The sequence below is a fragment of the Pezoporus wallicus genome, unplaced genomic scaffold (assembly GCF_028554395.1).
Source record: "Pezoporus wallicus isolate ANWC-B61680 ecotype Strahan unplaced genomic scaffold, APGP_CSIRO_Pwel_v1 contig_5352, whole genome shotgun sequence".
Lineage (NCBI taxonomy): Eukaryota > Metazoa > Chordata > Aves > Psittaciformes > Psittacidae > Pezoporus > Pezoporus wallicus.
In genome coordinates, this window is record NW_026639660.1 from 1,944,765 (window position 1) to 2,066,660 (window position 121,896).

The 121,896-nt window shown below is 39.7% G+C and overlaps 1 protein-coding gene and 1 long non-coding RNA gene across 5 annotated transcripts; both read left to right on the top strand.

Annotated features, from left to right (window-relative positions):
- The first annotated feature begins 12,506 nt into the window (after window positions 1-12,506).
- On the top strand, window positions 12,507-40,766 carry CDC42EP3 (CDC42 effector protein 3). Of its 4 annotated transcripts, none has more exons than XM_057415381.1 (2): window positions 12,507-12,607; window positions 38,626-40,766. In XM_057415381.1, the coding sequence occupies exon 2, from the start codon at window positions 38,924-38,926 to the stop codon at window positions 39,689-39,691; it is 768 nt and encodes a 255-aa protein (XP_057271364.1). In that variant the 5' UTR covers window positions 12,507-12,607; window positions 38,626-38,923; the 3' UTR covers window positions 39,692-40,766. The 4 variants fall into 4 exon arrangements, with proteins under 4 accessions (XP_057271364.1, XP_057271363.1, XP_057271361.1 ...); XM_057415380.1 differs by lacking the exon at window positions 12,507-12,607 and adding an exon at window positions 12,882-13,154; XM_057415378.1 differs by lacking the exon at window positions 12,507-12,607 and adding an exon at window positions 12,882-13,083.
- Window positions 40,767-60,869: 20,103 nt separating this feature from the next.
- On the top strand, window positions 60,870-98,942 carry LOC130602510 (uncharacterized). The gene is made up of 3 exons (XR_008972920.1): window positions 60,870-60,950; window positions 97,449-97,687; window positions 98,588-98,942. It is a non-coding gene; the product is annotated as an uncharacterized LOC130602510 (long non-coding RNA).
- Window positions 98,943-121,896: the final 22,954 nt, after the last annotated feature.

The following is a 121,896-nucleotide window of genomic DNA, read 5'->3' on the forward strand; positions in this document are numbered from 1 at the left end:
GGTGACTCTCACGGTCAAACCAAACGATCACTGTAGAACCAGCCTGAGGCCTGTCTAAACTGGTGGCTCCAGAAGCACTTCCGATCCCCTGGGTGAGGACAGCCCAGACACTTCCCAGCTGCCTGCTGGAGGTAAACTCAGACACATGCTCTCTCCTCCCTGCCCTGGGTTTCTGCTGGAGGCAACATGGAAATTGAGGAGAGAGCTGCCAAGTGTTCAGCACAAGACCTTGAGATGCCATGAGGAGGCCAGGATCCTGAATGGGTACCAAAACAGGTCTCTGCCCTCAGACACAGCCTAGCCTGGATGTGCCAGCTGCATCTACCAGGGACTGGGGATACCTGTGCTCCACAGGGAATGGGAAAGATTCTTGAAAAACAATGGATGAGGTTTGTTTGTAGCAGCTATCAGCCCAGGGTGATCTAATGGTGCTGCAATTTCACGTACTCACATTCCTCGATTCAAACCTACCATGAGCTAATCGATGATCCATTTGTCTCCCCATTGGATAGCAAATAATAGGGGTTTAGATGCCAAATAGGAATGCGGCACAACAGAGGAAGTTTAAAGCTCCTATTTATTTGGGACTTCCCCATATTGAGATCAGCAGTGATAGGAGGGCCAACTGAGCAGGAAGGATATTATGGGCTATTGCCTGCTCTTTGCAATCAATTCCTTTCAAATCCGAGCAGGATGTAGCCTTGTCATCCTGTTTGAAAACATTCTTCACATGTTGAAGTTTTCAATGCTAAGAGAAAAGGTGACTAAAAGGTTTCTTATGGCCACAGGGATCAAGAGACACATATATTTGTGAGGATGAGCGTCACAGAATAACTCTTTATGTCATCCCGCTGGCCCACTGCACCTGTGCAGGCATTGTGTTCTTTAGGAAGTGTTTCAGTTTACAATATCCTGTACTGCTCAGCTGAAGCCACAGCTATTTACAGCAAATGGCAACACTACTCTGACATGAGAAGTGCTGGAATGCAGAAGTTCGGTGCTTCTTCATCCTTCTCTAGTGTCGGATGTCATGTGCCCACCCACAGAAATTATTACTGAGCTGTGAGGTAATACAGTTCAGATCAGTATTTATCTGTCTGGTCAATATATTCCTTTCAGGTAATTCCTGTTGAGGATACTAAAACATTCTTACCTTACAGAAGATAAATCCCCCGAACTGTAAGGCATGTATAATAATGTCATTGCTATTATGTTCTTATAAATCAGTTTGATGTCCAGGCAGGACTTTCTGTTAAGGGCACATTTTGCCAAATCTCAGCAGCAAAGTTCCAGCAAATTCCATGGGAACTCATAATGAACTATAAAGCCCACCTGTTCACATGCTGCACCATTACAGTAGCTTGCTTTTAATGGCATTTTCCTTCCAGCATTTTAATTTCCTTTTCACTTCTAAGAGGCTGCATATTTCAAAATCAATTTCCCTAGGTGTTAATAATGTTAATTTGTTAATAGTGTGTCATTTTATTCACCCTAAGTAACAGTGTAATTTAAAATTAGGTATAAATAACTTGCTCGTCAACATGCTTCAAACTTGTAAATCTTATTAGGCATATTGCCAGGCAGAAAGCTACCTGAAGTCAACAAACTTTCCTTTGAACTCAAGTGGGCCATAAGATAACACTCCCGGGCAAAATTCCTGGGACTGCCCCACAGCAGGAAGTGCTGGGAATGGTGACTGGCTTTCCAGACTAAACCTTTAATTTGGAAGCTTGTGTTTTAAAAATCCAACAGTCTTTCAGATATCATAGCATCCAAGTGTGTAAGCTCCTTAAATACAACCCTCTTATTTCTTGCAGATCAGTGTGTGTGTAAGGGTGGGCTCTGTGGGGCCTTTGAGCTGCCACCAAACACTCTGGAAGCCTTTTGCGGGGATAGACCTCTAGTCTGAAATCTGCACATGACAAAATACGTCTTTGATGGAATTAGGTTAGAAGGATTTGTCAGCACTTCATATGTTTCACAGCTCAGAGAGGGTACTATTAACCAGCATGCAATTTCTGCAGGATGTCATGAATCACAAGTTGCTGGACATCCTCCTGAAAGGCTCCATTAATTCTGAGTCACTTTTGAAACAAACACGACACAATGGCAAGAAGGCCAAACTAAGGTAAATATGAAAACATTGAGATGCAAAAATAGGATCCCTTCCTCTGTCTTCTGCCAGCTGATACCTTTCTCCCTTCTCTACACCACTGGAAATGCTGAGAGCTGTGGCATCCCTTCAGGAAGGATTGCCTCCGCATCTCCACGTGCACATTCTCCCAAGTCAGAGCCTGAGTAAATCTTTGTTCAGGACTTCAGGAACTGGTTGGCTATGAGTAAACACTGACTAAAGCTCCTTCCTTTTGCGATGGAATCCATTGGGGAATTTATTGTAATCTCCTCTGGTATTATTTTTCAATGATGCATTTTTAAAGTAGTTCTTTTTATAGTTGGATATGTCATGAGCGAGTCATTACATGACATTTTTCGATGATGCCAAGGTCTTTCCTCCAAAAGTTGCACCTGTACTGCACAAAATATGCAACTGAGATTGGCACATCAGTTAGGAGTCCAGTTAAAAATGTAATTAACTGAGTAGAAAAGTTATATCTTCAAGAATAGAAACTCAAGATGGCCACACATAGCTGGAAATCCAAAGCTGAGTACTAGCTTTAAGCTGATGTGGCTCCAATATTAAATTGAAGATTGGTAAACCCACCTGAAATACTTGCAAGGAACTCAAAGTTGACGGGAAAAAAGACTCCCACTTCTTACAAATCAGATCAAAATTGAAGCACAATAGATATCTGAAAGCAATTTCACATTTTTCTGTGTCTTTCAGCAGCCTTGAACAGAAAACCTAAGTCAAATACAAAAATAACGCAATGGATTTTGTAAGTATTCAAACAGGCTGAATAAACAAATGGTTGGAAAGTGGTGTGGTTTTCTGCTCTGTATGAAGTGCTAGCTCAGACCCGGGAAGATTTGTTATATTTTATATTGTATGCACTTAGAGGAGGGCTTGTGACAAACTTTTGGCCTATTGTGTTTTGGTTTTTTTTAAATTCCATGATCAGATGATATCAATGCAAATGTATGACCTGGTTTGGGTTACCATGTGTCTCTGTGTAGAAACCTGAAAATTTAGACCAAGTAGAAGGAGCTGTTCTTAGAGGTTTCAGAGCTCTGGCTGCTGTAAGTAATGGAAATCTTGTAATAAAAACAGTTTGTGTCTTCCTATTAAAATGGCAGATGTTAGTAACTGACTCTATTTGTTCCAGTCCAGCAGTTTTTACAGACATAAGTGTAAGCGTAATACACCTATAGTAAACAAGATTAAAAAAAGAAAAAGAAGAAAGCCAACATTAAACACACCAGAACCCAAATAAAAACCTGTTAAGTATTGCGGTTACTTAAGAAAAACAAATTATGCCATTCAGCAGAAAGCCTGTTGATTAAGGTTTGATACACATCTGACTTCTCTAAAATATGTATTCCAGTCATTCCAGTTTGCTTAAGAGGTTATTCAAAAAGAATAATTTAGCTCAAACAGAATAGGATTTAAAAGATTTCAAAATTCTCCCAAAACACCTCGTTCTGGACTCAGCTAATGCAGGCAAAATTCCTACTGAACTAAGTGGGAGTTTTCTTATTCTAGGCTTTAACAACACTAGCAGGGTACTTTTTGCCTGTATTTAATCGCCAGTCTGTAGGCTGTTACACATTTAAAAAGATTAGTCCTGCTGCTTCCCAAGTAGTCTTCTAGGATGACAGCATATTTATATATGGTGAAGAAGGGAGAGAAGGGGTTAATGACAGTTATATTCTTCAAATGAGAGTATTTTTGTCCAGGGAAAAAAAAACAAAGAAAAAGCAAATGAATTTTTCAGGCACTGTCATATTATTATCCTATGCAACTTGACCAGCGTTTTAATCATATACAGTATGTTGTTTGTTTAGCTAGACGTCAGGTCATCTAATTATATAGCAGGAGCACTGGTAAAAACATTACCATAATTGATGTGAATATTATGGAAATTCAAATATAAATGACAGTTATATTTGTTATTAGGTTTCCAGACATTTTTCTGAAAACGCCCTAGGTATCTTACAAAATGGAGGAATCTTTACAAAAATTATTTCAGATTTTATCATGCTATCCATTTTTAAACTTTCCCTATACTTTGTTCCCACTAATATTTTTCAGTCTAAAACAAATCAGTAAATCTTTACAGTGTGTAAGCAAAAGATTTGAATCTTGATGTCCTGGATTAGCTACCTCCATCTTTCTCAAATTGCGGTCTCCTAAAAATGTTCCTATGCAGATCCAAACCTACTGACAATGAGCATTCTTTTCTCATTTACCTTTCAGAAGACCCTCAGAGGTGAGCACGAGAGGCCCACAGACAGTAGGTTCAAGACCAGTGCTTCAAAGTAAGGTAGCAGCTCGCTTCTCTTAACTGCTATGGAGACACCAAGCAACAGAAAAGAAGTCAGACCTTTACAGTCTTGGAGGTTTTGGTAGTTTGAAATTTGGTTTGTGACTTATCTATGTTGTGAACTAGAGAATATTTGTTGGCCTGTGGAACAGGCAATTTCATTTTGGATTTTAAATGCAGATTTTGGTGATATGGATGCAGAGGATACACATAGCTAATCACATTACTCAGAAGACATAAGTCTCCGGTGTTTATAGAGCCAATGTAGAGGAAGACATGGTCCCAGGACAGGAGATGCTGAACCCAGGACACACAACTACGGTAACATCAGGAGATGCAGAAGTGCACACTGTAGTAAATACATAGTAAAGATATACCTCTATGAAGTGCATTTCTTTACGCGATGCCTGCCATGTAATTTCACACCAGCATCACGCCATTGATCTTAATAGTTATTCTTGACTACCGAAAGGTCAAGCTGAGAATCAATTTCATAGTATTTAAACAATGTGTGAAGGCCAACACAAGAAAAGATGAATCACTCCTTTGTTTCTGGTGGGAATAGGTTCTTAAAAATATATTCATGGCAAAGAAATTGGGCAACTGTTGACTTTTAGCTCAGGTTTAAGCACATGAACAGCAGAGTTATGCTCAAATGTATCTATTCTGGTACTGTATTAATTTATGGGCCATACCATGATGTCTGAGGTTATATTTACTGGTTTTAACTGCACGCTCAATTCCACCATTCTGTGGTGGGCTGTGGGAAAAGTGGTCTATCCTTTGTGAGTACCTGTACAGATGAGACTTTGTCCCATAAGCATAGTAGACTACTTTCAGCTTGGCATGCTGAAGTTTTCTCCCTTCATCCTTCATTCCAGTCAGTGGTAAGGCATGAATCCAACTTGGAGCACTGATCTCTTCCAGCTGTTGGCATTAATGCAACTTTCATTTTGGAACCAGGAGGTAAATGCAAGACATGAGACACATTTGAAGGCATCTTGTCAGTGACTTCTTGTTAGTCAGCAGCATGCCCGGCTAACAACATACAAACACAGAGGCAGCTGATACAGATTTTTGTAACTGTGACATCCCATAATGCTGATCAGAGATGCTGTGGTAAGGCTGTAAACAGACAGCAATGAAACAACCATGTTTTGCAGCCCAGTAAGGCTGTCAGAAGAGCCAGATCCACAAGAAGAGGAAGGTCCCATGAAGCTGCTGAAGGGCATGTCTTTTCACTTGTCCAATGAAGATGAACCCTCACAGATCTGTGAAAAATACCCCAAACCAGATGATCTTCTGATCCTCTAAATACATCCCTCCAAATCCAAACGTGAAGAAAAACAGAAGCTACATATAGCTGGAATTGTTCCATCGTCCAGGTAAAACACTGTAGTCTTTTGCTCTTTTATTAATTCTCAGCTCAGGGAGTATGCAAGGACCCAAAAGAGACAGCTGGCTTGGCTAATCTTTCTTTTCTCCTGTGGTGCAAGGAAGGGATTTTGTAGTAGGCGGTGTTGGGGAAACACAGCTTTCTGTAAGGGCATGCAGAAGAACTGCTTCCTGGGAGAAACTCTGCCTGTGACCTTCCGCGACCCTGTCCTTGCAGCACTGGAAGCCAGAATAGTGCTCCAATTCTCATCTGTGTAAAAAATAAGAATGTGACCAAATTTGGCTTGTCCTGCTGGATTCACAAAGTGTTTACAAAAGCATTTCATGGAAGTGAAACTAAGGAAGCAATTCTTTAGCTTGGCAGCAAGGGGATGCGGAATGTGAGATGCGCATGTGATGTCAGGATTTGGGATTGAAATCTACACTGCTACCTTTGCCTTATCCTCTGTGAACTCCCATTTTCAGTAAGTGAAAGTCATGTAAAACAACTCTCTACCAGCCCACATCCACACCCAGCCGATTTCAGCATTTCCTAATTAGGTTATATTCAATCTTTATAATGTACTTGTAATAGATGTGGTACTGTAGCGTAATCTCAACTGATATTATTCACTTCCCAGGAATGTACAGCTGAAGCTGCTCTGCAGGCTCCAACTGAAAACAATGGGTGTGCAGCTGACAAATAAAAGCAGCTATTTTACATGCCCTGGTCTATTTGGATGCCATTGTTTAAGATATGTCTGCTGAACAGGTATTCACATTAGAAAAACAAGCACAATTACAATTTTCTGATGTGGCAGCTATTTTTGAAACTCATTAAAGCTTGCTAGTGCTTTTCCCATGCAATGAAAAACTGGAATTGCCTGTTGTAATATTGGCTAGCAGTTATGAATGGTTTCAGTTCATATTTTATAATGAAAAAATGAGCTCATGCTATATAATTGCGGGCTATCCCCAAGAATATTTTTATTCAGCATTATTGTCAGCCTAAATTAAAACCGCCAAAGAGCCTGATTTCTCAAGATGCCAGGTGCTCTCACCTGCCACAGTAGTTAGTAGAAGGCAAGAGTACTCAGCGGTTTCAGAATTAGTCCCTAACTGCTGATAGGGATGCACAAATTTTCGTATTAAGCAAGCCAAAATTTTGCAGAGCTCTCATTGTTCTTTCACTCGTCTTTGTCTTTGTAAAGTGAGCAATTATTGATAAAAGTAGTATTTATTCTATGCTAATATACATTTATTACATTTATATGAGCTACTGCAATATCCTTTCAAATAACTTTTGGTTTGCTATTCCCCTTCTCAGCTTAAAACAGCCAATAATGTCCTGTCATTGAAAACTAATTAGTGATGTATTTGAAGCTGTGGGTGCTCATAGATAATGGTATTCATCTGACACTAGAGACTTCTCTGCATCCCCTCCCACCAGACACTGTGGGACTTTTGTCCTCTTCTCCCTGGGGAGCTCTGCAGAGAAAAGTGCTCTGAGCTTAGCACATGCAGAGAGAGTAAATGACAAAAGAAAGAAGCAGCAGCTCTTTGGGGCAATGTGTGAACTACCATCTTCTTTCACCAGCTGAATCACCACTTCACCCATGTGCTTCCCCATGCACTACTGGGCAGTATGGGGAGGAAGGGGAAGGGAAGGTTGGTGCCCCCCCGCACACATGCGTGCTCCCACTTGGCATTTCATAAAGAGGTGAGGAAAGGCAGGCTAGGAAAGCCAAATCTTTTCCAGTGTTTGAATACCAAAAAGTTGCAAGTCAAACATCCATCATTAATATGTACAAGGTCAAGTAAAAGACACGTTTGAACTGTAGGTCAATTAGTCCTTTTCTCCCCTGGGTCCAAAGTGTTATCACCATGGAGGATAATGAGCTAAAGCCAAGTAAGGTCTTCTGGAGCTCAGAGGTCATGGAACAAGAGTCGAAAAAGTGGATTCCAAATATTATAAGTCTTTCAACACTGTGTTCCAGGTATTCCGTTAAATATCCCAGTGGGAGGCTTCTTTTCGTCAAACCTAACCACATTTCTTTGGACTTTCTTCTCTAAGTGCTTTCAAATATAGAAAGAATTTAGATGAAAAACAGATCTTATTTTTTCATTGTTTAAAAAATGGTAGTAAAAATGCTCACTTCTCAGAAGAGTGATAGTGATTTTATTTATAGAAATTCCCGAAGTAACAGTTACAGAAATAATCTGTGGCAAACAAGATGCAGAAGACTTTTTCCCTTGGTCAGATCATGCTCTTTCTTTCCTATGCTGCATAGTAATTTCAATTAAAAGAAGCTTTATTAAGTACCCATGATCATTGTTTTGAGTTGGTAAGAGCAAACAGCTAGGCAAAATTGTAAGGCTGGGGAAAGTAAGAGACTCCAAATAAGATTGTTGTGAAAAAGATGGTGTCACTGTTCCTTTGGCTCAGTGAGAGAAGAAAGCAGACCAATTTGCAGCAAAGAAAGATGTAAGTTAAGTTGCGTGTCTGTTGGAAAAAGAGAAAAAATATGGATAGTAAAAAGATGAGACTATGGAGCTACCTCAGGAGGTTGTGGAATTTTCATCAATGGATGATTTTAAGAACAGAGAATAAATGAACACATGTAGGAATGGCCTGGGTGTGTGGTAGCCCAGCTTGCCCACACAGCCACAGGGATCTGGTATGGATTGTGAAAGGTGGCTGAGGAGATGAGTTTGTATGCATTACATAGCAGCATGGTTCAGGGAACAATAAGGGGCTGCTCTTCCCCTAGACAAGAACATGGCAAGGTCTAGGGACTCTGGAAGGCTTTAAAAGTGAAATGCTTGATCCTGCATCAGGGCACAACATGGAGGAGATGGCCCCAAAGTCCCTTCTGACCCTACACTGTTGTCACTCTATAAAGTAACATATCAGAAACACTGTATGTTTGGATATATGTGCATTGGTAATCCACGGGAATTATTAAAAAAAAGATGAATATTTAGACTATTCCTATGTAGTATTGCTAAACATTATTTAGCGATAATATTTCAGAATGCAGTCTTCAGGAACACTGGAAAACAGTATTAGACAGTTTGCGAAATAGGCTTTAGTAACATTTTCTTGGTTATGGTGGTAATATGAAGAGCGTTTACATTAAATAGTTTAACTTTTTAGCTTCCAGAGCTTATGCTAATCACATGTGCTTAAAGGATCATAAAACCTTTGTAAAAGTACAGCTTTTAAAGAGACACTTTCAAAGCATAACAAACTGCTTAACAATCCTCACTAAACTCATGATCTAGCTCCAGCTGAAAGAAATGCAAAAGCACCGCAGGCTTGAGTTGTGCATACATAAATAAAGCTACTATTATGACGCATAGAAGTTGCCCTGATTCAGCAAAGCACTTAAACAGATACTTACATTCTCTAGATATCACAGGGACATAAGTATTAAAGTATTTAAGTATTCAAGCATGCCTGCCATTTAGGAATCTTAAGACCATGGTTTAAAGTCCAGGTTTAGGTCCTAATGAAAGAGGCTTGAAGTGACCAGAGAGACCAGCATAAATCTGTGGTGGAAAGAGACCTAACAGCAGAGGATCCCATCAGTCCTTCCTGATGATCAGTTCAAAACCTGCCTGTTATTAATAATGCTAATACTTTAGCTTCTAAGAAGCTGAAGAAATTCAGAATTGAGGTTCTCCTAGGAAACTCAGCTCTGCCTCTGGCCCTTACACTTCTGTCTTCCGGGGTTTCCCATAGCATGATAAGCTGGGGAGGGATCAGCATTTTTCTGCAGAGAAACTGAAAACTCACTCTAAACTGTTACTGCCTGAAAACACTAACTGTATTTATGTGTACAAACAACACTTTCCTAGTAATATGTCCTTTGATTCTTTGTAAGAGAACAAACCAGTATCATTACGGCCTATGACGGTACAGTTGAGTGCAGTGCAGCCTAAAGAACGTGCTCCTTGTACTGGGGAATGTGGCCTGCTTTTGATAACCTTGGGGTGACTAACATGGAACTGGAGAAGGTAAGAGCAATGAGAAAAGGACAGCAGAAACAGTGTGGCTGTGAGCCAGATAGGTTTTAGGGCTAAAGAGACACATGTCATTTCACCACAGTGAAAACAAGCATGAAACTCAGAAGGGTCAAAGACAAGGGAAAACTGAAGAGGAAAAGCTGGAACAGGTGCTGCAGGTCAGAGGCACAGGAGGTCACAATGTGAAAGAGTACAAGAGAGAAACAACACAAGAGAGTTAACCCCACTCTGGCCCAGTATGGTGGCACACAGAGGCTTGAACCCCAGCTCTGAAAAAGAACTAGGGAAAGTACTCAGAAGAGGCAGAGATGTGACATGACTGGGGCAAGCTTTTGAGTGTGCTGCTGTAAAATGCTGCCAGTCTGTTCCTATGGCAAATGAATCTGTGTGCCTGTCTGGTTTGTCCTCAGAAACAGTTTTGTGGACTTCCTTCAGCTTCAGCACATGGAGTCACACATGCATGCTCACACACATGTCTTTTCTGAACTAAAGAGAAGTACGAGCAAGGTCATCCCTCGAGTGTCCCTTTTAAAAGGTTTTAAGCCACTTAAATTAGGTCCCTAAATGAGAAAGTAGTCTCAAAAGTAGACTTGGTAGATTAAAGGTAGCATGGAGTGCTTTCACGCCAGATAAATAACTGAATAATTGCAAAGCTGGAAATGTATCCAAAGAAGCCAGGATTTATTACAGAATTCTTTTTTTCTTTTGCTTACACAAACTTTATAATAGCTCTTTGCTCTGTTCTTTTGCATAAACTGGGCTGCTCTCAAATTTACTTTGGCTTCTGCAATAGCAATTAAGAATTACTGGAACTGTGCAGTCTGTGGCCATCATGTGTTCAGTGCTGTCAGAAGCCAGAGTAGAGCCACCCCGCTCCCCTGGGCAGCACCCTCCAACCATCTGCTCAGGCAGTGCTTGCACGGAGCCAGGGGCCACGCACCGGGCACAGGGATGTACCGGTTGCATGGAGCTCTTCACCCTCAGCCGTTCAACTGATCTATGGAGGGCTTGGTTTGCTGTTGAGTTTGTTTTGTTTTGGGTTTTTTTAATCACGCTATGTAAATCAAATGGCTAAAAGGATTTTCATACAATTGAAATTACTTCAGCAGTGGGAAATTTTGTGTGAAAGGGCAGTATTTTCTGCATAAGTTTGATTTCAGACTACCTGAAAGGAAGATAGAGCAAGGAGGCAGCTGGTCTCTTCTCCCAAGTAACAGGTGATAGGACAAGATACAAGAACCTAAAGCTGCACCAGGGGAGGTTTAGACTGGATATTAGGAAAAATTTCTTCACCAAAAGGGTGATTGCATATTGGAACAGGCTGCCCAGGGAAGTGGTGGAACCACCATCCCCTGAAAGTGTTCAAAAACTATGTAGAGGCAGCACTTAGAGGCAGGGTTTAGTACTGGATTTGGCAGCCATAGAATCATAGAATAGTTAGGGTTAGAAGGGACCTTAAAGACCACCTAGTTCCAACACCCCTGCTATGGGCATGGACACCTTCCACTGAACCAGTTTGTCCAGGTTGTTTCAAGTCCCTTCCAACCTTACCTTGAACACTGTCAGGGATCGAACAGCCACTGCTTTTCTGGGCAACCTGTGCCAGTGCCTCACCACTCTCACAATAAAGAATTTCTTCCTAGTGTCTAATCTAAGCCTCCCTTCTTTCAGTTTAAATCCATTACCCCTTGTCCTATAACTGTTCTTGGTGAACAGTTGGAGTTGATGAACTCAAAGGTCTTTTCCAACCTATGATGAGAATTCGATGATTCCATAAACTGCTGCGGATGGTCAGATGTTTCCTGCCCAGAGAAATTTTTATGTGGAAGAGCAAAGCAGTCTGCGGGCATGTTGAATATTACAGCCTCAATACCTCGAGATGAAAATGCTCTCTGAACTTGGGAACTGCATTTACAGAAAAGAAAATATAATTACCCTGGGGTAAAGTGCTTTGGCTTTAGAGTGCTCCAATGCTAACAATGCAAAGAAAGCAAAAGGGAAAATTCTCTCACCCAGATGTGGGTATGCAAACATACTTTAAGTCTACATCTACACTGCATCCACTGTTTACACCGGTTTAAAAATACCATACGTAATGAAAATTATGCAAATATTTATAAAAATACTGTAGCCTGGGTAAAGTATGTACCACACTTACTATTTCAGTGCATATGCAGTGCCCGTATGGCAGTGCCAAATGTAACATTTTGAAAAATGACCCTTTCGTAAAACTGTCAGACAAGGAGTGTTGAGTTCAGATACCTGCCAACACAAACCTCTGGGAGGATGTCACTGGGAGAAGTGAAACAATATCGGTGTCTCCGTGGGGATTAACCAGGGAACTTGTAAAAAATTTAACATCAGCTCCGTATTTATGGGCTTCCTAATCAGTAACGTGATGGACTGCCCACAGCTAGTCTAACCCTTTCCGGTTCTGGGCAAGGCAGTTTCATTTGTGTAAAACAGATGGGCAGGTGCCCTTAAATCCGTCTTTAAAAGGCTCTTGGCCCCGGCAGGCGGTGCGGATGCTCCGCGCAGCTCCTCCAGCCCCGCCGCGGGGCGGGAGGAGACGCCCCTGCGCCCTGTCGTCTCTCTCTCTCTCAGCGTTTGCCGATTACCTGCAGAGCGCAGAGTCGCGAAAGCCCGAGCGCTCCTTAAAATCGCGCCAAGACGAGAGGAAAGGCCGAGCGAGCGAGGGTGCCGGCGGTGCTGCGGCCAGCGGGCTGAAAGCCGCACCCTTAGCCGACCGGGGTGTCGAAGAGGTGAGGGGCGAGAGGACTTGTGTGAAGAACCGTCAGCTTTTAAGCACCTTTCCGAGATGGCCGTGGTAGGGAGAAGGGGGGGGGGGACGACTGCCCACCCGAGGGCTTTCAAGGGACCCTGCCGGGGTGGGTAAGCAATGGGCTCCTAAAAAAAAAAGGGAAAGGAGAGGAAAGCCCTTTATTGTTACTGCGGCTGCTCTTCGCCTCCCGGGCGGCGCTCCGCGGAGCCAGGATTTCCCTGCAGCCGCCTCCCCGCCCGCAGCCCCGCCGCCGGCAGCACCGCCTCCCCGCGGCTCCCGCTCGCAGCCCCCGGCACACGGGGCGCTGCCGCGCACTGACAGGCTCTCGCAGGTGCCGCGCTCTACCCGGGACGCGGAGGGGCGGCCCCGCTGCCCTCCCGGCTCTGCACTGGCGGAGGGAGGCAGCGAGGGAAGGAGGTTGGGAAGGAGGAGCGCTGGGGAGCAGTCAGCAGCGCCGTAAGTCAGGGAGCGGCGTGTACGCGGAGCGGGGCAGGCTGGCTGCGCGGCCGCGGCCCGGCGACAAGCCGGTACAGCCAGTCTTCCCCTGCGGAGGGGCAGCGGGGTCGCACCGTGTCCGCGCAGGGGACAAGGAGGAGGCCGGCAGGGAGAGAGGCGTTTCAGGGTGTCCAAGGAGAGTATCCCTTAATTCTCGTGTTTGGCTCCTTGGGGGGTGTTATGCCGGAGCCGCATTGCTAAGACTGTGTCAGGGTGTTTCTACATCGCTGAAATTCCGAGCTGAAATTCGCCCCTATAATCGGTTTAAATTTTCTTCCCAGTATTATTCTGACATAACCTCGTCTTGGAGGCGTGCCTGCAACGCCCCGAAACAGCACAGGCACGGTTTTTTTTTTTTTTGTGCAGGATGTCCCTTTTCGCCGACCCTTTCTGCGTGGGGTTGGGTATAACCGTGCGGCGGGGCTGGGGCAAGCCCGCGGCGGGGAGAGTCAGGGCCCCGGTGTGATGCTGGTGGTGGAACAAAGAGTTCAAGTCGGGAAGTGAAGTAAGAATTGGTATGGATGGGGTTGCTGATGAAGAAACGCGGGCGGTACTGTAATAAGGGACTTGATTCAGTTGAAATTGCAAAGAGACCGAAATAGAGGAAGTAATTAATTTAGGACTTGCGTCATTGGAGATTGTTGTTATGTTTTAAAAAATAGGAAGAGGGCTTATTATGAAGTGTTTAATGTAACAAATATGATCCTGATCTCTTACTATTCCTTAAAAAAAATGGGGGGGGGGGGGAGGGAGGGAAGGAGAGCTCCATGGAGTGAAATTACTCAGGCATCGATCATGATTTCTAGCTTCATGTGCGTTATAAGTGTATAACATTGCCCAGCAAAGTGTAGGGATTAAAACTCGGAGGGTTGAAGGTATAAAAATCTAAAGCTGAACAATTCTGAAGATGTACAGTACCAGAAATCTTGCAATCCATGTGCCGTGGCTCAGATGTTTAGAGGAATGACAGAGATACCAAAAAAGGCATCATGATACTCTGCATAATTCCAGGAGCAGAATTTTCTCCTTGCCGACAGAAAAGGAAAGTGCATTTCTGGAAGCAAGAAGTGACAGATGTGGCATCTCAGCAGCTGGCTAAACATAAAAGCATGTATCAGCAGGTGATTACTGGTGCAAGGATTTATTTTTAAAATGCCTTGTACTGAAAAGGGTCCAGCCATTTTTAGCGTTAGCATTAAGATTTACTTTAGCTCTATGGCATGTTAAGAATAGCCTTTCAGCAGAGGCTTTCAGAAAAGTAAGTGAAAGCTCCTATGGTCAAGGCAGTCCTTGCTTTGAACGTTTGTTTTTTATTACAGCATGCAGAGGAGAGGAGCCGAGCAGGTTTTTTTGGTAGGATAGTACTGAAAGGAATTATTTTTCCTGGCCTCAGCATTAGCCAATGGGATCTGGGAAGGAAACAATGGAGCCTATCTCCTCCTTAGAGTGAAGATAATCACAGTGACTGTTCTCTCAGAAGCACCTTGTGCATCCATAGAAGTGAAATCAGGCTGCAGAAACTACTTCGGTGGTTCTGCCTCTCTTCTGTGTTCTGGAGAGCCAGCCAGGATCATCAGGAGGTGGCCTGGGTGCATTTTGGAAAGGAAAGAGATGGATATCGCCTAAGAGGCAGCCCAGAGGCACACTTTCCCTGCGGCAGCGTGGCTCTGCACCGTCCCGTTTGCTGTGGCTACATGTTACATTGACTTCAAAGAGACATCTAAATCTCTTTCAAAGCACTTATATCAGCTTTCCTGTAACCAAAGAAAGCCATGGTTCATGGCAAAACATGTTTTGCTCTCAGCTTTTTGTAATTAGGTATGCTGCTTTGGTTTATAGTCTTATAAGTACCATGACTTCTTATAGAAGAAATTCTGGTTCTTTGCCCAGGTCTTGAGAAATAGTTCAGGGTAGGAGGGAATTGGCATTTAAAAACAAATTTCCCTCTCCGTGCAGAATTTGCATCAAATTCATCACTTCTTGCCAGTGAGGCTGTGGCCAAGGGGGCTCAGTGACGCTCTCTGACCAGTTCTTCCTCTTCTTGCTCACCCTCGTTGACAGAATGTGGATCATGTCACCTGGTGCCCATTTTGGCCTTTCATAATGATGTAAAACACTATAGGCTTTCACTTTCCTGCATGATTAAGGCAAAGTAAATATATTTCTCACAATCTGAACCATACTGGGGAGAACAGGCTGCCTCTCCCTCCCACAGCAGTAAAACTGAGCTAGTTGGGTGGTCAGTGCCTAACAGGCACCATGCCGTAAAGATACGGTATCCCTATGGGTACAACACTTACAGGGGCAGCAGTCAGTGAAGGCGTATCTCTGGGTGGGTGGTTTGTTTGGTTTTTGTGTGACAGCAAAGTGAATTTCCCAAATAAACTCAAGTCTAAACTTAAATGGGGATGTGGGGAGAATTGTATTCAGGTGTTGCATGGAGGGCTCTTTCTAAAAGATTTCCTCTCATTGCAAAGCAGACTAGTTGGTAGCCAATGGAAGCAGCTTAACTGGTGCTAATGGCTGTGTCTGGATAGAGCAGTGAGAGCAGATTTGAAGCACCATTTATATAGGGGAGGGTTTTGTCTGAAGCAGGATGGCAGAATGAGTACAAGCTACAGAGTACAAGCTCAAGTGAAGTTCAGGCTGAAGAAGAGGTCTACTTCTAGTGCCATATTAAATAAGAAAGATTTTTTGGATGACAGTCATGAAGGTGAGCATTGCTTATGATATTTTATAATGTTCTGTATTTACATTCATAATGTTATCAATCAAAGTTATTGATCCAGCCTAATGACTGCTGGGGAGATGAATAGAACAGGAACAGCTAGAGCTGACTGACAAGAAGACTAGGTTCCTCATTGTTTATGGGTTAAATTAAGATGCAGTAAAGCTTCAGAAAACACACTGCCAAGATAAAAATGAGATCACTACAAATAGAGACTTGACCAGGGTGGCAAGATATATTTATACCTTTACTTGGGTTTCATTTTCACGAGTCAGGTTTGTCTTACAGTTCTGCCACTAGTTAAGTCCACAAGAGCACAGTTGTTAATTTTTGTACACAACTGTGAGTTTTTATTTCTGAGAGGTTACTGAACTGTTAAATCTGTTTTACTCCTTTTTGGTTGTGTTTTGTTTTCATGAAGGGGGGAGAGAAGCCATTTACAGGCTGAGCATATGTTGGTGTAGCACATTTTAATACCTAAAGCTCTGAAAATGAGTAAACAATAGTTGAATACTGAAATTGTATCTTCATGTCCACGGTAGCTTTTTATGTGAGACTATTTTATTGAAATGTGTGTTTAGCAAAAGTAATTTGAAATACTGTTATCTTTGAAATTACGTAAGTTACGCAGTAATCTTAAAACTTGATGACTAGGATCTCCTGAATGCCAGGGAGCCACATGAAGAGTATCAACCCTCACTATGTGTGGGACAAGATGCATCTTAACTATGTAAATGTTGTGTTAATGTTGTTTACTTGTGCTGAATAATGGAAGAAGCTCACTGCCTCTGATACACTGCTTTGATTTCTGTCATAAAGGTCAACAGGGAACAAGCTAGATAAGAAAATAAATGGGCTGATATAGTGAGTTATTGTGCTGGGGCTCATTCTGAATGAGCTAAGTGAACTTTTCAGCGGTTATGTGTAAACAGCAGCTGACCTTCTGTAGAGATACAAGTGCTGATGACAAGCTGCGGTCACTGAAACTAGGTATGACTTGCTTGGTCAGGTCTGCAAACTTGTTTAGATCTATTTGATAGCTTTGTTTTTTTTTTTTTTAATCATCTGTAGAGAACATTCTAAAAATAAACAGCTGTTCAAGTCTTTGCTTTCCAATACCAGATGTTTCAAGCCTGGTTCTCACTGGTTTGCCCTAAAAATTTTATGTTTTTCTGAATATTCATGTTGTGCCTTAAACAAAGGCAATGGGTGTTAAGTCTTCATTCTGAATGGTTTTTTCATATTGGAATATTAGAAACTACCATGAAAATAGTAACTAAAAGTAAACTGTTAGTCTGAGAAGATAGATTTGGTGGGGTTTTCTTTTTAGTTGACTTTTTAAAAAGTCTGTACAAAACAACAGTAAAGTCAAGCAAACCCAAAAACCTAAAGCCTGTTATGTTGGCAAAAGCAAGTATCCATAAGTTGGAAAATGCCTGTAGAAAATGGTGATGCATATATAGGTGCGTTAGGGTCACATTATTTCTCACAGCTCTCTTGCCTCAAACAGTGTGTGAGGTCAATGAAGTGAGAAGTAACAAAAAGAGTATCTGTTTGAAATCCTGGGCTAAAGCTGAAGATCCTGCTCTGTCATGGTCCTTCCGGTAGCACTGGGCAACACTAGTGCAGATGGTAAAGTGACCAAGCAGTGGTTGCACAAGCGATATAATCATGGGATTTCCTAATTTTGCATTCTTGGACTCTGCAACCTGATTCTTCTGCATATGATATTTCTAATGATGGGGTTCAGAATTCTCAGTGATGCTCTGCAAGGAAGATCAAAGGTGCTTTTGCTGCCACCACAGTCAGCATCTATGAAACATTTCTCCAAAGAGGTTGTGAAACTAGCTTTCTAGGTGGCAAGAGTTCTCTGTCATGATCTTTGCAAGGAGAAACCCTGATACCTGTAAGAGTATGAGTAATATTGTTTCAAATCTTAAGCAGGAAGCAAACAAGAGGCAGGACTGAGATGGGTAGACACGACTTGAGGCTTAAGTCTTTAGTGAAGAAGACTCTGATGGATCTTGTTGCTTTGATAAGCAATTCCATTCTTTCTCCTATTCCAGAAAAGCTCCTTACTGACCTCTCAGAAGATGGTTTTCTCCCACTATATGACTGGGTCAGCTCATGTCATAGACAGGTTTTTTTTTGTTTGCTTTTTCTAGTGCTTGAGTAGTGCACTAGTACCAAGTGATGTACAGGAACAAGATGCTAATGTTGCTGGAGATCCTCCCCTCCCTCAATTTTCTTTCTTGCTTTTTTTTTTTTATTCCTGTATTTTATTTCTATCATCATTAAGATTCTGACAGCACTAATGGATTCTTCTCATTAGAAAGCTGTTTAATTTTACCAAAATCAATACTTAGGTAATTTAGAACCTTAAAAAGAAAAAAAAAAAATCCTTGTGATACCAGAGCAATTTTTGCATGCTCCTCATTGTTCCAGAACTTACAAAATCTAACCTTCTAAATTGATCCTGCAATCAAAACCAAGTTAAATTCTTCCTTCCTTGTGTATATATCTCCAGTTCTAGTTAAGTAAAGCCTAAATTGTGTGTCTTTACATAAATTATTTCTATGAAGGTTTAAGTATTTTCTAGAAACCTCTAATGTTACCTTTTTTTTTTGCCTCAGTTAATATTATTCAATGTATACTTTGACTGAGTTTTACTTTAATTCTGTTTATTCATGAAATTAGTTAAATTAGATCTGAAACTCAGGCAAAGATTAGTTCAAGATGTGGTGGAGCATTAGGCGAGTGTTTTGGTTTGTTTTTTCTCTCCCCTTTTCTGTTCTTGAGATGCACTCCATAAATATCCTGTCTTTGATGTGACAGACCACCACTAAGGAGCAGCATCTTGTTCAGGCAGTCTTGCCACTGCTTTTAATGATGATTTCTGCTGGGGAATGGTCATCAGTATTACTTTTCACTCTTCATTTTTTGGATTATTTGATAAACTGTCTTTTGAGAATTAAAGCACAGTTTAGGTTTGGTTAAAATTTTATCTCTGGAAAACGGCTAGGCCAGTCTTCCTAATGTTCAGATTTCAAATGATAACTTCATCAATTTTAATTTTACAGGCTCCTTGTCATTTGAAGCATTTATTGGTGCTTTGAGGGTACACATTTCTGTAACCACAAAGAATAAAACCAAAAGCATCTCTGATACTAAAAGCTGTGCAGTCATTGGTGTTTCCCTTTTAAGGATACATGGCTCCTATGCATCTATGTTAGGGGTTAACTCAATTTAAGGAAGACATGAACAGTAAGAGAGCTACATGGTGAGTGAAAGACGGGTAAGGGAAGAATGGTGCCATTGATTGTCCTGCATGTCAGATGCAGCTCACATGTTCCTGCTCCAGATTGAAAAGATTACTGCTCTTCGTCAAGTCTAAGCTGGTTCTTTGCTTGCTCATGGTTCTCTAGGAGATAAGCCTGGAAGAGTAGCCACAGTTCTTAAGAGGGTAAGGTGCAGTGTACCCAGGGGTCTTTTCTATTTGGATTTTAAAACCAGATGGGAATATGGAGGTAAAGAATGGAGCAGTGTGTGTCCACGCATAGGCTGTATATATGGCATTTGGAATTGTATTTTGCTTCAGCCCAGACACTTGCAGTGGAAAGGTGAAATAGAAAGGAGGTGACGCTCATAGCAGTTACAATTCTGTTGCAAAGTTAACAGTATTCCCTGCTTCCAAAGATGCAAAAACTGGAGAACAGTCTTTAATGAGATTTTGTGGTTGGCATTTTATGTATGCATAATTCCTAATATATCAGATACCTGGCTTGTGATTAGGGCTTCTGATGCTACAATAATATAAATTTACAGTAACACATTGTACAGTTTGGTTATCTTGCCTAGAAATAAATTAGAAAATCTAGTCAGTTTGAAGAAAACCTTAAATGAAAAGATGGGATTGTTAATGTTATCATATCTGCTCTAACTTGTTCCTTATTAATGATATGCAAAGTAATTAATGATACAGAGGAACTAACTGAATAGAAAATGCTATTGTTAGGAGCAAGATAATGGACTGAGCAAACCAGTAATTTGTATGGCAGCTGCTCTGTTGCTGTATGCTACTTCCCCACTTACACGATATTAGTAGGGAGAGAGGCTGTATAGTTCTGGTTTTGTCTGTATGCACCCTCAGGCATGATGAATACCCATCTCAGTCTCCAGAGTCTTTTAGATAAGATCTACTAAGGTCAACAGCAAAACCAGCAAAGCCATCCATTTTATGGCAGTGGGCTGTACAGCTTTCTTAAAAATACATATTTCTAGTCCCAAAGAAGAAAAGTTACAATAGCAAGAGCTCAAGTAGGTTAGGAATCTGTAGGAGTTCCTAAAGGAATTTGTGAGGGCAAAAATAAAACCTGCCTCTCCAAATGGAAGTGATGAACAATCAAGTAGCTTATGCTGCAGACAGGTTTTAGATTTTTGTCTGAAAATTAATTCCACTTTTAGCTGCAGTAGGTATTTTACCTTGAGACTATAAGGGTGTCTCTGCTTTGGCAGAGGAATATACATTATAAATAAGTTATTTTGTGCCATGGTGTAACAGTTGGATTGCTGGGATATGCGCTGACAGCCATGTAGAAGGAAAAGACAGGAGTAGCATCTAATGAAGCAACTACAGAGAAGTTGTAAACTTTGTGACACTGCCTTTGGTAAGAACAGTATATCCATTGAAATGTAAATCTTTATATGTATTTAAGTGATCTCTGAAAATACAAACATATAATCTGCATAAACCCAAAGAATCTATAAGAAGCAGGCTTCAATGCCCAAATGAGCGATCTAAACATGATATTAACTTCTGTTGCTAAATTCCAGCTATTTTTCCTGCATCAAGCCTTTTTATGTGTCTTTCTCCCATGGATCCTCGCATCAATCCCTTCTCCCATTGTCCTTCTCCTGGTTCCACTCAACTAGTTATTATGCAGAGGTTCTGTTCTTCCTCTGGATTTGGGTTGGTGGTTATTCCTTCCTGCTGAGTTGTTTGTGAGATAGAGCAATGTGAGCAGGAGGGGTGGTATTTTTAATAGACAGGGGATTTTGGAAGCCTTTCGGTGGCAGACGCTAAACTACTGAATCTTGCAAAAATAATGTAATACCTTAAAATTGACTGTCCTGGTAATTCACAGTGACAGGAAAAGACACATTCCCAGATCCAAGTTTGAATGTCAGGACTAGCTTTAAAAGTACAACAGTGCCAGAATGTTTTAGCAAGGCTGTGGATTTTGATGGATGCTGTATGCATAGGAGTAAAGGACATTACATTAGAGCAAGAGAGCAAAAATACATATTTTTGTTTTGTCTCATTAAACAGTTTTAACAGCCTCAGTTAAAATTCTCCCACCTCTTTCTAATCCTCCCAATACACAAGCATTTACAGATTGCTGCAGATGAAGGGTAGAAAATGTTGGCTTGAATGCAGTCTGATGTTTATAAAACTCTGAAAATGAGCTTTAGAACAGAAGCTTCCAAGACATCTGAAGGGTAGGTGGACATGTTAAAAAGGCATTATTTAAGAAATGGTGTGTTTCCTCTCTATAAACAGTGTGGTATCTGTGGAAGTAGAAGCAGCTGTCTCTGTGTGTGTGCCTGTAAATTGGAGGTCCTTGTCTGAAATAGTACTTCTCCAGGTACTCTGATTCAGCGTGTTCTTTCAGTCCATTTGGTGAGGTAGCTGTCATTGGTCGCTGGGCTTTCTGAATTTCAAAGTTTGTAGTTCTTGGGTTAATATCCTCAAAGTACAAACGTAGTCCCACAGTCAAGTTTTACAGCAGTAACAATGTACAGGAGATGTGGCTTGAAAAGAAATCGTAGAGTATTGTCAAATTAAAGAGCTATCTCAATTTCTTTTAAGTAAAAGTGAACGAAGCCACATATCCTGTTTTTTCAATGTGTTTTTCTTCAAAACTGAGTATCTGAAGTTGGACAGTGGATTCTGCTCAGTCATGGACTTCAGATACCCTTGTTGGAAAGTTGTACTTTAAAATGTTTAGTTTTTATTGTGAATAGGCTAGGTTGCTGTGAAATGTGTGCCCTTCTGCTCGCACAGCGTCAGATAAGAAACAGCTTGTAAAGCTTGCAGATCTCAAACTGCTCATGGCAACTTGACAGGAAAGAATTTATTCAGTTTTCCATGCAGGATTTGAAGTACTGTCAAACATAGATATCTACTTTTTTTTTTTCCTATTTTGCGCTGAAAGACAAGAACTTTCCAAACACAACAGTTTGGATGAGAGCTCTATTTTGATAACTTCCAGGAGATTTGCCCTTTCACCCTTCATGATCATCTTGACGGCCAAGAAAACATAATCTGTGGACAGAAAGGCTCTAGAAATTTAGACTTTGCCTAGATAAAAATGCTTTTCAAAATCTTTAATTCTTTGGAGAAATGTCACGTATTTAGGGGAAAATACTGTTCATTTATCTTGACTTATAAAAGCTAGAACAGACCATTGGGAACCTATCTGTGACAAGTTGTAGGCCTTTCTTGAATCCTGCCCAGTTCTGTATTGGTATAATTCCTGGCTCTGCCTGAATTATTTGAATTGGCCAATGGACAGTTTTTAGATTTTTTTAAATTATTTTTTAATAAAAATCCAAATAATAGAGAATCCACCACAAGCCTTGGTAAGTTGTTCTCCCTCGTGCATTCTCTTTCTTTACCTTGCTTTGCCTACCTTCAGTCTAGCAAACATAAGTGATAGGATCAGTCTTATGGTTCTTCTGAAACCTTTTGTTTAGTGGCATCTTCCCAGAATTGTGGCTACCAGGGCTGGACATGGTGGTGGCCAAATACAAAATAACTGGTCATTCGCTTTCCCTTACCAGTACCTTCTTATGCAGCAGGGAATTGCAGTTAACCCCTTGTGACTACAGCACAAGAGGATGAAGTTCAGCAGTTTCTGAGAACAGTCTTATGTTTTAGAAGTGAGGCCTATGTGATTTAGTCTCAAATTTTAATCTTGGATGCATTAATTGAGTTTTAATAGTAGCCAGAGTAGTTTGTTGATATGCAGATATCTCCTTATTGTGGTTTAACCTGGCAGGGAGCTAAACACAACACACTCTGTAGGATGGGGGAGAGAACTGAGAAGAATAGGTGAAATTTTGTGGGTTGAGAGAAAGATAGTTTAATAGGACAGGAAAGGAAGTGAAAATAACTGTGATAAAAGAATTAAAACATACAAAACAAGTGATGCATAATGCAATTTGCTCACCACCTGCTGACCAATTCCCAGTCAGTTCTGAGCAGTTGTGCCTGGCCAGCTCTCCCCTTAGTTTATATATTGAGCATGATGTTTTAGGGTATGGAATATCCCTTTGGCTGGGGACAGCTGTCCTGGCTGTGTCTCCTCCCAGCTTCTTGTACCCTCTGCCCTACTCACTGGTGGGGTAGTGTGAAGCTGAAAGGTCTTTGACTTAGGGTAAACCCTGCTTAGCAACAACTGAAACATTGGTGTGTTATCCCTATTATTCTCCGCCTGAGTCTAAAATACAGCACTGTACCAGCTACTAGAAAGAAAACTGACTTTATCCCAGCCAAATCCAGCACGCAGGTAATCAAGATCACTCTCTTAATTTTTGTTATCCACCTGTTAAATTTCCACTCCTCCCCCTGATTCCCAGTCTTGTAATGAGGTCATGTTAGGCTAAGTCTCCAACTGAAACTGATGAATTAAAGGCAGTTTAAAAGCACCCCACTGGCAATACAGGTTAAAAGTCCTTCTGTTGAGCACAAAGCTCACACAAGTCCTAGGAAGCCCATGGAAAAAGATGACACAACTTCTGTTTGTAACATCAGTATAACTTGGGAGTGATGCTGCCTTTTATGTCATGCAAACAGAAATATTAAACTGGTACATAAGAAGTCATAATTTATCTATTCTGATATCCCATGACAGGAAAAAGGAATATTCCTTTGGTTTTGAGTGGATGTACTGAGCAGAAGAGGAGCTGTGTATATTAGATGCTGTACAAGCCTATCCCTCTATTGCAGATGTACCAGTTCTGTTATCTGTTTAGTAAAGCAAGAGTCCTGATCTGATTCTCCGTAGTTACAGTGTCCAGTAATTACACTGATTTAACCACTGGAGGAAGAGAGAGATGGACTACATGGCTCAAAAAGTGACTGACTCACAAACAGTTAATCTTGGTTGCTTTTTAATCTATGGGGAAAGCGTCATCAGGAGCTGTCAACTGCTAGGGTGTGTCAACATGTTAATTTTGTTTCATTCTTGCTTGACCAAGGAACAAATGGCTATTTCCAGGTACTTCGGTAACTGACAGCCTTTTAATGGAACGCCCTAAAAGAACATTTTGGTGTCTGGAAAAACATGTAAGAAAAAAAAAACCTGTATCTTTTCCTGCATAAGAAAAATTACTAGCAAGAGGTGTGAAGGGAGTTTCATTGGGCTTAATCAAGTTCTAAAGCAGCACTCCATTCGTCTTGCTGGATACTTAAGTCATGGGGAATGCGATGGTCACATGCAAGGCAGATGAAAGGTCACTCTGGATTTTTCAGGTATTCACAACATTTTGGGGTTTAAAATTGAGATTTCACTTTAAGATGTGATTCTCTTTAAGCCTATGTTGGCACCCTGGGTGAAACTTCCTGCCTTGTTTCAGGCAGGTCTGAAACACTCACTATGGGAGGTGTGAACTTTCTTCAGCAGCAGCTACTAACCTTGTGACTATTAAAGTTAACTGTTCTACTGCAAGCTGCTAATGTGTTGTGTTTGGAGAGTTTTGGTTTACTGATCAGGTGCAAATTTTCTTTCTTTTCGTTGTTTTGGGGGCCTTTCTTCCCCTGCTAAATTGCCTCTGCCTTCCCACTTTCCTGCTGTAAAGTGAATGGATTATGGTCTTTTCAGGAATGGCGAGAGTTTAACAGCATTGCCTGTGGTGGGATTTTTGTTTAAGAAAATGTATACCTTTAATTTGAATTATAGTAGGATAACTCGTATTTAGTGTTCTGTGTTTTGAGAGAACAACGATAAAATCCCACTTTCCCCAAGAGATGTGGTTTAACTTAAGAAGCATAAGACTACAGCAATAAGGGTGTTGATGAACTATTTCTGTCATGGGTCTTTGTAGCTGTTTGTGGAAAATCTAATGATTTCCTCCCGTAAGGATTTCTTTGGGCTGCTTCCTTGGAGCCCAAGTATGCTGCTCTGCTGCTTCTGCAGCCAGAAGGAGCATACATCTGCTGAACCCAGGTAGCACCCACATATACAGAAAAAGAAGGAATGTCAGTTTGGTAATATTCTTCTAGAAGTTACATACTTTTTTCTGGGACTGTGTTTAAGACTATTTTGGTTATGATATTTTTATTCCTTTCCATGTGAGCCATATCCAGAGAGTTTGTGCAAGGAGCCTTACATTGTCCAACCATTTCGTCCTGTCCATCACTGAAGCAGCAACACTGAGATGTTGATGCAAGTTCCCTCTTAAATTTCTTGAGTGTACTGCCTCTTTGGCCATGTGCTCTTCAGTAACTTGTGGAACTGAAGTGTGTTGCTTGCCTGTGTTTCTACAGAGGTTATCTCCTTTAAAAGAAGCATCATGGACTTTCACAAGAGAAGAGAGCACCGCACTGTGCCTTAAATTAATGAAATAATGTTGCATTGTTACAGTATTATATGGGGGATTTCTTTTTTTTTCCTGAATGTGGTTTGAATCTGCACTCAGAACAAAGAAATTGATCTCAGGTTCTGCTCTGCGTGCCCACATGAAGATCAAGAATACCTGGCCACTGAGTTGTGGCTTGGATTTTGACTCTCCTTACATTAGTTTTGTTTGCTGATTTGGTGGTTTGTTTGTGGGTTGGTTTTGTGTAGGTGGTGTTTTTTTTGTTGTTGTTGTTGTTGCTGTTTGGTTGGCTTGTTTTTTCATAGCTGTTGTGTGGGTGGGTATTCGCTAGTGTTTGAGCAGTTTCTTGTCACACTACAGCTGTCTGTCCTGTACCCTGCAATGGGTTACCTTTTCTTAAATTTCTGAAGGATGGTAAACTGCACTAACAACACATCAGTCTTCCCGTGACTTGAATTCTGATTCCCTGGAGCTTGCAAGAGCTATTAGAAATTTGCTTTAAATAGCCTTCTGTAGAGGCAGAAGTTCATCTTAACTTGCATAATCTTTATTAAAGGATTAAGTAAATAAATTCGCCCTTTACACAGGAAAACAGGTCCCCGAGTTCTGTTCTTTTATTTTTATGCCTGCATGCCATTGTCTCCCATACCAGAACAATTTGCATTATGTGGCAAGAGCTTGTTCTTGGTCAAGATGGAGGTTCATCCATGCCCAAAGGAATTGTTGCATCTCATTTCTGTGCTGATACAGCTGTATAAATAAGACTTGTGATGACCAAGCAGAGTTGTAACAGTCCAGCAGCAAGTGCGCAATGCAATGTAAGGCCTTGATATATGTGTGTGTTTTTTTTTTCAAAGCTAGCTTCTCTCAACTCTGACGTATTTAGTGCAACCTAGATAAAATACAGGGTCAGTATTTTTAGCTGGTGTTGGTTTAGTCAGACCTAAATGTAACTTTTGCCTTGTGCAGGTGGCTGCTTCTCTTACCTGTCTTCAAGTATTCTGTATCATGTGAGGGGCAAAATGTCTGAGATTTCTATGTAATAAGATGAGGCATTACTAAAAAGGCAGGCTGTCATTAAATTTGGGTTGAATTTGGCTTTCAGACACCTGGTGTAGGTGTCCACAACATCCTGGGGGTGGAGTGCCTCTCCTGATCAGTCTTAATTCTAGGGACAATGGATTTGGCAATGGATTATACATTTAATGGTCAACTTCAGGAGATCAAATGGAGAGAGATCCCTTGTGTGAAACAGCATAAGAGAAACAGTGACTGGTGTGAGGAGCATGTTTAGCAGTTAGTTGGCATTTGTAAAGAGGGAGTAAAAGGGACCTGCAAGTACAGGGCTGTGCTGCTGAGATAGGAGGGAAAAGAGTTGGCTGTGATGAGGTTTAATGGTCTTTCCAACCTAAGTCATTCTGTTTGGCCTGAGGCCTTCAGAGAGGTGTAGAAAGGTGTTGTCATGTGTTACCTAACATGTAGCCTAGTTTCTGTTGAAATGTCTGATTAATTTGGGGGTTTTCCTTAATGTGTGTTTTGGAACAAATTAAATGTGACCAAGGTCCCAACAAAGATGTGAAATTTGTTTTCTGCTGAAGAACTCTTTACACAAATAAACACCAATTTGCCATCATTATGTGCACGCTTTACTTGGGCTGCCTGACAGGAATGAACACTGAGAAACTATCTCTTGCAGTGCCTTTCTTATAAGGTGACAGCTCCTTAGACCTAGCTCAGGCTTTGGTTTGTGTTTCTTTTGCAGTCTTTCTGGGAAGGCAGTAGTTGTTCTGTAGCAGCCTGAGTTTGCCCTGGTCCTCTTCCAAAGGGCCATGTAGCTTGAATTTCTTTAGATACTAACTAGCAATTGGGTAATGCCCTCCCTCTCCCAACATATGCCAAGGATTTAGTGTTTTAAGGTGTCCGGGAGGGTTTGTTCAGGTACAAGAACTTATCAGAAAAAGTTGGAGCTTGTTTCTCACAACAAAGGCAAGTTGTTGTTTTGGTTGCGTATGGTATTACACCAGTGTGTTTGTCAGTGTCAGTATATACCAGGTTTTAAATACCATACTCTGCAATGAGTTTGTTTTCTGGTAGTCTCTAATCCTTTCAGGCTAGCTGACGTTAATGAGCAGCAGAATTACTGTGGCTGGTTTTCTTTTGATCATGCACAGCCCCAGTCAGGAAATGGGTGAGGAGCATGAGTCATGATTACATTACCCTAATGAGACTGCCTACTAGAAGTTTTCTTTTTGCCGCCAATATGCTCTCCCTTGATGCTACTTCTGAAAACAGAATGTCCATTTTGGAGCACTTTGAAATATTGACCTTTAAACAGAGGGCTTTATGTTCTCTTACAGCCTCAAGGCAAAGTTCTAAGCAGGAGCGCCTGCAGAGTGCAGAGAGAACGTGAATGTCTGCAGACTGCTTTTCCAGAAAGCTGCAAAGGACAGGACTTGACTTGCAGTACATTAGGTCTGTTTGGGTTCATTGGATAAAGCGTGTTTCCCCAACCCATTTAATTATTGTCATGTTGTCTGCACATGCAGGCTTGAGATCCAGTCTTCTCTATATACAGATGCTGTCATCTCATAATTTGGCTTAAGCTGTGTCTTAGAGCTGTATTTATCTTTTGAAATATGGCTGTAGTAATGTGAAGATAGGTGCTGAGCACTGGGTGAAGCAAAACCCTGAGTGTTGAGAAGGTAGCTTTAGTGGGATTTGAGACAGCAGTATTTCAGACAGTTTAATTAAATACATGGGGTTTAGAGATAGAAAGACACATCAGCTGCTAATCAGTAAACTAGCTTTAGTGCTGAATTGCATCTGTGCCACTGAGTATTCAGACAGTACACCTCTGTACAAGTGTCGAGCATATTGTTTAAATTAAACTGATTAACTGTGCTTGGTTTTAAGGGCAATATGTGAATGCAACTGTTGGCACAAGAGTGAATGCACTCTGACGCTACTTGCTATAGTCCAGAAAAAGAAGTCTGATCTATTTAGTACAATCAACCCAAGTTAACAGAACCTCTCCGTCTGTGGCAGAGAGCTCTCAGGAGGAAGTGGGGAGCCCAGCACTGCTGTCCAGGCTGATGCGTCCCTATCAGCTGGGGCATGTTGCAAGTGTTGCTGACATACTGCAGAACAGAGCCAGAATACGGCATGTCTGTCAATCATCACTTATTCCTCCAGATTCTTGCTTCTCCTCTAATGGTGCCTTCAAATAGTGGAGTTATTTTGTGAGGAGTATAGTATAAACTCACAGTGAAGGTGTAATTTCTATTTTTTCACTTTTGTTTCAGATAAGGGAGATAAACCAGTTACTTTAGTTTTATAGACAATCTGCTTTGAATTGCATATAGATAACAAAATTTGTTACCATACTGCATTTCATCCCCATTCCTTAAAGAGGGCATGAGTTGGGCCAAAAAAAAAAAGAAATTAATTGAAGATTTTTGTAATCCACTGGAGAATTTCCCTTTTTCTGTCTACGCCAACTCCATGCTCATTGATCTCATCTGGATGACCTGAAACTGAAAGTTCTGTGAAGGAGGCAGAACTGCTCTGCTGAGCAGAGGATTCATGCTTTTTTTCTTTTTTCTTTTAATGTAATAAAACAAATAAGTCCTCTGCAGCTTTCTGTTTTTCCTGTAGCTTTGTACCTCTACCTCGTTGTTAACCTTTGCATATAGAGGGTTCTCTGGCCTTCAGGTTTGTTTTAAAACTAGCTTATCTGGCACTTCAAGATGGTAAATATTTATTTCAAGTGAAACACTGAGAATTGAATAATAGGAGAACTATGATTATCATGCCTATGACACTTGTGTGTTTCAAGGAGACGATAAAGAATATCTGACTTATAGATGAAGGGTATTTGAGAATTGGAGGTGGGGAGTTCAGGGTAGGATGGTTGTTTTTTTTTTTTTTAATTGTTATTTTTTGAAATTAGTATCTTGCAAGATGCTTTTATTTTAGATTGCCATTTCTCAGGAGCTGCCAGTTAAGGAAATGTTAAGCTAGGGATCCTTGAAAAAAATAGCAATAATAACATCTTAACTGTAGTTTGAAAAACTTAATTTCAGATTGACAGCAGCCTTGGGAACCCTCAGGCTGGTGGAGCTACCAAGTCATTTTTACATCAGAAGTGAATAAAATCTGGATGTAATTTGATGGACAGCTTTTCCTTGTGCTAGAGTTCATTAAGAATTGCCCACCCCTTCTGCCAGAACTCCTTGCTCTAAGTGACGTTTCGGGAGGTGGCTGAGCTATTCAAACTACAAGCTGCACCTGCAAGTAGCAGTCTCACTCCTAGCCTTGTGGTTTTACACTCCTTTCCCAGTTAGTTTTCACCCAGTCCTGGGTGGTGAGCTGGCTTATAAGGGGTCAAGTGTGTGCACACAGTTGGGGGGAAGGAGAGAATGCCTTTTTGACAGCAGTAGTTATATTGGGCTTGAACTCTATTGAATCATTGCCATCAGTCACATTGCAGCTGTTGGTAAGCCTTTACTGTAAACTGAGTCAGTGGGGAGAATTGCTGCTGTGACTGGTTTGCCATGTGGCTTGTAGATCTGCTGGCCAATGGATGGTACAAGGAACTGCAGTGCAGAGCTGGGAACCAGCAGTGAGAAGTGAGGAATCTAGGGTGGAACTTCTTAAACCAGCTTTGAGAGCAGAGCTGGCTTGGGGAGCTACACCCTCTGTGTCAAAAGAGAAAAACCATCTATGCTAACCTGCTCAGAATTACAAAGGGTGTGGATTTGTAATCCACTTAAACTGATATGAGCGCTGGCTGACATCAAAAGGGGAATTACTGCCTGCCTCAATCCACATCTTCCCAAGCTCTTCCACATGGCAATACCAGCACTTAGGTGAACATGCCTTGAACTTGGTCAGGCAGCTGCTTTGGCTAAAACCTATTCCTTTCTTCTCCTTCAGCAGGTGAGATTTCAAACAGAGCAGTTAGTTACCCAATCTTTTAGGTGACATATAGGGTCAGGTTATAGGTTGGTTTGTTTAGTGCTTTCCTCCACCCCATTTTTTTATGGTTTTCCTTTCACCTAGGAGAATTGATGGATGTGTTTTTAAGCCTCTCCGTCTTGTGGCTTATGAGTTTATGGTCCCCAGCTATTTGCTCATCTGGTCTGCTGTCTTTGTAGGAGAAAATGTGTGACACTGCTTCACTGCACAGTCGGTCTGACATAGCATAACCTGACTTCCACTGCTGCATTTGTTAAGGTCCCAGACTTTGTACTGACATGTAGCTATGTCTTAATCTGCATGGTCTTGCACTTACCCGGTTTTTAAAAGCCTGTGATAAAACTATGCTGTATGGTATTAAATCCGTATGTATGAATGTACCAGCCAACAAAGCTAAGGAGAAAATAATAAAGAGGAACCTGTTTCAGTCCATGGTGCCAAACAACACAATACTTGAGCTCGTTAAATTCCTGTGTCTGTAGAAGAAAACAAAAAGGGTTTTTATTAATCTAGTAAAGATGCTAACTTTTCTAAGCTGAAAGCAAGCTGTGACTGAAACCTGTTGGAAAGTGAAAAGAAAATTTGCTTGATGAAAGAAACGTAAATTATTTAAGTCATTCTAATGATGAGTGGTCAAAAGCACAACTGCAAAAAACAGGCTCTATAAGGCATTTGACTTTATTGCATCACAGCCAGATTTTTAAAACATTAGTCCTCTGCAGTGTCAAGAAAACATGTACTAAAAACATGTAGAATCTTGGAGTCAAAAGAAGTTGGCATCAGAGAGGGTTGTAGTTCTATTGAAATAATGCAGAGATCATTGTACACAGCATGGGGCTTCACAGTATTTTTATGAGCAATCTGCAAATAAGTGTAAAATTGCTGTGGTACAATTTGCAGGTGATGGAGGTTGGCAAGGAAGTATATTAATGAAAAACTCTCAACTGATTTATTGATTGACAGCTTGAGCACATTCAAGTAAAATGTTTCTCTTTCTGAAGTAGTATGGCCTTGCTTTTTATCCTAAAGAATATAAGAACATGAATCCAGCTTATTTGCTGGAGAATGCTAGCTTGAAAAGGCTTTTTTTTTTTTTCCTGCCGTGTAAGCAGTAGAGTCTTACTGGCCAAACAGTGTAATACAAGCACCAGCAATGGCTTTGCTGGCAAAATTTATTGAATAAATGAATATACGTATATATTCATCCTGAAAAATAGAATGGGGATGCCCACTCTGAACCAAGAAATGGCAGTGATAACAAATTTCTAATATATAGCCTATTCTGCTTGGAGAACTTCTTTTTGTTATACCTCCACAAGAACTCTTAAATGGTTTGCATTATATTGCAACTCTGTAAATCCAAGAAAATTCCTGTTGTAAGATGGGAAGGATAAGAGCAGAAATATCACCTTGTTTATAAAGAAGGCAGCAATGATGGGAAGAAGTGATTTTTATCTTTGTATATGGTGTTAGGGAGAATGATATTGAAATGTTGTCACTAATTCTGATCTGCTCTGAAAAGGATGTTGGAAAATTGGAGAGGGTTCAAAGGAGATAGATAGGTATATTTGAAGGCTTAAGATTACTCCCCCACCATCACCACATGAGGAATTCCCCCTGTTCACTTCAATCAAAAAGGATGACTGAGAAACAACTTGGTTGGTTTTCAAGTACCTTTAACAGGGATAAAGGTTATTGGTTGATGAAGGGCTTTTGTAATCTTAGTCTGATACTGAGCAAAATAATAACTGGAGACTGGGGCCAATTGCTCAGACAGCAGATAACTTTAGCAGCTTCTTCCTGCTGTGCTTCAAACAACTGTTTGAAGGATACAATGAACTGTGAAAATGATTTTTTTTGTTGTTGTTGATTTTCCAAACCCGGTTGGCTTTGCTGTATTTCTTCTTCTTAGAAGCTACAATGAAAACTCTTAAATAGGTGAAACACCTCAGTTATTTCAATATAACGTGCAAGTACTTTAATGGCTTAAAGTTGAAGGTGTTCCCTGGTTAACATGACTTACTCTGGCTTGATCCATTTGAAAGGGTACTATGCAGGGAAAGATGGCAAGACTTAAAGGGTCAATGGTTAAAAATCATTCTGGGAAACTTGTTTTTCGCTTTATTTATGAACTTGGGGGGGGGGGGGGGGGGCAGGAATAGGAGGGTGCTGGAGAAATGGAAGATACCTGGAGAGAAAGGCACTTTAAGCAGCTTGTACCTGTCTGTGGTTACACTTACTGACACAGCTAGTGCACTATTTATCTTTGAGAAAAAAAAACGTTTATACCAAGGGAGATGAATATGTAACCTTACATGATTTTTCTTATGTTTTCTCTTGCAAAGATGATTGATAATGAATTAATTCCTATGCTTAAAAAAAAATCAATTTCTCCCTACCTACTATATAGCTGAAGTTTTACAAGCCTTCCTTGTAATTTATCAATGTATCTGTATTACAGAGCATTCACTTTTCCTTACCCTTGAGCAGACAACTGTTTCAAGAATTCAAGTTGCTTCAAGTAGTACCTTGGAGTATTTAGCCACTATTAATCTGGAAAGATAGATCAGGTGGAATTCTGCAAGGCTATCTTCCATCTCTGTTACTACACAATATTTTTATGAATGATTTGCATGTATACTTATTACATCCACAGATGATGCTAAACCTGTATGCTGTAGAGGCCAAGATTAAAATTCCAAGCAATCCTTGATCATCTGAAGTGTTTGAAATAAATAGAATGCAGTGCAGTGAGTATGGAGACTTTGCTACAGGGGCCTAGTCAAGACCAAGATGTAGAATAACTGGCTAGACAACAGTTCCTCACTAAAGGAGCTAGGTTTTTAGCGGACCACATCTAAACATAAACCAACATTGTTGTGATGCTGTTGAAGTGCAGACACTATTAAGAGTTAAATTGAGATCTCCACTTGAATATTGTTTTTGCTTTTGGGTATGTTTAAATAAAGATTTGAGCTGAGGTGAGGAAGACCAGAAAAGGAGGTTGGGGGGAAGCTGTCTCAGCTCCAGAAAACACTACCTGTGTTGAAATATTTGTGTTGTTTAATCTGAAGCAGAAAAGGCTGAAAGGAAATATGGAATGCGTAAGATAATGTATGTATTCATCAAGGCCTAGATTGGAGCAGGGGAGACTTCAGGTGCATTTCTTCTGATGACTAACCTCTGTGGAGTAAATTAATGTGTGCAGTCTGCACCTGTAGGGGAATTTTAAGGGGAGGGTAGACTAACATCTTCCATTACTAGGAGAAGGCATCTAGATCTTTGCAGGGTGATGGAGAAATTAATGAACTGCATCATAGGGTCCACTCCTGACCTGTGTTTCTGTAGCAGTGGGAAGGACTGGGAATTTTTATTTCTTTTTTTTCCCTTCACTTTCTAAAAGGTGTATGTGACAGTGGTATAAAAGAGGTTAGATTTGATCTAGGAAAGTAGGTTGAGTGCAGTGTAAGAAAACTAGTTGAAATGAAGTGTGATTAGCCTGATTGTTTTTATGAAGTAATTAAATCTGTAGCTTTAATCAGAAAGGTGCAAATTCTTTGATGAAGGGAGAAACAAAGGGGTGAGGATTTCTAATCTGATCAGGGAAGTTGACATTAATACAGATGAATTCAAAGGCTGGTCCTCTTATAAACATGGTAAATTTAGATGAGCGATCTGGAGAAGTGTTACCACCTGATTTGGTTAAAACTACTAAGAAGGTGGTGGCTGTATAAGCAGAGGCTTGCTGATGGCCTGGTCTAGAAGCAGGTAAACTTGTGGCCTCTCATTTTCAGAGGCTGCCAGTTGATACAGACACCTAAGCCCACAGCAACATGAGAGGTAAACTGTATGGCGCATCATCTGCTGCTTTTCGTGTACCTGAAGACTTGGTTATATTGAGAATTTGTTTAACCAGCATTCAGGAATTTTGATAGCATGAGTTCAGGCCTCTGTTACAAAAAAAAATGGGAATGTGGTTTACACTGCTGCTGTGTCAGGCATAATGAAAAGTAACAGCATTGACAAAGATGTTCTCAATAGTTTGATTGTGCTGCTGAAAGCTACTAGTAGCTGATATGTAAAATGAACCCCTAAAGCCTAATTCTATGCTTGCAGGTATTTCATTGTGTAGAAAAGTTCCAGCAGCCTATTGCATAGTTTGTCTTTTGCTGTGTTAACTGTATTCTCATTTGGATATTTAAATGTACAGACTGTTTTCTCCTAGTGAATTGCTCCACAATCTAATTCCATGTTATTTTTAATGATGCTTTGGAAATGGGTTTCTCTGAAGTTTACATGCTTCTAGCCGGTGGTGTGTGAAGCAGAGCCCTTGCAAGGGATTGTCCAGTAGAAAGCCCATAGGCTTTCCACAGCATATGCTTGCTTCTGGCCCTGTCTTGTGGAAATAGACTTTCCTTTTGTTTCTTTGCCTAGGACACTGCTTAGGGATCCAGGTCTCTTTGGTATTTGAGCACAAATTAAATTTGCACCTTGACCCTTTTTTGTCTTTGTCTTTGTAAGCTCAGTTGTTGGGATATTTGCTGGTAGTCTGTCCTTTTCAAACAGACTGTGGAATAAACTAAGGCATCCATGGAAAACTTTGAGCTGTGTGGAAGGTGATGATTGCTGAGTGGACAGAAGGGCCACATGATGGGTTGAGAAATGCCTCTGAAAATATTAGTCTTTGTTACCAAGCAAAACACTTTTATATGGGGGTGTGAAGTGATAGGTATGAAAATGAACAAGTGTTACAACAACTGAATTTTCACTGGGCTGAAGTTTCTCTGGCTTGGCTCAGGCTTGGATCTTGTAAGGAGAAGAACATCTCTTCAACTGGAATAAGAATCCTTTCATGTTGTTTTTCCTCTTACATTAAAGTCTTCTACTCAGGCTGGCAGTCTAGGACTGTGGAACGTGAGTTCTACGTTTGGTTTTCTGATGTTTTCTCATTTAGCCTGCCAGTTTGGCTATGCATTTACTGAGTTGAAATTAGTCAAAACAGACCTTTTTAGTGGCAAGATCAGAAAAAGGTCTCATTTTAAGACAAGGTGAACTTTAATGTGTGGCCTGGTATCAGGATTGGAGTATGTTCTGTCCATTCTCTTAGCCAATGTGTACTGGTGATTTCACTAAATCTCCCTGAATTCAGGGAGTATGCAAGGTTTTTGTGAAAGTTTTGTGGATTAAATTTTTAGCTTTTCAGGAGTTGAGCTGGAGGCTTAGTCTCATTCAGCCTTTCTTCATTTGCCAAAGTTGGATTTATTCTTCTTTTTCCTTCTTACTAAAAGAACTTTTTTAAACCCCCATGTTACCTACTGGTATAGGTTCTTCCTTGATTGTAAATAAAACATGAGTAACAACAGTATTTTAGGCTAAGTGAATATTTCCAGACTTGTGGTACATTTCAGCTGCTCAAAGTAGCTTAAAATCTGTACTCTTTTGGGCAATAGTTGACAAGGAGGATAGGTATGCAGAAATGAAGTATAGCTGGTCTGAAGCCTGTATTATGCTGTACATGGAAAACCTGCTGATTGAGTAGGGTACACTTGTATTTTATTTACAAGGTGTAATTTGCAGATTCTCAGTAGATTGGCTAGTGAAATCTGCAGCAAGGGTAGCCTTTGTTTTCAGCAGAGAAAACCATGTTTGCAGTAAGCAAAAAGTAATTGTGAAAGTTCTCTTCAAATGTAAAGCCTCTTGCACTTGCCAAATGGAAGGCAAGGCCTTGCAATCACAAGGGACTGCTGTACAGGGAGGGATTATAATTCGTGACATCGGAGTCTCTTGCTGCATCCTCTGAAGTAGTGTGGTTTTACAGTGCCCCTTACTGGGGCTGTCTCGTAGTGCAAGAACTAAAGGAGGTCTGGATGCCCTAAGTTTGCTCTGTTTGGGGTTTTTGCATTCTTTTCACAAACCCCGAGCTTTGAGTTGAATACAGTGTTCTTCTTATGTGCTGAACCGTATTCTTTCTAACAAATGTTAATTTACACTTTAATGTTTTTTGATGTTCAGATGTTTCATTATGTCCTTCAGGTTTCTTTGAAATCTCCTTGTGGAGTTTGGTGATAATGATTTTTGCTGCATAACCAAACTGGTGGAAGCTACGAAAGCCTTGAATAAACTAAGATTTTTTTCTTCTTTTTTTAAACTAGTGACCAACAATCATGAGTTTGGACCACACTGACACTACATTGCCATTCATTAGAGATTAAAAGATCTGAAAGAATGAGGAATTAGAAATGGAGGGAATTCAGCTTTATTCCTAGGAAGAAGGTAGAGCTGAGGTTACCAGATAAACATAAAACAACCTCATGGTTCAGCTTTGTTTGTTAACAATAGTTCTCTTTAGAGTTGAGGATACTTTGTTTAGCTGAATGAGAGCTTGTGTAGAACGATAGGGAGAAAAAACAATGCAATTAATTTCTCAGCTTAAAACTGAAAGGTAACTGAGTTTACTAATTAATTCTGTTCCTATGGCATGTGGCACAAGTAGAGATCTTATTTATGACTGACTTTTGTATCTTACAGTACTGAGGTGAAGTTGGTTGAGTTTTGGTATGTAATGTGAATCTCCTAGTATTCTGTAGATCCTAATGGTTTACTATTTTGATGTGTAGAAGGCAGCTTTAACGTGCTTTTTACTGATTGATGCAATCAACTATTTTCAAAATTGAGCTTAAAAGTATAAAATGTTCTTGTAACTTCTTGAATGTGGAGCTTATTTTGTATGATAGTTTTTGTCTCTTTATATCTGTTGTATTTTTGCTAGAAGGGCTTATCAATGATATCAGAAGTGCACTGGATATCTGATGGGAATCAAAAAACCCCAAAATACTTAACCTATTTAGATTGCCAGCTCCCCTTGTGATGCGCAGTTAAGTACCTTACTACAGGAACTAGTTACTCAGGTTAAAGGACTTGTGAAAATGCTTAAATGCTTCTTGACATTCTGGCTGTATGGCCATACAGTACAAATTGTTAAAGCTGGTCACCCTTCTGGGCTTAATTTGATGAAGGAAAGTATCTGCTGAGACATGGATAAAAGGCAGCAAAAGTAGCCCTTGTTTTAGACAGTTTCCCTTCACTTAGTGCATACAGCAGTCTTTCTTGTGCAAAAACTGCAAGCTCCTTTACAGAGTGAGGATGGCAATGAACAGTGTGAGGGATTTGCGGCTGAGTATTTAGATGAGGAGGAGTGACTTGTGATGCTCTAGTAGTCCATGGACTTAATAGGGGAAATTACAACAATGTCCAGGAGGAAAAAGCATTTATTCCAACATTGCTCAAGACTCAGGAACTGGTACTGTAAGGAAGAAATACACCATTAAAGCATCAATGAAGAGCGTTTTTCTGTAACTTGTTGACCCAGTAGCCTGTTAGTCCCTGTGGACTTCTGTATCAGGCTTTTCAGAGACCATGTTCTAATAGGACTGTTTGGTTTGCAAACCAAATAGTTTTGTTTCGTTCAGTTGCACAGAGCAAGTCTGAGTCACCATAGCCTCATCGCCTACATAATTCACGAGCTAGTCTGTAACTATAATTGCTATGAATAGTTCTTGTAGTCTAAAGATTGTAGTCACAAGAATCAGCTTCTTCTAAGACGCCTACGTTTGGATGTTTCTAACTAGATGTAAAGACTTGGACTAGCATTTTTCAAGTACCTAAGACTATCCTTTGAAATGTGCATAATTATCAGAAATATTATTTGTTACCATTTGTGAGAGTTACATCACTAAATGGAGGTATCTGAAGTTCTCTAATTCATGATGGTCTGCTCAGTTTCCAAAGCTGTTTCCAGAATGTCTTTATCAATCCTCCTGGGTCTGCCAAAAGCTTAATTTTATTGAATGTTATACATATGTTTCTGCATGTGCTCTCTTAAGGTCAGCATTTTGACTGCTAGATTAAGGAGAGAAAGATTTGAGATAGTGATGTTTATCAAATGAATTGTGTTCAGCAACCGTGTCTTAGAGACTGACTTCAAAACCAGCTATGAAGTCAGAGAAAGGTTAGGTAGCTCTTGTTAATCTAAACTCTTTTATCCTGCCTAATGAAGGGAAGCAACATCATAAAGCTAATCTACAGGCTGGAACTGTCACCACCATTACCAATTTTTTTCTTTTTTCATAAAAATGAGACTGAACGAAACATGAAAAAATAACTTAATGATAACTTGATTTTTGTATCCCATGCAGGTTTTGGAAGTTCTGGAAGTAGCAGGGCATTTGATTGCTAGCTGACCTGAAACTTGTGCTCTCCATTGAAAGATCTGCTGTGAGTGATACCCCATACTTCACATGCCCCACAGTTCTTTGCCACGAAAGAAAGGAGCTTCATGTGCACGAGTGGTTCAAGACAATGATGTAATGTTGATAATGCTGAAGGTCTCCCAAGAATAACTGACTTTGTAAGAAGCTTCTCCATCCCCTCTCCTTCAATTTTTTTGTTTGTTTTTTTTTTTAATAACTTCCTCTCACAGAAGCTACACGCAAGATGCCAGCCAAGACTCCCATCTACTTGAAAGCTGCCAACAATAAGAAAGGGAAGAAATTCAAACTAAGGGATATCTTATCTCCTGATATGATCAGTCCACCACTTGGAGATTTTCGTCATACCATACATATTGGGAAAGAGGGACAACATGATGTTTTTGGAGATATCTCCTTTTTGCAGGGCAAGTATGAGCTATTGCCTGGAAATGAAGGAGAAACCAGACTTAGCCAGTCTGGTGGCCACAATGAATTCTTAAGGGCAAACAGCACTTCTGAATCCATGTTTACAGAAACACCATCACCAGTGCTCAAAAATGCTATTTCCCTTCCTGCCATTGGGGGTTCCCAAGCCCTTACGTTGCCTTTATTGTCACCAGTGACATTTAATTCAAAGCAAGAATCCATCAGGTCATCAAGAAATCCTAGGCTTAGCTGTGAGCCAGTAATAGAAGAAAAATTGCAGGAGAAAAGTAAACAGATGGAGGATGGAGAAACATACAAAGGTGACATATGGGAGCAAAACGGTGGTTCTTCGCATTTTACTAATGGTAGAGACAGTCACTCATCTGGCTGTTCTGAACGATGCACTGATTGGCAAACAGCTGATTTATTTGATGACAGCCAACTTTCATGTGAACTAACCAAGACAAAGACTAAGTCAGAAGAGTCCCTTTCAGATCTTGCAGGCTCTCTTCTCTCATTACAACTTGACTTGGGACCTTCACTTTTGGATGAGGTCCTCAATGTAATGGACAAGAATAAATCTTAGAGCTGGTACTCTCTTGCTTCTTTACAAGTGATTCACTTAAACAAAAGCAACCAAACTAAAAACATAGTTCAAAAGTAGACACTTAAAAAATCAGCTGTATTTGCAGTTGTTTGACAGGTTTTCTAAAAATATTCTTAAAATACTATTTTTTTACCTATTGTTTTTCATTATTTTTATTACACTAAATTCTCTTAGCAGGAAGGTAAATTTTAATAATGGTTTTCAGCAAATGTAAAATGTTTTTAAGTACCAGTATTAATTATCAGAAACTTAAGAAACAGAGTTTGAGGACGATACTGATCGTGACATTTGGTTAGTTCACTTCTACAGGCTTCTGAATAAATGAGATTCTCTTAATTGTCAGAAAGGAGACTGATATTGATTATTCACTTTATAAATTATTACAACATCACTTTACATGTAGGCCTCTTTCTAGAACCTTGCATTTGAGGGTTTGATAGTGTTTTTCTTCATTTTCCATAGTAACATTTCTGTTATACCTTCACTGTAGCTATTCTCTTGGTGTTATACTACCGCTCTGTATTCAGATGTGAGCAATTTGAAGGCTTTTTCAGCTTGAACACCTGGTCCAGAGTCTCAGCTGCTTAAATGAGTATGCACAAATTTACACAAGTTGAGGCTTGGGCCTGACATTGTATATGAAATGATATGTTGTAAACAGGTGACACATGCAAGATGATATGGTTAAATTATTTTGAAAGTTGGAATATATTTTCTGTGTGCATATTGGCTTTATACTGCAGAGCCTACACATACAGTATCTCATCAAAATAGTTGCTTGGCATTATTGGTGCTCTTCTGAAAATTGTGTATTTGTGTGTTTGGAAAGAAATATGTATTGATACTCCTTGCTTTTTTTTCTTCATTTATTGCCACAACATGCTTAAACTTGCAACTGATTATTTTAATTTCTGAAGAAGGCACTGGTTACTCACAATGCTTGTGATGTGTGCTGCAACAGCCAATGTTTTGGGAAATGTGGACCCCTTAATGCAGTATCTACATGGGTTGCATAGATATTTTGTGCAATACAATAAAAAAACCTTTAAATTGCTGTGTCTTTGTGATTCAGTACATAGCCTTGCCAAAGCACAAAGTTTTGTTTTCTGTTGTAATGAAACAGACTTCAGCACAGTTGCAGAAATACAGGACCGGGGGCAGATCAATTCTACTGTCTTAATTCAGTTGACTTCTCCAGTTTACGTCCTGAGGTTTTAAGGGCAAACTCCAAGCAGGTAGACCCTCTGGGGTGGGTATACATTAATTTTAAGTAATTGGAGGCAACAGGGTAATACTTTGGTCCTAGTGAAGTTAATGGCAAAGTTCCAGCAGCTTTCACTGAAGTCTTTAGGTAAAATCCTGGCCCAGTTTGTAGACTGTTCTTCATTAGATAACCACGTTTATCTGTATCTTCTAAATAGAACATGTAAGTTATAGATGATTTAATAGTTATCTTTACCCTTAAAATTTCTAGGGAATTAATGCTAACTAATTCCATTCCTTCAATGTGTTTTGGAGCACAGTCATTACCCCTATTTCCTGTCAAGCACTTGTATTATTGTGCATTAATGAGAGACTGAGCTGCAGTCTCCCATATTATTCCTGCAAATGAGGAGCTGAGATGTGGAATGGCCAAGAACTCTGTTTATTTTAAAAATAATACTTAATTGCCTTTGACTTCTTGTTCTGTATGTGTAAGCCTGGATCAAATTTCCAGGGCATTCATGATCCAAGAAGAATGGTAATTCTGCAGCTATAGAGATTTGCAGTCTAGAAAGCAAGTTTAAGGCTCTGCTTGGCCATGTTTCTTATGGGATTGAAGGAGAATTTAGGCTAAAACTTTCACTGGAAAAATCTGTTGGTCATTAGCATAGGGAAAGTTGAAGTGAAATGGGGAATTAGACATTTTCTGATTAGACTAGCTTCAAATACCGTGACCAGAACATGAAAAGTATTTTCCTGACTGAAAATTCGTCATCTTGCAGGACTTCTCAATTAAGTAATCTCTAGGAAGCAGGAACAGATTCTTAAAGCAGCTATTGCGCTTGTTATTTTTGCTTTGTCATGTTTTATAGTTGATTTACAAGGTTAGTCTTCTGAGAAATGTGTCAGTATTGTAGGAAGCTTTGTCTGTATCATCCTTTCTATGTGATTGCTCTTCTAAATTTGTAATTCCTTGTGATTGTGTAATTCCTTGTGATGAGGGTAGGTGTTCTGAACTAAATAACCATCGCTTTAGGCAAAAAAAGAACTACAGTATTGTGAAAGAGAACCTTTGTTTTAGTCAAGAACAGGATTTTTACACTGGGAAAGTAGATTTTGTATTTCTTTTAAAGCCTTCTTGTTACTTCCCTCAGAGGCTGGATTCCTGAGTTGTTCAGATCTGCTCAGTCTTACTTGCAAAGACCTAGAAGATGCAAAGTTGAAATGTGCTCAGCTTCTGTTCTGATGTGGTTACACTGCTTTGTGTAATCTGAGCTGGCATCTCAGCTGTCACAATGAGCTTGTCAGATTAAACCCTTGAAATTCTGGCTTGTAAAAGTTCTGCTTTTGTGAAGCCTTGATAAAATTGTTAATGGATCTTAGACTTTCCAAGGGGGAGTTACTGGCAATTTCCTGAAAACCAAGATAGCAGTGTAAGTTGGCCTTCTGGCTGGAACTGGGGGGAGTTGCCTTCAATAATCTCATCGATTTTTGTGGTCACAGGGAAAATGTAAGCTAACTGTACAATTGCACAGGAAGTTCCACAGATGCTTCACGAGCCTTCCATTATGCCGTAAAATATTTCCCATCTCTTCTACTATCTGAAGTAGTATAGTATAGACCTAAAAATGTAATCTAAATGTGCCAGAGGAAGAAAGCAGAAGCCATAAAGCATATGCCTTATTCTTGCATGAGTATTTGCTAAATTGCTCATCTGTATAATCCTACAACATGGGTTGTGCACAGCACAGTACGAAAACATATCGGAAACTCCAGTGATCACCCAGTTCAAGAACCCTTGAACTGCTTTCACAGTTCCCCTGCCAATTTAACTCAGTATTGCGCTGAGGATGTCTGGAAGGTAAAGAGCAGGTCAAACGATGGGAAATATATAATGCCACATTAATTGCCTTTTTCCTTTTTTTTTTTTTTTTCTTCCTAACTAGGACCAAATTCAATGCCTTAGAAGAAACTGAAAAGTAACATGAACCTCTAATCTAGATCAGAATGGAAGGGGGAAAAACAGCTTGTCAAGGAGACTAGCAGAAACCCTGAGATGGGTTTGTGTAGGTACATCAACTAATTAATAACTTCCAAAGCTACCTTACTTTGCTTCCAATAGTAACAAAGCTGCGTTATGTTAATAAAAATTGCTCGTCATTGACACTTGCTTGAATTCACACTCTTGAAATGTTAATAAACCGAAGGTATCCATTTCATTTCACCTATTTACCTATGCTACTACAAAGTATACACAGGACAGAACCATCTGGATTTGTTGGCAAGTGGGTATGTGAACGTAACAGAAAATGACAAAGTCTAAAATAACTCTGAAGTTACACACAATACATTGTTTAAGGATGATTTTACTTTATAGACCTTTCTCCTTTTTGCATTTACTGGTGTTAACAAGGGCTGAAGGATATTCTCTAATTTGTAACGTGTAGGAAATTCTCAACAAGCAACAAGAATAGACTGAGGCCAAGTTTCAGAAAAACATAGGAGGTATATTAATTCAAGTGGTTTTTATTCCTGCTAAAATCAGTGAGAGGAGAGACACCTTGGGTGGCTGTCTTTTGAAGCATGTTACTGATGACCAGGATCGGAAGCAGCTGTTTGACATGTCAGATATAAATAACTTGGATGCAAGCCTAGCTGGGAAGGTGTTGGACCTGATGCAGTGAGGCCAAATAAAGTTTGAATGATGCAAGAAGCAACTAGGAGACACACTGGACTTTATTCCAGTGAAAGAAATGAATTATTATTGTAAGCAAATAAGTTAGCAGTGACCTAACTGTTCTGCTTGCATTTATTTGCTTTTCATATGATCACGAAGTACATTAGTACATCTCTTTCCTATAAACACTTTCATTTTATATGTTTTTTTTAAAGGTTTTTTTGACTCTAAATGTAAGGCTGGATCCATCACTAACTGCTTCTCTCTACTGAGCGTTTTACAAGTGCTAGAGAATTAAGGAAGTACATAGTACTTTCTGTATACTTTTAAATATTGTAAGCTATTTTCTCTCTATAACAGTTATAAAAAGACTGATTTTCTCCTGGTATAAAATAACATTACTCCAATCAAATCACAGATTCTGATTTAAATATAAGTAAATTTCCTGGACTGTTTGCACCAGGGAGAATATTCATTTTCATATCTACACTGCAGTATGAGCCTACACATTCTTTAAGCTATTTGTTTTCCTCTTTGCCTAAAACAACTCCTTTTTACCTAATGCTCAGAGAAACTAGGACTTTAGCTTTGTGAATGAGTGATTTTTAGCCTGTGCTATGTTCTCTTTCCTTCTTAAGATATCCATATACTTAGGAACCTTTCTTATATTGGGACCTCTCCTCAGGGTGCCACATGAGCCATGGCAGAGGTAGAGATTAACACTCACATGGCATAGCTAGGGCAGGGACTGAAGACCCTGGGCTGAGCTGACATAGGGCTCCTGAGCCCATGGATAGTGGTGGGGTCCCATTTGAGAATCCTGACACCTCTGGCAGATTTTTGTGGGTAATGCTTTTAACTTGAAAGATGAAGCTTCATTTTGTCTTCATGAAGTCATAAATAGTCACAGAAGCCATCTAATGGGTTATTAGATTTTGTTTCATAACAAATGAAGAAGTCTTGGGCTGTTCCCTATTTGCTATATAGGATGGGACCATCCACTAAAGTCAAACCCATTTTCTCACTTAGAGAGTTCCTAATGCCATTCCAGAGCACCCAAGTGACTTATTAAAAAATGCTGCAGTTTAACAAAACAAAGTGCTGATCAATAAAACTATTTCACAAGAGGGATGGTGCTCCCACATATTGTAGAGGTAGCTATACTTTGGTAAAATTCACACCAAGTTAGATACCACATATAAGCAGTTAGCCAAGTGGATTTTTTTGCCAGTCACTGCTTGCCTTCTTTCAGCTGTAAGTGCATTGAGGTCATAGTCCCTGGATATTCCCCAGAGATGGTCATATTACACAGGATACTGTCTCAGGCACCTGTGAAAGATCAGTGGACAGGGGCCTTTCCTTGCTTATTGCTGGACTCCTCCATGTATATTAAGTCAGCTCAGTTGCACCTAACAAAAATGAGTTGGGCCTATCCACCCATGCTCACTGCAACTATGTTTAGACAATGGAAGAAAAAGCACCTTAACTGAAAACATTTACACCAGGCTCCTTAGTCATATGTCTAAAGGCAGTATCAGAATCAAAAGAAAATATTTTAAATGCTTGTAGTCCCAAACAGCTATAAGTGCTGGCAAGTTTATAATGTAGTAAGTGAATGACTTATTTGTTATCTAGTATTTCTTTTTATAGGAAACTGTTCCAGGTATTGCTTTCTGTTTCTGATTGATATAGGATGTTAGCCCTGTCACTCAAGGCTTACACCTATTCCTTTTTGACAGAGCACTCCTCTGCAGTACAGAAAATTTTCTGGGAATATACTCTCTTTTCCTCCACCTTAATTTCTAGTGTATTTTATCTGGGGAGGTTTGGAAAAATTGTGAGAATAGACTTAATATAATTTTCCAGTTCCTGTCTCGGCAGATACATGGATCTGCAGTTTATGGTTCATGTATTTATGTTTAAACATCAAGTATTTTCTAAATTCAGAAAAGCTTCACATTATTTTATCCAAACTGCTCTCACTAGAAAAATGCAGATGGAGACAGCAACTTAACAAGCTCACTGTAAATGTTGGCCTTCTTCATTGACAGGGTTGCAAGAGCTTCACTGCATTTGGCTTATGAAATCACTTCTGAATGTAAACCACAAATATGCTAAATGTTATCTAGGATTCTACAGTAAGCCTATATCCTGTGGCAGTGTTGGGGAGATCCTGACCACACTAAGGATGTGCGCATTGAGGAATGCCATTTCTCATATTGGAAGTAACATGCTTTATAGCACTGATACAATGAATGAAGTTTTCCTTAACATTGCCAGGACAGACAACCAAGCCAGTAGGAAGAACAAAGGGGAAGGGAAAAGGGAAGAGGAAGCGGAAGGACAGATTCCTCCAACTACAGTTCATTAACCTGAACTTCCAGGTTCTCCTGGCCCTAACACAGACTTGAACTATGGGCATGAAATTGAGCAAATCATTTAATCTCTCCACATGTAAGAATCAGATCTCTAGAATAAGAAAGATAACACTGTGCATCTATCAATTTTTGTCTGTTCTGTCAAATTAGATGAACAACTTTGCCGGTAAATTGTTTGGAGGGCAGTGCTTAACCTAGGGGTATTAGCTGGAGTATCTAAGGAGTGCTTTTACATGGAACTGCCTTGCTTTACTAGAGTATACACAACATGATATTCTGAATATATATGTTCAACAGACTACATAAGGTTGCAATGATAGATGCCTTAAAGACATATTTTATATAAACTTCCATGTAAAATGATATCATTTGAAGAAAAAATCTAGGCTTTGTTCTTAGTTTGAACTATAATCAATCATAAGGCATTATGATTACTTGACTTGGGAAAGAGGGCAAGATGGGATAGTGATGGCTTCAGGAAATCTAATATTCAGGGATTAGAAGCAAGGCATCTATTTGTTCTACTATTATTGTTTGTCTTTTTGGAACTGTGCTGGGAAGCAGTGACTGTCTCATCCTATGTGTGGAGGGCAGTTAGAATGACCTGGCTGTGACCACATTTCAAGAAACAATACAACACATGTCCAGCCACAGAGGGATATTCACTGTGCCATGACACATTGACAGAGGTCAGATTTGCGCAGAATCAGTTAAGTGTGAACAGGTGCACTGGGCCACCATGAAATAACTCTGGTTAAGTTGTTCTAAATGAGGCATGAGACACTACCCTAGCTGTATTTGTAACTTCAAACTATCCTGTAGCCACAGAGTATCTGACACTATTCCTAAAGCAAGTGAGAGAAATTATATCCCTAATTACTGCTGCATCGTGAAAAATATCCTGTTAATATAGTGCAGTAATTAAGGGATATATCCTTTCCTACTGTTACTGAATGAAAGGAGGAAAACTGTAAGTAGTCCACATGTGGGATGTCATCCTTTCACCAGATCATTTCTGCAGGGTGGGAGAGTAGTATAGCAGGAGGATTACTTTCACTTCATGCAACAAAATAGTGGCTCTGAGAGCCCACACGTACCTGTCCCACAGTCTGCAGAAGGCTGTGCCATTGCTCACTAAATCTCAGTGCCTTCACACCAAGTGAAAAACCCTCTAGGCTTTTCCGCTTAATTTAGAAATTATTTCATTATTTCATTCAGACTGTGTTGGCATTGAACAGTGGAGAGACAGTGCACACTGAGGCTAAGATCCTTCAGCAAAACAATATCAAGGCATAGCTAAGGCACGCTGAGCTCACCTCTGCCCTGTTGTCCTGGGTTCAGCAGTAGCAGTCATGTTTCTCCTCCTTGGTAGCTGGTGCAGTGTAGTGTTTTGACTTTCGGCTCGGGAACAGAGCTGATAGAGATGTTTTGGTTTGGCCAAGGACTTTGTGAGCCTCATGCTCTGCCAGGGAGGAGGGGAAGCTGGGAGGAAGCAGAGACAGGACACCCGACCCAAACTGACCAAAGAGCTATTCCATACCACAGCACGTCATGCCCAGGATGTAACTGGGAGTTAGCCGGAAGGGCTGGGAGACTGCAGGGTTGGAGGAGGTATCGGTCGGAGCTTGGTCGGGCTTGGGGGGCGAGTTATCGGTCAGCTGGTGCTGAGGTGTTGTATTCTCTTCCCTTGTTATTTCCTTTATCATTGTTATCATTGGTGGTAGCAGTAGTGATCTGTGTTATACCTTAGTTACTAAACTGTTCTTATCTCAACCCGTGGGAGTTGCATTCTTTTCGATTCTCCTCTCCGTCCCTCCGAGAGCAGGGGGAGGGCAAGAAAGGGGGGGAAGTGAGCGAACGAATTACCTGACTGGGTTTAAACCACGACACCTGTATGTTCAGTTCCTTCTACTGAAAGCTGAGTATAGGAATGGCAAATGAATGATGGCTGCTTGGGTCTTGCTCTGATCTCAGACATCTCAGGATGCTGCCAGGCCATACCACACAACCATAAACCCAAGAGCACACAAATTATGCACAGTCCTAGAGCTTTTTCCTGCTGGAATTGTGGGCTTTGCCACTTCACCATGCACCTTGTGAAGTGTCACTTAGATGGAAGTGTGCCCACTGTGCCTTGCTTTCTGTGTATCATATAGTATGACAATAAGCAAAACAGAAATTACACACTTACCATTTGTAAGGCTCCTCTTGCAGTTCTGAAAACTGAATATGGATAAAAAAAGTCCTACTGCCTCCCTCTCTCTACCATTAACTTGCATTTGCAAGATGTATTCTGAAAGCTTCCTTACTGCATTAAATCATAACTATTTAGCCCTTGGCATGTCGAAAGATACATAATGCCAGTGGGTAAATTTAAGAGTAGAATGTAGGTTAGTGGCTGACCCAGTAGGTAATGTAGCCTTTTCTGGTATAGAATAAAACTGAATCTGTAACACTATATGCATATTAAGTATGTATACTTATGCAAATAAATCAGCACTGCTAATGTGTCATGATTTTTTAAGAGATTTCACATCTTTGGAAGCAGGAGGAAATCCTGTTGTGTAGATTCTCTCATGCCAGAAAAAGGCTCTTTTCATGATACAGCCTTTTCTGCATTGGAGGAGTATAGGCACACTAAAAAGGGTCTTTCTCTGCTGCCTAGCTGCTTATTCTCATCAAGTTTGTACCAAAACAGAAGTGAGCCATTTACCTGTCCATCAACTCTGACTGAAACAGACCAAGGTATCCAAAAGTACTTTAGGATCTCACACACATACAAAACCCTAGTGAGATTTTCAGATGTCATTTCTTTAAAAAGCCAGACCAATTGTGTTCTTGTGTACTTTTGTTGTACTCCACATTGAAGTCCAGGAAGTCAGGCAGAGTATAAATTGATGCTGAATTTGCCTTAGTGTTTTGATATTCAGATGTGTTCTAAGTGCAAATAAATTTAAATACTATGGAGTCCAATTTTAGATTGTTTGTTCATTATTTCTTAACACATCTTTTAATCTGCTGTGGACAATTCTATCGCTTCCTTTTTAGGAAATGTCTTAAGGATATAATTTAAACTATCTTGTAAAAAGTTCATGGCTGTCAAGCAGAGATATGTACAACTGGGCTTGTGCTTGGCTATTTTTTTTTGATTCTGTGAACTGTTTCCTTTTAGGGGAAAATCTATTGACAGGGTAAACTTCCACCGGTCTTCATTCAAGGCAGGTAGATATATACTGGTTTTTGCAATCTCCACCTGCTTGTTCTTATTAATTACACTTTCTACCAGCATTAAATTTATATTAAAATTATTATTTAATACATGCCAGCTCTTCAGATCAGCCAGGTCTTTTCATTTATGTCTGCAAATGTCTGTACACGATGGAGTTAAAGTAGGGAGGACACACAATCTGAAATATTGAACTTTGATATTTTCTATCTAAAACTCATGCAATAATCCATTCAACTGAATTTCTGAATTAAATCTACCTTTCTTTTGAACATGTTTTCCTGTGCAGATAAGTGCTTTTCTAGTTACAAATGTGTGTATGATGTAGGAGAGTTCAAAAAGGTATGAAGCCTTTTTTTACATTTAGCTGTGCTACTGGTATATATCCTCAGATATTCTAACAAATAAACCAAGAATTCGTAACTTAAGATGAAAAATAATACCTTGAAAAGCAAAATATGATACAGTTATGGTGGTTTTCCTTCTTTCCACAATGTAAGATGTTGCTTTAGATAGGATTTCACACATATTCTGTAAAATTCAGCAATGTCCGGACTTGATAAAGAAAAGAAAGAAAAGAAACAAAGAGATACGCAAATCCATCCATAAAGCCAGAACAAGTCACACCTATGAGGGATTCTCACAGGACAAATTAGGTGCAAGGAAATTAGGATTTCTCTACTGTAAAAGTGTTTAACAAACTGAAAGCTGTAGTTCTGACCTAAGGATAAGTGGGGTCCATGGTGCTCTGTGAATTTTCTTGTTAGATATCCTACAGATCATTTTTACAGTGAAGCAGAGTTTAGCTCTTGTGGAATGAAGGAATAATTATCACTTTAAAACATGTTATCTATAGATCTGAGTGGTTGCCTGAAAGCAGTCAGAAAATAGAGCTGTCTGTGGGAAGCTACATAAGTTTATAATGCTCTGGTGGTTCTGGATTTGCCCCCTTTCTCTTCCGCACAGTTCCTTGCAGCAAGGTCATAGTAAAATACTAAGCGTGTATCTCTTCTGGCCACCATCTCTTGATCACAGCACCAGAGCACAAGAAGTGTATGCAGAAATGAATACTGAGTTGGGAAATTCTTCACAGACTCCCAAGTTATATTTCCAGTAATAACATAGATGGCCTTGGAATTTTTCTATCCAGCCCTGTTTAGACCAGGGATCTGAAATGTAACCATGACAGGATCCTACTCTGGAATTAGATGATTCAGTATTCCTCAGAAAGAATCAGGTACCTCTTGATAACTCACAGATAATCTCCACTTGTTTCCTATGGTAACTTATTCCTGATGTTTATCTTGGAGGAATTTCGAGATGATGTCATGAATTGTCTTAATCTAATCCATTTATAGGACTGTTTTCCCCTTCTCTTATTTGCAGTACTAGATCCAGCTGGCCCAAACCCTCCCTACAGTAAGTGCTTTACACTAGAGATCATTTTTTTATTGTACTTTATAAATAAATAGTTTAGATCTTTGGGTAAGATTACCCAAAGCATTAGTTGAATATGCTGAAAAAGAATAACTGATACTTTTATATTCTGCCTGCAAGCACTTATTGTACTAGATGAACAGTTTCTTCCGATCAGATAAAATATAACAAGGAATTTAAAACCAGCAAATCTAAACCTGACCATAAAGAGATGTGGCTCTAATGCTTTGCTTCTAAGACTTGTGAAGAAGAGTCAGTCGTTTTAAGACAAGCCACGCACCCAAACAAGGCCTTGCCATGTTGTGTGGAAATGGGGAAGCCCAGTGGACACCTGAGTCTCTCTCCATCAATAGGACAGACAAAAGACAGATTGTCTTTATATTATTTGTTCTGACTAGAGGGCTAGGGGACTTTCATTGATAGCTTGAGAATACAAAGCCATAATGAGAGTCTAAGAAGTTATGTAGAAGTTATATATCTCCAGATATAGTAGGAATAGAATTCTAGGAACAGTTATAAGCCTGCTCATATGTAAAGGTAAAGATTTTTTCCCCAAGTTATTTATTAATACAACACTGAAAAACTTAGAGTAGCTCTGAAATTCTTTCTCTAAGCTTGTTAGATCTCTAAGAACACATATCCTAGAAGAAACTGCTCTAAGGAAAGGCTGAAGAATCCTTCATTAGACACCTGGCTATGTTTCTCAAAGAAGTTTCAAAAATGAACGTTTGATAACAGTTACAAAAATTACAACCACACTTTCTCCTCACTTGCCCTCTCTCCCCAATTGTGGAAATAACAAAAAGATCATTAAAATCAGAACGTGACTATGTGCCTGTAGAGCTTACTGTAGAAAATCGAGTGAATTAGTTTTATATTTAGTTGTGAATGCAGTGAGATCTGAAGCGTGTCCTTAGTTCTACAAGTAACACATTCCACATGTAGTAAAGCCAAGTCCTTGTCTCCCTTGCTCATGGGGGAGTCTGGACTCATTTCATTGTTCTTGTGGAATGCAGCTGCTGTGTGAAGGTCCTGCTCACAGCTGGAGAGGCAATGACTGGAGTTATTTCAGTACATGTTTGTTTGTAGACTAGGTCTTAAAAAGATAAAATTGCATGAAGTATCACAGTTATCAAGATCAATCTCCCCCATCATAGTACGTCCCATGATAACAGACCCTTTCACAGCCAGGTCAAACTCCATTTAAACCTTTAGTTTCCACTGCTGTTGTCATAGCATCAGCATTTCACCCTTCCAGCAACCTTCTCTTTGTTTTTTCCTGTCTAAAATCATTAAGGGTCAGTTTGTACTCTTGTGCCAGTGCTGTCTTTTACCCTAAATAGCTTTCCCTCCTCGTGTTTACCCCTCTTCACAAGTATGTTTCTCGACAGCATCCATTTTCTCCCTCGATCTTCATTTTGCTAGTCTAAACAAGCTACTCTAAATCTCTTAAAAGGCCTTTCATTCCCTAATGATCCTTCCAGCTCTTTTCTGCTAACACTCCAGTTTAAGTTCATCCTTCCTGTACACAGATGATGATGCGGTTTCCCAAAAGTGATTTGACTAGTGTCCAAACTTCCCAATTTGTACTGGAAGAGTCTGCTAGAGTCCTGGGCCTCAATTAGCATTAGAGATTCCCTATAACATGCATGAAAAGAGAAGCCACTACAGAATGCAAAACAGTGAAGTGGGATGCTACTGCTGGCTTTTGTTGCTAAGTATAAGTCTTGCCATGTGGTGAACCAGTTAGAGGCCACATCACTGTGTGTGTTTTTATTTGTAGCTGTGTTATGGCAACATAATCCTGAATTCCTGTATTTATAGATCACTGCTGTCAGGCCTACTTCTGAAATGGAAATCCAGCCTTAGACATAAGGAGACGTTATCTGGATGCCTAATAGCACTGAAATGCTTGAAAGAACTCAAAAGTTGAGGAGCACTTATGTGAATTAGATATGTTTCCACAATGCTTCCCTCTTCTTGTTACAAGGTCATCTTTGTGTCCCACTCACTTCCAGCTGGCTGTTCACAAAGCAGTGGTTGATTTTTCTTTGATAGAAAGTGGGAGGGTTCTGCCATTGCATTTGAAAGGAAGACCCCATAGACCTGGATACGATCCACCCATGACTAGCACTGTATGCTGTCTTGCTGCCCACCAGTCTGCACCATGACCCAGACCGTAGCAGCAAAATAGTTGGCTCTCTGCAGGTCTGTTATGGAGCACAGAGATGTTGTCACCAGTAAATCTTCTTGAAGTAAAAGGATGTACCTTAGCTACACCCCTCCTGCACATTTGTGGTGACAAGAAATCTCAGAGAGTTTTCGTGCAGTTTCCATGTTATCCTTTTTTGGTAAGGTGTTGTGAGGTCCCACAGACCTGGGATGGCTGGAATCTGGTACAGCTGAACCACCACTGCAGGTCATCCTCAGAACTGTGGCAAATGGATGCATTCCACAGAGGTAGCTCTCAATCCTTCTAGAAATAGTAACTATGAATGTGTTGTGTGGCTATAATTCTCCTTTTCTGAGAAAATTTCTAATTTTTTCATGCCATTGTGAAGGTGGAAAAATCTAGTTGCAGAATCTGGTAAAAACTTGGTGTCAACTGAAGTAATAGTAAAACTCCTTTTGACTTTCCTGGGGCCTGGATGGCATGGATGTTAACAGTAAGATATTATAATATCACAGCTTCTATTTGTTATCCTCTTCGGTAAAGTCAGAAATCCTGCACATGGGTTAATTTTAACGGGTTTTAATAGCTGTAATGCAAATATTATTGCAGACAAGTTGAATTATAGCAATATATGACAACTGAGCAAGAGATCCTCAGTTACTGAGAACTGTCACAGCTTAGCTGAAGTCATACTGTGTTAGCAAAGAATGCTCTCCATGCACTTCAAATACAGGAATAGCGAAGGTGTTAGGAACTTTAAATGTGTGGGAAGCAACTTAATGACTCACTTTGATTTAGTGTTGGGAAGCCCCAGCTTCATGGATTGCTCAAGTTCTTCAGACTATGTTAGAGAAACTAAATAACATTCAGGATGTAAAACATACCAATTTTGAAAGAAATGAAGCCATGTTGTATATTATTGGCTGCAAGCACAGTCCCAGAAGCTAAGAAATAATGTGGAAAAATAATTGGAAATTCATATTTAAAATACGATGCCTTCCAAAATAATTTCTACAAGTAGAAAGAGTTGATGCATTGTGAACAAAGCAGTGTTTTCACTATAAAACTTTAAAAGGAAAAAGGTTCAGTACAAAAAGTCTGCAGTTAGATCTCTGATGACTTAGGCTTTTTCAAGTGTTAATAATTTATCAAGAAGCTCAAAGGTTTTCAGAAGAATAATTCCATGCTCACTCATTTTGAAGTAACTTTGGGTTTTTCCTTTTATTTTCAATTTGTTCCAGTTGCATTCCTTCTGAGTGGGAAAAATAAAACAAGTATTTCTAAGATATAAATAGTTTAGGTTGAGATGAGTAATTAAGTGAGAAGAAACCAGAGTTGATAGGTGATAGATCTAAGTGACATGGCAATGAAATTTCATTCTTTCCTACTAGCTCAGCATTGAGGAGGTGATGATTTTATAAAAAAATACTCCATAAAAATACAATGTATTGCAGAATATTATTACACCTTCTTCCAAAATAAAAAAGTAATAAAAAAGTTAATATGAAAATTACCTTTTAGTTTACAGAAGACATGAAAACTGTGACACATTAGGTCATTTCAGGAGATTTTCCAGGTCTTCTTGCTTCAATTCTGACCTTGGGAAACCAGCCACCCTCACCTTAAATAAGCCTTACTTTTTTCCACTTGTCACTAGCTCTCATTTACCTGCCTGTTTTGGAACCTGTTCCTTCTCAGCAGTAGGAATAGTAGCTGGTAAAAGAGGAGGAACATTTTTCAGAGTTTGGCACCTTTCATATTCCACCTTTAATATTTGGTTTTCTTCCCTCAGAGCATAAAAGTACAAAGCAAAAGATCATCAAGGAATCAATTAGTTTATGCCTCTTGTTTACTCAAAAGTTAATAATGTTCACACCCCTCTAAAAGAATTGGTAAATAATATATGTAAAATGTAAACGTGAATACATGTATTTGCTTTATTGAATTGAGTATTTAGAGAAGTTATTTTAATCTCTCTTTAAAGAATTATAAATAACAAATGATTGAAATTAAGCACATGGGCTCTACATAGTCTTGCCATACTCCATTTTTGCTTCCCTATAGACTGAGCATCAATTTGTCTAAATAAAAGAGCTTAAATGAACTGAAAAGAAATGACTAAGGCTTCCTGGATTCTTTTTGCCATCCACCTACTTAACATGAAGCTCATTGATAAAAACTTCCCTTTGCCCTTCCTCCATATTGTACAACAGTTTTGTAAAGTTAGGTTCAGGGAACAGGGGAATGGCTTATTGTTTATTATTCCTAGATGAGCCATAGATTGCTGGGGGAGCCTTATCTAGTTTTACTGCTACAAGGTTTTACAGAATTTCCTTAGTGCAGATGAAACATGCTTATTTAAACACAGCTTATTCTGGAAGCTGTGTTTGCTATTTCAGTCAATACATTTACAAATGGGTGTTCACCCAACAGCCTTTCCTGCAAATAACTATTTTGGTAAAGCACTACACTTCTAATCAAAACAGCAATAACAGTAAAACTTTAAAAAGTATATCAGATTTAAATGACCTTTTCATTCTCAGTAGTCCTCAGTGGAAACTTCTCTCTTCTCCTTTTTAGGAAACACTTGCCAAGATTAATTTATCTCATAGAAAGATCATCATGGGGAAACAATGGATTGGACAACAGAAATCTTGCGACCTCAGTCACACAACTGATGTGAATGTCAAATCTATTGATGTTAAAGTCCATGTGAAAAAAACATAAAATTATCAAAACTTGGAACGCTGAAAGGTTAGATGTAAAAATGGTTATTTTAAGCTCTAAACCAAGCCAAATTATTTGTGCTATTTAGAAGCACCACTGAAATTATTCAGTAATACAGGAGCACTATCCGGGGTAAATTAAGCTCAGGTTCATGTGTACTACCTCCTGTTACTGTAAAAGAATACTGTTAGAAAAGATACAGATGGTGCTAAATTTAGAACAATTACCTGCTGAACTTGCAATGGAAGGATTATGCCTAGCTGGGGACCTGTTCCAGGGAAACAGCTTGTGCTCTTCTTGGATTTCTGCTGGTAGTAAGGTATCATCTCCTTGCCATTCACAGCAACATTTTCCTTCTCATCTGAAATGAAGATGACTGCAAAGGAAACAGGAAAAATGGTGAGGTTACCAACTTTGGTCAGTAGAAGCAATTATAGTAGCTGAAAATGGCCTTGTAAGGGGGCTTCTGTGACAAAAGCTCCACAGATTGTGCTTCACTTCTGTCTTAGTAGCAGAAATATTGCATATATGTCAACTAATCCATCCCACAGGCTTATTGAAGCAAAAGTTGTCTCCTTAGCAACAGCCATTGAGACACAAAGAGGAAATTCCCCATATCTGTGACCTGGAGACTTGAACCCTCCCTCTGGGGACCAGCTGTCATCATTTGTCTCTAGCTTCAATTTTAAATCATTTTAGGTTTAATCTGTATTTCCATTGACAAAAAATAATCTCTATAAAATAAATTAGGAAAGTTCAGCTGTATAAACCTGCAGGCTGCCTCAGCACGAGCTGGAAGGAACAACAGTGAAGATTGAAATCTTCAGCATATTCCATTAATGTATAGAAACAAGTAAACTCACATTATTGCTGTATTCAGTAGTTCTTATAAACAAGATGAAGTATGTACATGGTCAGACAGCAAGGCCACTTATATTCCTTTTGCTATGCAGACCTATAGTTTTATTGGACCTGACTTAAACTACAGTCCCACTGATATTGAGTTTAATTTCATGTGTATGAGAAATCTATTGATGCTAGGTGACATTTGTAAAACACTGCAAGATCAGGGTAGCTATCATATCTGTCAGTTACATCCATGCCAGCCTACTGCAATAGGAGAAACTACATTAATACATCAGTTCTGCTGCTGCTGGCTTTTTATGTGGAAAAAGTTAGTAGGTCATTGAATTACCACTTTTCTACAGCTGCAGTGAGAAAAAAAGCCTGAGAAAACAAGTGTAAATAAAAAAATTCACACTGTCATGCTCTGAGAAAGTCTTTTAAGGAACAGGGCTGAGTCCCTCCTGTATATATTCAGTTAGCTCCTATCTGGTAAAAAGAAGTGGCATTAAGAGCCATTGATGATGATGCTCATAGAGAAGATGTAGTCCAAGGAATGCTGACAGGGTTATGGTCCTGCCTGAGTGACCAAACAGGCTGAGGGTGCCTCCTAATAAAGTGGCAATAGAAATTTTGACACAGTGTCCTAGCTGTTGCTCTTTGCTCTCAAAGTTGAACTGTCTGCCACTAATAAATGGGTACTTCAGAAAAGTAATGATATGCTACCTCTAGTCAGAGTTTTGATGATGAATTGCACTGACTGGTTTACATGGCAATGCAGAAGCCTGATCAAATGCCAGGCTTGACAGAAAGCTCTTGTGCACATGCATGTTTATACTCTGGTTTGCTTTCTGCCCCAACAAGTGACCAAGTGAGTCAATGCCTAGGATCAAGTTTGTTTCCCTTGGTGGGAGCACAGCAGTAACATTCAATGTGCTTCTTGTCTCATGCTGCTATTGCTTCACTGCCTGAGAAGACCTACAGAACATACTAGTTTATGGACCTCCATTTCTTCCTAAACTGTTATTCATGTGGTGGGAACACAAGGTGGCTTACGCAAATGTTCCACTGTGTAAATCAGTCTGGTCCTAAAACTGCATCCTAACATGCAGCTTGTAAATAAGCACATCTAAAACTGATACTGAGGTGGAATTAGTGCTCTGCTCTGAAATGGTTTTGTTAAGAATGATCACAAGTTATTGTTAGTTTGAGACATTTTTGTCTATTACTTTATTTGTAAGAAAAAGAAAATATGCTGGTAATGCTAGCAAACATCAGAGCTAAGCAATTTCATAGGGTGATTATATACAGAGTTCTGGAAACCTTCTGTCTACTGCAGCTCCTAGATATTAACACAAGCAGCAGACTAAACATTTGTACCCTGTTTGTACTGCCAGCTGAGAAATGAAGGTAATTAATGGGCAGCTGTAGGGTGGAAGAGTCTGGAAAATACCAGAACTTGTCATCCTGAAATGCATAGCACTGATGCCAGAATATTGATTTAACTGCATTACTGTTGCTAAGTAATCTTTTATAGTTTTACATTACTTACTGATGTTTACAGCATATTTATTTTTTCTGTTTCTTTTCTATCAAATTTCCCTCTGAACACTTAGCTGGACATTAGGCAAAAAAATATCCCATAACAAATGCAGCTATTCAAGTCTGCTGGTTACAGGACTTGACATTTGTCAGGTTTTTTTGAAGGTAGGTTTCAATTCTTGTTTATGGTTTTGGTTTGGTTTGGTTGTTTGTTTTTTTTTTTGTAACATAGAATTGTAGAATCATAGAATCATTAGGGTTGGAAAGGACCTTAAGCTCATCAAGTTCCAACCCCCCTGCCATAGTCAGGGACACCTCACACTAAACCATGTCACCCAAGGCTCTGCCTAACCTGGCCTTGAACACCACCAAGGATGGAGCGTTCACAACTTCCCTGGTCAACCCATTCCAGTGCCTCATCACCCTTACAGTAAAGAACTTCTTCCTTATATCCAATCTAAATTTCCCCTGTTTAAGTTTGAACCCGTTTTCTCTTGTCTGTCACTACAGTCCCTAATGAATAGTCCATCCCCAGATACTGGAAGGCTGCTATGAGATCTCCATGCAGCCTTCTCCAGGCTGAACAGCTCCAACTTTCTCAGCCTGTCTTTATACAGGAGGTGTTCCAGCCCCTGATCATCCTCGTGGCCCTCCTCTGCACTTGTTCCAACAGTTCCACGTCCTTTTTATGTTGAGAACACCAGAACTGCACACAATACTCCAGGTGAGGTCTCACAAGAGCAGAGTAGAGGGACAGGATCACCAGCTAGTGGATAATTACAGTGAATGCACTTAGTGAAATTAAAATCAATGACATCTGTCTCTTCGCTCTTTGGAGAAATTGCTAATATAGGAAAAAAGATTTTCCCAATGCTCTTTTGGAAGTGGCCAGTACTAAATGAAACTGGAAAGCAAAGATGCATGACTGTATACCACTTACATTACCCAGGCTGATTACTTTCTCTAAAATTCATAGTCATGTAAGGTGAACTGTATTTGGCCTTAACTGCAGAGTATCCTCCAAATTCACAGCTCTCTGCAGGCCATCAACTCATCAGTGGAATTAGGGAAGGAGCACTCCAGCTTCAGCTGTAAAGTCAACTTTGTTAGAAAACATACTGCTTGTCTGGAAGGCAATCAGCCTGCGGCTTGGTGTGTACAGAGGATGATAACCATGGTTTGTAGTAAAAAGGGGTGGTTATAGTGGTCTGGCCTGACCTAACCTCTTGCCTATCTTATCTGTCAATTTCCATGGTTACCAAAAACTTCACAAGAAAATATCATTTTATAAAGAAAGACAGCCAATTCAAATTTGATTGCAAAACACGCCGAGTTTTCCATGCCTGTGGTAAACTGCTCTAGTAGTTCCATAACTCAACATTGAAAACATTTTTTATTTCCTGTTTAAAATTTGTCAGTTTAAACTTCAATCACTGCATTTTGTTATGCCTATGTCTTTATACTAGCAACTCTTCAATATACCTTCAGCACTGATGAAAACCATTTTGTCTGTGGGGTGGGAAGAGGGATAAGAGTGATAAAAAGTGAAAGATTAGCTCTCTCCAGTTTTCTAGAGAGGCATAAAAAGTTAGATTCCATTAGTTACTGAATTGTATCACACCCAAGAGAGCTTTCCAAGATTATGTCAATATGAACACATTATTAGATAATGCCACCAGATTCATCCATATGCAGATTATAATGCTTTTTTTTCTGCACATTTTTTCTCATGGTTTTATGATGTGATTTTTAAGAAAAATGTTCACATCCCATTTTTGAAAAGTTACATGCATTTGCATGAGTGTGTTAGCTTGCACAGGAGAAGCTAACATTACACTTTAGAAGGATGTTTCTCTGAACAAAACCTTGGGGATGTACACATTTAGGCACTGTGGCACTTTCATTTATGAAAGGGGCTCAGGCTGCATTTCAGTCATTGTATCTTAATGGTCAAATCAGTTCCTAAATATCATAAAAGTAATTCGTGTCCTAGGAAACTTTTTTATCTTAGAAAGGAGAAAACTCACTGCTGATAGCTCTTTTGAGCAGTGAGAGGAGCAAAGATGGCTGCTTGAGCCAGGTCCCAGAATGGTGCCAGCACTTGATTAGCACATAACAGTGACTGAGGGGAAAGGCCTGGCAATGCCAGGCTGGTATATGTGGGCTTCAGAGTTAAAATAAAACAAAGACTGAAATTCAATACACTGATCAAACATGGCAAGAGGAGACTTAATCCTCTTTTCCCTCCACTTCCCACTCTTCTTGCTACTGGTTGTGCATGCTTTCCTACGCCTGCTCTGTCACACTCTGGGCCCTGCTGTGATTGGCAGAGACATATTTAATTTTTCAATGATTGTTTTTGGGGGTGTTGTGTTTGGGTTTGGTTTTTTTTTTGCTATTTTAGCCAACAGGATTGGCACATAAGAAGGGCTCTCACAAGCCCCAGGCTGACAGTGTGGAGGGGAGAGGAGGTGGGTAAAGCGTTCATTCCCCTTTGGTGGCAGTGAGCTTTAGATCAGCCTGCTGTGCCCTCTGAAAACATACACTGAAGTTTGAATCAGAGTGTAATAAATACATGTCACACTTTGAAAAGAGGAGACCTGTTGCGGATCCTGAAGGCAGCAGAGGAGTGGGAGCCTGGAGAAGCTGGGGCTAACCGAAGCAAGGAGACGGAGGAGCAGAGGGTTTCTGTCAGGGCTCCCGCTCTGTGAGGGCCCTGTGTGTATCACTCGCTCCTTCCTGCACACTTGAGGCGAAGTAGAGGCGGCTCCAGAGCAGCCCCATTCTTGGAGACAGCCCCACCATTGTGGAGGCCACAGAGGGGACAGCAGGGCCACTGCAGCCCAGCCATTAGTGGCCAACCCCGGCGGCCTGGGCGCAGCTCCCTGTGGAGAGCCTCACCCTCTGCCCCAGCAGCTGAGACCTTGGGTTTTGCCCTACAGACAGCGTGTGGTGGCTGAGGGAGAAAAGGCAGCCCCAAAGCCTGGCAACCTCAAAAGGAGAAGCAGGAGCCCCTGGAAGACAGCATGGTGGTAAGAATATTTAAAATATTTTTTTATTATTCCTTTGAATTTATGTTCTCCTTTCCTTCATTATCTTTTGAATGCTGTGGATGTTGTCGCTTCATCTCTGCCCTGTGTGACCCAGCTGAGGGCTCACACAGGAGCCTGCTGCCGCATCGCATCCCTGGGCTGCTGCCCCAGGGCATGGCTGAGGCATGCTAGCAGTGAGAGCTGCATTTTACCATACAGCAAAAACACCCCTATTTCTGCAGCTGGTGCACGTGCCCATTAGATCTGTGAATGGATGCTTGAAAGATTAAAGTTGTTCAGATCTCATGAGTGGTAAGCTGACAGACTTGATATCACATAGGATTTGAAGTACTCTATGCAGTCATGAGGGATATAAATGTAAGGGAAAGGAATGTGTCTGGATTTTAATGATAGACTCAGCCAAATGCAAAAAAAAAAATTCAGAAATTGATTCAGACTTCGGGGGGTTATTTTTATTTTATGTTTATTACATTGACCTGTGAGTAAAAAAAATAGCAGTTATTACAAAAAACATATGGTTGTATAACTTACGACTCAAAAAACCATCCCCTGCTATGCACATAGCTATTACAGAAAGACTGTCAGATTGGACTGTGAAAATAGAATTTGCACACATTGCAGCGTGCTTTTCTGTGTGTCTTCTTGCTTCTGTTCTATTGCTGTTGCACACTTAAATTAAAGACCTACCTTCCTGGGTACTTTTTGTTTTCTCCCTACTCTGTTTTTGTGCTGCTACTTATTCTGTGTCATTCTGTTGCTTCCATTAACTTAATGTATTTGAGGTGAAAATACTATATTATCATCCACTATCCCTTGATATTTTCATAATTCTATGACTGGACATATTAAGGTTGATTAATAGTATCTGAAAGCATCTATAACCAAATTTTTGTGGTAGCAGAGAAAAATCTTAATTATAATATCCTACATATACACTTTGATACAATACAGTAGCTTTAAGTCATGTGTAAAATGGCTGCTACTCAGTTGTGTGGGTCTGGTGATGAAACTAACCACAAATATAAAGGTGACTAAAACCAGAAATGAGAGTTTCTAAGGTCAGTTTACATGAAGGTGACAAAAAGATACTGTTTTGCTTAGACTTCGCATTTGTTTGTGTCCTGATGTACTCAATGCCCTTTTCACCAGAGCACTGCTGTTCTCGCAGTGCGTGTTTCACTAGTATTTGCAAACCACCTCCATATGGTTTGCAATGATGGAGCATTCTGCTTGCAATCCAGATTTATCTCTGTTAAATAGAAAATTAATTTTATAAACCCAAGAGCTGCTGATGAGCAGTCAGAGATCAGCAAACGTTCATTTTAAATGTTATTTTCAAAGCAATAGCAATTCTTTATTTTCTAAAGTGAAGACTAAGTACATGACTACTTTAGGATGTTTTCTGTTGTCAAAGTAAGGGCAGCATGCTTGGCTGGACAGACACTGAAGAAAAAGGCCAGGCTGATGCAGAGATGGAGCGTTTTTAGCAGGTCAAGCAACTCTGTGAGATATTGGCAGGCCTGTCTGAACAAGGCTCACGTGATCTGGGTTTGGCTTGATTACCATGGGAGCTGAAAATAGATAATTCTTTTCATTTGTTCTGTTATGTTCTTAGGCTTTAGCATTTGTGTTTTCAAGGTTTTCTGTGCAGTCAGGAGGGATATAAACTTAAGCGAAAGGAATGTAAAAGGGCAGAAATTACAACATAGCAAATTACTCCAGGACTTAGGACTTAAAGCACTGTTCTTATATGGAAGGACTTAGAACAAAGTTTATGAGAGCTGGCAGTGCTGGTGAATGGTTTGTTCAGCTCAAAATCTTTTGCAATGACAGGAAAGACTGATCAGGTAACGCTCTTTACCTGCCTCTGTTGTTCTTAGCTACTATTGCTATCACCAGGGAGATAACATAGTATATGGTAAGAAAAAGGATTCTACAGAGATGCGCTTCCATACTTATTCTGTGGTTTAAAATTTTTCAATAAATTATTTGGACCTTTCAGGTAGTGTCCCATTCCCATCTCAGGTTTGTGCCTTGTTTTTCTTACATGTTCCATGAATGCAGTGTGCAAACTAACAGACTACGATTTGTCCCTTGCCATTAGTGGAGTAAATAAAGGATACAATTATTTTCAATATAATCACTTTGTATGTGCCTACATTTAAAAACAGACAGCTCTTCTAGTCAAGAAAGTTCCTCAGCTGCAGCTTATAGGAACTCGGGGATGGAAGAAGGGATAGGGTATAGCAGGGCATTCGTCATGTCATGCCTGCCCTGCTTTTTTTGTTCTGTAGGAAACGCTACCCATGCTGGCAGAGATGTGCTATGACAGCAGATCTGGCCCAATATGGCTATTACTGCACTTAGAGATTGAGGGCATTCTGGGCCTCAGCAAGACATTTTTAATACCAGAATAAATAATGACTGCACAGTTAACCTGAAAGAGTTAAGTTTAATTTAGCTTCTTCTACAACTGCTTCTTAAAGGCTTTTCTGTTTGCTCATCTCTACTGGATCTTAAACAGAGACATTGTGTTGCTATGGAAAATAGTGAGCAAGCAATAACAAATGCTTCCTCACATAGAAGAAAAGCACACTGTTAACCATCAGCCATGCAGATATGACTGAGTGCGGAAAAGAAAATACGGGGAAAAATATGAAACCAGTTCCAGCTTTCATTCTGCCGTTAAATGAAATAATACATTCTTATTTTCTTCTTTCAGCACAGCACAGTGGCATTCATGTGATCCAGGGGAAGAGGGTCTTTTGCTAATAGCAATTTCATTATTTGAGGATATCCTCCAGAGTCATAAGTATCAGTCTGAAATAAGAGATTTTTAAAAGCCTTGCATGAGTTGTATTTCACATATGCACATCTTATGCTTAGCCAGAAAGAATAAGGGATTATTTCTTTCATAATTTTCTTAGTCCCAAGAAATTTCTCCATGAGACCTATGTGGGAATATAATACCCTCAATCCAGTCAGACTTCATCTTGCCTCCAAACTCTGAAAGCATTGGAGAAACATAAACTAGAAAAATTTGACATTGGCCTTGATCTTTCCATTGCCACCTAAGATGCTTTCCAGGGTCAGCAATGAAATTCAACATGACACCATTCTGCTGGAATAAAGGAAAAGTTGCACAGCAGAATTATTTTATTTTAAAAAATATAACTGTTACAGCTTATTTTTTAGAAAATGATCACATAGGACTCAATCTATTTTTAAACAGCTGAGTCTTTTCATTATAAAGTCTCTGCTTTTTTTCCTTCTATCTGCAGTTTTTTTTTTATAATGTTCTTGACTAAGCAAAGTTGAAGTCCATACTCTTACAGCATACCAAAGTTGACATTGTAGATCTTTGTTTCAAGAGGCCATTTGTGTTGTGACAGGCTAAGAACAAACCATAGTTACACTGTTGTTCTTACTGAAGACAGGCAAACTAATCCAAATCCTATGGGACTTACTTAAGCAAAACTCCAAAAGAAACTTCCTCAATTCATCTAAAACCAGTCAGAAATGGAGTTTAGCAGTTCCATAATTTTCCACAGTCTACTCTAAAAACTCAGATCATCCTTTTTGCAGCTAATGCTCATGCATGGGTCAAAAATGTCTAATTCAAATGCAATGAAAATGTAAAAACTCAGCTGAAAATATACATCTTTCGTTATAAATTTCCAATTACATATGAGGGAAAGCTAGTAAACGATTCCCCACTAGCTGAAATTAAGCCAATTTGTGTTAACAGTGAATGGTGAATAATATGGTCTGAAAAACACTCACTGCCTTGTGAACTTAATCTGCAGCAACAATTGCACCACATCAGACTCCCTGAACCAGCAATATATCTATTTGTCAAAATAATTAGATCATAAAATCAGAGTGTTTTGGTACATGTGTTTCTGTAGTCTTTCTCAAGTTCTAGATGGTCATGTAAATTAAGAAGCTGAATTTACTGATTTATTTCTTCTGCCAGGAGGCAGCATTACTTTTTAAGGAGCGAGGTAACCCACCCATGCACATAAAGATTTTTAGTAATACATCAACATTACATCTACATTTTTCAAGAACTTTAACTTATTCAAAGAACACTTAGGCTGTATATAGTGTACAGCAACCAAAATGCTTATTATTTTATCTAATTTCTAGCTGCATTGCCTGAAGCAGGTCTTGGGATATACACCTGATTGTGTTTTGAGTCAGTATATGAAATAGGATTAATAAGAGACTTTTACTAACATTTCATCACCACTCGGCCTGTGAACAGAAATGTTTTCCAATGAGTGATTTAGACTCAGTTCAAGTTTATAATCTTGACTCCTTCAATTTTATTTCCTGCACCATAAAAATAAATTAATGATCATTACTTACCAGGAAGGTAATACCTGCAACATAACAAGGCGTTTCTGCAGAGAAAGTAACATAGACATCTCTGGACATCAAAAACATGCAATAATATTTTACTTCTCCCTTGGTAGGGAATCAAAGAGAACCTTGGGTACTCCAGTTCAAACCACATCACAGCTGAAGTGTCCAAAGAGAATCTAAAGTTTCAGATTCAACCACTGCTATGTAAAACAATGCCACAGAACATTCCCACGTCAAAACCACAATTTTTATAGCTGGCTGAATAGCTTTTTCAAGCAATGAGCAGTCAGTTCAAATATATACCTTATTCCAACTAAAACAGAGATCCACTGTATACTGTTCATGGAGAGTACTTAGTATAGACTCTAATCTCTAGAAATTGGCATAATTTTAAGGCACTCAAGAACAAACACTCAAATTACAGACTGTTAAAATAGGAAATGTGCTAGAGTTCTACTGGCACACTTTGTTGGACACTTCTCCAGTTATGCTCCTGTCCAAATATAGCTGCTTTGTGTATTGGTTTGAAAGGCATGAAGGGTCACATTTTCTATACATAAACTGAGATGAGGGCTGCAGATCTAACTTGTAAAAATAGAAAAGGTGGGAGGCCTCAAGAGTATGCCCCATTATCACGTGTATGGAAAGCTCTTCTATGGGTATATAATGATGACTATAGGGACAAAGCTGGCTTCACATGGAGGAGGAGTCTTCACATGGAAGACAGAGATTTGATCTCTGTCTTCTGTTGATGTCTTCAGCTGCTTCCTACTTCTACTCTTATTCTACAGCCTTGGGAGATTACCCTAGTTATCTCAATAAAACAGTTCAGCTCCAGATGGGGACTATACAGGCCAGAATTAATGGTAGTGGCTCCTTCAGTTCCTAGAAAAGCTGAGTACATGTGAAGACAGCTCACATCCGTAACTCATACAAGCTTGTTCCTCCATCCTGTCTTCTCCTATTGCAACTAGATTTTCCAGACTGTGCAAAGCAGGATGATTGTCAAAGCATCCTGAGATTGATAGCTCTGCCTTCCAGTTTTCTGAGTTTTGCTCACAGCTGAATGGGAAAACATTCATTCTTAGGGTCCTTGCTCTGCAAAGAAATGGGAGTGTCTCTTTCTAACTCTCTTCTGCATCACTAGAGCAGGCTCAAGCACTCTATGGAGCTGAGAGTATCAAGGTGAGGAGAAAAAGTAAGTTGCCTTTGAAGGTCTGTGTTTTCCCCAAGACAAACAAGAAGGGAGAAGCCCAGTTTCTCACTAATAAATGTGATCATATTCTTCAGTACTATACAGTTTTGTATTTTAAAAGATTCTTTCTAGCTGCCTCTTATGGTTTCTGAGGATTCATTTCACTAAGAATGAATTCACAACACCAGGAGTATCTTAGGAGCATACCCCTGTGTTTAGACATCCAAAGGCCTTGAAAAGAACATGTACTGCATACAGAGAGCAAAAGATTTAACTTTATGTACTTTAGCAGAAACCTGAAGAATCGTCTCTCATCTGAAATTCCTGTATTTTCTCAAATATTCCCTAGCAGTGTCCTTGAGCACTTTTGCCACAGGACATACAAGAATTCCCAGTTTTAACTTATTGTGCTATCCTTTGTGAGGCTGAAAACAAAGAACATTTGCTCTCAGTTACACCAGTCTAGTTGTGGACTTTTCTTACAGTCATTAAATTTTAGAACAACTTTTCTGTCAGCTGTCCTCAAAATGAACAAACTAAATCAAATAACATGTTAAAAAATAAAACAAGTTATTTGCTTAGAAAGCAGAAGTTGTCTTTCCATCAGTTTGAATTTTCATCTTAAGCTGTACAGAGGAAATAGCTTTCTTGTGTAGATAGCATCTGCAAATATAAATATGCAGCAATGATAAAGTGCGTATTTTACTTTTAAACAGTTTGGGAAAGCCTCATTGAAAATGGTTAAGGACCTTAAATTTCACTGTCCTGGGTTCAGCAGTAGCAGTCATTTTTATTCCTTCTTGGTAGCTGGTGCAGAGCTGTGGTTTCAACTTTCGGCCTGGGAACAGCGCTGATAACACTGATGTTTTTAGTTAGTGCTCAAATATTTAGTCTGACCAAGGACTTTCTGAGTCTCATGCTCTGCCAGGGAGGAGGAGAAGCTGGGAGGAAGCAGAGACAGGACACCTGACCCAAACTGACCAAAGAAGTATTCCATACCACAGAACATCATGCCTGGGATGTAACAGAGTTACCTGAAGGACATTCACTGCTTGGTTGGGCTCGATTGGCGAGTGGTATTGTATTCTCTTCCCTTGTTATTTCCCTTATCATTATCATTACTGGTGGTAGCAGTAGTGGTTTGTGTTATACCTTAGGTACTGGACTGTTCTTATCTCAACACGTGGGAGTTAGTTACATTCTTTCGATTCTCCTCCCCATCCCTCTGGGAGCGGGGGGCAAGGAAGAAGGGGGAGAGTGAGCGAGCGAGACTGCGTGACTGACAGAGCTTGAACCACGACATTCACTGACTAGCACTCACTGCAGTTTCTGGTGGAAGTCCCATGGAAGGAAACAAATGTGTCCCTGTCCTTTGGGTACCAGGGGCAGAATTTATGGGCTGACTTTCCTTCATATAAAACTGCACTCCTAATCCTCACTCGAAAACAGCTACTGCTAGAAAAAGCTGTTTGAATGGTGTTTCAGTAATTTTGAATAATTTAGCTTGCACATTCATCTGGACTCCAGAGCAATTTGAGGCTTGGAACTGGGACATTAGAGTTAAACAACATAAATGGAATGGCACATGTGACCTTCCAGGATGTGGAAGCCTGCTGCCCTCCAGGACCCTAGCTTATTCAGGAAATTATCTTTTTTATAATGTTGACATTCACATACGCAAATGGAAATTCATACTGTTTCCTGGACCTGACACTGAAACCCACACAAAAGGGAGCAGGTTTAGAATGAAACAAAGTGCTAAAGAAAATAAGAACAATAATCTTGAATTTCATTTATTGTTCTTCTTTAAATCTTTGTTTGGCAATGTTTCTATGAAAAGATTGAAATTTAGTATTTCATGCATTTAACACCTGGTTAAACACCACATAAACCCATGGCAGTGGCCAAACACACCTTATTAAGAAAATCTTGTGACTACTGTCTTAATTAAGTCCCAAACTTTTCTATGTACTGTCATTAATTGATTCTCTAGAAGCTTTTGCAGTAAAGCATCTGTCCCAATTATGTGTGTCCAAATTAAGTGAAACACATTTTACTGAAATAACCACCGCTGGCCGTGATTCTTTCTATCACACGAAAATGTGTTTCTAATAATACTGATTGCAGAATAGCTGAGGGCAAATATTTTTACAAAGTAAAACAAAAATATTGACATTGTAAAAGAGAAGTCTTCTTGACACCTGTCAGTATTTGGTCTTGCTTTATGTACTAACTGACTCTTGCCAGCATCTTGGCAACATTCTAGCTTCATATCTTTGGCAGAATGCTGCAGGCCAAGTGTCTTTTACCTCCCTTCTCTGACCCCCAGAGGTCATAAGTTCATTTACATTGCCTTGGAGCAGACTGCTTCAGTAACAATTCATGAAACAAGATTATGTTAAGGAAAGCAATGTTGATTATGTTAGAAACTAGAGAGAAGAATTAAATGAAACAAAAGTTGAACAGAACAAACTTTCCTGTATCTGGCAACTGCACAAAGTCTAGCTCACCAGGTTACAATCTCATAGTTATTACTGTTATACTCAAGTACACTGAAAAACCTATCAGTGCTTATCTGACCTTTCTTCTCATAATATGGTCCACAGATCTGTTACAACAGGAACTTCAGCCAAAAGCAGCTTCAGGGAAGAGTAATTCTGGCAGTCATGAACAGAAAAGAAATGCTTCACCTTTTAAAGCTCCCTTCAGCTGAGAAAACTCTCCCTTGTTAGGATAATTGAAATCCAATTTTTTTAAGTAAGTGACAGGTTGTGTAAAATATATTTTAAGGACACAGAAACCAATCAACTACTTTGTTGACTGTGGAACATGGCTAAATCTACCCAGTGATGACAACGCTTCCAAATTTTGTGAGGCAATTTCAGCTTTCTGCTAGATGTGTCAGAGTATGCTGTCCTTATGAACTGATGAAAGGAAATCTGTAGCTTAGCCCACATACACTTGTGCATCTTTTTATGGAAGATCCACTGATCTGTCACTGGGGAAATACTTTCCTCAAAGCAGAGGAACAGAATTAGTCTTTCAATACAGTAATTAAAAATCAGGTATATTGTTTTTAAGTATGTGTTCAGCAGGCAAAGACTCCTGCCATAAGAAAGGAAACTGCATAGACTCAGGCTGGCTTATCAGTGTGCAGAATCTGATGTCCTTTTTGGCACACTGTAGTCTTCAATACAAAAGGCAAGGATACACTGCTTTCAGATTGTCATTGCTTTAAATTTGGACTTAGATACTTCATCATGAGTTCAATACTCTTTAAATTTCTTTAGGTGATGACTGACAGAAAGTTTGAATAAAAATTGCTTGTTAGAATTAAGCTTATAATAGTTGGTCTCATTATAGAAATCTGTCTACTTCAGATTCAAAAGCCTAGCACACTAAATAAGAAGCAGTAGCCCAGCAGCATAAATCATGGATGGGAAATGCAAGGGCACCCATTGCAGTGCTTCAGCCTGCATATGGCTCAGGATCTGTTTGACATTTTGCAGGACTGGAATAAGGTTGGAGTGAGGTTAGTGGCCTAGGAAATGCTTTAATACTGATACATGAACAAAATTGTACAGGACAGGGAAATCCACCTCTCACACAAGGATGTGTTCATGGGATGTGTTCATGTTCATCCTGATTATTGAATCAAAAGGTTACATCCAGCACCAGTCCTCAGAGGCGTCAGTCTCCTCAAAATGTCTTATTTCCAACATGTGCCCATTGTGAGAGCACACGATACATAACCAGAACTGACAGGAGACAACAGCGAGGCAGAAAAAAGTATGAGATACACAGTGTTTTGAAAGAGGAATGGAGGACCAGAAGTGACAGCAAGGAAGAGCAGGGAAAAATAGGCATGACAGCCTTAAGACAGCTTGAAAGAAGGGTGGAAAACCATGGAAACAATGTCAGACAAGGAATAGGAAACTGAAAACAAGGAATAGAAACTATTCACTATATTTAGGGTAGAAAGGAGGGGTTCAAAGACAGTAGAACTAGGAAGAAAAAACATAGGAGAGTGAGAGGGTTATGAAAGTTTAGTTAGAAGTGGTCTAATACAACACTAGCATAAATGGTGCCATATTCAGGGGTTGGTGCCGTAGTCAGGGGTTTAAGTATCTACAACATGGGCCTCAATTTAGGAGGCCAGGTCTACTGGGGGCTGGTGGAGCTGGTCTTTTGGTAGGAGGCTTGCCAGGCTGGTCAAGAATGCTTTAAACTAGATGTGCTGGGCGAGGGGGGCATCATTCCATCCCAACACACCCAGTCAGTTGCCAGCACCTATAATAAATGCTCGAAGTAATGTAGAGATATTCCAGATGCTCCAGCCAATGAGCCGGCTTCATTTGGATGCCTCTATACAAACGCCCGTAGCATGGGGAACAAACAAGAAGAATTAGAGGCGTGTGCATGTCTACGGGGGTATGATATAATAGGCATCACAGAAACATGGTGGGATGGCTCCTATGACTGGAGTGTTGGAATGGGAGGTTACAGGCTCTTTAGAAAAGACAGGCCTGGCAAATGGGGAGGGGGAGTTGCTCTTTATGTTAGGGATAGGCTGGAGAGTATGGAACTCTGTCTGGGGACAGGTGAGCAGGCAGAGAATCTGTGAGTCAGGGCTAAAGGAAGAACAGTGATGGGAGACATTATTGTGGGGATCTGTTACAGACCACGTGAACAAGAGGAATATGGATGAAGCACTCTACAGACAGATAGGAAAAGCCTCATGCTCGCAGGCCCTTGTTCTCATGGGGGACTTCAACCACCCTGACATCTGTTGGAAGGACAGTACGGCCCGGCACAAGCAATCCAGGAGGTTCCTCGATTGTGTGGAAGACAACTTCCTTCTTCAAGTAATACAGGAGCCGACAAGGAGAGGTGCCATGCTTGACCTCGGGCTCACCAACAGGGAAGGGCTCGTTGGAAATGAGACGTTCTAGGGCAGCCTTGGTTGCAGCGACCATGAGATGGTTGAATTTGAGATCCTCAGGACAGTAAGAAGAGCATGCAGCAAGCTCACTGCCCTGGACTTCAAGAGGGCAGACTTTGGCCTCTTCGGGAACCTGCTTATTAAGGTTCCATGGGATATAGCCTTAGAGGACAAGGGGGCTGAAGACTGTTGGTCGATATTCAAGGATCACCTACTATGAGTTCAGGAGTGTTGCATCCCAACTTGAAGGAAATGCAGCAGGAGGGCCAGGAGACCTCCTTGGATGGATAAGGAGCTGCTGAGGAAAATTCAAATGAAAAAAGAGGCTTACAAAAGGTGGAAGCAAGGACAGGTGGCATGGGAAGAGTACAGGGATGTTGTCTGGGAAGCTAGGAACCAGGTTAGGAAAGCTAAGGCTCAGTTAGAAATAAACTTGGCTAGGGATGTTAAAGATAACAGGAAGGGATTGTATAGGTACGCAGTGAATAAAAGACATATAAGGGACAACACAGGCCCCCTTCAGAAAGCTCTCAGGAGAACTGGCTACTCTGGATTTGGAGAAGGCTGAGGTTCTTAATGACTTCTTTGCCTCAGTCTTCACTGGCAAATGCTCTGACCACACCACCCAAGTCTTGGAAGGCAGATGCAGGGACTGTGAGAATGAAGACCTTGGGCCCACTGTAGGAAAGAATATAGCTCGAGACCATCTTAAAAACCTGAACGTGCACAATTCCGTGGGTCCTGATGAGATCCATCCGTGGGTCCTGAAGGAGCTGGCAAATGAAGTTGCTAAGCCGCTGGCCATCATATTTGAAAAATCATGGCAGTCAGGTGAAGTTCCTGATGACTGGAAAAAGGGAAATATAACCCCCATTTTAAAGGAATGAAAAATGGACAATGTGGGGAACTACAGACCAGTCAGTCTCACCTCTGTGCCTGGCAAAATCTTGGAGCAGATTCTCCTGGAAGGCATGCTAAGGCACATGAAAAACAGCAAGGTGCTTGGTGACAGCCAGCATGGCTTCACTAAGGGGAAATCCTGCCTGACCAATTTGGTGGCCTTCTGTGATGGGGCTACAGAACTGATGGACAGGGGTAGAGCAGTTGAGGTCATCTATCTGGACTTGTGCAAAGCATTTGACACTGTCCCGCACAACATCCTTGTCTCTAAATTGGAGAGACATCAATTTGATGGATGGACCACTCGGTGGATAAAGAACTGGCTGGATGGCCGCACACAAAGAGTTGTGGTCAACGGCTCAATGTCCATCTGGAGACCAGTAATGAGTGGTGTCCCTTAGGGATCGGTGTTGGGACCGGTCTTGTTCAACATCTTTGTCGCTGACATGGACAGGGGGATTGAGTGCGCCCTCAGCAAGTTTGCTGAAGACACCAAGCTGTGTGGTTCGGTTGATACCCTGGAAGGAAGGAATGCCATCCAGAGGAACCTTGACACACTTGTGAGGTGGGCTGATGCCAGCCTCATGAAGTTTAACCATGCCAAGTGCAAGGTCCTGCACCTGGGTCAGAGGAATCCCAGGCACAGCTACAGGTTGGGCAGAGAAGAGATTCAGAGCAGCCCTGTGGAGAAGGTTTTGGGGGTGTTGGTTGATGAGAAACTGAACATGAGCTGGCTTCAATTGGGCTCGCAGCCCAGAAAGCCAACCGTATCCTGGGCTGCATCAAAAGGAGCGTGAGCAGCAGGTCAAAGGAGGTGATCCTGCCCCTCTACTCTGCTCTTGTGAGACCTCACTTGGAGTTTTGTGTGCAGTTCTGGTGTCTTCAACATAAAAAGGATATGGAACTGTTGGAACAAGTGCAGAGGAGGGCCAAGAGGATGATCAGGGGACTGGAGCACCTCCTATATGAAGACAGGCTGAGAAAGTTGGGGCTGTTCAGCCTGGAGAAGAGAAGGCTGCGTGGAGACCTCATAGCAGCCTTCCAGTATCTGAAGGGGGCCTATAGGGATGCTGGGGAGGGACTCTTCATTAGGGACTGTAGTGACAGACAAGGGAAAACGGGTGCAAACTTAAACAGAGGATGTTTAGATTAGCTGTAACGAGGAAATTCTTTCCTGTTAGGGTGGTGAGGCACTGGAATGGAATGGGTAGCCCAGGGAGGTTGTGAATGCTCCATCCTTGGTGTTCAAGGCCAGGTTGGACAGAGCCTTGGGTGACATGCTTTAGTGTGAGGTGCCCCTGCCGTTGGCAGAGGGGTTGGAACTAGATGATCTTAAGGTCCTTTCCAACCCTAACTATTCTATCATTCTATGGTTCTATGAAGTATAGACTGCTTGGGGAGTTTTAGAGATGAGGCAAACATCACTAAATAGTAGGGATGGGTAAGGAAAGGAGAATTTACTTGAGACTTCAATTAACTGTTGTTGAAAGCATAAATAAACAGAAATGGAGAATGTGGAGACCATTTGGGGAATGATAAGAAAAGGAAGAATGTCAAGACATCGGGACATAGGGAAGAACAGTAAAGAGAAAGGATACTCTAATGCAGATGAGGAGCATAGGCAAAAATAAAAAACTAAAATAAAAATCCAAACACAAAATAAGACAAAACCCTGAACCCAATCCAACTTTCTTGTCTGAAGCCATTAAGGTGGAAGAAATAGATGAGTTGATCCATTGTTCACATGTTCACATCTGCTTTCTTTTTGCAAAAGGCTGTATACTGTTTGCATGTTGCAGAAACAGTATAGTAACTCTTGTTACCATAGTGCATGCTGCTGCAAAGCTAATTCTCTCCTAGATACCCATGTGAATGCATCCAGAGATGACCTTGTCATGCACAACTACAACGAAGGATCAATAGAAATGCATCCAAATGTATCAGAATTTTTCCTTCTATCCTCCTAATCAGCTTTAGATTTTAGTGACTGATACTTGCTTTATGTAAACCTTTCCACAGTAAACTACTCCAGGAAACCATTCACCAAACTTACCTGAACACACACCATGTGTTCAGTATTATGCCAAGTATTAATTGGCATGCTCATGTGAAGTAACAGAGACATAAACACAACATAATCCTTGCTGTGTAATGTAATCCTCAGTGTTACAGATGAAGAAGCTGACTTAGAAAGGCATTTGGGGACAAAGGTGTTTTATTGTAGCCTAGAGATCTAGGCAGATGCCTGTACTGCTTCTGATTATGATTTGCCATCAATTGGTTCATTGCCTTGGGGCAGTCTGCATTTCAGGTTAGGGGGTATATTTTGATTTCTATGTATTTTACAAGAGTACTTCAAATCTTTCCTTAATAGTGGCTTTATCCTGGAACAATATAAGAAAATACAGCTTTTAAGTTAAGTAAGAGTAATGTTAGAGGGAGTGTTTCTATACGGAGCTGTCTAATATTTCTGTGTATTTACTGTCTATTCAAGTGTCTCAAGCTCTCTCAATCAGTTTTAGCAGACACTGAATTAGATTGGAAGTTAGGATCTGACTGAAGCATTCAATTAGAAAAGTATGATGAAATCTGTGAACCAGTGCATTCTCAATATTGTCATCAGGCCACAAAAAAAAAATGTAGCTTGAAACAGGTGCCAGACCTTTTTGGAGAAAATCGGTGCAATTTCAGGTCAGTTTAATGGAGCAGCCATTTCATGAAGCAGTTAACCAGCTGCTCACACATGCCTATTTCACCCATCTTAACAAAACTTTTCAAATAGTCATGGAGATTTTTACTACCCATACCAGGACTGCACTTTCAAATGGTCATGCTTTGTATTTAATCCATTCTTCCCTCAACTGTGCAAGCACGTGGTACTGATTGCAGGCTACTCACTATGTAGGAAGCCACAAAATGTGCAGCGAAGTTGCCTGGAACCTAATCTGACCAAACACAGCACTTTTATCTCTAAAAAGTAAGCTGTAAAATGACAAATGGAAGAAAATGATCATAAACTGGGTGGAAGTATATGAACTATAAACTGGGTTAGAGAGAAGACAAGATCAGATTTCTCCTTCCTCTCCTTTACCAAGCTACACTGAACTCAATGAGGTAACTCAAGGTAGATTTAAATAATTTAATTCCTAACTGAGGAATCCTACCTTATTGTTATTCATTCTTTCTAGGCATGGGACACATTTTTTCCACTAGGCTGTTTAGTAAGCTACAGAGTTATCCAATTAGTGATCAAACCTTAATTGGATTACTTACATGTTAAAATAACCCCAGTCACTTTTGTGAACCACATTAAGTTCAAGTAATTTAGAAGAAAATCACAGGCACTGAAACCAGCTCCCTCTCTCATGGATGGGAGAGCAGCTGCCTGTAATATCATGGTCATGTCAAGGATACTTTATGCACTGCAGATGGTTCCATTCCATCTCAAATCTGAAGATAGAGATGTGCTGAACAAGCCTTTTGTAACATTCCAATTGAAAAGTTAACAGCCAACAACCAAATCTGAACAAAAAGAGCAGCGGGATATTTCTCCTAAATGTAAAATCTAAAGATGGCCTTTTAGCAACAGCAACTAATTTGGTATTTCCTAAACAAACACTTGATTGATGGTACTTGGAAAGGGTAATGTTTTTAAATGTTAGAACTGGAACGGAATTAATTCACTTTTGATTGTAGTGCATGCCTGCTCACACCAGTTATCATCCTTCGCCTGCCTGAAGATTAATACTCTGTATATATACTGTGAAGGAAGAAAGATGGAGCAAATTCTTCCAGCATTTTTTTAGTTCAGTCAGATTTTTTTTCCCCTGGTAAGAAAATTCTATTCCCAGCATTTTATATGCAGCAACTGCGGGAAAATGAGTTGAAAAAACTGAGCCCACAACATGTAGCACCTTTAGTTACAGAGATGCAAAGATGTGAGCCATGAAAGCCTAATCACATGCAGCAGGAATTTTCACAGCTTCAGTCAGTGCCTGATGGGCAGGGCCACACACTCTCTTCTAGTCAGGCTGCAGCAATTGTGGTGTACATCGCATGTAACAGGAACCTTTTAGGGAAAGTAGCGAAAAGGCCTGACAACAGGATGACCTTTCCCCAAGGAACTGAAAACAATCATCTGTTGAAGTCAGAAGGAGAATTTATACAGCTGTTCATACAGGTTAAATTTTATCTTCATTTCTTCTTTAGCTATGAGAAACACCACAATTGTGAAATGCCATTGCAGATCTTGCCAGTAGAAACAGGGAAAGAAATATTCTTTAGTATTCTGTATCAACAGCTGTCTCTGTAAACTAATTTGTGCTTTGTTTAACATTAAAATCACAGTTGGCTTTAAACAAATAGGTGACATGAATGAAAGGCACCACACAGTTGGTAGGGGGAGTGACAGAATGGAGTCTAAGGAGACTCCCTGTTCTTAGAAGTTACTCCACATCATTCCCATTTGTCAGTCCACAGAGAAATTAATGAAGCCTGCCAACTGCAGGACTCCCAACCATAAAATCCTGTTGTTAGTAATTTATTTTACACATATTCGAGTGGTATCCTGATGAGTATTCTTAGTAAGTTAAAATGTGATAATAGTTATAATGTGAAAATAAACTCGGTTCTGCTCCTCTGCAAAATGTAGACCTAACTACTTTGGCACCGAATAGATTCAGAGATAGCAGGATTTCAATTCTTTGTTTTATTTCCTGGTCTTTCCCAGCATTTTGTGGATATACATTTCTTATCAATTATCCCTCCAGTGTTATTTCTGATGAGGGCATTGCCTCTTAACAGATCTGTCTGTGTACTGCAAGCTTTCATCAAATTGCCAAAATTATTTTACTATTCATTTGAGCCTTTCACCACTCAATCTAGGAAAGATAAAGGCATCTGTGTTCTTAACTGCGTACATACATACTGATTGTTTTTCATGATTTCTAACTATAAAGGATACTTTTTGACTAGGTTTCAAAAAAACTCCTTTCTATCAGACCTTAGGGTAACTACAATTGTAGATATAAACTGACACTGATAAGTTTTTTCAAATTAAAGCAAAATGAAATGCTAAAATTGCAATATATTTTTATTTCAGATTAGCCTCTTAGCATTTATATGCCTCATAACTTTACTAAGCCTGTAAGACTTAGTAACGTACTGAGACTTCTGTCATTAATTTTACTCAGTAATTGTCACATATATTCCCTTCAGATAACATGTATCTTACCTTATCTCAGGTAAGAAAGCAGCTGTGCTTTTAAAATTTAGCAATATGCTAAGCAATGTCTTGTCATAGTAGCTAAGAAAGAGTATGGAAACTGCTCCCTTTCTCAGTACCATAACATAGCATCTCCTCTAATGTTTCAAAAGTCATAAGAAGGGCTTGTGCTAATAGCCCCCCAAAGCAAAAGGGATATGAGAAACATCATCCCAATCTATGAATAAATACCTGACATATTTTGCATATCTTTTGCAGAGCAGACCTCTCAGATAAATTTTACATTTTCTTGTTTTCTGTGATCTAAGACTGCTGATGTCACTAGTGGTCAGACTCTTAATATCTGAGTACAATGTAGCATCTGTTTCTTTAATAGTCCCATTTTTTGAGCAAAAGTGAAACTTTGCTTTTGCTTCTTTTAATAACATTTTGGCTCTACACCTGTGGATGGCTTTATCGAGCAACTGCCTCATGAGATGTGGTCAGTGTATGCAGTGCTTTAATGAGCTTCATGCCCCAGGCTTTGTAAGCAGTTGTTCAACTATGCAAATATCTATGTTTCACATTTCTAAAGTCATAGAGAAATACCTGGAGAAAGCAGCAATGGGGATTGCTCCAGTTTTACACCATTTAGATAAGGTAATACACTTCTGGCTTTATTCTAGACTAAGTTTCCTGATATGTAGGATAGCACATGGGGGGGGGGGGCAGTTGTGCTCTTCAGAGGACAAGATATTTGCAATTTATGTTCATGTCTCATTGGCAAAATCCCATCTCTGTAATGTTACACAATGATATATTTCTACTGCTTATACTGCTGAATTCTGGGTAGAGCACTCACCAAATCAGTCATCTACAAAGATACTTGGCAATCACTAAAAATCAGAATAGAACCCCCAGAGGGTGAACATACTTCAATTTAGATTAACATTTCATACTAAGAAACACATTCTTGTTCTATTTTGGTTTTCAGGATGCCAAAGAACATGTTTTAGGCATGATTTGTACTGAAAACCAAACAAAATTCCACTTTTTCCTATTCCATAAATCCACTAATCACCTATAGATAAGATCACAAGAGCAAGCTCAAGTTAAAGTGCAGGATCTAAATCTTTGTATCATTAGTCAGCCATTTATGAAAATGTTTTTAAAAGCTCTGTAATAAATAACACAATCAATTGTAGCAGTGTATCCTTGTTTTCATTGTTTTTCTTTTAAAAAAAGCCAGTGAAAGGAAAGGTTAATTAAAGTCTATTATTTATAAGGCATAAAACTACTTTCCAAACAATGCTTATCACACAAGAAATATTCCAGAAAGCTGATTTTTTGATAATTATGTAAAAGTCAACTTGGTCAGAGCTCCCTGAAATTATCGCTCCCAATCTGTGGAACAACAGTATTGATTAAGTAGCTACAGAAGCTTTGTTATGAAAAACTTAGTAACTTCTGCACAAACATATGCACGCACAAACTCCCCAATGAGCGGGGTGTCCAGAATTTGTGGTTTTCTCTCTCCTTTGTTTGAGATAGATAGAAATCTCCAATTGTTGGGAGTACCAGCTTTAATTTTTTAAAGGAGTAATTAGCCAAATTCAAGGCTCTGAGAAGATTTTGATTTTCAGAGGAAAGCTCAGTTTGAAAATTAAGCTATGACCACTTTTTATCAGAGTCACCTCTCCAAAGAACACCCGAAATACATCTGAATCAGGCATTAAAAATAAGGTCTGTGACTGAAAACTGATTTATAAAGACAAGAATTTCAACATAGTCTAGGAGACAAATTATACAGTACAACTATTTCAATACCATAGAGAATTAACAAAATGCATTAAAATGAGAAAGTTGGGGCTGTTCAGTCTGGAGAAGAGAAGGATGCGTGGAGACCTCATAGCAGCCTTCCAGTACCTGAAGGGGGGGCTATAAGGATGCTGGGGATGGACTATGCATTAGGGGCTGTAGTGATGGGACAAGGGGTAATGGGTTAAAACTGAAACATGGGAAGTTTAGATTGGATATAAGGAGGAAGTTCTTTACTGTAAGGGTGGTGAGGCACCCTTATGGCGGTGTTCAAGGCCAGGTTGGACAGAGCCTTGGGTGACATGGTTTAGTGTGAGGTGTCCCTGCCCATGGCAGAGGGGTTGAAACTAGATGATCATAAGGTCCTTTCCAACCCAAACTATTCTATGATACTATGATTCTATGTTATGGATAGAAAAATAATTTTCACCCAAACTCCAGCTAAAATGAAAATGTAACTGTAAAACCTCTCCTACCAGAAGTCTTTACTTCATTTTAAAGCTAGACAAAAACAAAACACCCCCCCCAAAAAAAAAACACCAACTATTTTAAAGTTAGACAAAGATTGTCTATCTTCCTATTTCTAGTCAGCAGCCAAAACCAAAATAAATCAGAACATGCATATCAAATGATATACAGCAAGTTTCCATTCTTCAGTGAGAAACAGCCAAACTATTCTCTAGACTATAATATTCCTGATAGCATGTGGTGTGAAGGCCCAGCTCTATCTGCTGCTGCAAAGTAAGTACTCAGCTGTCACTAAGAAATACTGGCTGCTGCCAGAGCCTTAGACAGATATTTTAGGGGAAAAGGGGGCTTATGCATGTCTGCTCAGTCTTTATTCTTAAGAACCTTGTCACCTACCTGGTTCAGCAATTCTGTGTCTGTTGTGGGTACCCACACAGTGCCACACGTGCTGTCTTCACCCACAGGCTGAAGGAGAAGCAGCTTTAATTCTTCCTTCTCCTGTACCAGTGAACAAAAGCTTTTCACTTGAAGATAGCTGCTTATGGATGCTATTACAAGAAGTTTTGAACAAAGAGAAACTTCAGGTAGCCTTCTCCAAACACAGTAGAATCAGTGTAGCACTCAAAGTTAATTTTCACATAGTTCCTCTGTAAAAATGGTGTGTGGTTTGGAGGATTAAAGCCAAATTCTGATCTCACTGATGTCAGATGAGATACTCCAGTGATGAATGTGGTTCTTGGCTTCCCAAGCAGCCGTCAAAGTCAATGTGTTTCTAATAAGATGGAGACTCAGTAGAGGCCAGGTGCTCTATTAGTTTAAATTGTTAGAGTAGCAGTAGAAGGTTAGTAGATGGAAAACGTTTTCTGCCTTCCCGAAACTTGTATTCCTGGTCCAGAAATTCAGTTGCTGAATCTCAGCATTTTACTGGCTGAACTTCTGACTTGGGCTTACTTTACAAACCTTTTATGTAATAGTAATAACACAAATACTTGTTGTTGTATATTTGCAGGAGAACTCAGTTTCAATGGTTTCATTTCTCACCTATTTTTGTTTGGGGCAGAATTCTACCTGTTCCCCTCTAAGTGATTGTTTTCTCTGTATTTTCAAAAGCACTCTCATTATTTACATAAATCTTTACTTCAAAGGTAGCTGGTGCTCTTTAAATGTACTGCTGAACGAAATATTTAATGCAAGCCAAACACAAAACCTGTGGCTGGATAATAATGCCGTAATGGAACACAATGTTGTATTACATGATGAGGTGAAGCTTCACACAGTCTGACCTCAGTAATTTCAGACCACGGAGCTGGCAAGCAGCGAAGTGATTTGCTGTTATATTGATGGCAATCCTGACAGAGAGAGCCTGGTCACATCTTGTAATCATTCCACAAGCACTTCTGGCAGCAGTGCAGCACCCCAAGGACCACGGCTGGGGTGTCCACAACATCAGCTTCCTGGCACTGGGCTCTTTTTCCAGAATAGGGAAACTGCTCACCAATAGCTGGACTTTTTCAGGACACACACCGTGTATGCTCTACTTGGCTCAGAAGAGTGGGGATTTTAGCTTGGACAGCAGCTGCAGCAGTGCCCAGCGCCTCCACCCCTCTGCTTTTGTCCCCAGAACACCAGGCTATGCACACAAGCAGTGCTGTGGCCCTAAACTGCCCTTCTTGCCTTCATAAATCCTGTAGATTTTCAGAGACCCAGGAGGGAAGAGGCTGGGGAGAAAGTTGCAAGTATACTCACAGACAACACAAACCAGTTAAACTTTCTTTTTGTTTGAGTGGTTATTTATATGTATCGCAATGTGTGATTTGAAGCAGTAACTCTGCATATCATTCTGTAGCTGGATAAGTGTCCTGTTGTCCTTTAAATGAATCATGACAGAACTATGGACTATCTTTATCATGACAGAACAGTCCTGTGCCTAAAAGTATCTGTATTTGTATAGTTCAGTTACAGAGAGAGTGAATAGAGTCCAGATGCCAGTTTTGCAATCTGCAGAGATTAAAACGTCCTACAAAGAGGTCACTAGAACCATCGAGCTGTAATGGAGGCTCAGATCAGACTGTGCTGCCTTACTGGTGCTTAACATGCTTTAACATCAGTTCTGTGTGGAGATAACAGTTTCTGTGTGGACAGTTTCTGTGTGGAGATAACTGACCATTTACGAGCTTTGAAACACAAATTTCTAAAGATAGGAAAAAATTTGTGTGATTTCCATCCTGTCCAGACTTTAAAAAAAAAACATGGATTATATAAAACATGCATGAGTAGTTTAGGCAGAAAGAATCATAGATTAATTTTTCAACTAGGATGTGAACTGGACTTCTTCTCAGAGAGACACCCAGCAGGAGCCCTAAGCATGACTTTTTCAGAAAAAAAAACAATAAAGGCGAATCAAAAAGCCTACTTGCACTGAGATGAAGGAGAGAGATTCATGCTGATCTGTCAGGGACTGGCTCAGCTCCTCCAGCGGCTGGGACTGTAATCTGGCAGAGACCCTCACAAACATGTCAGTGATTTCCACTGTAGTGGAGCAAGAAAGACCAGAGCAGCATCTGACTGTGTATACAGAATAAAAAAGTATGCACTGCTGTACACTTTGCAATTCTTCTAATCTCATACTTGCATGTAAATGTTAATGTATTTTAATGATTTGAAAACAAGTTTAAATATTCCCATTTAATGATTAAACTGTAGACTTTTCAAATGTATCTTCTTTTCCAGGACATCTTGGTGCCCTGTAAATGGAAGATATAACTATTTGGTCCACTGAACCAAGCATCTGAAAATCACAAAAAAGGAACAGGGAAAAGCCTTATGAACACCACTGTTACTAACTTCCACTGAAAGCCATTATATAGAATAGTCTATTTTCCCTCTGGGAAAGGATAACATGATTATAAGGCTTATATCAGAAGGAAAATATCTACCCAGATGAATCTTCTTACTCAGTATGTGATTATCACACTACAAACACATTACAAAATGGGACAAAATCACCCTTCCTGGAGGAACTGGTATGAAATAAGAAAATCCTACCTAATATAAATGTTCAAGAAACGAATCTTACAGAAAGCAAGAGCTCTGTGCTGAATGGTATTACAGAGGTTAGGGTGCCAAAGATTTCAGAAGAAGTTGAGGTTGAAAAACAAGTGCCTCTGGAGATGTTGAAGGGAGAGATCAGCTACAGGTTTCTGGATGGCCGAATAAAAGACCTGAATTGAGAGAATAAGAACTGGTGTCCTGGTAAGAGGTATCAACTAAATAAATCAATCACAAACCTTTTAGAGTTCAAGGTTAGCTTGGAGAAGGTGTTCAGTTCAGGGCCGATTTCCACTTTATTGGAATTATTAAGCTGCAAACTTCAGAGTTCACTCTGAGGCGTCTCAAAATCACAGAAACTACTGTATGTCAAGATTATACATGTGCTTTTTGTTAAGGAAAAACAATTGTCCATTTCTCCAGCTGATGAGAATAAGGTCAAGAAAGTTCAACACCTGCTTTGAAAAAAGACATGTTTAACAGATACCCCATTTTGCTGCAACAGGTGCTGAACTCATCCAACCTAGGTCATGCTGTAAAGACAACTGTTTTCAGTGCTATCTGATGGGAGGAGTAAGTCCTGCTATGTTTATTAGCAACATTTGTATGGTGGTTACTTCTTTTTTCTGGAAATGAATAGCTAGTGGGTTTGGTTAGGCAATTGAAGTCTCTTGAAAAGGACTTCTTTTGGCGTAAAACCTCCGTGTTCCTTCAAGACGGGCAAATGAGGCTGAAACTTGTCTCACTTGGACTTGTGGAAAATGATTCTTAGAACTATCAGAGAAGCCAGGCTGCCATATGAAACAACAAAAGGTGGATCTCAGTTTGTAGCATGACATTTTAACCCATAGTGGCACAGCATAGTGAATTGCCATAGAAAACAAGTCACAAAGACCACTAAATTATAGCTAAGCATTGTTGCAACTGAACAGCTCACGAACAATTCCATAAACACTTCAACTGGTGCTTTTAAATTTCCAGATATATTTGCTTTGCTTCTCTAAAATACATTAAAAAAAAGTGTTCTTTGTTATCTGGGACTATTTGGAATCTTTAGCAGTTCACTTAACACATTATAATGCCTGTCATAGGCTTTCCTAAAACACCAGGGAAAAATGTGTATCACAGAAGAGGAATAAATCTCTTAAAAGGTGTAAGTGTAATTAAGTAGGTCACCATGTAGAGGTGAAGTGCCTGTTAGTATTGGTGGATTTTAGTCCTGATTCAGCAGAGTGCTTAGGCAAGTTCCACTAAAATTTGCAGGCAAATACATGTGCAAATTCTTTTCTGAGATGCAGTCTTTAATTGTTATTATGCTGGTTCTGGGGGATTTTGCATTTCACTTCCTGGTGCAGAATCAGCCTTACAGCATGTGACAGAGCCAGATGTCCAAACATAAACTGTACATCTGCCTTTCAAGTTTATTGCTCTTCTTCTTGTGAGCTAGCATGGTGTAAACCAATCCTATCCCAAATGTACATGCTGGAGAGTTGTGTTCAAACCCTCGTATATCCTGTGGCAAATCTGCAAGAAAGCAGAGCAGTGAATTTAATATTTTTAAGCCTGTGGATGTTTGCACAGAATCACATAGAATGGTTGAGGTTGGAAGCGGCCTCTGGCAATTGTTCAATCCAATCCTCCCTGCTCAGAGTAGGATCATCTAAAGCAGGTTGCTCAGGGCCATGTCCCATTGGGTTTTCAATTATATTCAAGGATAGAGACTCCGCGATCTGCCTTGGCAACCTGTTCCACTGTTATACTAGCCTTACAGGGGAAAAAGCTTTTTCTTACGTTTAAATGGAATTTCCTATATTTCAGTATGTGTCCTCTTGTCCTTTCACTAGGCACCACTGAGAAGCCTTGCTCTGTCTTTGCTCCCCACCACCATACAGTCACACACACCTAGAATATCCCCCTGCGCCATCTCTTCCCCAGGCAGAACAATCCCAGCTCTCTCAGCTCTCTCCCTGTATGTCACCACTAGGAATTAAGATTAGGCTATTGCTGTCCTGTAAAAGGCAAACACTGTTTGCTTGAGGGACCTTGCCCTGGAAGCAGGTGGCAGTCCTGCTAAGAAAGGTTTAAGTGAAAACTCACGGCATGCAGAGACAGGCTTTAAGAGGAAACATCTAATTTTTTCCAGAAAATGCTAATTTAGGGTATGGACTATGTCATCCTGGAAAAGGAGTGGCCACTTGAGGCAGAATAGATAGCTTGTCTTTTATGGCATAGTCTTATGGTGGTGTTTTGCTTTGTTTTGTTTTTAAATTAAAGACAAACACCATGAAAATGATGAACCGATAATTTTCACATTGTAGGAGAGCACTAGAAGATTGAGCTGCCTTTCACATACATTATTCAAGACTGAAACATTGATTGCAAAAATATGTCTGTTTCTGAAGCATTTCATTTCAGTACAAGTTTGGAAACAAAGCATGGATAAAAAGAAGCAAGTTTTATGCAGCACATAAAGCATAGCCCATTGAAACAACTGACTTGAGTACTACCATTTTAGCTCCTAGATTCAAGAGTCCAAAGGGCGTTCGCTACTTTGACAGCCTTTCGCATGATTCTTACAGACTGTAATGTAAGCCTACTGTCTCTGACATTCCTTGGCTAGGTCTTCCCTGGCCAGTTGCAGATTTTTATTTGCTACTTTTCTTTACTAAATCTGTCTCAGATTGGGGAAATTTTGAAAACAGTGAGGTAATCTGGCTCTGTCATTACAGTTGAAATTAATTTGCCTCATCCTACACTACAATGGTATTTAAATCCATGATAGGATATAAACTATGCTTTCTTTAACTTCCTGTGTTCTGGCTCCTCATGGACATGGCAAGGGAATTGGTGTTTCTGATATCCCTGTAGATAAGAATAGCCTGACATAAAAGATGGATCCAAAAGGACTGAACAAACAAACTAGTCAGAGGAGCTGATACACCAGCTGTCACTGCACACAGAAGCCAGTGAAGGGAAGGTATGGGAGCTCTTCACTAGGCTGCAAAATCCTCATAGCTGCTCAGGCAAGGAAATTCTTTCACTTTTTTTTTTATCTGAAAGATTAAATCATAACCACTCAAATACAAGCATTTTATATTTTAGTCATTGTACAAATGGCTGAAGAACACTTTTGCTGCAAATAGGAAATCCCTACTAAGCATGCAGGTACTTCAACTTCCTGCTTTCCCAGAACCTGAGAGCCTCTTTCAGGTTGGAGGGGAGATCCTCCTGTGTGCTGAGTCACCTCTTTGCTGGGTATCTGGAAAGTGCTTTGTGTGCTGGAAGTGATCCAGTCACATGAGGGGTCTCATACGGTTGCATGCTGTAATTACAGTTGTGGAATGTGCCTTGTTTTCCAGAAAGGCCTCACAAAGCTGAGTGAATGGACAAAAAAGTGTCAAATTAGCATCACTGTAAAAAAAGTGAAGTAATTAATCTCAGGGAAAGCTAGTCTAAGCTGTGCTTATGTGTGCTGAGCTTGAAATTGACAGTTAACACCTCAGAGCGGAGAGCAATCATCAGCAGCATTTCTCTGAAGTCATCAGGTTAAGATACAGTAGAAGTCAAAAGTCAAAAAGAAAAAAAAAGTCAAACTTCCTCAGAAAGGGCCCTGAGAAGATAACAGACAACATCGTTCTGCTGCAATACAAAATCTTATAATCACATCTTGGGCACTGTGTGCAGTTTGATCCTCGCATCACCAGGAGTCATAGTGGAGTTAGAAAAGGTGCAGGGGAAGGCAAATGAAGTGATTAAGGATGTCAAAGCAACTGAATTAAAAGGAGAGACTTAAAGGCCTAAATCTTCAGTTCTGAATGGAGAATGTTCTGTTAGAAATGCAAAGGCACTCAATGAAGTGAATGCAGAGCTAACTCACCAAGTCCTTCACTAATAAAACTAGGTGTCACAGGTGAAGATAAATATCATTTCACACAGCAGGCAGTCAAGTTCAGAAATTTGTCACTGTGGATTTTGGAGGCAGATAGTTTCAGCAGAGGTTAAAAGGAATTAGAAACTCCTGGAATACCAGTCCAATACTGTATTAAAGAAAATAAACAGGAATTCCTTAATCAGTAGCTGCACACATGAGAGAAGTAGTAAGGAGATAGCAGCCAAAAGTGCATGCCCTCCCTGAATAGCATCTCCTGGCCACTGGTGGAGGCAGAATACTGGTCCAGCACAGTAGAGTATTTCTTATATTCTTATTTTCAACACTGAGCCCTACTGAGATGTAATTTGCCTCTGTTTCACAGAATCCTATTTCCTCCCTTTTCCACAACCTCATGTACAAAAGCCAGCTGGTCTGCAGATTAGAGAGCAGTAGATCAAGTCAACCTAATACTTCTGGTGTCTGGGGTGACAGTGGTAAAGACTGCAGCAACATGTTGTAAGTGCATGAGAATCCCAGGCAACTTCTGGAGAGCCTGATATGTGGTCAGATAATTAAGTCATCTGCTCCGTATCATGCCTGGCTGTTTAAGGACTTCTGTCAGAGGGAAGCATTGAGAACATCAGGCTGATAGGCAATAATAACAAAAAATATAAATTATTCATTCTTATTTCTTCTGTTGCCTTTTGGCTCCTACTACAGGACTTGTTGAGAGTAGGATTATGGGAGGCCATGAACAAGCTTAAAATCTGTGCCCTACTTAACCACCTCCAATTTTGTATGTGGGAAGGAAGTGGCCTAGATCTGACCCATCTAACATATATAATATATTCCGTAGCATGTAATGTTTTGACAGCTTAAGTAGATATACGAGCACTGAATTGGTAAATCATTCAAATCAAAATTGGTATGTTTCCTATCTAAGTATTGCAAGTTCTGGCTTTATTCAGATAATTGTGTTTATTTTTTCTTTTCCATCAAGATAACTGTGCATATTACTTCAGTCTCTGGTATGTGTTAGTCTTGTTCAGGTTTTTTCTAATGCACTCTCATGAAATTTTAGACAGAGATATCATCTGTGTCAGTAACAGGGAATGTAGGTGCTGGACAGGAGTAGGAGATTGATGATCTATTTTTTCAGCCTCACAAACACATTGTTTAGGTCAGAATGTTTGGGTTGTTTTTTTTTCCCCTACATACAGCACTACATGTACTGTGTGAACACATCATAAATGGGCTGACCTTCATAATGAGCCTTAGGAACATTTTAATTCTATAAATCAGGAGCTAAGACAAAGTGAAATTTGTATTTTGTTAGTGGCAGAGAGATAAGAAATAGCTGTGGAGTGCCTTAACCATAAAGCTGCTACAGATCAGTTAAAATGATGGGCCACGAAGCTAGTCTTTGGGTAAGGTTGACACAACTGCAGAGCACTTACAGGGGTACAGTCTGAAGGAGAAAGATGAGTTTTATCTGCAGCATCTAATCTCCTCTAATAATGATAAAATTTAGCACACATCAGATATTTTCCTTCCAACTATTTAAATCCCTCTGGCATGCCTGAAATACAGGTAAGTGATATAACGGGAATTATACCCTGAAACTTGCACAGATACAAAGGGAGAGAGCCTAGGTCAGTCTTCAGCAAAGCTCTCAATAGATCCTAGGACCTTGGACTTCCAGCTATTTGCTTTAGTCATGTGAAAATTTGTGACTGACTTACTTTTTTCTTCCTCTTTCCTTTTTTCTCTTTCTGCATTTCTTACCTCAACATTGTTTTTTCCTTTGTCCAGTAAATGGCTGGCTGCTCTTGATGTCTTAAACCATTTTGTGCCCCTGCTAAAGTCTTCTCTGACTTCTGAACCCCTGCTTGTGGACTGGCTGTCTGGAAAAACAGTATTAGCATCCAAGAACAGGGCTCTCATACTTCACAGAGAGAGAAGCAAGGGGATCAGGAGTGTCTCCCAATCATGCTTTATTCATGTGGAAGTCTGACAGGCAAATAGGGGTTGCAATTGCTCATAGGCAATGAATTAACAGCTTGGAAATAGTGCTTCCTTCATTCCCTATCTGAAGGGTGGCTATAGGGATGCTGGGGAGAGACTCTTCATTAGGGACTGTAGTGATGGGGCAAGGGGTAATGGGTTCAAACCTAAACAGGGGAAGTTTAGATTGGATATAAGGCGGAAGTTCCTTACTGTGTGGGTGGTGAGGCACTGGAATGGCTTGCCCAAGGAAGTTGTGAATGCTCCATCCCTAGTGGTGTTCAAGGCCAGGTTGGAGGAGGCCTTGGGTGACATGGTTTAGTGTGAGGTGTCCCTGCCAATGGCAGGAGGGTTTGAACTAGATGATCTTAAGGTCCTTTCCAACCCTAACTATTCTATCATTCTATGATTCCATGAATTGTGAGTAGATGTGCTTGCAATCAGTCTGCTCTCATATTGATCTATGTTCTGCAGCAATGCTGTAGTGCAATTATTTTTTGGAAAACGACTGCTACCTGAGAAATTTTACATTCATCTCTCCCTAAAGGATACCTTTTCCTTTTAAAGAACCATCAGGAATACAGGTCAACAACTTACTGTGGAGATACTAAAGGCTGGGGAAGTGGACTGTTACCTCTGGCAATTGCTATCTCAGGGGCTTAGTGAGAAGGTAAAAGATACGTCCATGATTTTGTAGTATTTAATCCCAATACTTCAGTGCAGCTGCTGAAAACAATCCCTGACTATATAGTCTTTGCTTGACCTTTCCTTCATGGATCTCATTTCATTGCTCTTTTTCTCCTGCCTTTTTTCTCTTCTTTGCTATCTGTATTACCTCTCTTCCCAGAATTTGATAGACGCTGCCCTGGGGGGTCTTCTGAGAAGCCTGGGAAGGGAAAGAGATGTTTGAGAGCCATTCTGCAGCATATCTGAAACAGAGCTGGGGAAGCCACTGAAGAATCCCTGCACTCATTTGGTTTTAGCTTTGAATGCTTAGTTAAGCTTGTTGTTCCTTCAGGTTGCTTGAGCTCAACAAAAGTGATTAAAAGGATAAAAAATTAAAAATTACTTTTCTAAAACAGATGTTGGCATAGGTTTCTGGAAAAAACACAATCTTGCTATTTCCCAAACCCATGAGGAGTGGCTGAAGGAACCTTACTCATTCACAGGCTCTAATTATGAGTGCAATTACATATTGATTGAATGGTTGAGATAAGGTTATGTGTGTCTGTTTCTCTCATTTAATGGCTCATGTTAGACTAGTCTACAAACAAGCTTCCCATTGACTTTAATTTCCCCTCTCCCCTACTCTGAGGAAATAATACATCTTATAGTAAGTTGGGTTATTTTGGCAACAGGCTAATTCAGGTACAGAATAAATCTGGCCCTGCAGCCCTTATGCAAGTAAGCATAACTTGTAATCTGGAGTTCTGGGGACTCAAAAAGGACCCCTTATTTTGCCAGCAATCAAATCATTATCTGCATTTTTGGACACAGTATCAATGCAGGCACAAAGCTGAGCAGTTCAAAGATTGCAAATGAAGACATGCAGTTGCCTGATTTCTTTCTTATGTCAACACAAAAATGTAAGTCCAGTGGGAACACATTATATATGCACATAGATGTAGCAAAGAGCTTAGGCATAGTAATACAGTTCTCATGTATTTGAAATTTTATGCCCCTTACTGGAGACTAATGAAGTCTTCGATTAGGAAAGCCTGGAGCCAAAGACAAGACATCCCAAAAGAACTGGAAAATCCCCTGTGATATGTTGCAAAACTGAGAAGGAAAAACTGTGACTCAAGGCAGAGAACATTCCATTTTCTCTGGGGATTTGTGAAGGGATGAACGAGGAACAGTAGTTAAGAGCCTAAGTCTGCTTCACTATACACTCCGTGGGTTATACATGTGTTGAGATGAGCATCTCTCTGTAGCCACAAAACAACAGTAAGAGGTGAATTCTGACATGCTCATTAGAAAATATTTGGCAGAGCAATTTGTGTTACATCTGGGGAAAAGTAAAACATGGCATCTTTAATGTTAAATCTCTACATCCTATTTCTACACAAGTTCTCTCTGGTTGCATAGGCAAGTCTAAAAGATCCTTTACTTTCACACTGAGACTGCTGGGTAAGTAATTAAGTTCTACTAGTCATTCAATTTTTTAATATGGCCAAGGACTTATTAAATAGGTAATACGTTCCTCATGACTTTTTTCTTTTGTTGCCATTTATGACATGGTTTTAATGTTATTATGAGGATTTTGTTTATTGTCTTCTGCTTTATCACACCTAATGTTATTACCCTTCTGACTTCATCCCTGCATAACTCATTCTTACTGCAGTGCTGTCTATGAAGATGAAGATCCAGGTGTTTAATATATGCATCCTGTTCAAGAATCAACAGCTGGTCTCTATCTCCCTATTAAAAAAATCTTCAGCAATCCAGCATATTCTTACATCAAAAGAAGGATTCTTATTTGCAAAATGTTCAAGCAGAAAACTATTTAGGTAGAACAAAAAATAGTGCAATCATTAGTGATATTTTTTATGAAGCCACAATATATAAAGCTAGTATATATTTTAATTTATATCCATGGCTTTTTGTTTCTGTGGTTACTCAGTCCTTCACACCAATAATGCGGGGTGAACTGGATCTGAATCCTTGCATGCATAAGGAATTTGGTCTGAATCCTTGCATACTTCCAAATGAATTACAACAACATGCTCAAATGCCACAAGGAAATCATTAGACCTATCCACACTGTCTGTGTGGCAGAGCTCTGAGGCTGTCTTCAAGACCAAATTCATTGTGTGTGCAGACAATGAACCTGAAAACATGGGCCCAGATATGATTGGGCAGTGCTTAATGGAGCATGAAAGCTCTTGTGTGCCTGAGCACCCAAAGTGAGTTAACGCAACACTGGCATATCCAGGCAGGCTGCCTGGCTGCAGGTGTCCACAAGTCGCCCACATCACTAAAAGACAGGCAGGTTGGTGCCTGCTCACAGCCACTCCCCAAACTGCTTTTTAGAGAGGTGTGAACGCAGCTGCATGGGGTGATTCACTGCTGCTGCTTTTCGGTTTATCATTGACACAGTATCATGTGGTGGGGCAGGGGGGAGCTGCTGGGTAGCATGAAGAATGAAATTGATGTTATCAGAATGATGAGGAAAAATGAATAAAGTGATAAGCACATAGCACCTGTGTTTTGTAGTGATGAAAAGGGGGAATCATGCAGCATGAGGAGTTATGAAACTCAGTATGACAAGAGACACTGAGCATCTGTACAGGGAAAAATGATTTACACTTGTCTCAGTGCATGGTGTTTTGACTAGGAGAAGCCAGTTCATTAAGATCCCATTAAGAAAGGCACTCAAACTGTAAAGTATCACTTAACAAGCCCATTACTGGGGTTAACACTATAAAGAAAAGGATAGTAAGTGACAGGGGAGGTCAGCTTTGTCATGCTTGTTCAGCCTTGGCTGGGCAGGCCACAAGTGAAGTGGTTTTTGTATGATACATTTTTTATATGTCTTGAACATGTAGCAGTGTCATCTGAAGAGTCTTCAGTATAATCACCCAGGCCCATCTGTGCCCTTCTGCCATGGCCTCTGGTATTGTTCTTATCATGGCTTCTACCAAGGGGAGTCAAGGGGATTCTTCAAACATATGCCGTTCCCCCTGTTTTCATAGAAAAAGAAACATAATGTCCCTCTATTATAAAGAGATGGATTGAGTGAACTTCTGTTCTTTGAAATATATCAAAACAGGTATTTAAACACTGTAATCACTAGAAGGCTGTAGGATAATAAGTAATTAGCAGGATGAGCTTATAAAGAACAAGTGATGTAGCACTAACCTTATTTTCTTCTGTGACATAGTAATTGGCCATGTGGATACAGGAGAAGTAGTAAATGGCCTATCTTAATTTGGTCGTAGATGATATAAGCAACTTGGGGATATATAGTAAAGGAAATCTAATAACCTGGTGAATAGAACCCTGGTTAGAAAATCATATTCAAAGGATAGTTATTAATGTTGTTCTGTCAAAATAGAAGTTGCATTAAGTGTGTTTAGAAAGGTCTTTTCTTAAATCAATAATTTCACCATTTTTACAAGTGATTTAGATGCTGAAAAAAACCTAATTTTCTTTATTACTGAAATAGTACATGAATATGTAATGTTTCAATAAGGACAAGTATGCTTTAGGTACAATAAGGACAAGTAGTATGCTTTGAAATACTGATTTGCATGATTGAAAGAGGGAGAACAAACAGCTAGATGGCCTTTCTGGGCAAAACAGTTAGGAGATTCAGTAGATCACAAACTGAATATAATGAGAGATGCATAAAAATGTGTAAGACACCTAAAATGTATGCATTGTAACTCTTCCAGTTAGCTCTGGCAAGACCTCGTCTGGAGCCTTATGCCGTAGGCTTGGGCAGCCCATTTTAAGAAATTGATGAGCCAGAGGGAAGCAGCAAAGATGATCAAAAGTCTTAAAAATCTGAGATTGTAAGGATAAGGTTTGTTTAGTCCAGGGAAGAGAGAATTGAGGAGAGATGGGAGAGCAGTCTTTAAGTATGTAGAGACTGCCATGGAAAGGATAGAAACAAATTGTTCTTTGTGTTTGTTGGAAACTGAGAAAAAATACAATGTGCTTAAACTTCAGTGTGGGGAACTCAGGTCAGACACAAGGGTATGTAAGATGATTAAGTGCTGGAATAGATCCCTCACCAGATACAATACTTCAGGGCCCTTTGATGCCCTTCCAGCCTTCTTACATGGCATGAAGAATCCCTCTCCAGCAGTTCAGTTTAGGAAATGTTTTGTGTAAGTGGAACTGAGAAATGCTAGAAGGCAAGGTGCAGAGAGAAGCTCATATTTTGTATTGGATGGAGATAGCTGGGTCAGAGGAAAGTTCATGCAGGAAAGATAAGGTAGTGTGAGCAGATGGGGTCACTCAGAGGTCGAGAAGAAGAAAATGGACCTGAAATCAAATGAGGTTTTGGTAAGGTGTGAATCCCACCATGACTCCAAGTAAGAGAAGGTGGCTCACTACATTTGATACTTAAGCAACTTCCAGAGAAACCCACTGAAACTGTAAATATAACTAGAATACCTTGACTTTTCTAATTTCGTGTCATTGCCCAAATAATGTCATCCCAATGTGGCATAAGACATTTAATAAAAGCCGTCTTCAAACACTCACCATTTGATTAGGTGGCTGTCATCAGCACATTACACTATAAAAGTAAATTTCATTATGCTTCATGAACTTGTTTGACAGAAGAGCTGCAAAAAGATTTTATGCAAGAAATGGTGTTTTAAGAACAAAATGTAGACTTTTGAAGAAATTCTTCCCTTTCATAGTGTTTTGAGTACATATGCTGCTCTACACATATGTCAGCTTGCTGTTAGGAAAAATTAATCCCCCATTATTTCATACATCGTTGAGCCTCTTTGGGAATTCCTGCTTTGTGCATTTGGCTGATGAAGCAACCTTTTTCTTCAAGATTCAGTATTTTATGCTGCTTACTGCTAACCCCAGCTATCCAAGGCCATGTGGTAATTCTGGTTAAAAAAAAATGAGTTATATTAACAGAATATTTGAGGGACATTCATAATAGGATCTTAAACTTCATAAATGACCTGGGCAAGTTTGCTTTTTGCCTAATTATCTACAGTGCACTATTACCAACCTGCTCTTTCAATATAACAGTAAGCTGATAACAGAATACAAGACAAAATTATAGTGGAAAGCTACAGCTGTGCCTAAGTACAGCAGTTACTGTGTTTTACTCAAATCCAGCTAATCCAAAGATCCCCCTCTTGGATGCGCATAACCCTTCTCAAGGTGTGTTTTCATGATTAAAATTAAAAAAAAACAAACGAACTAACAAAAAACCCAAACAAACCTAAAGCAGCAGGAACGGAATTTAGACCTAACTGATGATGTGAAGGCAAGTAGCCTGTACTGTGAATATGTATTTTAAATGGTTGTATTCAATGTGTTTTGATGCGTTAAAACTGCACCTAGACATTCCCTTCAAAAATGCGTCCTTGGCTAAGTGTTTTTGCACAGCAAGAATAAGTTTCTCCCTCAAAGGGTTTCCAAACTAAATAAATAAGAAAGAAAAGGGATGGAAGTGTGCAGGGAAATGAGCATGTTCAAGATTCTGCGCCAGGGAACTGGAAATACTATCAGTAGCATTTCTGAGTCCCAGCCCAGTGACTCGGTGAAGCACACTGCCTGAGGAAATCAAAGATGCACATACAAATACTTCTTGAAGGTCGAACTGTGTCTGGCTTGCTCATAGTATTTGTTTTGTTGATTTCAAAAGGCTACTCATATGAATACAGTGAAGACAGTTTAGCCCTAGAATTTTCTAGTCTTTCATTTATTTAGGCTGTTTATATCCTTTCTTCAGTTGATGATGGATCAGCAGATCTTCTTCATAAAGATATCTCATGAAGTCTTCACCAGACTCTACCCACTTTTCTCTTTCTTTATTCTCCCTTTACTCTGTCTATTCTGTTTAAGTAATTATATAAAGTTTCTGGTGACACAGAGAAATGTCTCTTCTTTATTACAGAAGATCTCTCAGTGTTACTGTTTCTCTACAAACAGTCCTTTTCCATTACTAGTATTGTTTCCTTCTGTTGAATTCAGTATGTTTCAGATTATTTTTCCCCAATATCTTAGCTTATGAGACAGGTTCTTTGTACAGTTGCATGGTGAGATACCTGAAACTAATCTGTTTTTCAAAGGATTAATATATCTCCATTTATTTTAATTCATAGTTCAAAAATGATGGCTTTGTTTCTGGGTTCTTTGATGGAATTGAGCACCTAAATCTGTGCTCTGCACAGTCATAGATCATGAAAACCTCAGCAGAATCATCAATATTTGTCTTTTGCTGAAAATAAGGTCACTGAGCAACATCTATATTGCTCAATTATGTGTATTATTATTAAGTAACATCGCTATGTTACTCAAAGTAAGTACCCATTACTAAGAGTTTCACCCATGAAATCTGCAGCACATCTGCTTCTGTAAAGCTTTTATAATGCCATGGAAAACAAAATATAGGGCTCAAACCAATGATTGTAATGACCTGGAGAAGAAAGTCTGATCCCAAATCTTATCCCTTTTTTCTGTTTGATCTAATGTGAAGCAATTAGTTGTTGATCTAATAAAAAATATTACCTCTTCCTGCAAGCTTTACTTTTGCATAGTGTTTAACATGTTAACTTTTCAAAGTTCTTGAAACAAATATAAGCAAAGGAAACTAATACCCAAGTATTCTGGTATCTCAAGCTTTAGTGAGACAAGAATAATTTGTTACTCAGCTACTAATTTATTTGATAAGTGTGGCCCATAACATCATCTCTTGTAAATCTTGTGGTACCTGGAAAGTAAAAAATTACAAGACTACAGTAAGTGTATTCTTCATTAGTATGATTAGACACAATTTACGAGTGTTTGTATTAAAAAGAAAGATGGGTTTGTTTTCCAAGGTAAGAGTTGAAGTCAAATCTGGGTTCAGCTGATGACTGGAACATGCACTCTGCAAAACTCAGTGATGTTTCCCTTAGAACCTGATTCTTCCACCTGCATGTTAAATAAAACTGTTATTCTGGCAGTTGCTTAAGGGCATGTCAGCCTGGATCCCATGGCAGAACATATTGTTGAGAGAAGACTGAAAAAACTAGTTGAAGAATAAGCACTAATGAGAATGGTGGGTTAATGAGCTGCGGAACCCCACAGTGTTGTTTGGACCCCAAGTGTATTTCCACTAGAATTAGCTCACACAGACCTTTCTCAGGCCTCATACACAGTGTTCCAAAGTAAGGTCTGAGTGGCTAATCCTGCATCTCTGAACTTTATCTTCTTTGGCACTTCAGTGCCAATCTGGAGTGCACTTGTGAAATGGATCTCTTCATAGCACCCACTTGTGTTTGCATCAAGGGAAAGCTATGGAATATGCAAAATGACATCCTTCCAGGTGAAGCTTAGATGGGAGATTATCTAAGAGCACATCTAATGCATTTGAATTTCTAATCAGCATTCAGTCCATGGGATGTTAAGTTTGAATCCTCTGCACGGTGTTTCATTCTGCAGATCCAACTCTATTGCACTGGTTGCTAATATAGCCATAGCCAAAAAATATACCTGCTCCCTAAATCAGGACATTTTGCTACAGAAAATGCATTCAAATAAAGCAGTGTTGGGATGACTTTATCAATTATGGAACTTCACAGATTTCACTGGCATTGAATGACAGTTAATCAGTGACATTACAAAATATGCAAATCTGGATCAAATCATTAATATAGGCAAATATAGGCAAAATATTAAAGATATAAATGACAAAGATATAAAATGACAGTTCTTTAATTGTATACCACCTCAAGAAGGTGAAATAAGTACCTTTCAGTAATAATTTATCAACTAGTGAAAACTACAAAGTTGCTATGAATTCAGAAATGTAAATATCTCTGTTAGATGAAAGCCTATAAATCTCATAAACTCTGTTATGGGAGTCACAGAATTACTCAAAAAAAAACCCAAAAGAACATATTTACTAAAGAAGAAACTGTGTTTAGACTTCAGTTTCCCAAATCCTCGTCATACCATTACTCATTCTCTCCTAGGAGGAAAGATCCTGAATGCATCATGCAGAGGTTTGATCAACCAAGTGGCTGGATTTGGAACAGATTTTTGAGGAAGCTTGTGTCACTTCAGTGAAGTGGCTTGAAGGATAATAGAAGCACGTCCAGTAGATCTGTGTCAGTGCAGAGTCCAGTTCTTGTGTTTGTCAGACATGTGGCCAAGAAATACTCTCACAGCCTAGGAAACTAGCTGTACAGCATTTCGTGTCTTGGCAAGGAAGGTAGCATTAAACAATCTTTGCACCTTTTAGTGACACCCCAGAGAACGGAGAAGTGTTTGGTTTAATTTAGACAACACTGTCTGTAATTTCCTAAGCATTGCATGGCATTTAACCCCCTTTGAACTTATTTCTTCTGACCTCAGAGTGCTTCTTATACTTGGAAAGAGGTCCTAGAGGAAAAGTTTTATGGTTGCCCCTCTATATTGCTCAGGCAGTCCTACTCTAGACAAACACAGAAATTTTAGTCTGTTTACACCATCTGTCATTTTTGTTTGTTCTAAATCTTACATTAGAAAACCTTATCTTCTAAATGTAAGGTAGTGACCACATTAAAAGGGTTCTAATGTTTTGACTAGATTGCATATGCCAGTGGTCCTTATGGTGCCGTCTCAGAGGTTATAATGGAAAAAGATCATGTTTTATGCAATATTCCCAGAATTATTTAATGAAGCCTATGGAGAAGATATCCTTTGGTCTTTTTTTTTTTTTTTAATTATCATCATTTCTATAATAGCTTTTATAAAATTCTAACATTTTTCTTCCTTCTTACATTTTATGGCTTTTCCACAAGTACCTCCTCAAGCAGACAAAAAATATATCCTGGGTGTAAGCTGTCAAGTTTGTTAGTAATGTGTGGAGCTGAACTATGCAAAGACATTCCACTTGGACTCATAGAAAAGTCATGAAAGTTTAAATTTAACTGTGGCCTAAAATTGCTAATCATCTGAAAAACAACACCTAACCTTACCCAAAAAGATGACTTACTGTTAGTACCACATCCTGTCTTCCCAAATGCTTCTATAGCTCAGTGCTCCACTATCCCTCTCAGCTGACCTATAATTCTCTGTCCTATAAAAGAGGGCTTTGCTGTCATTTTCCTGTGGTTTTTCTCTTTCTCAGGCACCTCCTTCAGCTTTCAGCACCGCATTGCAAGCTCCAGATCAAATCCTGCTTTCACATACAGCACAGTGAGAGGATTATGGCCCCCCTTACCCTTTTCCATTCACTACAGTTTTATGAGTGGTGTTTCGTTTCAGTACAGAGGCATGCTGAGCCCTATGTACTACTACTCTGCACTTACATTCAGTTATTTCTACCTGGGCAGCTGGCACTTGTGACCTGATGGTGTTTTACAGACTTTACCTCATTGTTACTAACAATACAAAGGGCAAAAAGCAAGAGTAAGTAACTTGGACCCTGTCATACTGAATTCTATCATTTATATAGCATGTGAGCACACCTAAATCTCAGACTCTTCATTAGGGACTGTAGTGATAGGACAAGGGATAACGGGTTAAAACTTAAACAGGGGAAGTTTAGATTGGATATAAGGAGGAACTTCTTTCCTGTTAGGGTGGTGAGGTACTGGAATAGGTTGGCCAGGGAGGTTGTGAATGCTCCATCCCTGGCAGTGCTCAAGATCAGGTTGGACGAGGCCTTGGGTGAGATGGTTTAGTGTGAGGTGTCCCTGCCCATGGCAGGGGGGTTGGAACTTGATGATCTTTAGGTCCTTTCCAACCCTAACTATTCTATGATTCTATGATTCAAGAAATACATGAGAAATTTTCACAGAAGATAAAAATACACCTTAGGCATGAATTGTCCTTTCTCTTCTTGTGTTTTGCAAAATAAGCCCTTTGCAAATGCAAATAGGATGGCAGTAAATAAGATAATTCAGCAAAACCTAATTCATAAAAATGAAAATGTATACTCTCTTCCCTCTGGCAATATATTCCAATGTTTAAGTCAAGCTTCATATTTCTTTTAAACAGTCTTTAAACCTGCCTCAATGGAAAAGTTATTCCAAAGTTTGAAAATATCCGCTATCATATTATTTATGAACTCAAAATATTTTTCCAGGACCATATATTATTTCTAAGCTTGCTTCCCTGTGAGACCCATTATGAAATGAACTTTAAAGCTACAGTTAGAAGGTGAATTTAATACCAATCATATAAAGTTCCAGTCCTGCAAACACATTTGTGTCTAACTTTAAGCCAATGAATATTTCTACTAACTCAGTGGAAGTACTCCCACTAAAGTTAAGTATGTCTATTAAGTGTTTGGAGGCCTGGATCTGAAAGTACCACAATAATAATAACCGTAAGTAAATATTTGTACAGTCTTTCCTTTCTCTAAATGTTTAATTCTTTGAGCATCTTTGGGATTCCTAGCTAAGAAGTCTGTTTTGCAGTATTAAAAGTTTTGGAGCAAATCCATATGCTAGAACTCTAGACCTTGCCAATTTTGATTTACATGTGCAGCAACAGTTTCTGGGTTCTCTGTTTCTGGCTTGTATCCTTGCAACTTAAGATTAGTATGTTGTGTTCAACTTCATACAGACAAAGAAAATGTAGTAACTTCACTTACAGCATTATGAAATATAAATGTGTTGGGTTTGGTTTTGATTGAAACCAGAAACAGGACAAATAGCTGCTTATTTGGAAATTCTTAAAGGCAGGTCAAATTTAGAAAAAAGATATTTGTTTTGGAGAGGACAGTGTTTCCAACTCGTCTGGGCTGGAAAACCAGATCTTGACTGAAAACATTTAAATTCTTCTATAGACAGAAATTTGCAGTTAAATAAGTGTAAACATAATTTGACAATTTTTAAGTGTGTTTGTCAGCATAAGCCCACATTTCATTTATAACCACCACACTTTGTTTTAAATATGGGCTTTTTCTCTTATCAGAACCAAAAGGAGACAAGAGGAAGGAAAATGAGTCTTCTTTAACTATGCATTTCACAAGCACACAAACAAGCTATCAATTCTGCTTTATAAGATTCATTTTAAGTCAGAAATGTTGCATGTTAGATGTTCAATACATTTAGAAATAGGTATTTTTTATTATATATTACATGTTTCTTTGTACTCTGCTTCTGCACATGTGACAGACACAGCCTATCAGCATTAGAGTTTCAGAGACTGCCAGAAGTTCACAGTAGATGTGTGTAAAGCACCTACAGCCCAGTTTTAAAGGAAGAAAAACAGCCGGTTTGCAACCAAATTCAATACAGGAGAACCGAAAGCAAGTACAAGCTTGCCACCGTGGTCCCAGCTGTACTCATGGGTACGTCAGTATCAGCTCTGTAGAAAGTGCTGTGCAAATATTAAGGTGAAGCTTATTTCAAAAAGGTGCATTTAAGAGGATCCACTGATTTGTAAAAACGCCCTTTTGCATGCCACACAGAAGTGCATGAGTGAGGGTATGTGAGTGAGGGTCTGTGGTTAACACAAAAGTGGTGAGAGAAATGTGTCATTTTGCACATTTTGGGGGAGGGAGAAACATGGCTGTGGCAAAGGAGCCAACTTCTTTTGGAATAAGAGTCATCTTAATGACAAGAAGATGCATTCATATATATGTGGAGACAAGAATGACTGTCACTGAGTGGATGTTAGCTGTACACATCTGGCCAGGATGCATTGACCATGACCAGAGGAGTTTCACCTCAGTTTAATTTGCTGAGTGTAACTGGTGCACAAATACTATGAAGTGATGGAATTCAATGCAACAAATACATTCATAGTATGTAATTTGTTATCTTCATTCTTAAGTAAACTTGCACTTCAGCTCAACATACAATCTCTCCAAAAGATCTCAGAATTTAATAATAATAATGCTGATATTTGAAATGACAGTAGGAAAGTTAAACAAAATCTAAGATCACAGGAAATACTGCATGACTGCTATTAGATGAATTACACCATCAATTAAATCAAAATCAACTGCCACGTTCAGTGTCAGCAACAAAGAGAAAAGAAAGTATCCATTTGGATAAATCTAGATACTATTGCATTCTTAAAAGCAAACACCAAAAAACCAAGTAAAACCATGTTTCACAGTTGCCACAATGTTGTGACAAAAAAAGCCCTGCATCTTGAAAACTATTCTGAAAGTAGAATGAATTGTCATAAAATACTTCTATGCAGTAACGAATTCCCATCTTCTAGAAGCATACAAATGCCAGTTAATTCCAACTCTCCAAGCCCAACATCATAAGAGATCTCCCTTCTCCTGGCTTGCCAGTCCTCCTTCTTGCCACATTTCTGCACAAAAGTTAACATTAGGTCTGATGGAAGCGTTCTTTTGGATGATTCGTATCTTTTCATCAGGCTTCTAGAAAGAGTCTTATGTTTCTATTCTTATAGCTAGTGTTGCAGTAGACAAAAAGAGAAGAAAAAACATCATACAAGACAGGAGAAGATAGGGTTGCCAAAAATCTTTCTTCTTTGCTCCTCACCTTTTCCAGGCTGAGTTGTATTAGACGCTGGGATTGGTTTCCTTTCCAAAAATGAGAAATATAGGACAAACATTAGGATACCTTGCATGACAAAGAGTTACAAAAAGCCTGTCACACCAACAGTCTCTGGGAAATAACCAGAGGAATATCAGTTCTCCTGGTTTTATTTCTTATAATTGAACCCAATCTCTAAAAAGCTTGCACTGGTAACAAAATTCAATCTGCTAGAGTAAAAACCTTCCTTGGAGCAAAAAAGCTGTCTTCTATCCATCTAGCAAATTAATCTTTGCCAAGAAAGTATACATAGCTCAAAAATTAAACAAGATATTTTTGTTCCTAGCTATCCACAAAAGAACATCCTTCAATATTGTTTTGGAAATACTGCAGCACAATTAAGATAGAGCATAAATCTTAGAAAGAATATTTCCTGTAGCCTTTGAAATATTCTAAAGCAGCCTGAAGTGAAAGCAAAGCTCTTCACTGTTGCTTAATGCCAAGAGAATATTCCTGTCCAAGAAACCAATTTATGATTAAGATCTCACAGAAAGCAAAAAGTTCTCTTGTGTTTCAAAGACAGAAATATTACAATGCTTGCATATATTTTGTTTAAAGTAAAAGAGCATGCAGAAAGTATACCCAGTAACTGCAAACAGGCCTTCATGACCTGCTGGGAACGTTAACAGCTTTGGGCCATGCTCAGATTCCAGTTGTCAAAGTGATTTTAAAGTGGAAAGGAAATTTTGGGGCAAAGAAAGGAAAGTCATGAGAGAACACAGAGAAGGGTACAAAGGAGTTTTAATAATTAAGGGCCTCAAAATGCAGATAGTTTATTTCAGCTCTACTATGAGAAAAATGTGGGAAATGAAGCAAGCCTGCAATTTCTCTCCTCTCTACCCAGTCAGGTTGTCTGAAGGAGCTCTTGAAGACAGAGGAAACTGTTCAAAGGTCCTTTTGTGGAGGACCTTGATCTCCCTGACATCTATCAGAGTGCACACTGGCTCAGCTTATTAACACAGAAGCAAAACCATGTTTGCACTAAAGAAGTCAGTAGTCAAATTCCCATTTAATCCCCTGACATTATCAAAGGTACTTCAGGAGTTTATCTCAAGGTATTTGGTAGACACACAAGGTTTCCATTCAGAGTCTGGAAATTCTTGCTTCTTGTCTCAGCATTTGTTCTCAGAACTGGCCTAGTAGATGTGTTTATCTCCCCTTTGATAATGAAGACTTATGAAATGCCACTGGAGCTCTTCATATCCACTTACGGTATTCTCATTTCTGGTCTTTGCATATGTGCAAGTCTGAATCTTCCTGTCTGAGGTAAGGAGATACTATATGTGAGTAAATAACTGCACTGGATCCACAAAAAGATTGAGATCAATTCTTTGCAGTTCAGAAGGCCCCTTCACATTATGACCCCATTTTTTTTTTAGGTGAAACAGTTACAGAGACAAAAGCAAAATAAATACCTGAGGATAAGAGGAGTTATTTCTGAAACTAAATGATGTTTTCAATCTATGCAAGCTGATTACCACAGGATAGACCTGCATTTGTTAGAAATGGAGAAAAGTGAGAAAATGAGGATAGAAACCATGTCTTCTTTACCAAATATTATGTAATGGTAATTTGATTTTTTAATATAAACAAGAAATAAAGTGATCAAAGTTCCAATCTTAAAAGTCACTAGTATGGAAACAACATTAATGACACAAGGATTCTTCAAAGAGATTTCTAAAAATCATCAGTTTGGTAAATACAAATGTTCTAATTCTGGACAGCTGGACAGCTGAAACATCATTTAGAAAAATACCCACAGCTAGATTCCAGACATCTTGAAATACAGTCTGTTCTGTACCTACATTTGTGTTCAAGCATTGCCAACTATAATTTTTAAAAGATGCATAAACTGTGTGAGATTAAGTTGATTCAAATGGAAATGCCTCACAACCCCATAGCGAAATTATCATATTAGAGTATTCTCATTCAGTGCCTTGTAGTGAACCACATTTTATGCAAAATGGCACATTTCTCTTCCTAATTCTTGAAAAAGGTAAGTGGGATATCAGGAAAGGTAGGTACACCTTATGCAGGTAATGTATATAACAATAAACTTCTATTTTAAAGGAAACAAAAATTTTCCACTTAGAAGAAGAAAATAGGAAACAATGATATAAAGTGGAGAGTGTATAATATGGGTTAGGTGGACTAATCTGATAGAGAAGAAAGTTCCCAGATGCTCTTTCTAACATTGTTTTCAAGAAGGTTGTACTGACTTCTTTCAAGTAACAATGCTTATTCAGTTCAGGCCTGATAAAATCCATTAACTTTGATGAACTGATTCCTGATCAACACAGCTTTGACACTAAAATCCATCTCTCTATACTTTTAGTTATGCATCTGAGTACTGATGACATTAAAAAATGAAGAATAAAAATAGGAAACTACTTTTCAATTAATTTGACAAATGATGGTATTACAGAGTCCTAAACTCTTAAAAAACCCTACAGATATGAAAAGCAGATAATATTTTTTTTCACATGACGTAACTGTCATGACATGTAGTGTCAGGAGATTTTGAAACATAACCAAAACTGAACACATCTAAAATGAATATCATGTCAGTTATGTCTTCTGAAGAAAAATACACCAGTGAGAGAGCTCTGAAGTTGATTTTGCAAAATATCAAACGTTGTCAGCCTAATACAGTAAAATCTTCAGGGATGGACTTAAATAAATTATTAGGGTCACTGAAATCAACAGGGATAGTCTAAAAATGGACAGCATGCTCAGCACCTTGCAGTTTGATAGCCCCAGTGAGAAATGTAAATGCAAATCAGTGTTCACTTTCTAATCCCACCACTCCTTCTGTTATCTTTTTCCATATCTGAGATGAAAGTGGCTGTTGGTGTGGGTGACATTCATAAGCAACACATCTTTTCTTTGTCACTGTTTCCAGCTCCAAGAAAAATGGGAAATTACATTTGCTGCCCTAGAAATTCTCTTCACTCACAGCCACTTTCCAATAGAACCTCATTTTTCTGAAGGTAATCTACTAAAGTATCCAGTGCCAGTGGCTGCTTTTATACCTTCATATGCTTTGCAGGATAAGAATTATGAGGATGCTGTATGGCCTGAGAATGGAAAATAGCCTGCTCAAATAACCCAATGCCACTTGTACGTGCTATAACTCATTTTACTTTCTTTGTCACATACCTTCTCTTAATCAACATTTTCTTCACGAATTTCAACTTGAAGTTGCCCCCTTCCCAAAAAAAAGATAAAGCTAAATTGATGACTAGATGAAAGATATATTTATTATGAATGAGAGACTCTGTTTACAGACAGTCCTCAGTCACATTTAAAAAAAATATTGTTAAGTCTGAATCTTTCTCAAGCTAAAGACTGAAAGGTAATTGCTTCTTCACTGAAGATCTGTTCTGCATGCTAAGTCAAACAGGCAGAGAAACCTGCATGGAAGCGTTATTTTTAGCATCGGTAGTTCAGCAATAAATCATAACACTAGTCTTCAACCTGAAGAACCAAAAGCCTCTTTTCTCTTACTGTTCTTCAGGCTCAGCACAGCTTGGTTTCTGGCCTCTTCTTGCTCCTTGGACAGAAGCATAAGGAACTGATGAGGATATCATGACCCTTTTCAGCCAGTCCTTTGAATTTATCCCGTATTTGAGTCATTAGGGTTATAGTATCAAGAGATTTTTTTCATGGAGTAAAGGGCTGAATTTATCCTAAAAGCCTCCTCATAAACACTGGTTTGTAGATTATTTATCTATGTATGAGGAAAGCAGCATTACAACAGATGATCCCAGCAGCCATGAAACTGTTATTTCTTACTACTGTTTATCATAGTATGTCATTTTCATAACAAGTTACTTCAACATTAGCCATTTGAAAACAGTTGCTTTTGTATTTTCCTGGGGCACAGCTGTCTCGCATCAGAAATCCTATTTTATGAGAGGTTTCAGTTGCTCTGGCAACAGCCTTTGACAAGTTCTGTCTGTGAGGCTGCAGAGAAGAGAAATTGCTCAGAGGAGAGGTCCATGCCCTTCTCACTGATGCTCTGACTTTGTTGTACAAACAGTACCATGTTTCTGAAAGCCGCCAGTAAATACATATCAAAGGCTACATTCCTTGACTGCCACAGGGTATTACAGGGAAAGGAACTTATGAAATAAATACACTGGCTAAGGGTTAACTGGTTCTGATTCTATCATATGGCATACATAAAGAAATGGAACTATGTTGTGATGCATACTGTTGACTAAAAATGCCACTTTAAAAATGGTGGCAATGCATCTGCCAGGCCCACAATGTGTCTTTGTATGAACACCATCAGAGCTGAGAGCACACAGAATGACAATAAAACCAAGATTTTGAAGAGGTAATATCATTCAAGTTTACTGTTTATTATTTTTGTTATCAGAAATTATGATTCTTCTTGACATTTTCTCTCTTTTCCTTTAGGCCAGATGATAATTATGCTTCTGTGTTGCGGTATGTCAATACAATCTAATTCATTTGCTCTTTGGGTCAGATAGATGTTCCTCTCTACCAAGTAATCTTAGCTGTGATGGTCTTTACAAAGTTGCTTATTGTGTCCTGATCATGACACAGTAGATGCCTCTTTTTCTTTGGGTTTTGGTTTTTTATGGAGCCTTTTGCTACTGAACTGCACAGATCTTCTGGAAAGAGGTCCTTGACTTAACCCCTTCACTTGCTGAGTGGTGTGTGGGTACAGTCCCCAGGCTTCTAAAGCACTGTCAAACATCAGTTGTGACAATCCTGAAGGCTTCTTTCTTACAGAAAGATGAGATTGTCCCATATTATAGAAAGGCCTGTTTGGGCTAGGTAACTGCACAAACTGGAGATTTCTTATCTCTGGCTTTCACTGTACTTCATTTGTTGACAGAGTCAGGAAGTAGATACCTTAAGAAAATTGAGCTCTCTGGGCTCATAAGGTATCCACACCAGAATCGATTTCACCTAGTAAAGTCAGCGACAAGACTAAGGAAGATGAGGTCAGCATCTTGTCTGACAGCAGTACACTGCAAAATCAGGTTTTGGCTGGATGGCAAATTTGGGATCGGAAAAAACCCAGATAACTCAGTAAGGAATCTATGGGTATCTGATATCTGTCAAGGAGGCTGTACTTACACTGTCGACAGCTTCCTGACAGAGTTAAATGCAGGATATAAGTAGCAACCATTTATAATTTTTTTTGTTTGGTGATGTTGCACAGAATGAAAATATGATAAATGTGAGAGCAATGAGCAAAAATCTTTCAAAAAGAAAAAAGCAATCTGATTTTCAAATCTGCTGACTGTAGCTCCTGTCCTATATAATTGCACAGAAAAGTTTATTTGGGATTGAAACCAGTGTGAGCCCACACCAGATGTTAAAGATCCTGCTTCTGAAGTAATGGGATGAAAAGGGATTTTTTTCCTCTTTTCTTCTAGGATGAATTCTATTCCTAACTTGCAGTAATATTTTCGAGTTCTTTTTGCTGCTGTCTTTCAGCAAAGTTTTCTCTTCTTGTTTTCAACTACATTTCTATCACATAATGCTTTATGTTTCATGAAAATAAAAAGTCATGTATCAACCATTCTTGTCAAATGTGAAGCAGATCCCCTAAACTAAGACTGGCTTAAAATTACAATGCAAAGGTAATAATGGATTTCTGCTTCTCTTTAAATATTTCCTGCTGCCAGCATTGAAAATTAGCATTTTAAAGTTTTCCCCTCAAAACTGAAGTGCTAGAAATTTTCCTTTTTATTTTTTCCCTGCAATGAGAGCATCTGCAGTCTTTAGGTATCGCTACTGTAGCAGCTGAGAATCTCACGGAACAACTGTTGCCGGACTGTTAAAAGAATTGAGAGCACTGATAATAATTGTATTAATTTATTAGTGCTAAATCCTTACAATTAGATTGCCAATCTGGAGCAAGAATAGAAGACATATAATATGAAATCTGCATATAAATAAATGGCACATTTACAGTGTAGTGATACACACTAGTATAAAATCCTAACATAAATAATTCTAGCACTGCTGCTATATAATGAAAGCAGTAAAGAAGAAGCAGGAAGGAGGACCTAAAAATGGGAAAAGGTTAGTGCTCACAATATCTTATAGCATAGCAGCTATAACCTGAGCTGAAAACTGCAACATGCATTCTACCAGTAGATTATAGGAAGTATGTTTTATTGAAGATGATGTTCATAACTCAGCAGTGACTTCAACAGTATATTTGTGACAATTGAAAGTCTCAAAAAGCACAGAATTTTTTGCAGGCAAAAAGAAACATTTGCTTATCCATAGACTCAATTAGATGTAAACTGAAGGCTCCCAACAAAGATTTCAACCCTACCTTGAGCTTTAGAAACCAAGCTTACGAAGGGTTTTGCAGACTGCTGCTGTGAAAAGTCAGGAAAAATGAGCCTCTTCTCAATAGGTTTGGGTCTTGCAAGGCCAGCAAGGATCTAATGAGATTTTTCGAAAGTCACTGAAAAATGTAATGATACATCATGCTGAATGAAATAGAAATCCCGCAGGAAAGATATGCATGAGCTTCTAATTAGCAATATAACTGCATGTATATGAAGGAATGGGGTTAAGGATTTACAGACAACATTGTTATTCCTTTTGTCTGAGGCCATCACAATGAAAACCCAATGTTCTTTTACATAATTCTAATATATTTTTACAGTTCTGTGTAGTAAAGTATCAGTCTAATAACTGTTCTATCAATTTGGAAGTGAAACTAGAAATTATACAAGAGGATATGATTTGTCTGTCTTTCATTGTTAGATTACATACGCTTTTAATGATTCTTTAATTATTCCCCTCTCAATCTTATATGTGTACGGGCAGAAAACAAAAACCTGCAGGAAATGTCATAACTGACAGAAATATCAAAACAAACCCTTATATGTTGTTGGAAGAAATCTTAGTGATTATTTAAATATCATAACACTGGAGTGAAGTTTTAAGCTCATTAGGACTAACTCTCTTTATAGATGATAGTCTTTCAGAAATTCACAAGGGTCCCTATATATACAGAGCACTTAAATTTGTCAGAAATCTCAGTGAAAAAGAACAAAGTCAACTCAAGGGTGTCATTCAGCTACACTGCTGATTTCTCTCTCATAGACTACATATATTACCTTCTTCCCCAGATATTCTTTCTGGACTTCTGCAGCCCTGTTAACCCTGTGTAAGTGCGAGTTATATGTCTGCTCTCTCACATCCCCAGAAACTAGAAACCTCCTCCAGCATTATGAGCAAATAGAGAAGTGGTGCAGGAGAGGTAAGTAGACCACCTCGTCTCCTTTAAAACCCTCTGGGTCTCAAATGTTTTGCATTATTTCACTTTCAAAGAATGCCTTTTCATCATGAAAGATGGGTCTGATGACTGATAAAGATAAGAAAAGACCAAGAATACATACAAATTTACTTAATGACAGCATTTCTAGGGATGCAAGTTTGAATATATCTGTATCAGGGTTGTTACTCTTCCTGCACACATATATACTTTTATTTTTCCTACCAAGTGGACAACGAGAAACGCATTGGCAGTTTATCAAATGAAACATCGGAGTACAGGCTTTGTACTTCTAGCATATAAAGCACACAATCATTCAAGTTATGAAAACTTTGCAGCTCTATTACAACAGAAGAACACAGAAGGGTGTTCTAAGAAGTTAGAACTTGCTAATACATGTCATTCCATGACACTAGTTCTTGTCAATTATTTTCTTGTTTCCCTGTGCTGAACATAATACAAAGTTTTAATCAAATCAGTCAAAAGATTCTAAATGCAGTTGTGATTGTGAATAGGAATTCAGTCCTGCTGAAAGCATTTTGGCTAATATCTCCTCTGATTAAATACTGCAGTTTTCCACCATTTGCAGTGAACAGACTACACTAATCTTTGCTACAAAACCAGATTTGTGGCATAAATTCGTTCTTACATTTCAGTCTTAAAAAGGGAAGCATATGAAGGAAATTTGTCTTCTTTTCCAAAATGCTTTGAGCTTGTATTTCCAAAATGCTTTAAGCTATTTTCTTGTGTGGTTTCAGTCTCCTGTTGCTAATTAGAGCAATCTTGGATGCCATCTTCAAAAGAAAATAAGGTTATTTTATGGTTTTCTTTTTGGATGTAGAATCAATAGCATTGAGAGGGAGTGAGTTTTTCCATGTGGCTGATAGGACCTCATAACAAGTTGCTGTGAGTAGTAATTAATATTGCTCATTTTAATTCTTCCTTTAATATTTTCTCCTTTTTCTTTGCTTGCTGCATCTAGTAGCAACCCTTGAAATGGAAATCACATCAATGTCTTCTACCCTAGCAGATATGAATACCAATTCAGCAGTAGAATTTATCCCGGAGATGCCATGTAATGCATGTAGAAACTCTGGATGACATGTTTACAGTATTTCAGAGCCACTGATAAATCATTCTGTTAGTTGCATAAAGCTGGAAATGTCAAAAAATAAACAAGGATTGATAAAGAGATTAATCTTCTCACCAACTCAATGCTCACGCATGTAGGAGAATTTATTTTGGAAAATGTCACAAATCACTTGTATACCATTAAGAGAGTTTAAGTGTTTCACTTAGATTTACTATTTTGTCAAATATTCCAATTTTACCTCTTACTGTCCCATTTCCTCCTGTATGTGGAATTCCTTGCTTGTGTGGCAATATATACCCTGTCTGCACCAGCTGGCAAAAAGTTTCCAGAGTTTGGCATTTAGATTTAAGCTACATGAGCCTGCAAATAAATGTGAACTCATTTACCAGCAAAATGGTTTTCCTCCCTGATGCCTTTTTAGGATTGGAATGTAATAAGGCCTTTGAACTTCATCTAATTCCCTTTAAATGGTAGACTCTGATGTCTTTGCTTTCTTCAGGACAGGCCTTCATGCATAGAAAGCAGCTGAAGCTCAGCAGCCCTCTTGGCCAGCTATACAGCCTGCTCCTTCTCTCAGCAGCCTGGGGAGAAGCTGGTAGAAGGGATTACACGAAGAAGATGTTGCTTGCTCTGAAACTATTGCTCATTTTAATTTCCTGAAGCTTCTAGCATCTCATCAAATCCAAATAAATGGAGACTGAATGGAGTGCTCAGTTCAGCCAAGTAAAATATAATCCCAGAGCAGTGTTCTCAAGAAGTCTTTTCTGATAGATGATATACAACTGAGCATCACCAAAACTTGCTCCCTGTCATGCCCCTCTCTCCTCTGTCTCCACTTCCAAATACTATATAGTGTCTTGAGAACCCATTATGAGTGTCAGCACATCTATCTGTCAAGTTCAGAAACCTCCTGAGAAGATTTCCTGAGCAGACTAAAAGCACACATAGCACAGAGCATTTGGCCCTGTGTTTTCACTTGGTACCACAATGCCCTATCCCATACCCCAGTTTTGCTTTAGAAGGTATTAAGGAGCTGCTGGGAAAGAACTAATGTTTACTAGTGTGGATGGCCAGCAAATCAAGCCAAATGGAGTCAGTTATTCAATACTTTAGATATACTGACCAAAAATAGGTTTAGTGGTCACTTGCATTGTCTTCTCCAAATGCCTTTTTACCATTGTGTGGTAATTATTCACTCAAGTGAGTAATAAGCCACATTCATTGGTTTTCTTTCTGTTTTGGAATAAAAATTTGTTGTAAGGCGATATGTGTAGATGTTTAAAACTGTTCACACCAGCCTGCAGGGAGAATTTCAATCAGGGTGAGTAACTAACTCCTTAGTACTAAGGATCTTCAAGAAATTGCAGGTCTTTTTCCACATTAAGAGAAGACCCCAGATAACAACCTCATATGAAATATTCTCTCTCAAGTGCAATTTTATCTTCATTCGAAGGCCATTTTACACCTCTGAAGTGGCATCTTGGGAAGACATGGTGAATGGGAAGGAGGACAGGGCTCACCCTTCAATCTCCAGCATGCAGTCTACTCTGGGACAGTCTGGACATGGGTCACTGGATGACGCCAGGTGCTGAATGCAGCCAGCCAGCTGTAGCCACAAGGCTCAACTCCTCTTTTCTTCCACTGTTTCCTATCAGCCATTCTTGCCACATTCTGGCACAACATTTTTCCCCATCTTCTCTCAGACTTCTCAGAGATGCCACCAAATTACTATTCTGGGAACAGGAAGGGAGGTGGAGCTGTGGCAGGAGAACAAAGAATGAAAACTAACAGGAAGAGAAAAAAAAACTCCATGCTTCTCTTCCCCAAGAAATTTATGACTGCAGCGTAAGGCAGTCATGGCTTAAATGGGATATGGGCTATTAGAAACTGCAAGAGCAGCAAGCCTGTGTGCAGAGTTGTCTCTGGGAACGGGACCAGTTCTGTTGAGTTCTACAAGTGGAAAATAAGAAACAGGGGTAGATGGAAACTTTGGTGGTAAAAATAAAAGAGGAGAAGAGCGAAACCTGTGCTTTTGACAAAATTCCTTTTCCCAAGGATTTGTCAGTACAGATGTTTGATGAAAAAGGCTTCATCAGTTTCATGCCTGGTCTCTTTTAACAGAGGTGTTTTGTACTAATAGAAGTTCATGCAGTGTTCCCAGAAGGTAGAAACTGTGAAAACAGTGTTGTTCTCCAAACCCAAGTACCCTTTGGCATCTTTACTTATTAAAATTACTTAAGAGGAAGAGCCTATTAGAGTTATGCTACAGTGGCTCACAGCCCCTGGGCTCAATACTTATTCATTTGCAGCGGAAAAAAAAGATTACTATCACTGAGGTAAACAGTGCTATTTTGACTGAAAAAGAATATCAGAACCAAAGACATTGCACAAACTGCCTCCACTTCAGCTATGCTGCATAAAGGTAGGAATTTCAAGAAGGAGGTCCAGAAAGCCTACTGCCTCAAAATATTTAATCTTAAAAGTACTTAGAGATCAGAAGTTAGTTAGACACCTAAAGGTAGATACCATACATATTCAGAAGCAACCTAATCTGGGAATTCAGCTCTGTTGTTATCTAGCTGTTTTATGACTCTTTACCTAGGATCCTTCACAGACCTTATCTGAAAAACATGCTCAAATGTGATGACTCCTGCATCACATTTTACTTGCTAAGAGAGGTCTGCATTGCTGGACCATGTCTCGAACTTGGAAAGAACAGTGAGTGCTGGAGCACTTAGAGCAAGCAAGGACAGGTGTTCATTCTTCCCCCTTGCTTAAAGCACTCGGATGAAAAAGAGTCTATTCCCCAGAAAGAGTGCAATTCACAGTTCACTTTTGTTTGATGAAAGAAAAATAATTTAAGGAAGCTGTCACTAGAGCATATATTCTGCCTGCTTTTAGGGCTGAAGACCCCTCAAGGCTGGATTTTTCTTCCCCTGTTTCTGACCCTGGGACTCTTGCATTTTTAGATACTCAACACAAAATAAAGGCAAGACAAAGCTGCTCAGGAATTTGAATAGTCTGAGCAGAGATACTTTGGCTGAATGAGGTGGTAGGAAAAGTACGTGTGAGTGTGTGTGTGTATGTGCTTGTGTGCTTGTGTGTGCATGATACGGCTTGGGGATACGAGGGGTGAGACTACACAGTGGAAGAGAGAGAAAAAGCAGCTTCAGCAGTCTGAACAGCTCTGCTGTGTAAGCTTGTGGGAAGCCTGGAGAGGTGACTCTTGGATTAAGGTTCTGGCAGAAGGAATCTTGAAGGGGTAAGTGAAGAAGCTGTCATAGGTTGTTTGGGGTTTTTCTGCAGTCAAAGAAGTGGGATTTATACATTCCTGTAAGTCAAGTTGCATAAAAGAGATGTGATTGAATCCATTGCTAAGTTTTCTTCCCAACTGGCAGATCTTAGGAAATCCTGATCTAACAGCTGCTTTGATCAAAACATGCTGCTAACAGTAGTTCCATGTTTTCCTCTCCACTCATGGGGAAAGTGAAGATATTTTTTAATAACTTCATAGGTTTAAGTTTCAGTGCCGTGCCTACTGCTGCACTCCTGCTGCTGTCCGCTTTTCATGGTATTCAGAGATACTGTGATTTTATAACACCAGACTTTAGTTATAGTCCACCATTTTGATCCCTTTGCCTTGAAATAACTCAGACAACTCTGAGCTCTCCAACGAAAATAGGCTGGCATCCTATGTTAGCTGTGCTTCTGTAAAGCTTCATCAATTGATATCAATTGACTCTAAGTTTGAAGTGAATCCTGCAGCTCAAATCCATTGAGTTACTCCAAATTTATAGAAGAAATAAGAATTTGAGTCTCAGTTGACAAGTATAGACCATAACAGTATATGTTCCCTGTCTTTTCTCACAAGCAAAGGCCTAACATATTGTCAACAAAGAGGAAGAGGCTGACCAGGAGACGTACAACTGAAAGTTGTCCCAGTCTGAGAAGGGGTAAGGCTCCCTTTAGTTAAAGGGAGGAAAAAGGGTGAGGAAGTCAGTCAGTTTTCTTTTGAATGGAGCCAGGAGGCTCCTTTCCTCCCTCTAAGGAAACTCTCTGACTTTTGGAAGGAAGACTCTATCTACAGAAACAAAGATGGTTTGAGCTTATGACAAGTGAATGAACTGCAGGCTGCCTGCCCTGTTGAAAGCAAGTAGCACTGGCTTCTGCAGAGATGAAGTAAGTAAGTAAGTACCTTCTCTCTGACCTCAACAACACATTAGTACTGACATATTTGAAGATGCAAATTTAATTTATATACAAATGATGCACACATGAATCCTGCTGGAAGTGAGACTGTGTTCGTGATTCACGCTTCTTGCTGTATGAGCATCCAGGTGTAACTCTTCATCAGCAGTGGCCTAGATCAGACTCAGGCTAAGGTTCAGCTTCAACAGCAGTTCTCAGATCTAATTCCATCCGCTCCCAGCAATGTGGACTGTGCTCTGCAAGGCTGTAAAAAGCCAACATGGAATTTAACTTAAAAAATAGTTTAGCAACGAATATTACAAAGTAACCTTTTACTTGTTTTTTTCTTTTTTCCTTTCCTTTTTTTTTTTTTTAACAGGGGATAGATGTTTTTCTGCCACTTTGTGTGTTTATTTTCCAGTTACCATAGAAAATAATTGACCTATTTTCTTCTAAGAATAAATATCTTTATTCAACCTCCCAAAAAAAAAAACAGGCAGCCAAGACTCGCACTGAGGCCCCACCCATGCTGTCTGCTGCTACAGCCCACAGCGGACAGATTAAGCTTTACCATTTTTAATGACGCTTTTGAACTGTTGGATGAAAATGTGTTTCTTACAGTACATTTATCCTGCTGACTCCTACTGTTTCAGACCAGAGATTTGGTTCTAATGAGAAGCCTTAAGGAGATGCAAAGTGTAAAGAAGGCAAGACATTCAGCAGTGTCATTGCCCCAGGCTCTTTGCTGTTTCTTCTTCATTTCTTTAAATCCCCCAAAGATAACTAAATAAGTCACCTTTCAGACTGTTTCTCCTGGTCATTCCTTTTTCTTTTCCCTGCTCTGAGTATGTAAGGGCTTCATCAAAACCACACTAAATTATGGGAAGAGCTGATGCCATCAGGATTTCAGTGCTAAGTAGATTATTTATATATTTGTTTCAGAATAATTTTCTTTTTTTTTTTTTGCCTCATGGATATAAAATGGGGAGAGAAAACCTTTTGGAACTCCTCACACAGCTTCCCTCTGAGAACCAGGCTATTTGCTCCATTACCCTCTCTGTAACCCCAGAATATGTACTCAGACACTACTCCAGTCACTTTTCCCCCCCTCATACTAATCCCTGAATAGTAACTTCCGTGCATATTGTTCATGTTTGCATACTGCTATCCACTTGAAATAATTCTAAAACTATATCTGCCAAATTATAGGCATTGTTTCTATTTATACAGCGTAGATTTGTTTCTTCACTGCTGCTAAGCAGTGCACTGAATCTTTGAGGGTTTTATCTATTGCTTTGTCCAGCAACATTTCTGTTCAGTGTTCAGTGGCTTGCATGGCAAGTGTGGCAGCCTTGTCATGAGTGAGATTGACTGTGCATTCCTACCTTATTTGCTGAAAATCTGGAAGCATGTGGTAAATGCAGCACAAGGATACCCAGAAGGAAAGAACAGCCTTGTAATTCTGATTTTTATGTACCAGAATAGCCAGTTGTTAGGAACAACAATGGCTTTTTCTGTTTTTCTTGTGCAAAAGCGTTAGCATCTTCACACCCATCAACTAGGCAGTCAAAAATACGACCCAGAGGGAGGACTAGGTGGAAAATACCCCAGAAACATGGGTGTATATGTATTGTTCTTTGGTCCATATTTGAGCTCAGACTTGATCCTTTTCCTTGTATGAATGCAAGGCCTGGCTTGGCAATGGAATCAGGCACATACAAGGGGAAAGAATGGGCATACCCTGCACCTGAGTGCCAGTGCAAGCACCCGTCTCCACGGGCACTTTGCTCTGCCAGGCAGGTACAGATCTTCCATCAAGCTGACAGGGACAGCCCTGGGCCACTCTGAGCTGCAGGGATGCAGCTGGCCTGTCCCACACAGCAGGCACTGCAGGTGTGAGTACATAGAATTACAGGATCAGCTGGGTTGGAAAAGACCTTCAAGACCATGAGGTCTAACCTTTACTAAAGGACTACCAAGTCCACCACTAAACCATGTCACCAAGGGCCTTATCTACATGATTTCTGAGCCCTTCCAGTGACGGTGATTTCACCGCTTCTCTGGGCAGCCTGTTCCAATGCCTGAGCACCCTCTCAGTGAAGATATTTTTTCGTAATATCCAGTCCAAACTTCCTCTGTTGCAGCTTGAGGCTGTTTCCTCTTGTCCTATCCCTTGTTACTTGGGAGAAGAGACCAATCTGCATGTCTCTTCATGCTCCTTTCAGGTAGTTGTAGAGAGCAATAAGGTCTCCCCTGAATCTTCTCCTGACTAAACAACCCCAGTTCCCTCAGTTATTTCTCATCAGACTTATTCTCCAGACCCTTCACCAGCCTTGTTCTCTGGACCCGCTCCAGCACATCAGTATCTCACTTGCAGTGAGGGTCCCAGAACTGAAACCAGGATCTGAGGTGCAACCTCACCAGTGCTCAATACAGGGAGACAATCACCTCCCTGGACCCGCTGGCCACACTATCTGCCATGCACAAGCTCCTCTTCTGCCCAGCAGACCTTCATAAAGTAGGTACCATGTGGTTCCCAAGCCTGTCCATCACATCTGCAGAGGGAAACTGCTATAATCCACACATCCTGTCTCCTAAATACCCTTATAGAATATCATGTATGCTTTAAAATGCATTGTTTAAACCAATCCATCTTATTTGTAAATTCTTTTTTAAAATACACGAATATACAAAAATGCTTTCTTAGTGCACATTACAAGATTTATTCAGATATTAAATTAAAATTGAGATAGCTGGAATTCCTGAAGTAAACGGTAAGAATGTTAACTGCTGGGAAAAGGAAAGGGAAATTATTATTTACTCAGTGTTGGCTGTAACACGAGGTTAGAAAAGGGATGGTTTTGATCTTGTGTCTTCCCACTGAATTTTCACGTATGTGAGTTAAGCGATCCAAAAGATGCTCACAAGTCTCACCATTCCAGTGTTACAAATTACTTTGTGTTCTCCACGGATTGATAGCCAGATAAATGGAGGCAGTGTTTATTTTACCACTCAGCAGATCTTCAAATATTATTATTGTGGCATATTTCCTTTGCTTTATTTTATTTCACATAGAATTCTATTTAAGACTTTAGGTCACTGCTTTATGGCCTTAGTCTTGGTATAGATCTTTAACCAAGCCACTGTAAATAAACAGTAGTGATTTCATGGGATTGCAGATCATGACAATGCTGTTGGGAACATTTTCTTTAAACGCCATGTCACTTTCACCTACTGCCTTCAGGCCAGTGCATGACATGCAGTAAGTGTCAGGTGAAATGTCACATCTGGGAGGAAGAGCTTGTGTGAACGCTAAACTGGAATGTGGAAAAATGGTGTCACATACCCTGTAATCTAATATTGTTCTGCTTTAACAGGGATGTTTTCTCTATGGAGATACTCGTCTAACCAAAATGACTTCTGCTTGAAGTTCAACAGAAACTAAAATTACCTCTTTATCCCCAGCTTTCTTGGGAAGCTCTTGCTTCAGCAGTTCAATTCCAGGTCTGTATATTTTGCTGCCATGATAAGAGCCTTTAACAAATAAACTCAGAAAACGGAAAGGAGAGGAATGAAATTACTCTGTTTTATGGCATGAGAATAGTAACCTTCTCCTTAGACATGAGAACAGTATCCTACCCCTAACACTCCAAATCTTAGGAGAGTCCCTATTCTTATAAAAGAACTGGGAAGGGATCTAGTGGTGCTGCCCTAATACATACTCAGCTCAGGCATTTAGGAACTTGTGATTCATTATTTGAAGTGTTTCTTTTCTATTTGTTTTGAATCTATCACCTGCAAGGTCTATTTGATACCCAGAGTTCTTATATTAGAAAAGGTAGTGGACAATTAACTCCTATTCAGCTTTTCTTTGTTACTCTCTGTTTACAGAAGTCTAGCACAGCATCCCTCCATCATTTTCTGGGCTGTGTGCCATTACTCTTAGGGAAGCTGGTTTTAGCTTAAACAATCCTTCTTCTCTTTATCTTTTTTATTTTTATTATAAACTTTCTGAGATGATGGCACTGGAAGCACACACAATTTTCAAGTTCTGGGTCTGCTATGGATTCGTGCCATACTCTTTTCCAAATAATTCCAGCATTTTAGCAGCTTAATTGTTTGTTAGTAAGGTCTTATTTTTCAAAATCCTCCTCCTGAGTGATAGAAACTATTTCTGAGTCTACCATGTATATAGGATTGTTTTCCCTGCAGGCATTACTTTACATTTATGCGTTCAGTTTCATTTGTTGTTTTATTACTCCCTTAGCATCATAAGGATCTCCTGCAAATCTTCACAGTCAGCCTTCATTTTGATTACCCTGAACAACACACTATCATCAGCAAATTTTGCCACTTCACTGTTTAACCCCTTTTCCAGCTCACTGATTATACTCTCTACCACTGTATTTACTGCTTTAGCTGGTGTTTTCAATGGGTTTGAATTCTTATTTCTGACAAATCAAAGAAATTCCTTTCAGCTGGTATGGAGCTGGTTTTAAACAAGAAGTTATACATGTGACAGTTAATAGGTCAGCTATTTCAGACTTGTGTTGTTTTACAGCTCTGTTCTGAACAACATCTGGGTACAGTTACTTGTTACCATTCACTTTGTTGGCGGTTCCACATTTCCACAATTCAGACCATGACACATCCTCCGATTCATCCAGTGGGAAGAAGGACTCCAATGGGAAATATTCCCAAAGTCTCCAAAGAGAGCGCAGCTACAAACAAAATTTTTTTACAGTTTCTGCTCTGACCTTATGTTCTCTGAGTACTTCCCTTTTATGTTTGGCCATCAATTGCCCTGCAAACTTTCTGCCTGGCTTTTTATTCCTCATCTGTTAGAAAAAGCGTCTATATGACATTTTATGTCTCTTTCAAGTTGCTCCTCAAACTCTATTCCAACCTCCCTTTATATGCATTGATATTTAACCTGCCAGTTTCTATATTATTTTCCATTTTCCTCCTTTCAGCGTAGCCTCAAATATTTGAAAGCCTGTTTTCTTATTTGACTTGTCTTCCATTATCCTTATATTAAATCCTGTCGATTGCTTTAACTTTATGGTAGAGTGTGTTGATATATCTGAAGTCTGTGTGGTAAAAATCCTGCCATCCTTCTGGGCTTTTGATACCTTGCCAATAGTCTTCATGTTAACCGCAAACATTTACTCTTTTAGTTGACCCTTTTAGTTTTGAGTTTTTTAGTAGAGTTCTTATTTTAGTGACAGGACAAGGGGCAATGGGGTCAAATTTAAACAGGGAAGATTTAGGTTAGATGTAAGAAGGAAGTTCTTTACTGTACGTGTGGTGAGGCACTGGAATGGGTTGCCCAGGGAAGCTGTGAATGCTCCATTCCTGGCATTGTTCAAGGCCAAGCTGGACAGAGACTTGGGTGACATGGTCTATTGGAAGGTGTCCCTGCCTATGGCAGGGGGGTTGGAACTTGATGATCTTAAGGTCCCTTCCAACCCAAACCATTCTATGATTCTATGATTTTTATATAGCTATGCTATTTTATTTTTTTTTCTCAACTGCTGCTGAAGCAGATTCTGGAGACTTGCTGTTCCCCAAAATTTTGTTTCCTCAGATTTTAAATCCAGGTGCATAATAGTCAGTGGTTCATTTTCCTACAGGGAAATTACTCATGACAGGCTTTTTTCTGATCCTTTGGCATGCACTGTCTTGCCTGCTTGCCTCTCTGTACCAACTGCTCTACCCCTGTCCATCAGGCAGAAGCTGCGTATATTAGAGTTTGGAGCTCTTGGTCTTCTTTTTGCCAAGTAGCATTTATCTTATAGAATCATAGAATAGTTAGGGTTGGAAATGACCTTAAGATCATCTAGTTCCAACCCCCCTGCCATGGGCAGGGACACCTTATGCTAAAGCATGTCACCCAAGGCCTCTTCCAACCTGGTCTTGAACACTGCCAGGGATGGAGCACTCACAACCTCCCTGGGCAACCTATTCCAGTGCCTCACCACCCTAACAGGAAAGAATTTCCTCATTATATCCAATCTAAACTTCCCCTGTTTAAGTTTTAACCCGTTACCCCTTGTCCTATCACTACAGTCCCTAATGAAGAGTCCCTCCCCAGCATCCCTATAGGCCCCCTTCAGATACTGGAAGGCTGCTATGAGGTCTCCACGCAGCCTTCTCTTCTCCAGGCTGAACAGCTCCAACTTCCTCAGCCTGCCTTCATACTGGAGGTGCTCCAGTCCCCTGATCATCCTCGTAGCCCTTCTCTGGACTTGTTCCAATAGTTCCATGTCCTTTTTATGTTGAGGACACCAGAACTGCACACAATACTCCAGGTGAGGTCTCACGAAAGCAGAGTAGAGGGGAAGGATCACCTCCTGTGGCCTGCTGCTCACACTCCTCTTGATGCAGCCCAGGATACGGTTGGCTTTCTGGGCTGCAAGTGCACACTGAAGCCAGCTCATGTTCATTTTCTCATCAACCAACACCCCCAAGTCCTTCTCTGCAGGGCTGCTCTGAATCTCTTCTCTGCCCAACCTGTAGCTGTGCCTGGGATTGCTCCGACCCAGGTGTAGGACCTTGCACTTGGCATGGTTAAACTTCATGAGGTTGGCATCAGCCCACCTCACAAGTGTGTCGAGGTCCCTCTGGATGGCATTCCTTCCCTCCAGGGTATCAACCGAACCACACAGCTTGGTGTCTTCAGCAAACTTGCTGAGGGCGCACTCAATCCCACTGTCCATGTCAGCGACAAAGATGTTGAACAAGACCGGTCCCAACACCGATCCCTAAGGGACACCACTCATTACTGGTCTCCAGATGGACATTGAGCCGTTGACCACAACTCTTTGTGTGCGGCCATCCAGCCAGTTCTTTATCCACCGAGTGGTCCATCCATCAAATTGATGTCTCTCCAATTTAGAGACAAGGATGTTGTGCGGGACAGTGTCAAATGCTTTGCACAAGTCCAGATAGATGACCTCAACTGCTCTACCCCTGTCCATCAGTTCTGTAGCCCCATCACAGAAGGCCACCAAATTGGTCAGGCAGGATTTCCCCTTAGTGAAGCCATGCTGGCTGTCACCAAGCACCTTGTTGTTTTTCATGTGCCTTAGCATGCCTTCCAGGAGAATCTGCTCCAAGATTTTGCCAGGCACAGAGGTGAGACTGACTGGTCTGTAGTTCCCTGGGTCATCCATTTTCCCCTTCTTGAAAATGGGGGTTATATTCCCTTTTTCCAGTCATCAGGAACTTCACCTGACTGCCATGATTTTTCAAATATGATGGCCAGCGGCTTAGCAACTTCATTTGCCAGCTCCTTCAGGACCCATGGATGGATCTCATCAGGTCTCATGGACTTGTGCACTTTCAGG

What these genes read in the sequence shown, in the direction of transcription:
- CDC42EP3 (XM_057415381.1), top strand. Translation starts at nt 38,924, where the DNA reads ATGCCAGCCAAGACTCCCATCTACTTGAAAGCTGCCAACAATAAGAAA.